The 133,480-nt window shown below is 48.5% G+C and overlaps 10 protein-coding genes and 1 long non-coding RNA gene across 15 annotated transcripts in view; 9 read left to right on the top strand and 2 right to left on the bottom strand.

Annotated features, from left to right (window-relative positions):
• EVX2 (even-skipped homeobox 2) overlaps positions 1 to 4,820 on the bottom strand; it is a 5,895-nt gene extending 1,075 nt beyond the window's left edge. The window contains exons 1-3 of the mRNA XM_028510577.2: positions 3,979 to 4,820; positions 2,797 to 3,074; positions 1 to 1,516 (exon numbers count right to left, since the gene is read on the bottom strand). The exon at positions 1 to 1,516 is cut by the window's left edge and continues 1,075 nt beyond it. Coding sequence (XP_028366378.1) covers positions 800 to 1,516; positions 2,797 to 3,074; positions 3,979 to 4,405 — 1,422 coding nt within the window. The 5' untranslated portion in view covers positions 4,406 to 4,820 and the 3' untranslated portion in view covers positions 1 to 799. The remainder of the gene's footprint in view (positions 1,517 to 2,796; positions 3,075 to 3,978) is intronic.
• An 8,705-nt stretch (positions 4,821 to 13,525) lies between these two features.
• HOXD13 (homeobox D13) lies at positions 13,526 to 16,806 on the top strand. The gene is made up of 2 exons (XM_028509252.2): positions 13,526 to 14,315; positions 15,063 to 16,806. Exons 1-2 carry the CDS (start codon positions 13,541 to 13,543, stop codon positions 15,311 to 15,313), a joined length of 1,026 nt encoding a protein of 341 aa, XP_028365053.1. The 5' UTR covers positions 13,526 to 13,540; the 3' UTR covers positions 15,314 to 16,806.
• Positions 16,807 to 19,133: 2,327 nt separating this feature from the next.
• HOXD12 (homeobox D12) lies at positions 19,134 to 23,255 on the top strand. Its single transcript, XM_028510008.2, has 3 exons — positions 19,134 to 19,540; positions 19,625 to 21,009; positions 21,156 to 23,255. The coding sequence occupies exons 2-3, from the start codon at positions 20,436 to 20,438 to the stop codon at positions 21,392 to 21,394; spliced, it is 813 nt and encodes a 270-aa protein (XP_028365809.1). The 5' UTR covers positions 19,134 to 19,540; positions 19,625 to 20,435; the 3' UTR covers positions 21,395 to 23,255.
• Positions 23,256 to 27,028: 3,773 nt separating this feature from the next.
• Positions 27,029 to 30,226, top strand: HOXD11 (homeobox D11). Its single transcript, XM_028510005.2, is given in 4 exon segments — positions 27,029 to 28,170; positions 28,172 to 28,220; positions 28,223 to 28,721; positions 29,489 to 30,226. Coding segments are annotated over 4 exon segments (1,014 nt in total). The 5' UTR covers positions 27,029 to 27,940; the 3' UTR covers positions 29,725 to 30,226.
• HOXD10 (homeobox D10) lies at positions 29,826 to 40,488 on the top strand. The gene is given in 4 exon segments (XM_028510003.2): positions 29,826 to 29,944; positions 36,527 to 37,892; positions 37,894 to 38,186; positions 39,537 to 40,488. Coding segments are annotated over 3 exon segments (1,020 nt in total). The 5' UTR covers positions 29,826 to 29,944; positions 36,527 to 37,443; the 3' UTR covers positions 39,815 to 40,488.
• Positions 40,489 to 42,816: 2,328 nt separating this feature from the next.
• HOXD9 (homeobox D9) lies at positions 42,817 to 45,657 on the top strand. The gene is given in 5 exon segments (XM_028510004.2): positions 42,817 to 43,934; positions 43,936 to 44,087; positions 44,090 to 44,234; positions 44,236 to 44,342; positions 44,689 to 45,657. Coding segments are annotated over 5 exon segments (1,008 nt in total). The 5' UTR covers positions 42,817 to 43,572; the 3' UTR covers positions 44,931 to 45,657.
• Positions 45,658 to 50,205: 4,548 nt separating this feature from the next.
• Positions 50,206 to 54,612, top strand: HOXD8 (homeobox D8). 2 transcript variants are annotated; one of them, XM_028510007.2, is made up of 2 exons: positions 50,206 to 51,546; positions 51,916 to 54,612. In XM_028510007.2, exons 1-2 carry the CDS (start codon positions 50,994 to 50,996, stop codon positions 52,206 to 52,208), a joined length of 846 nt encoding a protein of 281 aa, XP_028365808.1. In that variant the 5' UTR covers positions 50,206 to 50,993; the 3' UTR covers positions 52,209 to 54,612. The 2 variants fall into 2 exon arrangements, with proteins under 2 accessions (XP_028365808.1, XP_028365807.1); XM_028510006.2 differs by having other exon boundaries at positions 51,913 to 54,612.
• A 2,665-nt stretch (positions 54,613 to 57,277) lies between these two features.
• On the top strand, positions 57,278 to 77,066 carry HOXD4 (homeobox D4). 4 transcript variants are annotated; one of them, XM_028510009.2, is made up of 5 exons: positions 57,296 to 57,759; positions 68,032 to 68,180; positions 68,435 to 68,460; positions 70,691 to 72,900; positions 73,428 to 77,066. In XM_028510009.2, exons 4-5 carry the CDS (start codon positions 72,477 to 72,479, stop codon positions 73,754 to 73,756), a joined length of 753 nt encoding a protein of 250 aa, XP_028365810.1. In that variant the 5' UTR covers positions 57,296 to 57,759; positions 68,032 to 68,180; positions 68,435 to 68,460; positions 70,691 to 72,476; the 3' UTR covers positions 73,757 to 77,066. The 4 variants fall into 4 exon arrangements, 3 of the variants coding, with proteins under 3 accessions (XP_028365810.1, XP_035879152.1, XP_035879153.1); XM_036023259.1 differs by having other exon boundaries at positions 70,672 to 72,900; XM_036023260.1 differs by lacking the exon at positions 57,296 to 57,759 and adding an exon at positions 67,213 to 67,308 and having other exon boundaries at positions 70,672 to 72,900.
• Positions 77,067 to 84,621: 7,555 nt separating this feature from the next.
• HOXD3 (homeobox D3) lies at positions 84,622 to 93,629 on the top strand. Its single transcript, XM_028510002.2, has 4 exons — positions 84,622 to 85,076; positions 88,699 to 88,808; positions 89,373 to 89,996; positions 91,611 to 93,629. Exons 3-4 carry the CDS (start codon positions 89,456 to 89,458, stop codon positions 92,366 to 92,368), a joined length of 1,299 nt encoding a protein of 432 aa, XP_028365803.1. The 5' UTR covers positions 84,622 to 85,076; positions 88,699 to 88,808; positions 89,373 to 89,455; the 3' UTR covers positions 92,369 to 93,629.
• A 1,587-nt stretch (positions 93,630 to 95,216) lies between these two features.
• On the bottom strand, positions 95,217 to 107,968 carry LOC118500072. The gene is made up of 3 exons (XR_004902601.1): positions 107,930 to 107,968; positions 97,326 to 97,553; positions 95,217 to 96,821 (listed from the first exon to the last, which is right to left on the bottom strand). It is a non-coding gene; the product is annotated as an uncharacterized LOC118500072 (long non-coding RNA).
• HOXD1 (homeobox D1) lies at positions 107,729 to 109,963 on the top strand. Its single transcript, XM_028509830.2, has 2 exons — positions 107,729 to 108,551; positions 108,929 to 109,963. Exons 1-2 carry the CDS (start codon positions 107,918 to 107,920, stop codon positions 109,240 to 109,242), a joined length of 948 nt encoding a protein of 315 aa, XP_028365631.1. The 5' UTR covers positions 107,729 to 107,917; the 3' UTR covers positions 109,243 to 109,963.
• Positions 109,964 to 133,480: the final 23,517 nt, after the last annotated feature.

Genomic DNA, 133,480 nt, shown 5'->3' with positions numbered 1-133,480 from the left:
GAAGCGACACGCCACCCCTTCCCACCTCTGCTTTGTCCTTCCCCGGGAAAGCAGCTACAGCCCCGCCGGCCTTGATCCCGCACGCAGTAAACAATGTCACAGAACACACCCGCAGCCGTCCGCGCTCTTCATCCTCCCTCCTGGCCTTCTCCTCAGACTGCCCATTCTCCCGCTCTCCTCGGACAGGGCCCCTAACAAGCTCAAGCTGAGAGAAAAATTGCCACCTACCCCTCACCCTCGCTTAAAGAAAAAAAAAAAAGGTGAGGGAAAAAAAGAGTAGCAGGAACCTCGGGGTGACTTTCCCTCCCTCCCTCACAAAGCACTAGCGCACACCATCCTCATCTTTGTTGTGGTTCTCCGTCGCTTCTGGCCACGTGGTTTAGCCAAGTAACCCGGGCCCGAGGGTTTATAACCAGGGCCGCAGACCCCAGAGGAGTGGTTTGGGGACGAGGGGATTGTCTTCGGGAAGACCAAGAGCTCGCGATAGAGGCGGGAAGTGGGGCCTCGGCAGCGCAAAACAGACTTGGAGAAGGGGAGGCGGCTGGGTAGCAAATACAAAAATAGATATAATTTGACGGGACACCCGCCATGCTTTCGCGCCCGCTCTTCCCCGCCCCCCACCCCCCAAATCCCGACGGGTTCCCTTCGGCCTCCCGCGCCGGGGCGCCCCCTGGCGACAGCTTTTGCAGCGGGCAGCGCGCAGAGGGCACGTGAGCGCCCAGAGGGCGCGGAGAGCGCTGAGGAGACTCCCCATCGCACTCCGAGCGGCGGGCACGGCCCCCTGGCGGTGGCGACGTAGTTATCTGGTGAGCGGCGCCTCGTCCCTCTGGTCCGGCGGGCTCACGGCGGTCTTGCTAAGCACAGCGGCTGAGTAGGGCAGGAAGCCACTCTCAGAGCGCGGGGCCGCGGCGCTGCAGCCGAAGTCCGAGCCCCCGGCGGCCCCCGCGCCGCCGCCGCCGCCGCCCCCACCGCCGGCCCCCCGAGAGCCCAGGGCCGCGGCGGCCGCTGCGGCGGCGGCCGCGGCCGATTGACTGCTGTGGCAACTGAGGCACGAGCAGGGCGCGGAGCCACCGCTTGGGGGCGCCCCAGCCGCCGCGGCAGAAGAGGCCGCAGCCGCCGCAGCTGCAGCAGCGGCGGCGGCGGAGGCCGCGCTGTTGAGCCCGGCGGCGGCCGCGGGCGTCTGGTAGAGGCCCGGGTGGCGGAAGCTGCACAGCAGCTCGGGCCGCGAGTAGGGGTGCGAGAGGGCACGGAAGGTGTCCAGCGGGCGGATGGAAGTGGCGAAGGGCGACGAGGCCGCGGCTGCAGCTCCGGAGGCCGCAGCGGCCGCGGCCGCGGCCGTGACGCCCACGTGCGGGTAGTAGTGCAGTGGCACGTGCGAGTGGAAGGGGTAGGGCAGGCTTCCGGTGGCGGCCGCGTGCGTCATCATGTAGGTGTAGAAACTGGGGTCGGCTGGGTGAGGCCACGACATGGCCAGGCGCTGCCGCTTGTCCTTCATGCGCCGGTTCTGGAACCACACCTGCGGGGAGAGCCACGGCGCGGCCCGCGTTAGGGAGCGCCCTAGCCCCAGCCCGCGCCCCAGGTCTCCCCGCCCCTCTGGGACCTCTGAATGACCTGGCCTGTTCTCCTCAGGCGGGATCCAGCTCCCAGTCCCCTCTGTCCTCCCAGCTGGGACAGTGCAGAGCGGGCGGCGGCGTGGGCCGTCGTGGGCACACCCTCCTCAACGAAAAGACTCTCTACCCTGTGTCCGACTGCTGCGGTCGTTCGGGCTTCTGCTCCCCTACGTTGTGCTGCGTTTTCTCGTCCCAACCCAACCTTTCTTCTCCTTCCCTCCACCCACAGGTGCCAGTCTCTCAATCCCAGAATTTGCACGGGGATTCTAGGCCGCCTTTGAAGAAAGGCCGTGGTGGCAGTTTTTATAAAAGGTCTCCACGCAAGGTGTTGAATCCTCTGAGCTGCAAGAACTTGCCCGGAGGGTAATGGATTCAATCTTGATATTGAAGGGATGATTTTGTTGAAAGCATTTGCCTCAAATGAGTGGCGGGAATAACATCCTTTTAAACTTGGGAAGGGGACTTCTCTACCCCTCCCAACCCGGTATCTGATGAAGACATCATTCTCTAAATAAACGGAAGCCCAAGGAAACCGAAGGTAGATCTCCACACTCCTCCCCATCCCATGGAGTTTAATGTTTTCTTTTTCTAGCGTGTCGGATGCTCCCTAAAGTATTCACCAAGTCGCCCAACCTCCCATCTATCTCTCCCGGTCGTATAATAAAATTAATCACCTAAAATATAGAAATAAGGACAATTTCATTGCATTGTCTCTCTGGAGACAATGCCCTCTCCCCGCTGTCCAGCAGAAAAAAAAATGTTTAGGAAACTACTTTCTTAACCCAACAGATTTTTAAAACACAGTATCCTTTTCTCCATGTTGTAACAATTTATGTGGAAAATTAATCTCCAAGATCAAGAGCAAATGAAAAGTTCCATATCTGGTTCGTACCAGAGGAACAAAGACCAGCCAGCTCTGCCGCCAAGGGGAAAGTGGAGCCATGGACATGGGGTAGCGGCACCTGGACACCGGCGAACGTTTGCGGCATTCCGGGGCCTTCCCAGGTCAGCCGGACTGGTCAACCTTCTGATTCAGCAGCTGAGAAATAAATATGCCAATTCCTTTGGTGACTCTCCCCCGCGGGTTTTCAGGCCCCAGCTAAATCTAGCCACCCAGAAAGGAGAAACAAAAACCAACCCAGACACCCCCAGGGAGGCTAGAACCGGCGCGTGCTGGAATCGATACCTTGATGGTGGTTTCTGGCAGGTTGAGCGCGGCGGCCAGCTCGCACCGGCGGGGCCGCGACACGTAGTTCTCCCGATAGAACTCCTTCTCCAGGCGCGCGATCTGTTCGCGGGTGAACGCCGTGCGGTAGCGGCGCACCTGATCCGCACCGGAGCCCGAGCCGCCCAGCGCCGCGCCCCCGCCGCCGCCGCCGCCGCCGCCTCCATGCAGGCTGCCGAGGCCAGAGCCCGACGCAGACGTCGTCGTAGTGCCGGCGGCCGAGCCGCTCTCGGCGTACCCTGGCAAACAAACAGCGGGCAGCGCATGAGTCACTGTGGGGCCGAGATCCTGGCGCTGGGGCTGCGCGCGGATGAGGGAAGCCAGGAGAGAAAAGCGAGGCGCTGCCTGAATTGATGGGGTCTGTCATGCTTACAAATTGCTGCCCTTAATGGAATCAATAAGTTTGGAGAACACTTCATAACCAAATAATAATAACTCCATTAGGGTGGTTTTTAAAAAATTTTTTTGGAAAATTTCAACGCAGTGGGAAAATTGGTCGAAAGAAAATGCCCACATCTAGGCGTAGTTTAGGAAGCTCTGGCTTTGCCATGGTCTGGAGACCACCGAGCACCTTTCTGTACGGCCTCTAACTCTTCTTTGACTGTCTTTTGGGTTTAAAATTGTTGCAAAAGCCAGCAGCCGCTCAAACCGGAACCATTAGAGGGTGAACCTTACTTTTCAACTCTTTTTCTTGGCTGACCCAAACGGGTCTCTCAGAGGCGCCGGGCGAGGCTCCCCCACGACTTATTCAGAATGCCCCCTCCACTCGGCCTTGGGGGCTCAAAGGCAGCGGAGTTCACAGCAGCTACTCGGGGCACTCTTCCCCTAGCGCGTCTCCGCGGCTGGCTAAGAGACGATGGGCTCGCACCGGCTTTAGAGCCGCGCGCAGAAACACTTTCTCGGACTCAGGAGCCAGGGCAGGCCGGCAGGCGGGCCTGCAGCCCCAGGCCTGCGCCCCTTTGAGAGACTCAAGAATCAGAGCCCGAGGGCACGGTCCCCCGCAGGCGTCGCGCCCTGGCTTGAGCCAGCCCACTGTAGCTTGCTGAGGGTGGGAGAAGGGCAAAGTCAACAGGAAGGGCAGGCAGCGGCCGGGAGGAACAGGGAGGATGGGACCAGAGAGCGCGGCGCGGGCGGCGCAGTTACCTTTGCCATTGTTTTCCTTGAGCTGCGCGGTGCTGAGGCCGCCGGGGGAGCGCAGCGCGGGGCAGCCCACCTCCACGTCGCTGCTCATATCCGCCTCGGCGGCCGACTCTGAATAATGGCCCGGCTTTTTGCGGCTGTCCGCGGCAGAGGCGATTTCGGAGGAGACGGTGCTTTCGCTGCCTGGGTGCTGCAGGTTGAACAGAGTGTCTATTTCGAATTTGCCCTTGGCAGGGAGGTCTCCCAGAGCGCTGTGCAGAGGGGCGGACGGCAGGCGCGGGCTGAGGCGAGCCGTGTGCTGCGAATTTTCCAGGGCCTCGAGTACTGCATTGCCAGAGGAGTCGGACAAATTGGAGAAACCCTTGCCGGCCGTGGGGCTGTGCAGACCTCTCTCCATCAGAATCATCTCTTTTCTTATTCTTTCCATCATCTCAGCTTTCTAAAAATGTCACAGTGGTCCGGCTGTCCCGTCCTAATGATGGGCTGCGCCTAGGGCTAATTCTCATTCAGCCCCAGCGAGCGCCTCTAAATATTATTATCTCTTTTGGAGGGAGGCGGAAAAATTGTGGGATGCCAGAGCGAGGGAATGACTGGTCAAAATGACCCATACATCCTTCCGAGCCCAAGATGTCATTCATCAAAAAGTAGCGCTCGCTCGTCATTAAGGTACGAATGACGCCGTTCGAATAATCATTTATTGTAACAGGTTTATAAGCAAATAAATACACGCTCCTGTCAGTGGGTAATGAAGGCGGCTTCGGAGCAGACAAATAGATCCAGGTAGGAGGCTTGAAGAGACAAGAAGTGAGGAGGAAGGCTCCGGTCCTTTGCCCGCTCGAAGCCGGTTCTGCTCGCCCGGGGGTTTTGCCTCGGGGGTGAAATTGACAGTCTGATTAATAGAGCGCTCCGCGGCACATTTCCCCCTTCATTTAGGGGCATCATTACGCTCTCAGTTTGCTGGGTTGCCCCTTAGGTCCTAATCATGCAGCGCCTTCCTCATTTTTCCTCGGACACATACGTGTTAAATAATAGATAATGCTTTGATTTTTCCAGAGTAGATCGTCAGGAAGGTGGTTGTTGTTTTTTGGGGTTTTTTTTTTTAACATTTACTATTGGGAGGGGATGAGGGGGGAACAAGGGGGAGGATGTAGGAAGAGTTGCGTAAGGAGAAGACCGTGCGCTCCTGTCTGGATTACTTATCTTTTGAATTTCAGAACCAAACATGTCTTTTATTTAACAAATAGAACGCCGGCTTTTCTCTCTCCCCACTCTTCGCCTCAGACTGGCTGCTCTTCTGCCACCCAGGAAAAAGAGAGAGACGGGGAGAGAGAGAGGAAGAGGGAGAGAGAGGGAGGGAGCAAGGGGGTGGGGGGAGAGAGAGAATATCTCGTAGACTTTTGAAAGCACTTTAGTGCTACGTGGCTGGGAGGTGCGTTGGGCCCGCGCTCCCAAACGGAAATCATTAGGTCCTCTCTGATTTTTTAACACTGCTTGCAGAGTGAGTTCTGAACTTGAAGTCCCGGGTTTTTTACTTTTATAATCTTGCTGATGGATAGGCTTCTCCCGTACGCATTTTCCCTGGGGGAAATAAACTCGGCTGGACGATTTCATAGCAGAATTCGACAGCTAACTTTAAACAGAGTCGCGACTTACAGCACCATATGGGCCGCCCCTAATCCACTTTTTACGTTGCCAGCTTTCCACCTCCCTTCTCAAATCAAATTATTTGTGGCTAAATTGCGGGATTTCGAGGTCAAACGGGGGGGGGGGGCGGCTTTCCCCCTTACCATCCTGCCGCCCTACCTTTCCCTCCTCGGCTCTTCTTCTCTCCTTCCCTTCCTCCGCCCCAGCCCCTTACCTGTAGGCCCGGGTATTCCCCGCGCCGAGTCCGGGCGCGGAGAGTCGCGGACCAGCCTTGCTGCTCCTCCTTATGGCCTGAGCTTGGTGGCTGAGCCTCTTGGCGATAACTTTGATGGTCATAATGACGCCGGTGGCAACCATTTTAGCGAAGATCAATCTTTGCTCAAGGCTGTTACGCGTCTCCTCCTGCGCTTGCGCCCCACCCTGCCCGGACCCCAAAGGCACTCTGCGGGTCCGCCCGCCCGCAGCCCAAAGGGAAAGATCCTCGGCCACGGGCAGGGACAAAAGAGGATAGGGACGGGACACTGAGGTCGGCCTGCGAGCTTCCGAAGCAGCCGAGAGACCCTGGCAATCCGGACACTGGGCGCGGGTCCTGCATCCCCGCCTCAGCACCAACCCATACCCTAATCCAGACCCCCCTTTCCCCCTTGCTGCCACACCCAGCATATCGGGGTGTGTTAGGGGCAAATCCGGGATCTATTTGTCCATCTCTCTGTTGGCGCTTTCCTTTTAACCTTGGACCCGTTGGGGGCGCGTCAGGAATGTAAGGGGAGGCGAGGTGTGAAGTATATTTATATACATTTATATACGTAGTCAATGCCAAAAGTTTCTCTCCTTTTCCCCTCGGCGCCAACTTATTTCAACAACGCGAGCTTTGCTTAGAAAATCAATTCCACCTCTTTAAGGTAATAAACGTAGTTCTCCCCCAAGGTGAGAAATGGAAAGCTGGATAGGCAGGCAGTTGGGGAAGTTGGGGTGGGGGGACGCGGAGTGTGCTTCGGCTACCAGAGGGGGACTTGACTGGGGTCCACCTCCGCCCTTGCCCCAGAAGCCACCCTATTCCGAGTACTACAAGCCCATTTTGAGCCGGCTTTCCAGTCCTTCGAGCGGTCAAAGCTCAGTTTTGCTGATGCCCCCACCTCTCCCTCCCTTCTCCACAATCCAGGCGCCCAACTCTATTCACTCCAGGAAGGCCGCACCCAGCAAAGAAGAGTTTCTTGTCCAGGAAACTGGAAAGGGTACTCCCTCACCCCACCCGGTCCCACTTGCTTTGGGGACTGAAAAGGACACATCGATCCAAGCTTCGATCTGTGAGGGAAGACAAGGGGCCAAGGCCCTGGCTGGGGGTGGATTTGGGTGGAGGCTCGACCTGGGCGGAAGTCCTGGGCGCCTTTATTGCTGTCGTTTGGCGCCCCCATCTGTTTTCCTAGAGATTTCGGCGGCTGTGAGCAGCTTTCAATCGCGGAAGCCAAGGCTGAGTGCTGGGGAGGGTACAGCGACCCTTCTTCCTTGACTCAGCCAGTATGTCTCCCACTTTCTCCCATCCTCCGGCTCCAAAGTATGCGCCAAACCGGACCTTGGTCTGTTGAAAAGGGAAAACACCATTTCTTGGGGACACCTTCACTTCATTGGGGTTTTGAAAACTACATTGCACCTTTTAAATACCTAACACTAATACTTTGTATTCTAGCACGTTTATTATGAAAATTATATTGGAGAACATGTCAGGGAAACTGCTCACAGTACAAATCACCTATTATTTTTCACTAAACTGAGTTTAACAGACAATATTTCATAGGACACAGTGAAGATTATATTGTAATATTTAATGTCCCTTCCTTTATTTAGATTCCACACCTATTAGTAGTAGTAATATTGGTCAACTTATATATAGCTTTTACTCAGCAGTTACAACTGCTTTTTATGTACATTATTATCTCATCTAAAGCTCACAGAAACTATAGGAATTGATTGTATTATTATCCGTTTCTCAGAAATGAGAAACCTTCCACACAGAGAAGTTGGAGGATTTGCTCCTGATTTAAACTTTAACAATATCCATGTTGTAAGGTATGTTTTGGTTAGTGTTTTTTAAATTGGTTTTCTCATTTTTCATGTATTCTTTAAATTCAGGTCTACCTTGAAGACACTGAGTCTGTGTAGGGTAGTGAGAAGATTAATACAGTGCTGTTGATGTTTATTTTTTTAAGATTTTATTTGTTTATTTTTTAGAAAGAGGGGAAAAGGAGGGACAGACACATCAGAGTGCAGGAGAAACATCAAACCAGCAACCTTTCTGTTCATAGGCCGACACTCAATCCACTGAGCCACACCAGCCAGGGCCTGTTGGTGTTTATTAATGAAATACCCCAACCTTACACTTCTCCCAGAAAGTCAACAATGAAGCTAGGATTGGGCTTGTCAAATGTCTCCACTTTTTTTAGACACAGCTTTTGGGCCATCAAGTCCTCCTACCCACTACCAAGGTACAGGCCTCAATAAAACAAAACAAGAAGTCACCCCACGTCCTTGTGGTTTAACAGGAATTTTTAAGATGTATTGAAGGTGAGGATACAGAAAGGACTTTCTCCAAATGATCTGAAAGGACAGATTTTGCTTAAAAGGATGAATTACATAAAAGAGGCTTAATTTGGAGGGAGGAGGAGTAGGCCTTCCGACTAAATATTTGTTTTTTGAGGAACTATGGGTGCTCTACTTTTGGTCGACTGAAGATAATAAAAATTTGTCGGTGCTGCCAGAGAGACGGGGAGGAGAGGAACACCTGGTCCACTGGGGTCTGGCTCCCGTCTTCCACGTGGAAGGCTCCTGGATAACTCGGCCCAAATCTTGTGGGCCTGCTTTGGGAACACAGGCTCACTAAGGCCTGGGTCTGATGGATGGGCCCGCACAGCAGGATGGCTAGAGCCTAGGGTGTGAACCCTGGGCACATTTTCTTTACTCGAAGTGAGGTCCCCATGGCTCAGAAATTTCGGTTTATAAGGGAAGACACTGGTTTGGGGACTCCAAGCCAAACTCCTTACTGTGTCAATTTTTTGCTGCAACCCCTAGCTGGACAGCTTCACAGTACACAGTTCTCTGTCTCTCCCAGGTCTCTCTGGATGCTTTTATTTCTCCTCCCCTTCCTTCTACGATCCCGCACCTCACCAGGGAAGGCCAAGGGTGTTGGGTGGAGGGTGGAGGGGTACTTTCTCCATGAACTTTGGGGGCTCCCCAGACACGCTGCCTGCTTGGAAGCTTGTGCGCCCTGAGGCGCGACTGGAAAACTTGCAGGGACATCTAGCGCCAGGCCTGGGGAACTGCGCGCCGCCCATCCGGGAAGCTAAGCCCTGATGCTTGCACCTTTTCCTTTCACCCAGCGCTCCGCATCCCACCCCTCCTCGGCCCCTTGGTGATTAGACATTTCCCCAACCTTTATTCCTTAGCTCTGCGGGTGTCCACCGGCGGATTCCCCAGTTGAGACAGAGGCTTCTGCGTAATAGCGGGAGGAGGGAGAGTGTAGAAAGAGGGAGAGAGAGATGCCCTTTCATCCCAAAGGGCCAAACGAGTGAGCAGTTTTTGGACTTCAGTTAACAATATTGCTAGACAAGTGTATTCCGGGGACAGTCCCAGGACCTTGAGATGTGAACAAAACAACAGAAAATTATTTGCAGTCCCTACTTTTGTTTTTCAAAAAGAGCAACAAGTATCCAGGGTCCCCAGTTCTGGGCCCACCCTCTAGCGCCCCATTCGCAGTGACATTAGTGTTTCTCTGAGAGGGAAGACGCTGGCTGTGTTTAATTCCCTCCATTAATGGAGGAGTGCTTTCCATCCCCAACAAGGGCCAGCCACCTTGTGGGAGGCAAACTTAGTTTCACCAAATAACGCTTCGGGTTTGGAGAGGGTTTTCTTTGTTGCAAACAATTTACACTTAATAAAGCCTAATACTGTTGTTAAATCCAAACAGCATGTCTCAGACCTCAGGATTCCACTGTCTGGTTTTTGCTATAGACCCCTTTCTTCACCCTATGTTTGTTGGTTTGATTTTTTTTATAAATCCTTTTCATATTTCCAGCCTGAGTAAAACTGGGTATTGTCTACAGAGGGAAGATTAGCTCCAAAGTTGTCAGGGCACAGATTTGGTTAAGAACATTGTCCAGCCAGATCGACTGGATTTAAAACTTTACTCTGGAATTAAGACTCTATTTCTAGGCTGGAATGGGAGTAGGGGGGAGAAAACTGTACTTGAACAATGATTAAAAAAAAAGACTATTTCTACACCGCAGTTTTGGCTTCTTACAAGTTCATTCGGAGGGTGTCCTGCATGACATTTTCAAAGGAGTCCCCAGGACCCCGCCCTGACAGGACTTGGTAATTGTTGTTCTGGCTCTAATGGTCACCCATTATGTGGTTAATTGAGGTCACTGCTTTCCTGGCAAGCAGAGGAACTTATGTTCTTCAATACATCTAAATCAAAGCCTGCATCTACCCATTGCCCACCCCGTGAAAAGAACATAATTTGAAGGACCATCTACAAGGAGGAAAGGAGAATGTGACTTTCAGAACATAACTGGCTGCCCAAAAGGGTGCTTGTGGAGAGAAAGGAAGAAAAGGAGTGAGTTATGGGAGAAGAGGGCAGAGCTGATCTGACTCTATCCCTGGCAGACTGGAACTTTGAACAATGAAGGGCTATAGTGAGTTTCTCACCAAAATCAGGGAAGGTGACAAAACTGGTTTCACTGAATACCACATCAGTGGTTGGAGACATTAATGGCTGCAAAAGATTTTCATTTAACAAAGACTATTTTTGTTGTCAAAGCCCAAACCTAATATACCCACACACATACACAGTCTGTGCTACTGGCTAGTTTAAGAAAATTATTCTTATTAGGTTTAAACCTGAAATCAGCTCAGACACAGGGTGTACAAACTAAATGAAATGTTTCTGCAAATTCAGCCTCAAAATTCTTTCCTAACTACCACCCCCGCTTGTAAACTATGTGTCTTATTGGTTCATAAAAAGAGCAGCCCTGACTTTGCCTGGTACTCAACCACAGCCCCATAATCCAACAGCAGCAGCTGACCTGGGGTGCTGGGTTTAGCTCTCATAGCGTCCTGTCAGAGCCTCTTTCCTACAGGGAATTCCCCCTCTCAGGAATTAGGGTTACACTGGAAGCAGGTACCCTAGCGGGATAGCAAGAGGCAATATTCCTTATTGTTCAAAGTCTCCCTGGTCTCTGAACAGTCACAAACTTAGGCAGAGAAACCCCAAGTCTTCTAAGAGTCCCATAGGGCAATTGGAGGAAAAACCACCATTGAGAAGTGTCTTTCGACCAGAGCATTAATTCAGACTTTCCTCCCAGTCCTGCAGAACTTACTTTGCTGCATAGATAATAAAACCAAAAGTGAAGGGCTTTCTAAAATCAGCAAAACTTGACAAGTTCTTCCTTCCTATCTCAATTTGACTTTCTTCATTTTTAGCATATAATCGGGTTTTTAAAGGGTATTTATCAGATAGAAAATCATTCAGATGTCCTAGGGCACAAGATCACAGGGATATTTAGTTTTAAGAGACTGAAATTTCATTGGTTCCAATTATGTCCTAGAAATATTTCAACAAATTTGTTTTTTGAGGTCACAGAAAAAAATTTCAAAGTATCTCTATGTTTCCCCCTCTGAGAAAACAGAGGAGATAAGGGAAAAGCAAAAGCATTTCAGGGTAGCATCCCATGATTGGTTTGGTGCCAAAGTGTTGCGTAAATAAAATCCAGTCATACTCTTCCAAAAAGTCAGTAACTCTGTCACCTAGCCCTGGCTGGCATTTTGTTGTCGTTGTCATTGTCATTGTCGTTTAATGCCAATGCAGCTTCCATTGCTAACTTTTGCTTTCTCTCAAGTAGCCAAAATTGTTTTTATTAGCAAATTCCTATACTCTATGATTTTCTGCAAAGGTTTAGGGTCCTCCTGTCTCAAATTGATCATGAACATGTCTAGGACTTCAAAAAGGTCACATTCTCCCGCTTTTCCTTTCCAGCACCCCTCTCATAACTTTCCCCTTTATTTGAGCCTTTTATGGTTACTGGGTTTTGCGTGTCAACACTCCCAACACCAGCAGCCCACCCTGCAATGCCAGGCCAGGCCCAGAAGGGCTCTTTTACTCTGCCCCAGTAAAAGGCCCAGGCTCTTTTATTCTGCCCTATCCAGATTCTATCTTGGGCCCAGGAACAGCAAGGTTAAGGTGACAAGCTGGCCTCACCAATCACTCAGGGGAGTGATTTTCTTGGAGAGGATCTGGCCTGGGGAGTTGATACTACAGATTCAAATGGGCTCTTTCTGAGGGCTCCTACACCCATTCCAGAAACCTCAGTTAATTGAATGTCATTCTTAAAGTGTAACCCTAGATTTACCACAGGACTCACACCAGCTCCCTGTTGGTGGATGAGATGGTGGATGGTGGACTGGGGTTCAGTGGCTGAGGAATGGCACAAAGGAATGAAGAGGGGCCAGGGCTGTGATCCTTGACATCCTTGCCATGCTGTCCGCAGCCCACTCTAACCCCTCCAGTTCAGACCTCGTTGCTCTGGGCTGCTATCACTAGCGCCAACTTTGCTTGGTGGGGGGAATCCCGCCCCTCTTAATTTGCCTCTCTCAGGTCTCTGTAGTAGGCAGCTTGGAAAAGAAAGCGAAACAAAGATCCTTGGGAAAGTGAAGTTTTCAATTAATTGGTGTGAGTGACGGACAGGGGGTGGGTGGCGGCTCCAAAATGCAAGAGACTTGTTGGCTGCAGGCGAGGCGCCTAACTTTTGCTCCGGGCGGCTGAGTGGCTTTCGACTGGATCCCTCAGTTGAGCCCTTCTGCGTTTGGGGAGGCTGTGCCAGGCCTGGGAAGCCCAGCTTGGGAGACGGCTCCCGGCTGGCCCGACTGTAGGGGCGCTAAGTGTAGACCAGGCATCGGACTTTTCCCGCTGGTACAGATCGTCAGGTTCCCGCACTGAGTCTTTTCATCTGCTTGACTTATTTGTTAAGTCTCTGAGCCTAGCCCCAAGGGCGCTTTGTGAGCATTTTCCCGGCGGACAGTGTGTGTATAAGCAGGGTCTGCTGCAATTGTTCTTAATTCGGAGAATCTCCTGGGATAACATGCATGATATACCTTTGCCCCCGTAGCAAAGTTGGGAAAATTAGCTCCCTCAGGTTTGGGGTCTAGGCTAGCTAATCCGAGCGATTAAGCAACAGGATAATAAATTGGTCTGTGTTCACATTCTGACCATCTCTGTCGTTCGCCTTCATTTAGTTGTGCAGCTCAGGGAGCCGAGGAGAGGTGGCAAAATAGCCTTGGCGGAGTAAAGGCACAGGCCTCAGTTCCCGCCTCAGTCGCAAACAGGGCCTAGGATGGTTGGTCGCGCAATCAGCTCATGGGGGTGGCCGCGGCACAAACGCTAGGATCCCCGGGAGGGCGGGAAGGGAAGGTGGGCTGCGCAAGGGTCTGGGGAGGGGTGGGGGCCAGGGTGGGTGGGTCCAGTGGGGCCCCGGCCGGGAGCCAGGCTCTCCCGCGCCCCCACCCCCACGTGGCCCCGCGCAGCCAATGGTACAGCCCGGAGCAGGAGCCCTCCGGGAGGGAGGCGGCCCCCCGACTGGCCCAGGCCCCCTCCCAACCTGAACTTCGTTTTTATAAACGTCCCACGATGAGCTAACCTGTTGGAGGGCGGGCGGGCCGACGGGAGGCGGGAGGCTTACTGAGGGAAAGAGAGAGAGCAAGAGAGAGAGGGAGAGGGAGAGAGAGAGAGGGAGAGAGCGAGGGAGAGAGAGAGAGGGAGGAAGAGGGCGGGAGCGCGAGAACCAGAGAGAAAGGAGAGGAGGGAGGAGGCGCGCTGCGCCATGGTGTCCTGCGCGGGGCCAGGGCCAGGGCCAGGTCCCGGCCAGGCCGGGCCATGAGCCGCGCCGGGAGCTGGGACATGGACGGGCTGCGGACGGACGGTGGGGCCGCCGGGGCGGCTCCGGCCTCCTCTTCCTCCTCCTCATCTGTGGCGGCGGCAGCGCCCGGCCAGTGTCGCGGCTTCCTCTCGGCGCCAGTGTTCGCTGGGACACACTCTGGGCGTGCGGCGGCGGCGGCGGCGGCGGCAGCTGCGGCGGCAGCGGCCGCCTCGGGTTTCGCATACCCTGGGACATCTGAGCGCGCGGGCTCCGCCTCATCGTCGTCATCTTCGGCTGTGGTCGCAGCGCGCCCGGAGGCTCCCTCCGCCAAAGAGTGCCCTGCCCCGGGCACGGCCGCTACAGCGCCCCCGGGCGCCCCAGCTCTGGGCTACGGCTACCACTTCGGTAACGGCTACTATAGCTGCCGCATGTCGCACGGTGTGGGCTTACAGCAAAATGCTCTCAAGTCGTCGCCGCACTCCTCCCTGGGAGGCTTCCCGGTGGAGAAGTACATGGACGTGTCGGGCTTGGCAAGCAGCAGCGTACCAGCAAATGAGGTACCGGCTCGAGCCAAAGAGGTGTCCTTCTACCAGGGCTACACGAGCCCCTACCAGCACGTGCCTGGCTATATCGACATGGTGTCTACCTTCGGCTCCGGGGAGCCTCGGCACGAGGCGTACATCTCAATGGAGGGCTACCAGTCCTGGACGCTGGCCAACGGGTGGAACAGCCAGGTGTACTGCGCCAAGGACCAGCCACAGGGCTCCCACTTTTGGAAATCATCCTTTCCAGGTAAGGACTTTGGGGGGGAAAAGCGGGCAGCACAGCGGGAAAGGGAAGAAGGAAAAGAAAGGACTTGGAGTGTATGTCCCTACTTGGGAGTAGGCGCCAGTCCTCCTTTGCCCAACCAGGGTTGTGGAACAGTTCCTCCAGTTAGAATGAAATCTGCAAATTCCTCCTTTGGTTTAAACTGCCCCCCTCACCACTTTTTTCTTGTGTACGGGCACAAGCCTGTTTTTCTCCTAAAGTTGAAGGTCTTTGCATGCCCTTTGCTCAGTCAGGCCTTGGTCTCCTCCCCAAAGAGGTGTCACAGAATTGGGCCCTACTTTTCAAGGACATGAATGTCCCAAAGTAACCACTAAAGCTCACAAATTTCAAACACAGGAATACAAGAAATCAAAGCTTGAACAAACAGCCTGTACTTTTAAAAAAAGTCTGTGTATGGTTTGTATGTATACCACCAGTATTTGCAGAAACTGTCCTTATGAGCATTCTCAATAACCACGCCATAAAATTGCAGACTTGTTAAGATGCTGGTTTGAGAAACCATGATGATCCATCAAATAGGCCTTCACTTTGAAGTGTAAATAATCCTTCTTTAATAACATAAATAATATCTGTATAAATAATAATAACACAATTAGTAAATAGCCTGGTTTTCTTTAGTCCCTGTAGCCCCTCCAGACATACATACACAGTCCCTAGCTGGGTGCTCTGGATATTCTGGTCTAATTTTTTCCGTTCTGTTCTTTATACCAGGGGATGTGGCTCTAAATCAGCCAGACATGTGTGTCTACCGTCGGGGGAGGAAGAAGAGGGTGCCCTACACCAAACTGCAGCTCAAAGAACTGGAGAACGAATATGCCATTAACAAGTTCATTAACAAGGACAAGAGGCGGCGGATCTCGGCTGCCACAAACCTATCTGAAAGACAAGTGACCATTTGGTTTCAGAACCGAAGAGTGAAAGATAAGAAAATTGTCTCCAAGCTCAAAGATACTGTCTCTTGATGTGGACCAGCTTGGCCACAGAGCTGTTGAAATGCTTTCCGTTGTCTCCAAAAGACCTTTGGAAAGACTTGAATATGTATTTAATTCTCCCCACCCCCCAGCCAGTAATGGCAAACTTTGTGAATTGTTTTTCTCTCTTCCACTTATCTGGCTCTAAAACTTTTTGCTACCCTACCCGACTTTGTAGTTCTGTTTACTTGTTTATTATTGATTTTTTTCTTTTCTAGGTTTATTTTTATGATGTTTTCAGTGTTCTGTTTCTCCCTCCAGGCCAGTATAAAGGACTTGAAGTATTTTTGAATACCCCTGTCCCATGAATTTCAGAAATGTCATTCATTTTCATTTTAGGATTTTATTTTTTTAGTTACTTTATATGCCTGTTTCCAGCACTGATTATCTTCATAATCCATTAACACAGAGCGATTTGCAGTCATTCATATCCTGTGATTAGGTAATTGAATCATTAGCTCTCAGCAGTTGCCCCGAGGCAAGTGAAAACAGCTCTGGGCAGGCAGTACTCAAGAGTCACTGGAAATGCTAAAAACAGGAGGCTAGAGGTACTGTTATGGCTTTAAAAGCAGCTACCTTATTAAATAGGGTTTGTATTGGTATTGAAATGAAGACAATCTTTCTGACTTCGAGTCTTTCACTTTCTGTTGTATATGTTTAACATACCTTGCAGATTTGTGCTTTTACAATCTTTAATTTGAAAATAATGTGTCCTCATGGATGCCTTCATTACCCCAGCTCTAGATGCAAATACTTAAATGGTTGCAATTGTGAATGGTATAAATCCACCCCCTCTCCTTGGCCTCCAGTCTGTGGAACTAAAATTGAGGCCATATCTTCCATCCCCTAAAAAAGTTCCCACCCATGGCCACATGGGTGGGAACTTTCATCCAGAACCCAGTGAAGAACTTGACTGTCAGAACAAATGAATTGGGCCTTTCTTGAAGCTGTAAAACACCTAACAAATGCAAAAATTGTGGAGCTCTAAGGTCCAAGAAGAAAAAAAAATGTTTCTGAAAGTGATAACTACTTTTAAAGTGCTGCATATTTATACAACTGAGAGATTATTTTTGTAGATGAAATGTCTGTGAGCTGGGATATGTGAGCAGTGCTTCAGGCATTTAAAAATCACTTTTTACTCCTAGGGAGATGCAAATAAACAGAACTCTCTTATTTCCTCTGAGTCTCTATACATTTGTTTTCTCTCCCAAGCTTGTGTTGACTCTAGAAACTGTTCTTATTTATTGTAAAATCTTGTTATCTGAAACACTATGCTGTTCCCTATATATAAAGAAAACTCAACACTATTTCTGGTCTCTGAAACCTGTAGGCTCTCCACTTCTGCCACTCCTCCCCACTTTTCCAAGGCTTTAACATAAATAGTAATGTCTCTAAATGAGGATATAACTTGTGGTGTCTAAAATGATATTTTTACCAGACCACCTCAAAAACATCTCCAATAAAATTTTACTTCCCTTTCAATATTACCAATTTATTCAAACAATTTCATTTTTAAAATCAATATGTATGTGCCCAGGTACAGAAAAACGTGCTCATTTGGAGGTTTTCTTCCTAGAAAGGCTGTAATAAATATCTACTCTAGGAAGGTCTTAAAATTAGACATATCCATATTTGGCAATTAAAAAGGAAACATTTCAGCTTATGCCTTATCGCCTTCTCCCGGCACCCTGCACAAAGCAGTTGCAGGCTGAAACCATAATTATACAGCCTAAACCTCTAGGCGCAATTTTTAGGCACTACGAACTTTCGTTTTGCCTCTCAGGGAAATGGCTGTTTAGGAATAGGTTGCCTCTTCGTTGTTAGCACCCAAGCACAATCAATTAGTTTAGTGGTTGCTAACTTTTTGATATGTGAGCTTAATACAAATGTTTAAAACCTCACACAATATGTAAACTCTTCTGGCGGGAGGAGTCCTTGAGTATTTGCCGGAGAAAGAGAGATCACAGGTTCGAAGCTACTTTCGTTTTCTCTAGCCGGCTTGATTTCTCTCATATCTTGCAACTGATTGCGGGGCAGTCAACTCCGTGTTAATAATGAGCGAGAGACAGAGACATTCGCACAGAGGGGAGAAACGAGAGGCGAGAGAGAGAGAGAGAGAGAGAGAGAGAGAGAGAGGTGACCATAAGTCAATCTCTGGAGAAAATGGGGCCATACCGTCCCGACCTTCCACTTTGTGAAGAATTACTAAATTTGCTGTTTTTCTCACAAGATGCGCTTTCAACCGAAATAGGCCTGTTTTCCCTTGTTTTCCCATCGTCGTCGTGCCCCCCCCCCTTCCTTTTTGTAACTTCCAAACTCCGAGGCCCATTTCTCGGGTCCATTTGTCAGGTTTCCTGTAAGTGGATGGAGGGAATTGCCTCGAGGTTTTTCTTTCAACTGTAGTTTCCCTGTCAGTTTCCCTCTGCCTAAGAGAAATGGGAAGTTTGCTGAAGATTAAAACTGCGCTCAAACACTCTCCCGGTGGAATTTGAATTGAAGGCTAAATCAGTAACAGATGAACTTTGTTATTTATATGAATTCCTTTTATATTCCGGGGGCGGGGGGGAGAGGAACGGGTCGGTGGGCTAGGCGTTGCAAAGGAGGCCCGCGGGAAGCCACGATGCACTGGGAGCTTCGGGCAGAGGAGCTCCCAGTGGAGCTCCTCTTCCTTCACGTGGAGACTGAGAGCCCGGAAGGACAGCGCCTCCGAAACCCAGTAGGTTTCGAGCGCCGCTGGTGGAGAATCAAGGCTCGCGTGTTTGCTCGTGATTCAAGAGGCGAAGGAGGCTTTGGAGCCGGGACACACCGCCAGACAAAGGGGGGGGGGGGGTGCTGCGACGCTTCCGTGCCCCCCCCCCCCCGTCTGGCACCCTGCCGAGTCCCTCTGGCCTCGAAGCCCCGGCCAGTCTTGTCGCCAGATCTCCGGCTTTCCGAGACGCTAGGCCGCGCCTGGCAGCAGGCCGTGACCGCAGGGGCTGAGGACCCCAGGCCGGCTGCGTCGCCCTTCACTGTTGATCTTGACCGTGTAGCTGCTCCACGTCAGGCGTGGAGCTCGCTCGCCATCTCCTGGGCAGTTGGAGGCATTGGCAGAGCTCGCGGTTTAGCTCCGCGGCGAAATTTCCTTTCCCATTCTCCAGTTTACCAGCCGAGGCTCCAGCCTCCACGCCCCCCCGCCCCGCGCCCCACACACCACCACTTGCCTCCCTTGTTCCCTGCCCCCAGCTCCCAGCTCCCAGCTCCACGCATACAACTTTGCCTGCTGGACCTCGGAAATCATAAACTCAAGAGATGAGGTGGTGGCTGGGTACCGTTCTGAGCCAAGGAGAAATGAAGGGAGTCTAATTTGTTCTATCTTTTTCTGTTTCTCACTTAGTCCCTTCCTATCTTTAGTCCCCAGAGGCCAACCGCAGCTGTGGGACTGCCTAAGGGTCCCGAGTAGACTTGGGAATACGGGAGAATCTCTATAGACTGAAACGGGAGGAGGGGAGAGAGGCGGCAGAGACGAATGGAGCTGGAGCTTACGGACCTGGGGAGGCTGTAGCTCCTTAAAAACAAAGCGAGTTTCCCAAAGTGAGAGCCCAGGTCTCCTAAGTCCCTAGGAACTGAGATAGCAGCTTGCGTCTACCACCCCCTCCCCATCGTGAAAGAACGGGGAGTGGCGTGCGTCTCCGTCTGAGTTCCTAAGGAAACTGACAGAGTCTTGAAGAGCCCTGGACTTGCCCACCCCACCCCCTACCCCCGCCCTAGAGCGGGAGGAAGAGGCCGATTGCGTTCCCCAGAGCCGCCCAATTGGTCGCCATAACTCACACAATAAAGTCGCAGCGCGGTGGTCAGCTTTGCCCTCCGGCGGCGCCTGTGTGGTCTCAGTGCCGGAGCTGGCGGTCTAACCAATTCCAGCTTGGCTCGGGGACCGCGAGGCGGGCTGCGGGCTGGGGCGGGCTCCAGCCACCGGGTCGCTGGGGGTCTTGGGACCCGAGGCACCGGAGGAGGACCCCTGGCCCTCTGGCTAGACTAGACCCAGGGCCTGCTGTGGGGGTTGCCACAATGCTCCCGGCAGCAGAGCGCTGCCCCGCCCACCTCCGTGTTCTCCAGACCCCGGAACCCGCCAGCCTCCCGCGGCCCCGGAGGCTATGAGGGAGGAATGCTGCCAGCCCTCTTCCTCGGTGTGCCCCGCTGTTCCCGACCGGTGGCTCTGACTCTTCTCTCCTTCCACACCAGGTTGGGGGTGGTGGGAGAGGGGAGAAGCTCGGCCTGTTCCGCCTGCCACAGAGTGGATGAACACCTTGGACTTCTGGTTTGCAGGATGTAGTCGCCAAGGTGACTCCTGGCTATAAAAGGAATGTAACATTTGGCCAATCCTGCTGCCCGGTCCAGGCCTCTCCAGGAGTACAAGGCTTGGCCATGAAGAAGCACCCAGGAGTGGTGTGAAGCTTCCTTCCTAGGCACCAAACTCGGGAGAGTTTGTGATGCACTTCTCAATCAGTAAACCTCTGGGACTGTGCCTGCAGCCTGGGACCCAGGGCTCAGGCAGTTCGTGGGTCTTCGCTGTGAGATATCCTGTGAAGAGCTCTCTCCACAGAGATGGGACTGGGAGGGATGGGTTAAGAGTACCATTGCTCAGGTCTAGGGACAAAGCTGGTGGCCCCACCAGACCACAGGATCTTTGGACAAACTGAGACTCACTCCGTACTGGAAAGGCCTCAGCTGCAACTTAAAGCTAGTAGGAGCAAGCCTGGCCCAGGTAAGCAGCGAAAAACGGGAGTGCAAGGCTAATCAAGACCAAAAAGTGTCCCAAGGGACACTTGGGCAAAGGCACCCTATGGCTGATGTTCCCAGCTCCTGACACTGGGCCTGGAAACTTGCAGACGTTTCACCTTCAGCTCAACGTGCCTTGGCTCTGCCTGGCAGGCTTGTCCTTCGCCCTCGAATATTGCGGGTGTTATCATAATACCCTGAAGGGGGGGAAAACGGGTCGGGGGGATGTAGGCGGTGCTGAAATGACCGGCTTTGAAGAACCTGCAGGCAAAGTTTCGTCCAATCGTCTGAGCCTGTCCTCTTATTCCCGGTTGTAACTAAATACTGCTGCGAGCACAGCCGAAGCCCTTTGTTGGAGATGTGTGAGCGCAGTCTCTACAGAGCGGGCTATGTGGGCTCGCTTCTGAATCTGCAGTCGCCTGACTCCTTCTACTTCTCCAACCTGCGGCCGAATGGAGGCCAGTTGGCCGCACTTCCCCCCATCTCATACCCTCGCGGCGCGCTGCCCTGGGCCACCACGCCCGCCTCCTGCGCCCCAGCGCAGCCTGCCGGTGCCACCGCCTTCGGCAGCTTCTCGCAACCCTACCTGGCTGGCTCCGGGCCTCTTGGCCTGCAGCCCCTGGGCGCCAAGGACAGACCCGAAGAGCAGGCCAAGTTTTATACGCCCGACGTGGCCGCCGGGCCTGAGGAGCGTGGCCGTTCGCGGCCGCCCTTTGCCCCCGAGTCTAGCCTGGTCCCCGCGGCCGCTGGTCTCAAATCGACCAAGTACGACTACGCGGGTGTGGGCCGTGCCGCGCCAGGCTCTGCGGCCCTGCTTGAGGGGACCCCCTGCGCCGCCGGCTTCAAGGACGACGCCAAGGGCCCGCTCAACTTGAACATGACAATGCAGGCAGCAGGCGTCGCTTCTTGCCTGCGACCTTCGCTGCCCGACGGTAAACGGTGGCCATGCTCCCCGGGCCAGTCAGGGCCGGAATGGGAGGTGGGATGCAGGGTACAGTGTGTGGGGGGAGGGAGCCTCCGGGGGTGGGCAGGCAACAGGGAGCGGGCTGGGCTGACTTGGGTTGGGGCTGTGTTGCAGGCCTGCCGTGGGGGGCGGCCCCCGGGAGGGCCCGCAAGAAGCGGAAACCCTACACGAAGCAGCAGATCGCGGAGCTGGAGAATGAATTCCTCCTCAACGAATTCATCAACCGGCAGAAACGCAAGGAATTGTCCAACAGGCTGAACCTCAGCGACCAGCAGGTCAAAATCTGGTTCCAGAACCGTCGTATGAAGAAGAAGCGCGTGGTGCTGCGCGAGCAGGCGCTGGCGCTATACTGATCCCTGGCCTGGCGGAGGCCGGTTCTGCTTCTTTGAGCCCAAGTCTGGCGTAGAGGAAGATCTGGGACTGGGGCTTTTCCTTCCACTCCTCAGCTGATCCTAGGTACCCTCCTGCTCTGACTGCGGCCCCAAAAGCCAGTAGGAGATTTGGAGACCTGGCCAGTAATGCCTTCAGGTTTTCCTTTTTCCGGAAGGGGCTGTGGAAGTTGCAGCACAACCTTGGCGTGGAGGGTTCTCCACTGGGGTCGTGGGGTCACCTTGTCTTTGCTTTTGGCTAAGGCGTTTACACCTGGTCTCACTCCAGTTCCCTTTTACTAAGATTTCTGCTTTTGCCTAGTCTCCCGTTTTCCTTCTCCCCATTCTTTCTGCATTTAGCAGACACCTAACTAGAACTCAGAGTGGAACTGAATTTAGAAAGGGCTCCAGGGCGAAGTGGAAAAGGGCTGTGGGCACGATTGTGTCTCTTTGCAGCCAAAGCCCCTTATGGCAAAGCCAGAATCGTGATGCTGGAGAAAGGAAAGTGTGCCATCACCACCACCCTCTGTCCGCCCTGGCTGGTTTGAGAGGACAAAAGCCACCCTAGACCTTCTGATCTTGGGAGGAAAGGGGAGGGAGTGTGGCCACACAAACTCGGAGACAACTCAGAGTTCAAGGTGGACTGGCTCCTCCAGCTGGGTGAAATGGACTGGATGCTTCCTTCCCAGGAATGGGCAAGGGAGGCTGGGGTTCCATGGCAAACTGCACTTCCCAGCCAAGACTGGTAAAACTCCCCTACTTCTCTCACCTCTTTGCACATGCCTCAGCCAGAGCCCTGTGCTGGGTAACTGGACTCCAGAGCTGAGCTCTGATGAGGAGCTGCTAGTCTGCTTTCAGGCTGGGCTGCAGTAGAAAAGAGGAAAATGTCAAGGGGCAGGAGAAGGGAGTGAGCAAGGGGGGGCCCTATATTCTGACTGTAAATATGGCTTTCCTGTCAAGGTGGGTAAAGGTGTCAACATGTCTTTCTTTCTTGAATTCTAGTAATGAGCCACCGCAGGGAGAAGTGAAATCTCCTCCTCCACCAGGCAGTGCGTGGGCAAGAAAGGAAGCCCCTCAGATCCTCAGCCCCTCTTAGCTGCTCTTGACCAAGTAGAGAGGAGCGGAAGTTCCCCTCTTCTTCTCCATCACCTGCCAACTCCACCAGGGGCTCAACCACTGTACCCTTTTTGAGGCCATTTCTGGCCTGCCCTTGCGGAGCATGCAAGGTGGTGGGCCCTGCTAAGCTTGCTTTGTGGAGACTGGGGTTCCAGGACGCCAGATGGAGTTGTCCTAGGTGTGCTGGGGTATCCTGCCTTAACTTCAGTGAACCCAAGTCCCCCCCCCTCAAATTCCTACTATCCCTGCTTCTTTTCCATCTCCTGAGAAGTAGCGCCCCCAACTCCTAGCAATATGAACAACAGCCAAAGGGTACAAGATTCCTTCCCAAAGTCCAATGATTTATTTTCAGTGGAGGACCAGGCCCTGGATCTAAAGTGGGCACCTCACAAGGAGTTCCTGAGCCTCAGCCCAACTGACCTTAGTTGATGTTTAGACTAATTGCATTTTCTCTGCTACCTAATAGTTGTCATGCATGTTTTGTTTTATTTTGATTGTGTCAAAAACAATAGCTTGTATATATCAGACACATAGAAATGTTTTGAGTGGAAATAAATATCCAGGTCCCAGCGAAGCTGTCAAGGGACTGATGTTGATTTTTCAAAAATGTTTCGGATTCCCTGCTAATGTTTTTCAGGCCATGAAATTAATTTTTTTTCTTTTCTGATTGTAGTTTCACTGTAGGTACTGACTTGACTGTCCATTAAATGAGAAAATGTCTTCCAAGTCAGTCAGGAAATGGTGTATAAAAGCCTATGAACAAAATGTGTCCGAACAAAAATATCCGAAGAGGAGGATTCATGGACAGATTTCAGTGTGTTTCACACACTAAGCAAACCCTCAGCTTATGGCAGTCAGGGGCTTCTATATTTTGCCTAAACTCTCAAACTTGAAAGCTTGTTGTTGTGCGGGGGGCGGGGGGGCTGCCAAGATATGAGGTTCCTCAGATTTTCATACAAACATCTCTCTGTGCCATGGGCTTCTCTGGAAAGGGCTATGTCCTGTTGAAAACCTCCAAACTGGCACCTCTGCCTGCAGCCCAGCAAACTCTCTTGAGAAATGTGGCCTCTGCACCCCTGGGCCCTCAGAAACTCTAGCTCAGGCTGGGGAAGCTAGGACCTGCTAAGCTCACCGTCCTCTTGCAGACCCCAGCTCCAGCTGGCTCAGAGATGGAAAGTAGAGAATCGCTAGCTTTTAGTAAGTGGGACAATTCACAAAACTGCTGAATCTCTAATACTGAGTATTCAATGGCTCCAAATCCTCTTCCCTCAAGCGAACTTGATGTGTACTTTAAAAATATTTTTTAAACAGCTCCTTTTAAAAAACACAACAGAGGAAAAAGGAACCAAGAAGCTGTGGAGGCCTTATCTTTAGAAATGTTTCTGGTCTTGTGGGGCTCAGGGAGGTGGTGGTACCGTGGTACCCAGAGCTAGGTCTCAAAACATCCAAACAAAGGCTGAAGCCAAACTCAGACCTCAGGTTGGAAGGGCTGGGTAACGGTCTAGGAAACCCAGACTTAAATCCAGGACCGGAGACAACACGCCAAGGCCATGTCTTTCATTTGTATACAATTAAATCACCGTGTTCTTTCTCTTTAGCCTGGGGTGTAGGATGGGAAGAGATATTCGTGGAGACCATTCCCCAAAGAGATTGAAATTATTCTAAGTGTAAAATCCTGTCCATCTCTTATGGCTTTGGCAATGTTTTTCAAATCTATCCCTTTTCTGATCCGCACAAATACAAAGGCAGCGGTGTCCTCTCTCCCTTCCTAGCCGAAATCCCGGGAGGGATTTGGAGCCACGACGAAATTCACCATAAGAAACAAACGCCAGAGTGAAAGGATGCTGAAATCGGAGTGCTCAACATTCCCTCGCACAAAGACAAATGCGTTCTCCGAAATGCTGCAGTCCAGACAGGCCTCTTTACCAAGAAAAAGGTTTTTAAACGAGGAAAAAACCGGCTTCGTCTGGCATTCAATCGGCTGCGAGTTCAGAGGGCCTACCAGGCGCTTTTAAGGCCTGGGGGCTCTCCCCAAGGGAGGCGGGTTAGGGAGGCTTCCGGGAGGCCAGGGTGGGGGTTGGAGTGGAGGACAAATCCAGAACCGTTGTAAATATTCATGTGTGATAGTAGGGGGGTTGCCCCTTCACCCTGCCTCTCCCAGCTGCATACACCCACCTTAGTGGGAGGTGGGGTGGGGGCCAAGGCGCCTATCCTATCTCCTTGGACAAAGGTGATCTCCCCACATATTTTTGTTGTTGTTGTTGTTGTTGTTGTTCTCCAGTCACTTGACTCAGGAAGCCCATTCCGAAGGCTCTGCAGGAAGGGACTGGCTCTGGGTGTTTTCTCCGCTTTTCTCCTCTTCTTTCGTTTCCTAAACGAGCATAAATAATTAAAGTTTGGCAGGGAGGAAAAGCTTTCTTGCAGAACTGTAGTGGCAATAAATGAAATGACTCAGAATCCCTTCCCCAGTCAGCTTTTACGAGAGCTGCCAGACAGTGTCTGTTCACGTTCTCCAGATACCAGGGGCGCCCTGACAAAGTTAAGGTCAAGTTAGTGTCTTATCTTGGGTGGCTCGAAATTACCGCATCGCGTCCGGGCGCTGCTCGGGAAGCTATCACTCGCGGAGCTGCTGGCTGTTCCGGGAGGGTCCGGTGCGCTCCCTGCGCTTCGAGTGGGGCCGCAGGCAAAGGACAAGGCCACAGCGCCGGCGTCTTCACGGTAGGTTCTCGAGCGGGACAAGAGCGTTGGGAGGTTGCCGCTTTCCTGGGGTTTGGGGTGAAGATCGAGGACAGAGCTGGAGTCAAAAGACTAAGCGTGCCTGGCCCAGAACGAAAGCCCTGGCTTGGGTGTGGGGGCGGGGGTCCTTGTAAATGCGCAGTGGGGGGCCCGCGGGCTCCTTTCCCCGTACACCAGCCCGCTGCCGCAGATGGCGAGCCCTCCCCCGCCAAAGCGCGGCTCCAGCCGAAGCCGCCATCGCCATGTCGTTGAACTTGAATGGTTCGTCCTCCCCATTTCCCTCTTAGGCGGTCAGCAGGCTCCACTTTGGGGGTAGCGGCATGCCTGCGCCCCACCCCGTACAGAGAATTTCGCGTGCCCTGGACACAGGAAGACCCGGCGCGGGGCCCCGCGCGGCCGCCCCGGGTCCGAGCCGCCGCAGGGCAGCGTGCAGTGTCCCGGGAGCCATTTTAGGAGAGAGATCCGGGGGCGTCGACTAGGAGCCCGAAGGAAGGGGCTCGGGCCAGGGATGGAGATGGGGAGGCAGATAACCGTGTTGGAGGTCTGGGCTGAGGAGAAGGGGACAAGCTGGAATGTGGGCGACGGTGCCAGATTCCAGGAGGGTGCACACAGGGATGAACAGTTGTGGGGGCGGGGGAGATTCCTCACCCTCCAGTCGCCACCGACCAGTTTGAGCTCTATTCGGAGGGAAGCAGAGGTAGGAGCGGGGAGAGAGGGGAGAGTGGAAGGAAAAGGGGAAGGGAGGAGAAAAAGAGGAAGAGGGGGACATCAGCCAGAAAATAGATATGAGCTCCCATCGCCCACCTTATCTGTCTGTCGAGGTGGCTGGCGGAGCTCACCTCTTGGGCATTGCAGTGGCGGGGGCCAGGGAGGGAGCCAGCTTCGAGCCTGAGCTGCTGGCTCTGGGTACAGGGCTGAGCCCCAGAACCCAGTGCTCTGGTTGCTTGGGCAGAGGAATCCTGGGGAGAGGGGCAACTTCCTATCCTGCATTCTGGAATTTGGGTTTTGGGAAGGTTCTTTCCGAGAGCCTAATGTTACCTTTGGAAAGCACTGGCTCTTCCAGAGGTGGGAGGTCTGGCCTTGCCTGGACCCCCAGGCTTGGGAAGAGGGACAAAGTGACCGACCACCTAGGAAAGTGAGGCCTTGGGGTGAGTGGACAGGGGGTCCTTAGGGCCAAGTGGCATAGAGGGACTCAAGCAAGGAGGCAATAACTGCTGAGAGACACCGCACCCCCGCCCCAAGCAAAGGACTTGCGGAGAGGGTGGTGCAGTGACTGTGCAACTGTGCTGGCCCAAGGGCACTGAAGGAGACTGGGGGAGACGTGGCGGATGTGTAGGCCTTGGGGAGGCTCCGAACGCAGGGAGGGGGCTGGATGTGAGATGGGCTGGTCCCAGTCCTGGCCAGAAAGCAAAGAGGACCAAGGGCAGAGGTGCTGATGGTTTGTCTCTGGCTGGCGGAGAGCTGAAGGCTGGGTGCCTTGACAGAAGGAGTCGGGATCCCTTTGTTCATCAGGACCACCCCAACCCCCGCCCCCGCCAGCTTCTGGAGGGGCCACACGGTGTCTCTGATGGCTGTACTTCCTCCTTGCTTTAGCACTGGGAGAGAAAAAAATGCAGAGAGGCGACAGGGAGTGAGACAGAGACTGACACCCAGCTAGGGAAAAGGAAAGAGTACCAGGAGACAGAGAGAGAGAAGGAAAAAGAAAAGTAAAAGGAAGGAAGAAGCAAAGGCGGAAACAAGAGAGGGGAGTGAGACAGAGAGGACAGGAGGGAAAAAGAGTGAGAAGGCTGCAGAGAGACGAAAAAGGCAAGAACGGAGACAGGAGGAGAGAGGGCGACAGGGCCGAGTGGGCACCGAGGCCTTAGCCCGGGTGAGCTTCTGGTGGGGTTTTGGAGTGGGTTTTTCGAGGCTGGCACTCACGTTCCTTGGGTCAGGAGTGAGGAGAGCCAAGTTACTATGCGGTGAAAGAGCCTGGCAGAGATATATGTAAATCAGGGCTGCTTGCGCCCCAGAGCCGCTCAATCACGCCCCTGGAAGGAGAAGCAACAAGCTCCTAGCCAGCAAGCTACAGAGGGTGGCGGCGTCGCGGGGGAGGGAGCGGCTGCAGGAAGGGGTGTGGAGAGTGGGAACCTCACACCCTCACACCTAGTCCCCAGTGCCCTGAGCCGGGACTCCCCCCTCCGCTCCCCGCTTCTTTCCCTTCCCCCTTCCTCCCCCTTCCTCCTCCTTCCTCCCCCTCCCTCCTCCTCCCCTCCGTCCTCGGTCCGCGTACTTAAAGCGGCGCGGGCGGGCGGCCCAACCGGGCGGTGGCAGATGCACCCAGCAGTGGCAGCCACCGGCAGCACACAGGTGACCCAGTCTGCGGAGCAGCCTAGTCGGGGGGCGCCCAGGGAGATCTGGCTGGAGAGCGAGGCCAGATCCGCCCCCAACGCGCGTGTCTCGGCGCCAGGAGCCGTCCCGGGGCGTGTTGGCGAGCACTGATATAGATATAAGGACATTTCTCTCCATGGCGTCACGTGACATAATTACCACCAGAATCAATCAAGATGAATTGCACGTCAGCGCCCGGTGGGGATTTTTGCTTAGTTGATCCTGGCCCAAGCCTCTTGTGCAATCAATGGCTCAGGTTGGCGGCGCGGGGAGCGGCCCGGGGCTCGCCGGTGCGCACGCCGCGGAGCCATGAATGACTTTGACGAGTGCGGCCCGAGCGCAGCCAGCATGTACCTGCCCGGCTGCGCCTACTATGTGGCCCCGTCGGACTTCGCCAGCAAGCCAGCGTTTCTGTCGCAACCGTCGTCCTGCCAGATGACTTTCCCCTACTCTTCCAACCTAGCGCCGCACGTCCAGCCGGTGCGCGAGGTGGCCTTCCGCGACTACAGCTTGGAGCGCGCCAAGTGGCCGTATCGCGGCAGGCGGCGGCGGCGCTGGGGGCGGTGGCGGCGGGGGCGGCCCCGGCGGGGCGGCGGTGGCGGCGGCGGCGCGGGGGGCTACGCTCCCTACTACGCGGCAGCGGCGGCCGCGGCGGCGGCGGCGGCGGCAGCGGAGGAGGCGGCCATGCAGCGCGAGCTGCTCCCGCCCGCGGGCCGCCGGCCGGACGTGCTCTTCAAGGCGCCGGAGCCCGTGTGCGCCGCGCCGGGGCCGCCCCACGGCCCTGCGGGTGCCGCCTCCAACTTCTACAGCGCCGTGGGCCGCAACGGCATCCTGCCGCAGGGCTTCGACCAATTCTACGAGGCCGCGCCCGGGCCCCCGTTCGCCGGGCCGCAGCCCCCGCCGCCGCCCGCGCCGCCACAACCCGAGGGGGCTGCCGACAAGGGAGACCCCAAGACCGGGGCAGGTGGCGGTGGGGACAGTCCCTGCGCCAAGGCGACCCCCGCCTCGGAGCCGAAGGGGGCGGCAGAAGGCGGCGGGCGTGACGGCGAGGGGCCCCCGGGGGAGGCGGGGGCTGAGAAGAGCGGCACAGGTAGGCACCGGGCGCGGGGTGGGCGGCGGGGCCCGGGGCCGCGGGGCGCGGGGGGGCAGCGGGGGCCTCCCTCCGCTTGCGCCGTTTTATGTGCTACTTTATAAGCGTTCGAAGAGGTTTATACATCCTATAAGATTTCCCGGGCCGTTGTAAAGCGTGTTTACGATAGGAAACCAATTTAGGTGGGCTTAAGGTAGACTTCGAGGAGGACATTAATCGCTGCTGAGAGCTTTTCTCAGTTTGTGTGTGTGCGTGTGTATGTATGTGCTAGAGACCATGGAGGGAGGGAGGGATGATTTCAAGCCAATTTGTGAGTATGGACACTCGAGCCTTCCCTTTTTAAGGGTTGGGGTGGGGTGAGGAGAGTTTGATCCTTGAACTGGACTTTATCCAAGCCTCTGGCTGGCGCGCGCTCCTGCTTGGAGTCAAGCAGATGCCCCCGCGTGCTCAATTTTCTCTCCCTTCGAGTTCCAGCTCAGAGGCTGCCTCGTGCTCTGCTTCCCCACCTAGGTGCCAGGCTGTGTGTGTGTGTGTGTGTGTGTGTGTGTGTGTGTCCGGGTGTGAACACAGGTCCACGCCCGCAGTCTCTCCTGTGCCCGCCCATATATCATCCCCCACGACGCAGGCAGGGCCTTTCAACAGCGGCAGGGGACGTCCCCAAAGGACCGAGGCCTGGCCCTCGCGAAGGCCTGGGCGGGCAGGCGGGAGGGTGGGCGGGGGTTGGCAGGCAGTGGCCTCTCTCACCCCTTGGTCTCTTTGCCTTGCAGTGGCCCCCCAGCGGTCCCGGAAAAAGCGCTGTCCCTACACCAAGTACCAGATCCGAGAACTGGAACGCGAGTTTTTCTTTAACGTGTACATAAACAAAGAGAAAAGACTCCAACTCTCTCGGATGCTCAACCTCACTGACCGGCAAGTCAAAATCTGGTTCCAGAATCGCAGGATGAAGGAAAAGAAACTGAACAGAGACCGTCTGCAGTATTTCACTGGAAATCCCTTATTTTGAGAGCTCCAGGAAGCACTCCTCTCCCATGACCCCCGCTCACTCACTCTCCTCTCTACCAGCCTGCCCCCGGCAGGCCCAGTGTCCTTGGGTTTAATGACGCCTCTTCTCTGTGGAACTCCACCATTCCTTCTCACGATCAACTCGGGACCTCCCAGCGACCACTGCTACCTGCGGACCAGGCCCGGGACTTGGCCCAACGGATCCTAATAAGGGGAAAATGGTAAATGCAAACGTCCCTTTACAATTTTACCGCCAATGTGCTGTTGTTTTCCCTCCCTGTCCAGGTCCCGGTGGGGACGCTGTGGGATCTGCAGAGAGTTAGGCCTGGGCGGCAAGGCACTTGCTTTTGTTCTGAGTGTAAGGGACCCTGTCTTTCTCCCTTGGTGAATGCAGATTATTTAAACTCTGGGAATGTGTACATTTGGTCTGTCGTGTCAAGGCATGAGTCACTGTCTTTTGTGTGAATAAATGGTTTCTAGTAAAATGGAGGTTACAGCTTCAATATACTGTACGAATTTTCCTCTTTGAATAAGTTTAGTGTCTGCTCAGGATATTTTAGCAACCCGAATCTTCTCCCCCACGCAACTGAAAATCAGATGAAATGCTTTTTAATTCCGCTAAAATAAGAGCTTCCCTCCCCCACTTCTACGTTACATTGGTTTTAAAAATCACTTGAGGGATGAATCTCTGAATTGAGGATGTGACCCTGGTGCTGCCTTCTCCAGACGATGAGGCTGAGGCAGCAGGAACATAAGAAGCAACACCCCGCACCACCCCTCCCAACACATACAGTAGTCTAGTGAAATTAGAATTTCTGATGGGGGGGAGGGATTTTAAGAAACTGATTAGAAAATGCAAATTCACTCTTAAAATGTCAAGGATCCAAAGTCCCTGAAAAGAAGAAACCAATATTAGAGGCCTCACTGAAAAACAAAAGTTTGCTGAAAGGAAGTTATCCATGGGTAGAGCGGTCTGGGGGTGCTTGCTGGTGTCACAGCAGATTTGGAGCAGGGAAGATAAGCCCCCTTCCTGGAATAGGGCATGGGGCTGCAGACCCAGTTCTCACCACATTTATCGCTTCAAGTTAAAGAATGTGTTGGGGGTACACTGCACTTTGTGCTGTAGGATCAGGGTAGGCTGTTTACAAAACCTTGAACTGTCTAGACAACACCATAAAAGCCAAAGTTCTAAACAGCTTAATTGGGTTATATTATACACCTTCTGGTGGGCCCAAAGGAGATTTCCGCAATCTGCAATAAACTGGAGGAGTGAGGAAAACTTCTATTTCTCTGAAAAGAGTAAAGTGAGTCTTATGACTCTTAACTTCTCATAAGCCCAGAGTCAAAAAAAAAAAATCCATAAGATATACAGCACCACATGCCTCTTCCAAAGAGGCATACACTTCCAATGCAAAATTTTTTTAATTGCCAAGGCTTTGGGGGAAAGGAAAAACATAAGTGCATAAGTGTATGCCTTTGAACTTCCAAAATGTCAAGGTCATCACCTTTAACCTTTCTGAATAATTAGGCGCCCTAAGGTCCTTCTGTGATATTCATCCGCCACCCACTTACACACACACATGCTCACACACCCAGATCCCCACACACATTTATGACCACACAGAATCATATGGGGACTCACCATAAATCTAAGCAAATTCCTAATTTCAGGATCAATAACCTTAATTTCCCTTCAAGCATTTGTGTAATTCAATAACAATTGACTTCTTTTAAAAACACTAGTTAGATTAAAATGTCTACCAGCATGTTGTTAATACAGCTAGGAAATGGTGGAGAGTTTTGGGGGGAGTCATAGATAGCAGTACCCTTTGCTCTAATAAAGAGCCTTGGTTTTAAAAGCAAGCATTTGAAAAAAGGAGTTCTATTTAGACTTACACTTTCGTTATATATTTTTTTAAATTGTCACCTTGTCAAATAAATTATTGCACTTTCTATGACATGGAACAAAAGAAAATATATTGTTTTCAAAAGCGTCCCACAACCTTTGGTGAAAAATGCAATAGAAACAAAGCCTACAGTTGAGTAATTTCGTTTGGAAAGGGATTCCTTTGTTTGGAATTTTGGGTGTCTGTTAAAATGTCAGTGCCCTAGTAGTAATAGTAGTATGATCTTCCCAGAAGCTGCTTGAAACTGGTTTATTTCTTTAGCATATGTCCTTCCTTTCTCTCTTTCTTTCTTTCTTTCTTCTTCTGCTTCTTCTTCTTCTTCTTCTTTTTTTTTTTACTGTGGCTAAACGTGGCAAGCTTGTATGTCCACCACCTTAGGCAAGAGATACCATTTTCCGTTTGCATGGCCTTGGAGAGCCACACGGGGGCGTGCTCACGTTCCCGAAGCCGCGGTTGGCGCAGAGGCCACGGTACCATATCTATTCAATGGATTCTAATAGACAATCCCAGCCCCTTAGAAAAAGGCGGCCGCTAAGGTGTTTGTTTGCTGTTTGTTTGTTCTAAGCAGCCATGAGGTGTGGGAAGTTGTATAAAGACAAAGAAAATTCGGGAACTACCCAGATACCTGAAAAAGCGATCATCCTAATCGTTGTGTACTTAAACATAAAGCTGTTGCAAAGAGTACCTTGTTATAACCTGGTGGTGTTCGGGAGAGATTTTTAAAAGACTAATATGTGCATTTAGAAATAGGTCATGCCATTTCGAGTTAATCAGATTAGAGAATATCAATATTCTTGATGGTTTGAGTGAGGAGAGCAATATGAGGATAGGACCACCCCTTTCCCCAAGCCCTGTCTCCCTTGCGCACTCTCCGACCTTCTGGAATGATTAAAAGGCTTTTGTTTAAGACAGATCAGGGCTCTGGCAACATAGCTGGGTGTGGTGCTGGAAAAAATAGGACGCGTCGCAACTGAGGGAGTGTCGTTCTGGACTAAGACATCTTGCTTCCACCCAAGTCAAGTCTGGTGCCAGGGGCTACGGGTAGCAACCTAGAGGCACAGGCAGGAAGGATTAGAGTTGGGATTCGGGGGCCAGGCTGGACTGATGTGGCTCTGGGAAGCGGCAGATTGTATCAGTTAACATTTATACTTCTAGGCGTTGTGGAATGGGTAATGCATTGGAAGCAAACGGGCTTTGCATTTGACAACCCCCCTTGGTCACCCCTCCAAGCCTTCTGCTTGCCTCATGCTGTTCTTTTCAAACCCCCATCCCCGCCCTTTGCAAAGCCCCTAACATTGGAAGAGCATGTGTTGCCATCCACAGGCCAAAAGGGAGGTTCCAAAGAGCAGTCTCTAGGATGCGGGTTTCTAGGATGGGTAGCTATCCCTTCTTACCCGAAGTTCATTGTGAAGCGCATATAACCCTCAGAATTAGTCCCAGACTGGTTGGCTGTGCCGAATGTCTCCTCCCTCCAGGCCCTGGACCAAAGGCTGTGGGTTCACCCCTGGGAGCTGGCATCGGCTCCAGGGTGGATGGGGCACCGTGAGCGCCCGGAGAGGAGCGCCAGCCAGAGGTGTAGGTGTTCCCTGCGCACCCGCGGCTCCAGCCTGTCCAGACTCTGGGCCCAAACTTAGCTATTGTGAAGCGACATTTCTCGGGACCTAAACCCGGCCTCAGTCCAGGAGGGGTGAGAACACCCCTCTTCAAATGTCGTTGTGGTCCACTTTGGTGTCTCCACACGGGGCTGCATGTGGCTTTGCGGGGGCCCCTCGGCCTTGGCTGGCAGCCTCCTGACAGACCTGCATGGGTGCTCATCGCTCTGCATTCCTTTCCTCCTGGCAGCTCCCAAGATGGGCCTGAAAAAGGCCAGGGAACTGGACCAGGACTTCTAAGGACTGCAGACCTGACCCCTCCTGCTCGTTCAGGGGTATGGGACTCGTGGAGGGTGGTTATGTATCTGAGTCGCCTGAAGTCTCAGATTTTGAAGTGGAGGGAGAATGCACTGAGTCTTTTGTGTCTGCTACGGACAAGAGGCTCCCTGCCCGCCGGCCCTTGCACACATCTCCATAGATCCCTTCATTGAGCTGGTGGTGGCTTACCCAGCCTCCCTACTTGCTCCGATTTCTTTTCATTTTGGCTGTGCACAGGCAAACCCTGGGGTGTCTTGGAGGAGGAGCTTTTAAAATTCGTCTTCATCAACTCTGCCCCCAAAGAGTGGTGCAGCCTGAGGCCACTCAGGGCCCAAATTTAGGGCAAACCGAAGAAGCCCCCCCAAGTTCACTCAGGCCCAGTGCTGCTGCTCTTCTCCCCTCTGACAGGACAGCACAGATGCAAACCACTTCTTGATTACAAATGCTAATTTCTTGATAAAGCGACCCTTTTAATTTTTCTCTGGAAGAGCTATGCCAGGAGAAGGGTGTCTTGGTACAAACACGGATATTTATCTCCTTTATGGTACAATATTGATTTATTATTAATGGTAACAGCTCCCAGTGATCTAAAGATGATGGAGAACAGTGGCTATGCAGCTACTTAAATACTCGTAAGCAAATAAAGGCTGGCCTTGAAAGCCATTGCCTTTTCATTCCAATTTGCTTCATCTTAGCCTTAAGATCTTAGGCAAACTTTTATCCTTCCCTTGCCAAGGTGATTCTCTTGTATCAAAACTATTTTGCTCGATTTTATGATAAAAATCTCTTCAAAATATTGGCAGTCTCTGCCTCAGGGAGCTGTTCTGAAGGCAGAAATTTGAAAAAAGAATAAATAGAATTTTGGGATAATAAATTTAAAATTATATTTAATACCACATTTTTTCCTTTGAGTGAAGAAGACCTTTTAAAAACCAAATCCAGTGTGGAGGTGACTTGAGCTCCAACCCACTGGGAGCTGAAATAGAAAGGCCCCCCACATTCGGAAGCAGATCCTGCCCTGTCCTGGCAGATCTATCTGCTCTTCGAGGAATTGTTGTTTTTTTGTGTTTTTTTTTTTTTTTTAGCTTGGCTGTTTTCTTCATGTATAAATAAAGATTATGAAAGGGCATTTGATGGGCATAAAATTCCCAATTAGATCGAACAGTCTTGCCTTCTTCATGGGATGGAGAAGAAATGGACAACCACGCTCCTGGCAGCTGCCCTGGCCAAATGGAAAGGGACTAGGTTGAAGCGCCAGCCTGGCGTCAGGGCGCCTGCAGAGAGAGACCGTGTGCAGCGGGCACATTGTCCGGCCCTGGGCACGCTTTGCCGTGGCCGGGATGATAATCTCTGCCTTGTGAGAATGCAATTTTCGGGTGCTGGCCAGTGGTTCTTAGTTTGGAACAGGACTTGGCAGGACTAGAGTCAAAAGTTGGTCTTTTTTCTGCTTTTCTCATCCATCTACCCCTCCCCCACAAGCTTAAAACACAGACAACCCTGCGGAAAGGTAATGTAATGTTTAACCCTCAGGCTTCCCGGCACAGGCATCTGCAGCCTGAGCATTTAGAGGCACTGGGCTTTTAACCTGACAATGATGTTGTATTTGAACAGCTGCGTAAAGGTTTAAAAGGTCTGTCTCATTGCCACCGTGGGAGTTTTTAAAAGGGGTTATTGTTTGGGCAAGGGCACTTTGAGGGAAAGGCGAAGCCGTCCCAAGGCCGAAAATAATGTCCAACTCCTGTTTTTCCACCAGGCCAGCGGAGATTCCTTTTGGGGAGGGACTGACAAAAGGTTTGTTGGAAAAGGTTTTTGTGAAGGAGCAAGCAGGGCAACTGGGTTGCCCAGAATGCTGGTGCGCTTTAATTAGCATCGGGCTCCAAAGAAATGTTCTCCTGAGGCGGAAACCCAATTGACCCACAAGTTCAGTCTCTGTGCCTGAAATCCAAGGCCATCCCATAACGGGGCAATGCACGGAGAAGGAAACACGGATGCCTTCCCGGTTTAGAACTGTTTCACCATCAGGGTTAGCGGGGCCCTTTTCCTCTCCTGTAGGCAGTGAAGGAGATCCGAAAACAGATGACGGCTCCCGCCCTGGCCGGGCCAGGGCAAGCCTTTCGAAATCAAGGTTAAAGCTCCCCACTGCTGCCCCGAGCTGGAGCTTCCAAAGGGCTGCTTACCCGCCTGCAACTAGAGAAGAGGAGGAAGTTGTGAACTTTCTCATTAAAACTCAGAGTTTCCTGGTGGTGATGGTTTTCTTAATGAGCTCAACCGCAATCCCAGACCAAACCCTCTTTATAGAACACTCTCTCACCAAAAGAAACAGAGAGGGCTTAGGTTCTTCACCCACCTCCTTTTTTTTACTCCCGCCCCTTACCCAGGCAAAACCATGTCAAATAATTTTAGGTATTGTCCAAAACTATAAAATTCAACTTCTGACAAAACTATAGCTTTTAATATTTGATGATTCGTGTTAAAACAAAAATTGACCTTCTTGGTTAGTAGCGAAGGGGGAAAAATCAATAGTATAATTTTCAATAATTCATAAAGCGAACGCCATTATGCTAAATCCTAACTATTAATCTTATCCTTTACAAAGTCACGATTGATTTGTTAATAAAATATCTTCCCGTGTGTGGCAACCGTGGGTATAACTCTTTAAAATCCTTCAGAAGCAAGAAAATTACCAAATAGCCCAAGAATGTAGATGAGAATTTTATTGATCGCCCTGATTCTTCTTAATATGTATTAATAAATTCAACAACCTTTTGTACCTTGCACTTGTCAGAAACCAATGCTTTTACAAAATCCATAAAAGGAAAACATTTTTCTTTGCAGAAGAACCAAATGACACCTTTGCATCATCTCTCTCTCCTGTTTGGCCCAGTCAGTTTTCTAAAACTTCAAGAGTCTGAGGGCGAGAGTTTTCCTTTTTTTCAAAGAAATTATTTTCTTTCTCTCTTCCTCTTTCTTTGCCATCTATTACCAGGGTGTGTGGGGAGGGGAACCTCGGTTTCATTCTCCCGCTGGAAACCCGAGGGACGCTTTCGCAGATAACGAACTACTCCGGCGAGGGATTGTTTCTGATTTGAAAGCTCCCAGCGTCGCCCCGCAAAGGTCGGGGTGTGGTTCCTTTGAGAACCCAAGGCTCCAGGAAGCCAAGGGTCCTGGAGCCGCGCAAGGCAGGCGGAAGGAGAGGACAGCACGGCAGCCGAGCAAGTCCTCGGGGCTCCGGGGCGGCCAGCTGTGTAGCCTCTTGGCCCTCTCGGCCCTTCGAGTTTCTGCTTCCCAGGATACCTTGGCCGCGTCTTTGCGCGAGAGATCTTTCCTATGGATCCCCGGGGTGGGATGTCTCCGAGTCCGGGGAATCAACTCACCTTCCCCGGCTGCCCCGGACAAAATTAACCAGCCTGGGCCCCCACCCCTGTCTGGGCCCCGGCCCTGTTGGGAGCGTTCTGCCTGGGTGTGTGCGTGGAATGCTTCAATGTGCTGGCGCCACGGCGCTCGGGTTTCCCTCCCCGCATATCCTCCCAAGGTCCCTACGGCGGAGCCTTTTCTTCCGCCTGCGTGGCGCAGAGGCCAGAGTGGGGGACTCGAATGGGACCGGCGGGCCGAGCGAGCCCCGGGTAGGCTGGCGGGCGGCGCAGAGTGCTGGGCCGGCTATCTCCAGCGCGCACTATCACCGGCGCTTAGTAGATGTCGCTGTTGTCCGTGCTTACGCGGCCCGCTGGCCCTGCTCTGGAGCACGTGACCTGCGAGGAGGCTGCGGCTCAAGGCCATTTTCAAATCTCATTGGCTTAGTTGTCATGTGGTCGGCAGAGGCATCCACAATTACACGGGGAATGTTTTCCTAGAGATGTCAGCCTACAAAGGACACAATCTCTCTTCTTCAAATTCCTCCCCAAAATGTCCTTTCCCAACAGCTCTCCTGCTGCTAATACTTTTTTAGTAGATTCCTTGATCAGTGCCTGCAGGAGTGACAGTTTTTATTCGAGCAGCGCCAGCATGTACATGCCACCACCTAGCGCAGACATGGGGACCTATGGAATGCAAACCTGTGGACTGCTCCCGTCTCTGGCCAAAAGAGAAGTGAACCACCAAAATATGGGTATGAATGTGCATCCTTATATACCTCAAGTAGACAGTTGGACAGACCCGAACAGATCTTGTCGAATAGAGCAACCTGTTACACAGCAAGTCCCCACCTGCTCCTTCACCACCAACATTAAGGAAGAATCCAATTGCTGCATGTATTCTGATAAGCGCAACAAACTCATTTCTGCTGAGGTCCCTTCGTACCAGAGGCTGGTCCCTGAGTCCTGTCCCGTTGAGAACCCTGAGGTTCCTGTCCCTGGATTTTAGACTGAGTCAGACCTACGCCACCGGGAAAACCCAAGAGTACAATAACAGCCCCGAAGGCAGCTCCACAGTCATGCTCCAGCTCAACCCTCGCGGCGCGGCCAAGCCGCAGCTTTCCGCCGCCCAGCTGCAGATGGAAAAGAAGATGAACGAGCCCGCGAATGGCCAGGAGCCCACCAAAGTCTCTCAGGTGGAGAGCCCCGAGGCCAAAGGCGGCCTTCCGGAAGAGAGGAGCTGCTTGGCTGAAGTCTCCGTGTCCAGTCCTGAAGTACAGGAGAAGGAAAGCAAAGGTCGGTATGAACAGAGTTGCCACCCCAGCGGGGCGCGCAGCCTGGGAACCTGGCAAAGAGGGAGCGCCTGGGTGCCCTGCACAGAGCCCAGGCAGCTCAGGCGGGCCGACTGGCAGGTGGCTCCTCCCAGCTCTTAGATGGAGCAGTCTCAGTCCCAAGACCATCCCTGCTTCTTCCCTGCTGCCCTGGCCCCCCTGGCTAGTCCTGGCCCCGCACTGATGGAGCCTGGACAGAGGAAGGGCTTGCTGGGTTTATTTTTCCTGAGCTAGATCTGAAATACAACAAAAGAGCGCAAATGACCTGCGGCTCATAAACAGAGCCCCAGAACCTCCTTTCTCCTGCTCAGATTTGCGATCCCAGCTTTGCCTTTCACCCAGTGAAGATTTTAAGGTGGTCTAAGGCACCGTGTTTGTATTTGAGTATATGCACCCCGCATCCTGCGAGCTTGGAGGCGGCAAGGGGAACAAGATGGCTTGGCTGTTTGGTGCTTGGGCGAGAGGACAGGGCTCCTAGCCTCTGCGAGCTAGAAGGTAACCTTGGCTTTGTCTGGGGAAAGTGCCGTGAGCTTTGCAATTCATTTGCAAGGGGAGCAAAGGCGGAAGGGGAGAGAACAGAATCTGTGTGGCCCACCTGGCAGAGCCAGCCTTAGGGCTGGGCTAGGGCAAAAAGCCAGGGGCTCTGGACTTTTTCAGAAGGAACCCTGCCCCTGAGCCTCTCCTTCAGTGCCCAGAGGTGGGCCACAACAAGGAGGTACATTTCTGGGGCAATGCTTTTGTGTGGGGGCAAGAAGGCAAGAGAATTCAGGAAATTCTGGGGGATTCAACAATGTCCGGGCAGGGCGGAGAAGGAGTTCTCAGTTCCTCGGTTATGGTTTGACAGAAAATGAGCACCTATCAGCCTGGCTGTGGGGCTCCCTGCCTGCCTAGGAGAGTGAGGAAGTGGCAGGCTTGGGGACCTGAGGCAGCAGTGGGCTTGGTAGGCTTGTCCAGGCTGTGGCTTGCTTCTTCCACCCCAGCCCTGTTATGAGCTGATCACTTAGAATGTTGCTGGGAAGACCCTGAAAGTTTACTATTGTGTGATTGTTTGGTGCAAGTCAGAAAGTTGAGAGAGAGAGACAACCCTGACACAGAGGGCAAGGTACCCGCCCATCGTGTCATTTGGGGCATTTAAACTAATCTGACATCAATTACAAATCCCTTCTAGGGCCCACTTCATGTGAGTAATGTTTAATGCCAGTATTTCCCAAATCGGCCTGGCTGCCAGCGGGGTCATGGCCAAGGGTACATTTGAACAGACTAAGAGAAAAAAAAAATTCTTGATTTGTTTTTCTTCTCCCTTTAATTTTGTTAGAGGAAATCAAGTCTGATACTCCAACCAGCAATTGGCTCACTGCAAAGAGTGGCAGAAAGAAGAGGTGCCCTTACACTAAGCACCAAACGCTGGAATTAGAAAAAGAGTTCTTGTTCAATATGTACCTCACCCGCGAGCGCCGCCTAGAGATCAGTAAGAGCGTTAACCTCACCGACAGGCAGGTCAAGATTTGGTTTCAAAACCGCCGAATGAAACTCAAGAAGATGAGCCGAGAGAACCGGATCCGAGAACTGACCGCCAACCTCACCTTCTCTTAGGTCCGAAGCCCGTGGGAGGCCAGGATCAGAAAGGGGGCTTGGAGTTCCAGGGCCGAGTGCTGGAGGACTGGGAAGGCGGAAACAAAACCTTCATTGCTCTTTGTTTTTGTTTTGTTTTGTTTTCCTGCTAGAATGTGACTTTGGGGTCATTCTGTTCGTGCTGCAAGTGATCTGTAATCCCTATGAGTATATATATTAAAAAACTAGCACGTGTAATTTATTATTTTTCATCGTAATGCAGGGTAACAGTTACTGCGCATTTTTATTTGGGTCTTAACTTATTGAAACTGTAGCGTATCCATCAATCCATTCATTCATCCAGCAATGTGACTTTTTCATCTTTTTCCTAACACAAAAGGTCTGTGTGGTGGTTAGTCCATGAGCCCATGGCGTTTTGAATACATCAGTACTTAAAAGTACTTAAATTACATATATATTTAAAAAAAGATTAAGAAAACCCACAAGCTTTGGGGGGAGGGGGACTAAAAAGCACATTACAATGTATCTTTTCGCAGATGAATTTAGCAATTGTCCTTGATGAGATGGAATATTGACGACTTATGCCTTGTAGCCTTTCCCTTGTGGTGCATCTGTGGTTTGGTAGAATATAACAGCAACCTGTCCTTTCTGTGCATGTTCTGGTCGCATGTTAATGCAATAAACTCTGGAAATGAGTTCGCTCCCTCTGCTTTTTAAAATGGAATTTTGTTATGGTGGAAATGAAAGCCTTTGGTGCGATAATCTCCCTGTTAAACTGCTTGTTTGGGCAGTTGCGGGTGGCATGTAGAGAGCAGGGAAAGGATGTGGGGGAGAGAAGCTGGAGAGGCCTAGGGTTCTACATTTTAGCAGTGGAGGAGAGGGCAGTGAAAATCCAGCCTGGGTGTGCTGTTTCCATAGTTGGGAAGAAGGAGAGTCCTCTCTCCCTCTCCCTGCAGTGACTGAATTGCATTCACAATGGGTGTGGGTTTCCTCTAGCTCGAGCCTGGTAAGTATGCCTGTGCCCAAGATGCTTTTTCTCTAAGCTCCCCAATTCTGTGTCTTTCTCTCTTTAGTTGGTTTTGGTGTTATTTTCAATGCTTTCAGTGGGGGCTTGGCAATTCTGACTGGCACGCCATCATCAGGGGCTGGGCTAAAACTAGTCTTGCCCACCTGGAAGCTGCCGGGCCTCCATTGCAGGAGCAAGAACAAGCAGCATCTTAGCATTGCGTCGGATCCAATTCTGCACTCCATTCCTTCATTCTCACCCCTATCCCAAGTGCAAGACACCCAGGCCACAGTGAAGTGGAGGATGGGTGAGTTTTCCCATCCCACTTTGTCCTAGTTTCCTTGTGGAAGGATTTTATGCTCAGTCACTACCTTTTAGTGGCCCACGTGAAAATTTTTTTAAAGAAAGAAAAGTTCCCCTCCCCCCAGTAAATCCTCCCTCTATTTAATTACAAAATACTGGTTGGAGACACTCTATCTGAGAGGCAAGAAAATGTACAAAAGGTGACTGAAAGAAAAATTGCAAATGAACATGACTTCCCATGAAGCCCAATGTTCCAGCTGCTGCCATGGCTTGGAAAACTCCAGCTTTCGCCAGTGTATATATTCTGGAGAATGCTCAGCCCAAGAAAGTCCAGCCTTCTGCCAGGAAGAAGAAAGGAGAGGCCTTGCAGGGAGTTGCTGACAGAGAATTCGTTACCCCAGGTTGTGCTGTGATTTCCAAAGGTCTCCAGCAGCTTCAAGCAGCTTCGAAAACAAGTTCTTTCATTCCCCCCTTCCTTTTTCCCTAAAAACAGTTTAGGGGCTCAAAACGTTAGAGCACTCACCCAGGGGGTCTTTGGCAGACTCTGTATTTATTCAGAGTTTTAAACTTACTCTTCAAAACCAAGAACCTTCACCAGTTCCAAGACAGAACCCTTTTAGGGGAGCTATTTCCTAGGGGTGGGAGAGAGCTGAGTCCGGATGAATGCGAGGTTGGAAACACTGGAATCAATTTGCCCCCATCTCAATTGGTTGGGCAGAAGGAGGGCAGTTTTAACTTTCCCATTTCCCTTAGGATGTGGGAGCACCGTTAGTTGTTGACAGGGGGCCATGTCTCAGAGGAAAACTGTGCACAGGCAAAGTCAACTTCTCTGGAACAAAATCAGAAAACCATTGGCAAAGACAATCAATTAGGCCATAAGTAGCCATTTCTTCCACCCACCATCCCCCCCACCTCAAGGTGGGCTGGGAACCCTCGAAGGGTGCGATGGGCAACTTGTAGAGCAGGGAATATATCCTCCACCGCCTGTACCCGGCTGCTTTTCTGTTTAGGCTCCCAGCCGGGCTTCCAAGGCTTTGTACTATGGAGTTGGGAGTGACAGTGGGCATTCCCTTCAGATTCAAGGATACCCAGCCTTACCTCTGGAGGCAAGAAAGGAGAAGAGGGGAGGAGAGGAGGAGAGGGAGAGAAGAGAGAAGAAGAGAGAAGAAGAAGAGAAAGAAGAAGAAGAGAAGAAAGAAAGAAGAAGAAGAAAAGAAGGAGAAGAAGAAGAAGAAAGAAGAAAAGGAGAAGAAGAAGAAGAAAGAAGAAAAGGAGAGAATAATAATAAGAATGGCCCAAGGACCGGACCATTTTAAAGCTATCTCCGGCAGGCATCCACTTGGAGGCCTCTGAGTGGGAACCACGAGAAAGAGGCCCTGCCTCGTGAGATGCCGGCTGCGCTGGCCTCCTGGAAGCATGGTCTAGCAGCAGCAGAGGGCGGTGGCGGGAGGGAGAGGGTCTTGCGGTAGCATTTGGGTTCTGCCCTATGGCATGTTCTCTTCCAGGGTCTTTGCAGCAGCCCTGGAGAAGACAAGGCACCTTGGCCACCACTGTGCACACGGTGCCGATTCGTCTCCTTGCCGGCCCTTCGGAAGGCAGAGAGAAGGCTCGGCCATGGCCCAGCTCGAGGGCCAGGCCACCCCAGCTTACCCATCGGGCCACGGCGTGTGCTGAGCCTCACGTCGGGGGTGTGTGTGGCTGCTCGAAGGTGTGTGTGTGGCAGGGGGAGGGGGCCCTCCGAGCTGCTCCATCCGTCCGTTTTATTAGGGACACATTAATCTATAATCAAATACACCTCATAAAATTTTTATTGAAAGGCATAATATCATTACAGAGGTCTTCCACCTGTTTTAAAAACACGACAAGCTGTGAGAGCGTGTGTGTGGGTATGTGTAGGGAGGGGCTGGGTTTGGGTAGGGAGAGAGGCACAGGGAGAACTCCCCTCCGGCGCCGGGGGCGCGGCTGAAGGCCGTTCTGCCCGGGGCCGAACCAGCCCTGAGTGCCCACGGCTGCTCCAGACTCTGACCGAGGGCTCTGTATGCCCAGGACGCGCTGCTGGTAGCTCCGATGGAGCCCGGGAGCTGAGGAGGCGTCGCCGGGACCGGACTGAAAGACCGAGGGCGGCAAGAGGAGGCGAACAAATAGTCCCCAGCGCCTCCTCCGGCTGCAGTCGGGCGCGTGCTACCAGCGGCCGCCCGGCTGGCCGAGCTTGGCTGGGCCAAGTCCGGCGCCAGGACCGGACCCGCGGGCTCTAATTGCTGCGCTTCTGTTGATGATGATTTTTTTTTAATCACAGCAGCCCCCAGTTTAGCGGACTGATTTACTCCCGGTATTGGTAAATATGATCACGTGGGCCGCGCGACCAATGGTGGAGGCTGCAGCCTGCGAACTAGTCGGCGGCTAGGGCGCCGGCGGGGAGCGGCGCGGCGGCGGGCAGTGTAACCTTGGGTGGAGCGCGCGGCGCCGCAAAATGTCCTCCAGTGGCACCCTCAGCAACTACTACGTGGACTCGCTCATAGGCCATGAAGCCGACGAGGTGTTCGCCGCGCGCTTCGGGCCGCCCGGGCCCGGCGCTCAGGGCAGGCCCGCAGGTGTGGCCGACAGCCCGGCCGCCGCTGCCGCCGAGTTTGCCTCGTGTAGTTTTGCCCCCAAATCGGCCGTGTTCTCCGCCTCGTGGTCCGCGGTGCCTGCCCAGCCCCCGGCGGCGGCGGCTACGATGAGCGGCCTCTACCACCCGTACGTGCCCCCGCCAACCCTGGCCGCCGCCGCCTCCGAGCCCGGACGCTACGTGCGCTCCTGGATGGAACCGCTGCCCGGCTTCCCGGGTGGCGCGGGGCGGCGGCGGCGGTGGCCCCGGCCCCGGTCCCAGCCCCGGCCCCGGCCCCAGCGGCCCACCCAACAGGCGCCACTACGGGATTAAGCCTGAAACCGGAGCGGCCCCGACCCCTGCCGCCGCCGCCACCTCCTCCTCCACTTCTTCGTCTTCACCTCCAAACAGACTGAGTGCTCTTCGGCCCGGGAGTCCCAGGGGAGCGGCGACCCCGAGTTCTCGTGCAACTCGTTCCTACAGGACAAGGCGGCGGCAGCAGCAGCTGGGGGAACCCGGCCCGGGGCAGGGATTGGGGCCGGGGCAGGGTTCTTCGGAGCCCTCGGTTTGCAGCGACCACCCGAGCCCGGGCTGCCCGCTAAAGGAGGAGGAGAAGCAGCATCCACAGCCGCCGCAACAGCAACTTGACCCAAGTAAGTGCAAAAGAAATTGCCCCCTGATTTATTGCTGAAACCTGTAAGGCTCCAATGTGCAAAACTGATAGTTTTACTAACCTATAAAAACGTCTAGCCGCCTATCCTAGCCTAGGCGAGCAACACGCATCCATAAAAAAGCTTCCCATAACCACCTACCCTGGGTGCGCGGTTTGTACGGTAAACAGAGCGCGGGCATTAAGGCTTTTTATGATAATTCCCTTAAGTTGTGAAAAGCGACCATCCTTGGTGAAATTAATTTAACGACCTCTCTCCTCCACCCTGCCGTTTCTCCCTACCTTCCCTCCTCCCTTCGTTCCCCTTCTCCAAACCCCCCTCTTCATAGACAACCCCGCTGCAAACTGGATCCACGCTCGCTCTACCCGGAAAAAGCGCTGTCCCTACACCAAATACCAGACTCTGGAGCTGGAGAAAGAATTCCTCTTCAACATGTACCTCACCCGCGACCGGCGCTACGAGGTGGCAAGGATTCTAAACCTCACAGAGAGACAAGTCAAAATCTGGTTTCAGAATCGTAGGATGAAAATGAAAAAGATGAGCAAAGAGAAATGCCCCAAAGGAGACTGACCCGTCACAGCACCAGTGGGGCCGCTCTGCTTTGTAAAGGCAGTGTGGGGGGGGTTTCTTTGTGGGTGCTTGATTTCCAGAAACTCTCCAGCGGTTCAGACATTCACCCCTTTTTTAGGTAGAAGTGACTTTGTGGTTGGTCTCTGTGAGGTATTTGGGGTACTCTGTATTTGCTCATTATGTGTTGGAGAAACCAAGTGGCTTTGGGGTTTTGCCCTGCCCTGCACCCTTCCTTTCCTGCCCGGTTGGTTCCTTAGGAAATGCTGTATTTTGTGAGTGCACGCTGGCTTGAGCAGCCTCCTCCTTTGTAAATGTCCTCCACGTTTCTGAAAAGTGCTGTAGTTTAGCCCCTAGTGCTGCTCAAGCAGGGGCCACACGAGCCCCACTTCTGAGAATAAAGGCAGAGCGACAACAGTGTGGAGGCCAGAAGAAGCCCGGCCGGGTGGCCCAACGGTTATGAAAGCTCCCTTTCCTCAGGGAGCCTCAAGGCCCTCGACTGAGACCTGGAAGGAAGCTGAAAGAGGAGCCCAGGTCCTCTAGGGGTGCGGCGGAGGGGGGGGGTATTCTCAGTGCTCTGGAGGAACCACTGTCTCTGGGAGGGCTCTGCTCTCTTAGGCAGCCGCAGGCGTAGGCGCTCCGGTTCCTGCCTGAGGACCAGTTGTAAATGTTACCGCTTCCTACCAATAAATGCTGACCTGATCAAATGAGCCCAGACACTGGCCCTGAACGCTGTGTCTTGCTTTCTCTGTCTCTGCAAAATACCACCCTCACAGGATGTCTCTCCTGTCCCTAGGAGGGAGACACTGCTAAAAATCGGGTCCTTGCACCTGAGAAGTCTCTCTGATGTGCCTCGGAGTCTCCCTTTGTGTGGGCAGACCCAGCTTAGAGCACAGAACTTGGGTGGCCCTTGGTGGCTCATCTCTTCCTCAGTTTGCTTCCAGCACCTGGGCGAACTCTGTGCCCAGGGCTCAGTGTCAGCCTCCAATCAGTGCCCAGAGGAGTTGAAGGACCCCAGAAGCCTTGCAACCCTCTTGCTGGGGCTTTGGCACACGGTACCCCACCTCTCCCTTTGTTCTTGGAGTCCCAGCCATTGACACCCCCTGTACCCCCAAACAAGGGAAAGGCCACCTCTGCACTCTGCAACACCTACTCCAGCTCGGCAGGGCTGGCTGGCTCCGGGAGGGCTGAGCGGGTCAGGCTGTGAGCCTCTGCTCCTCCCCACTGGAGCCCCAGAGTGACCTTAGCGGATCAAAATGGTCAAGGCTCTCTTCGGCAGCTACCTCTACCCCATTGCCCCCTCCCCCAACCCAGTTTCTGTGTGCATGTAGCTCCCAGCTTGGCCCTCTCAGGGCCTCATTCAGAGGCTAAAATGAAGGTCATTGTAAGTGAGGGTTCGGGCTCAGCACAGCTTTTGCAGGCCCGAGAGGCTTCGGCGCCGGGCGGCCTGGGGTGGGCGGAAGGTGGGGGCAAGGCAGAGTTTGGGGGGTTCCTGATGAAAGAAGGGACTTGAAGGAAAAGGATGGAGGGGGGTTGGGAGGGAAAGCCAAGGCCCAGATCCGGCAGAAGGTGCTGCATACCCCCGCCCCTACGGCCAACTCGATACCTAGGGCTCTTTGAAACAGGAAGAGCCAAGGTGTCATAAAGTCATCCAGCCGGCGAGACGTCTGGAGGTAATGAGTTTACGACAAGCCCGGCGCTTCGCTTTGAAACCGTCTCATTTTGATGTTTGTTTGTAGGAGGAAAGGAAAAATGCAGACAAAAACTGGGTCTTAAAATCTGGACAATAAAAATAAACAAGACTGCATTGGACGAAAAAGCAGGGACTGGGAAGCCCCCATGAGGTGTGAGCACCTAGGAAATAAAAATGGGTGTGTGGGGGTAGGAAGGAGAAGATGTGTGTATTTCTGATTTTTAAAATGGTCTGTGTATTAGAATTAGACTACAGTGGGTGGCTCTTTATAATATTTGACTATGGCGCGGTCTACCTTTTCTTTTTTGTTTTTTTTAAAGTGGCCTTTTTTTCAAGGGTGGGAGAGTTAGTGATCTTGGGTCATTCATTTACTCAGGCCCAGGGTTTCACAGCCCTATGGTCGTTGGGGAAATAAAATGAAGTTGCTTGTTTGTCATTTTACAGAAATATCTGGCCCTCCACTCTAAACTTCGCAGCAAAAATATTGTTGGAAATCATCTCTATTTGCTCACAGAAAATATAGCAGTTATTGCTGAGTTGGAGGAAAGTGTGTTTGGAAAATGAGAAAAAAAAGATTAACCTCGCAGGAAACACCTAAACTGAATTAAGTCTTTCCTTTAAAAAAATTTTTTTAGTGGAATGTTTAATTCATTTTATTCTGTGACTTTTGATATAAATTAAAAAGTCTAATTTATTGTGCACACACATTCCAGTGAACACAGGCCCGCCAAGGCCTTTACAGACAACAATTCAGATCTAGAAAAAAGTTTTAAATCTGGTTCTCCCTCTCCCATTGCCCAGCAAAATGGGCCTGAAGCATTAAACGACAAAATTAAAATAGCAAATGCTCATAACTTAATGCTAAGGGTAACAGCTTTAAAATAAAAACTTAACTTCTATTTTTCTTAGTTTCTGAAGTACCTGGCTTCTCTGAAAAAAAAATCCTGTTTTGCAGCAGATATTTAGAAAGTGGGGATTTTTGTTGAGTGTAACCCATCCTATAATTGTGAGTGATTACAGAATGAGGACCTACAATGTCTGGCAAAAGAAGGGCTGGGAACTTCTTAAAAGGCACTACGGAAGCTCTTGGGAATATAAAAATGTTTGAGATTTAGGAGCCCCCTTTGCTGCACTTGATTTGTTGACAATCAAAAGGATGAAGCATAATTAGCCTCAGCGAGCCAAGCCGAAAACAGCGAAGTTAAATTCGGTCGGCTCGAGGTGGCATTTGGCCACTAGAGAGCGCCGTTGCTCCACTTTGCGATCTCGTAAACAAATTGCGGTTAAGGAAGGTTTGATTAAAATATTTACAATCTTATTTTTAACTCCAAATTAGGATAAATTTAACGAAAAAAAAGAAGCAATGTGCACTACTAAAGTCTGAAGCCGTGTTGTTAGGGGTAAAATTTTGGCTTAGGTCAGGATTTCAGGAAATTTGGACTATGGCACAGCTGGAAACTGTAAACGTTATGGTGAGTTCATGCATTCTATCAAAACAGAAGCGTGTAAAAACATCGATCTTTATTTACGAAGTTAATCGTGTTCCTTTTCCATTCAGATTATAAACAAAAATGCTTGAAAGAAAAAAAACTGTTTTTCCCCCCAAGAGGAAATGTTGTGCTGTAATGTTTTCTTAATTAGGCCAGAATGTGTAGAAATGAATTTTGTAGTATTTGCGTTCTTTTTCACCCCCAGGAAATCACATAGTTCTAGAAGATGCCTTGCGCCTTATTGAGATCTGGCTCGCTCTTCTTTTTCCCCCACTCCATTCCAAAACCCAGTCTTTTATAGAGTATTTAAACACACAAAGGCACGCACACGCCAAACAGTGAAATTTAAAAGGCACAATCACAAAGTTAGTTCCAAGGCTTTGTTGAAAATAATACTTTTAATTGGCTACTTGAAAGGGTGAAATGCAAATTGTTAACTCTCAAAATCCGTTTGTTTGCCTTAGGATTTAAAGGAAGTTTTACCTGGCGATAACCGACAGAAAACAAACACAAGCCCCTTACTCTACAACACTCCCTCCCCAATAAAAGTCGCCTGCACTCTACTAATTTAAAAACTAAAGCATTACTTTATCATCTGGAGATTTAATTAGCAATACGTTTACCTTAACCATTTCCAGCCATTCCCTGCAAAAACAATCGAGTCTTAGACATTATCTTGTTAAGCCTTTCCATCTAGACTTTATTTTCTCTATTTGCAAAATGTGATATTCGGTCCATGAGGACTGACCTCAGGATGCCACACACAGGCTGAGGTAACCCATAAGGAGTGGGGGGTAGTTGAAATCACTAGCCTGCTGAGCCTTTGGGGGACATCTGGGGTTTTTAGAGATTTGCATTTGGCGTGAAAAGCTGGCATGGCGTGTTTCAGCATTAGCGGGAAGATCCTCTATGCGCTCAAGGCGCGTTTTCCAGGTTGGTCCCAAAGCTGATGGGCCTGGTGCCCTTACAACAATGGATTATCCCATATGGAAGGGGGTTTAGTCACCCAAAGAACCCACGAAAAAGGACAAACAGGCGAGGGTAAACTCACTCAACAGAGACCTATCACATTAATTAGGCATTAAAACGGGAGTAAAAAAAGGGGGGGGGGGGGGTGTGGAGGAGAAGGAAGTTGGTGGTGCAACGCCAAGCAACTTTAGAGCGAACTCCACATTTTTCGATTCACGTTTGACTTGCCCACATGACTCGGGACGTTCCCTTCCTCATCACTCACAAGCTAGGATGAGCCTTCTTTCTTTTCTTTGGAGAAATTAGTAACTTTTAAAGCTGAGCACGGCGCCCGCTCTCGGCGGTAATTACACAGGCTTGGCGAAGGAACTGGAATCTTTAGTAGATGGGCGCCGCCTGTAGCTGCCTGGAACCAGCATGACCCGAACGCTGGCCCGGAGTCTCGATGGGATGGTGGGTGGGAACTCAGAGGCGTCGGCCCCCAGTACTCCACCCAGGCCCCCGCCTGCCCTGGTCCGCTCCACACCGGAGCTGAAACCAGGGAGCCGTGCGTCCTGCCCAAGGAAATACCAGGCACCGCAGTGTAAGCCCTCTTTCCCGCCTTGAAACATTTCTGGCTGCTTTAATGCCTCTTTGCCTACATTCTTCAGCTTCCCCCCTGCGCTTGGTGCTGACGTCTATCAAGGGTGAAATGATGGAAACTGTATTCATGGGCATGATTTCCATTAAATATCAATTAACCTGGGAGCCTCAGTCAAGCGTGCAGTGCGTCAAGGGTAAATGTATATTTCATTTCCACAAGGCCCGCTCGGCTGGAAAGAAGGGCTTAGATTTGCTTTGATAATGCCAAGTTTTGGGGTCACCCGTGTGGCCTTTAACCAAACTACTTGGATAGGACCTAAGAAAATACGGTTCGGTCCGACTATACCGTGTTTCGCCCATGTTTCCTGGGCTGCGCCCGCGTATCCAGAAGTGGAAAAGCCACAGCCAACTTCCGCGGGGCTGCTCCGAGGGCCGGGAGAGTCATTTGCTCTTCAGCCTCCTGGGAGTGGCTTGTCTTGCACCCCCGCCCCCCGCCCCAAGTGTAAGGTTCTGCAGCGCCCCAGACCCGCTGGCCTCGGCCCACATTCCCTCAGCCCTAAGGGCCACCGCAAGCCCTTGGCAGTGCGGCTTTATGGGCCCCCTTTAAGGCTGGCGGAGGCATCTCTCGGCCAGCGTGAGGCGTCCTGTCTAGAACAGTAGTGTCGCCTCCGCGCGGATCCCTCCGCGCGCTTATCTCGCCTCCATCTCGCTCTCTCTCTGCGCAGTGGCGTGGTGCGAAAATGCCTCGCCGGGGCGCACCGGGGTGGCAGCCTCGGCGGCGGCGGCGGCGGCGAGAGCGGTGGGAGGGGGACACCCGGGGGGGCAAGGTGAGAGGTGGTGGCAGGCAGAGGGTGTTTTTTTCTTTTCCCTCCAGAGCGGAGGGTTTGTAAACCGAAGCCAAATAGTGTCCCCGTGGGCCGGGCGCACTTTTTTTCTTGTCCCAGTGAGCAGAGGGCCGCCTGGTGCCTGAAAGGAAACAGTGGAGGCAGAAGGGCAGGTCACCCAGGGCGTCGGCGATTATATTGCGGCCGAGCCGGCGCGCGCTGGGAGAGGCCGGGTGGGCGGTGAGAGCGGGGGGCTGGGTGAGGCCCTGCGACCCGCAAGGGAGGCGGTGCGAGGCCGAGGTGGCGGGGGCCAGAGCTGGCATGAATGCCCAGTAGCTGAGCGCCCGCGGCATCCGAGCCTCAGAAGCGACGCGCGGGCGGGCGGCAACAGCAACGTAACTCGGCGGCTCCAGCGGCGCGAGCAGCCGCCCCAGAGGCCCCTGCGGCAGTGCAGCAGCGTTGAGGCGCCCTCCTTGCCTGCTCCGCGCCGCCCGGGGCCGCCGCCCCGATGAGCTCGTACTTCGTGAACCCGCTGTACTCCAAGTACAGGGCGGCGGGTGAGGCCATCAATCCCACTTACTACGACTGTCACTTCGCGACTGAGGTCGGCGGCCGCCACGCCGCTGCCTTGCAGCTCTATGGCAACAGCACCGCCGGCTTCCCGCACGCGCCCCCGCTGGCGCACGCGCACCCGCACCCTTCGCCGCCACCCGCGGGGCCGGGTTGCGGTGGTGGGGGCGGCCCGAGCCCTGGCCAGGACTACTTCCACCCCGGCGGGGGCAGCCCGGCCGCAGCCTACCAGCTCGTACCCCCTCCTCCTCCGCATCCTCCGCCTCCTCCGCAGCCTCCCCCCTGCGGCGGGATTGCCTGTCACGGGGAGCCCACGAAGTTTTACGGATACGATAACTTACAGAGACAGCCGATTTTTACGACCCAGCAAGAGGCCGAGCTGGTACAATATCCTGACTGTAAATCGTCCAGTGGTAATATTGGCGAGGACCCAGACCACTTAAATCAGAGCTCGTCTCCTTCTCAAATGTTTCCCTGGATGAGACCACAAGGTTGGGATGCATTTTTTTTTTTAAGCGGGGAGAGTGGGAGAAATCTGCTTTCATCTCACGTTCGAGCTTTAAGACTCCCTTTTCCTGTCCCTCTCTTTTTCCTTTTTCTGTAGCTACAGTGGCTCTTATTCATAAAGTAATAAAGACTTTTCCCCTTAAAGTAGAAACCACGAAAAAATGATGGGGACAGAATAATTGTGAAGACCTCTCTCTCTCTCTCTCTCTCTTGCCTGCCCATCATATATATGAGAGTTGTGTATATTTCATTCCTTAGACCCACTGTAGAAACCTCCAGCAATCTGCAGAGGCACCGGCACCATCACACTTTTTTAAAACGTTTATTTTGTTGTTTGTTTTATTAATCAGCAGCTCCTGGTCGAAGAAGAGGAAGGCAAACCTACAGTCGTTTCCAAACCCTAGAGCTGGAAAAGGAATTCCTTTTTAACCCTTATCTGACCAGAAAGAGAAGAATCGAGGTTTCCCACGCCCTAGCTCTCACCGAGAGACAGGTAAAAATCTGGTTCCAGAACAGGAGAATGAAATGGAAAAAGGAGAACAACAAGGACAAATTCCCGGTTTCCCGACAGGAGGTGAAGGACGGAGAAACGAAAAAGGAAGCCCAAGAGCTGGAGGAAGACAGAACTGAAGGCCCGACGAATTAATTCTACCTTTAAAATTTTACCACAGACTGTTAAATCTAATCATCAACATATGCTGGTGGACACCACCTATTTTCTTTATTGGAAGGACTTTACCTGTATTTCAAGCTACCTTCATGTCACTGCACTTGAGGCTTCTGCGCTTTGAGAGGGATTTGGGTGTTAAAAAAGTCTTTTATCACATAGAAACAGTCCTTGAGCTGTCCTATGTAAGGGTAATTTGATACTGACTTTATATCAAAATTTTTATAATGATAGTTTTTAATGTCTGAGTCTGAGCTGGTGATTTGCCTCAACAACGTAAACTTCCTAATGATTAGCACTAAAGAATTGAATATAAAATGCTTTATTAATCAAACAAGTGCACTTGAACATTTTAAATCATTTCTTTATGGTGAGTAAATTAAAAGAAGTTTATTAATTTTAAAAATTATGCCTGCAGAATATTTACTTTATTTTATTTGATTAAAATGCATTATTTATGTATTTTTCTTTCTGCTTTTATAATAATGGTTCAGGTGCCTTTTGTTTACTCCTAAGAGGTTTCTTTATTTTGTAGTATCTCTGGGAAAAGTCTGGGCCAAATATTTGAAAAGCACATTTAACTGAAGAGTATAATGTGTAGTCCTGGCTCTGCAGCTTCCTTAAACTTGGGGGAAATGTTGGGCCAGTGACAAAAGTTTCAGGGCAATGTCAAAGTTGACATTTAAGAATTTTTCTACAGTCTATACAAATGGCAATTTAGTGATCAAGAGTGAATGAATACTTGAAAAACCAATTATAACATTTTCATTTGTTATCTTTTTACTCTGGCAAGTCGCTTTGTGGAATGCCTCTGCTTTCAAAACTTGCTTTCATTTTGAACAGCGTTTGGTATCGACTGAAATTGTTAGGTCTCAAAGCTGTGGCTGCCGCTGTGATTCCATTTTTTGAGTAGGTGCCATATTTATTTGTATTCTCTTCGCTCTGTTTGCACACCCATTTTGAGCCAACTTACTGTGTGCATCTCAGATGTCGGTTGGTACGTCCTCTGTTCTCCAGGATGGCCTCACCTATTTAAAACAAGCCCTGAGAGCAAATGCAGAAAAATCTTGATTGTAAACAACCGCTCCAGAACATAGCTAGCTCCTTAATAAAGAAATGAATCTTTTTCTAGAGCTAGTGTCTTTGAGCGCCGCAAATAGCCTTTTTCCTAAATCAGGAACAATTGTTTTTGTCCTCATGAAGGTAATGTCCCCCTAAAGCTCCTATTTGATTAAAAAAAAGAGGTGGGGGTTACATGCACCCATGCTATAAAAATTAATACGTTGCAGGGGCTCTTTTTCTTTCCAGAGAGGGCTGTCTATGGCTACCAAAGCTTCATCTTGCTCTAAATAACTTTGCTGAGATACAGTGAAAGCTTTGAACTTCACAAAGGATTCGAGTTGTAGGCCCTGTGGGGGACGACCCAGAGTCCAGGTTACACCACAGCTTATCCCGCTGAGCCTGCACTGATGCTGGGGTTTGGGATCTGTTATTAACAAGATATCCGTTTTCCATTTGAAGCTGCTTCTGCAGCTGCCCATTTTATGAGAGAAGGGAGGGGGAAGAGGGGCAGGAAAGGAGATTTTCGAGGTAAACTAACATTTTTTCTCCTCAAAAGGGAAGCACCTTGGTCAGGTAGACATTGAAGAGCTCTCTGCTTTTTCTAGATGCCTTTATTTTTTAAAAAGGTGCATTTTAATTTCCAGAGTGGAATTTATTGCACAGGTAAGGAAATGGACTCCTATAGTTTTAGGCCTGGATCATTCAGGCGTTGGTGGGCTGTTTGTCCTTTCAAGGACCAGGGAATGTTCCTCATCAGGGCCAGGGACACAAGCACCACCTGACTTTCTATCCAGGGAAGAGACCATGGCTGTGGCATTTTTTCTGACCTGAGCCAGGAAAGACAATTTTAAGTCACGGGTGGCTCAGGGCTTAAGAAACACTTGCAGGAGAGGAGGACAGCTGCAAATGTGCATGCTGGATTTGGAAACATTTTGCTCTGTGAGCCTCCTACTACTGTTGGCCGATACAGAGCAAGGATGCCAAGCGCCTGAAAGTGTGACTAGGGAACAGTCTAGGGTAGGGATAAGTTGGCCAGAGAGTGGTATTGGCTAAACTCCAGCTGCCCTCCATTTAAGGGACTTCTTTGTCTATTAGCAAAATTTGCTTTCTGTGACTCAAGGATACTCTCCAAATAATACGTTTAGAGCCCCTGATTTGGGTAAGAATCTATCAGGTGGGGAAGCTGGTATGCGGATGGGTGTAGAAATCAAGAAAGAAGGGGTAGTAAAAATGTCCTTATTTCGTCTTCATTCTGTGCTGCTCTGGAAGTGCCATACCTTCTGGCCCCATTGTCCCCCTAACCACATTGGTAAAATCATAGCTCATGTACAGAAAAAGATTATTTGCAATTACTGGTATATTTGAGAATATTTGTACATGTACAAATTTGATAATTTTGGTATCTCCTGGATTTGTACAGATACATAGACTACACATGTGCAGAAAGTGTTGGTTAATAAATCAGTGTCGGCATATATGTTTCTTTCTGTAGCTGGGAAAAAGCATAGATTTGTCTCCCAATGAAGAGCTTGGGGAATTACACATCACACACACTCACCACCTTCTTCCTACAGTGGCTACAAACTGCCCAGCATGGTGTTTCATGCAGACAGAGTCGAAGTGACTAGCGCAGAAGATGCCCTTCTAATTGGCTCATATATGTTAACATCCAAGAGTTGCTGGGTTGCGGCAAACATTTTTGCTGCAGAAATTTGCATAACCTTCAGAGAACCCTCTTCACACCAGACAACTGCTCCTCTCCCCTGGACTGCTTAGGGAATCTGCTTAGAGAAGTCTATAAATGGTTTAGAGAAAAGACCGCTAATGTTAACATTCAATGATAGAACCGAGCCTTTTAAGTGATTTAGTTTCTCTGTTTGCAAGGACCAGAAACAAAGGAAGATGTGGGTTTCAGTGGTTCCTAGAGAAAAGTTAGTTCAGGGATTGCCTTTTTGTGAAGTTCCACAAAGCCTAGCACATCTCTTATCTCTGCACTGGGGGAAAGCATGCAAATATGGCTGCCTTTTCAGTGCAGAGAGGCCTTTTCCCAGCCCTTCTTCCCCAAGTTGAAAAAGGAGAGTCATAAAGCTCTGCTCTTATGTGAGTAGGGGCTGGGGAGGAATATTAACAATTGAGATGATTTCTCAGAAAATTTTAGAATTGAACAGTCTGTTCAGTTCCACGTGAATAAACCAGTGTAAAATGTTCTAGTTTGGGAGGGCCCAACAACTTGCTCCATTTTCTTGTATAATTAAAAACATTGTTTTATTATTCTTCAGTGGAGAATGTATTGCTATTTCACATCCAAGTTTGTGTCCTCTGCTTCCCTGGTGTTTGTTAAATCCTTGGTCATCTGGGAGTAGACGGGAGGGGAGAGAACATTTTAAAGGACCCTGGCAGCTGCCAGTCATATTCTGGAAAGAATATGAATATGACTTCTGCTGGCAGATGGCAACAGAAGTTCTTAAATCAGAAATATCTAAGGTCATCAGAACTTTTTCAAGAAATACAAATGGCCTGCTCCAGAGGGTGCTGTGTACTTCCTGCTTAGGTGCACATCCACTTAGGTACTTACTGGGTGTGAGGATGTTAATTGCAGAGAGCTTACACATAGACATCCAGTGCAAATATTTACAAACATTACCAGAAGTCCAAAGACAGTGTATTTGAAAGGATGAGGGGAAGGAGCTACCTCTTTCAGGCAGGTTCTAAAGCTTGGATGGCCATGCCCGTGCATTAATGATGAGAATGCTAGAACTAGCCAAGGACATTTACTCTTAGCTGAGGTTCAGTGGAGCAGCTCCTATCAAAACTGCAACGGGAATGTGAATCCTGCCTTTGAAGAAAAATGACTCTTTCAAGGCTGGAACTGGGGACTTGCTCTTTCCCTGAAAAAAACAAACAAAAACAAACAAACAAAACAAAGCCTCTCTTGAGCAGGCTTTTCAGTGGGCAAGCATTTGTGGGGCAAGGGAAGAGAGAAACCGAAATTAAATTACATAGAAATGAGAATTGCACTTAGGGCAGACTTCACACAGGGGGTTTCAGAGGGGACCCAGAAAGATTGCTTCTGCCCTAATCCAGGATTGAGCAGGAGGATATTTCTGTCTAAAGGCCAGGCACTGGGAGGTCAAACTGTTATTTTGGAGTTGACAAGTATCAAACCATTTCCAGCCTTTGAGCTGGTTGGTGACTCTCCTACCACAGAAACCCCAAGAAATTGGGGAGGTACCCCAATTTGTGTTGGAGAGGGGTTAGGGAGGAGAGCAGGATTTTTTGGCCTGCAGATCCCAGGTTTTCTGCGCAAGATCACTGGCGCCCGCTTGCCAGGAGATGAGAGAGGCAAAACTCGGAAGTGCTTGAATGCCTTTCGGACTGGGCTTTTTCGGGAGGGGAGGGGAGGAGAAGCTGAGTGTCCCCCCTGCCTCCCCAAATCCCTGAAAAAGGAGTTGGAGGGAGGTAACTGAAATTTGGGATCATCAATCTAAGCCCCTGGGCAGTACGCCTCACTCATTTCCCCTCCAATACAGAACTAAATTGAGCAAATATTTAGAGGCAAGCCAAAACGAAAAAAAAAAAAAAATCCTAGAAAAGGTGAGTCAGAAATGATGGAAGCAAGAGAGGCAGAGCGAGCAGAGGAAAGGGACCTAGAGGAAGAAAGACAGGAGGGAGGGAGGAAGATGAAAGAGAGGGAGAGAGGGAGGGATGGAATGAGGGAGAAGGGGAGAGAGAAAGTGGGGTGGGGAGGGAGAGAAAGTGGGGGGAGAGAAAGTGGAGTGAGGGAGGGAGAGAAAAAGTGGGGTGGAGGAGGGAGAAAGTGGGTGAGAGGAGAGAGAAAAGAAAGGAAAAAAACATGGCGCTTGCAAGCTGTACGTGCAAAATCCGCAAGGAATTGCAGTAAATTCCTTTTTGTTTGAAGAAAATTTACAACTTGGTAATAGACCTTTTTATGACCTATTTGCGGTCGTCATTGGCTGAGGCTGGTCATGTGCAGGCGCCGCTCGCCTTCACGGCCTTTTTCCTGATTTCCCAGGCGAATTTCCCCCCGCATTCTGCTTTCCTGGAGCCTCACCCCCTCTTTTTCTAACCTTTGTCTCTGCAGAGGTGGGCTACAGTCGCCGGCTGCGGGAGTGCGGGATCCGCAGCGGCCTCGGCTCCCACCCGTTGCCCAACTTGGTCCCACCACCGCTTCGCTCCGACCTCGCCGCAGCGGCCTCCGGAACCCGCGGGGAGCCCGCGGGCGGGAGAGTCCGGAAGGAGCCCCAGGCGCCGAAGCCCCCTCCGGCGCCGACAACGCCTGCCAGGAGCAGCCGGCCTGCTCCAGGGGGTGCCGCCCCGCGGTTCCGACGCGGCTCCGTCTCCGACTTGAGCGTGTCCACGCTGCCCAGGGTGCACATAGCCCGGCAGCGCCAAATGGATTACTGCAGCCTCCCAGGCCGACCCCCGCCTCCAGCTCTGCAGCCTCCGGGTAAGAGTCGCCCCCTTTTCGCGCCCAGAGCACCGACACGGAGAGGTTCGAGGCGCCCACCCCCTCGGGCAGCTGGGTGGGCCCAGGCCAGACCTTTTTCGCTTCCCCGAGATCTTGGGTTGGCTGTCTGTGCCCCCTTCTGCCTAATCACTCCATGTCTGAGCGGTCGTCCCCAGGGGTCCTGGCTGAGGTCCCGCGGAGCTGAGAAGTCCAGAGGAAGGCCCATTTCCTCTGGAGATTTCCAGAGGTGAATAGCGGCAGATAGGATCCCACTGCTTGGATCGAGAGTCCCTCAATCCCCACCCCATGTATGTGGTTCCTGGATGTCTCAGCTTTGCTGGGTGTCCCTAAAGTCACTTTATGGCATAGAGTAGTGTTCTGCGGATTGTCTGTGGTCAGAGGTACCTGGGAGACAAACAGGTGTTTTTTGAGGGTTGGGGTTTGGGGTGGGGGTGGGGTGGATTCTATGTGCGTAAGATGTACTTGGTTGTTTAATCTAGCTTGTTGGTGGGTGATGTTGACTAATTTCTGAGATTTATGGTTTATTGGGCCTTGTTTATGAGATGGAATGTTAAATATTTTAAACTGTTTTGTAATTTTTAGTGAATTCTTGTAACACCTCAAGAAAGGTTCCTCCCACACCCAACAATTTGAAAGGTGAATTTGCATTATTTTATGTCACAATATGGATGCTTTGGGGGGTAGGTTGTATTATCAGGTAATCTGGTGAGGGCTTGGATTAAAAAAAACCCATTAGACATTTCAGAAATGTGAAGCATGTGTATGTTCAAACAGCTCTTGCATTTCTTACTTGACAGAATAGGAAAAGGGTAAATATTTTGCTCTCTCGTGTTGTGGATATATATATTTTGCCTACAAATCAATATTCTATAGCAACATTTCCCCCTCTACTTCAAAAGTACTAAACTGAAACATGAATCAAAAGAAAATTTTTGCAGAAAAAAAGAATGCTATTTTCTCTCAGAGACTTTGAACAGTACTTGAGGATGTAGCACTCAAATCCTATTGCCTATTTACTCACGAACACATTGTGAAATATTAAAACCTTTGGCCAAGCTGCCGCATTGCGCATGGCGTGAACCTGCTCATGGCAGAGTGTGATCTCCAAAGCATCCATTGGCAAAACAATGTTTCCCCAGATATTCCAATGTAGCCATGTTGGCCGTAAAAGCGTTTCTGAACAATAAATGATATCTTTGTAGGAACGTAATTTTAGTAATTGATGATAGAATCACGTTAGTTTCAAAATGGAGGTCCACGATTTGTGACCAGTTGGCCTCACGGAGTTATCGTGGATCACTATGATCACTCACAAATAAGGAACGCAGAGTGATTTTTAAATATGGAATGTCCATATTTTGTAACTACTTCTCTGCTGTGGTGCAATGGCTGAGATTAGTCTTTCATATTGATAAAAGGCATTATCTATTGAAAAGCAGGGCCCTGGTTGGGGGCTCTTAGATCCTCCCCTGGCAGCTCCATAGCCTAAGGAGCCCCTAGGTGGGCTGCGACCACAGTGGGGTTGGAGAGGAGCTGAGTTCATGGTGGCTAAGCCCTGGTGTTCAAAGCCTCAGTCGCTTCTCTTTGGGTTCCATGGCTGAGCTCAGCCCAGTGACTGGAAACCTGGGCAGCTGCAGGTCCAATTACACAGCAGAGGGTGATGTCATGGGCAGATAGATATGGAGGACTGAAGGGCTCTTTTTACAAAAAGCCCTCCGCCCCCCAGCATTAAGAGCTTATTGGAACTAAATGGCCTATTGCATCTAAGGGAATAAATATTCTGCAAATCATATTTGAATTCAGGCCACTTAGTCCACGAGTAGATTAGTTAACGCTTTTGCTACTGCTGGAAATGCACCTATTGTCCCTGTTAACCCAATAAAAAATTTTAACGAAATAAAAAGCTCTTGGACCCTTAGAGCTCACAAGCTGGGAAGTGTAACTCCCAGAGTGCTTGGCCGGCACTTCTATCAGTTTGTGCATCAGGGAGACCATGGCACGCGAGGGCCCTGGTGTCACCGGGTCAGGCTGTGAGCTGGGTTTGCGCTCCCCCGGAGGACCAGGAAAAACAGCAAAGCTCATTATTATAAATGTGGCCAAGCATCAGGGCTGAAAATCAAACATGTTTTCCTGTCAGATGTTCCTCCAAATAAATATATTTCACCAGAATTTTGTTTTCTGAGCTTGAGAAGCAGAGGAAATTGGAACAAAGACAGTATTTCACTCTGGGCTGGCAGGCAGCTGTTAGAGGTATTTACGGCCTTGCCGCAGTGCGGCCGCCGGGCAGGGCATGAGGGGGCACCGGAAACGCGGGAGAAGCTACCAAGAACTCGGAATTCCGATTTAAGTCCAATTTAGGGCCACTTTTCCGGAATTGGTGGGAATAAATGCCCTCCTTCTAGGAACTGGCCCCTTAGACTTGATAGTTGTGCAGAATGAGGGAGAAGTTATGCTCTTTGAACGTAGAGTGGTTTTTCTCTGCCTTGACTAGCGACTCAGGAGACACAGTGCACTAGATATGAAATATCTGATCCTAATGACAACCTGGAGAGTGTTGGCAACGTGGCGATTGTGCTGGGTCTGCGGAACAGCACTTGCAAATCGGAATAGATGGTCGATGCTTTTAATACAGGTTTTTCTGAAAAAGAAAAGTATGTTTCCTGCCTGTCTCAGATAGGGTATCTAAGCGCCCCTACAGGTAGGCGCTGAAGCAGTACACGGTGTGGAACACCGCCCGCACAGCCCCCAGACTCCGTGGCCTGACCAGCGTCTGGCGCATGTGCAGTGAAATAGCCCAGCTGGGAGATCCAACCAGCAAAAGCATGGATGGGGGGAGGGCGACGAGTGTACTCAGGGCAGGAAAATATAACCCGATCTCTCCACTCCTCCCTCAGGAATCGCTACTCATCTTTGTTTTATTCCAGCCTTCAATCTAAATATAGCTGAACATCTTGCCCTTGACTACATTATTTTCAATCATCCTGACTCACCACCTCACCCCAATTTAAATCTGTACTGCAAATACAATCTGCAAATACAAGCTGATCGCTAAAGGGAAACCAAATCTTCTTTCAAGGTGTTAAAATAAATGTACACATATATGTATGTTTAACACCTTAAAATAATGCGTTATGTGTGTGATCCTCAAGGAAGTGTATAGATTTTTTCAGCGTGATGCTTCTGCTTTCAGAAAAGGCCTTTCCTTTTGGTGCCTGTTCAAATCACCAAACTTCAAGTCAATCGCATCAGCCGGACCTTCCCGGGATCTTGTTATTCCCCTGCAACACATTGGAGGTCCTTGGGGAGGGGGTGGGCGGGCAGTGGCTCAGTGGAGAGCGGTCAAATAAATAAATAACCAAATAAATAAATAAACGGAAAAACTGGAGGATTTTCTTCCTGGGCTCGCCTAATTAATGGGAGGGGGGGGTGCATGCTCCTGGGCCACGAGCCTGTTGTCGGTGCTGGAGGGAGTGCGGCAGGAGGTGACCTCAAAGACCTTCCGACTTCTCTGGCCACCAGCAGCGGACACAGCAGGAGGAGCTCACAGGCTCTGGTGCGGGAGACCTCCGCGCACACATTGAAGCTTGGGCCAAGGAGTATCCAGACGGTTGCAGTCTCCCCGCTCAGCTGTCTGGCGCCTTGTCCAGGAGGAGGCGCTGTAGGACAAGCGTCTCGAGGCTGCAGCTGTGTTGGAGTAGCAACGCGTGCTACCGGGCAGAGGAGGTGAGGGAGGGGAGGAAACTTGACCCCTGTGCCTCTCTCTGCCCCCCTTCCACCAAGGCTTTCAAATTGCTTTATGCCTGGGACGAGGGTCAAGACTCTGCGCCCAGTCCCAGGGAGCAGCTTCTCAGACCGGGCGGATAAGACTGCCTCCTGTCCTGGGAGCCTGTAGGTAGGTTCCAGGATGGGAGGCAGACTATCTCACTTTCTTCATCTTCCCGGAGGGGGCGTGATTTTCACGCGCTTGGCTGCTAAGAGCAGGAAACGTGGGTTCTGTGGTAGGGCAAGCCCTGCTGAACCCACAGGGTCCCAAAGAGTCCTCTTATGCTGGGCTGCTGTTTTTGACGCTTTACATTCCCACGATCCCTGGTACCCAAAATGGGCGGCCTTGAAAAGCACAGCATTGGGTGCCTCCTCCGGTGGGCCTTGCCCTGGTTCACCTAGAGCAAGGCCTGGGTCCCGGGACTCCCCTGGGGCTCCCTTTGAGAGGCACGGCAAAATTTACTGACTTTTCGACTTGGGAACTCTGCAGATGCCCATCTCTACCCTTTTCCACACCACCCACATGCCCTTCTTTCACCATTGCCCCTATTTCAGGCCTTTGGTGGGCTCCACAGGGCATTTCTTGTACCAGCAGTGGCACCCAACTTCAACAACTAGCTGTACTCCCACCCTGTTGATCCTCTGTTGGCTCCTGGCAATGCAGTTTTTCAACCTTTTCCCCTATTTTAGGGCATTGATTCTTAATCAAGGCTTGCATTCAAATCTTGTTTATAATGCAGGTTCCTAGGTCTCACACCAGATTTCTTACTAAATCATAATGTCAGAGCCCTGCAATTTGTAGACACTGTTGCTCTAGGGCAATTAGAATGCACATGCATGTCTGAGAACTACTTGATCAAGTGTCTCTCAAGGACATTTTTTCGTTGTTTTTAGAGAGAGAGGAAGGGAGAGAGGATTTAGAGAGAGGGAAAGAAAGGGAGAGAAACATGGATGTAAGAGAGAAATATCAGTTGGTTGCATGCTTGCCCCAACCAAGGACTGAACCCACAACCTAGGGATGTGTCCTGCCCTGGAATTGAACCCAGGACCTTTTGGTCTGCAGGACAATGCCCAACAAACTGGGCCACACTGGCCAGGTCTCTCCTGCTTTTTTTATTGTTATTCTGTCTCTAGGGGTTAAGTTCCCCCTACCACTCAGGAACCCCTGTAGTACTGGGGGCTCACTCACTAACTGGGTTTTCTAATGTCACTTTCCCATAGGTTGAATAATGGTTCATATTTAGGGGAAGGGACAGGGATCCCTTGCTAACTTGGAGATTTCAAACTGAGTAGGTTCAGACTGCCTTGGTTCAAACTTTTACCACTTACCTCCTGTGTGGCTTTAGGCAAGTAGGGAAGGCTCTCTGGGCCTATAACCTCATTTGAAAAGTAGGGATAATGAGAGTACCTTGAAGTGTTATGAGGATTTTTACTTATGTCACACTACTATATATCCAGCACTATTCTAACTGCTTTACACACATTAACTCACTGGTTAACTACTTAAAAGAGTGTTTTAGCACATAATAGGCTTTCAGTGTGGATTCCTTATTAGCACTATTCCTTTTCTGCTGAGCGATCAGACCTAGGCTTTTAGAGCTGAAAGAGACCTGATTCACTCACCCAGTCCTTCAATACCACAGAGGAAAAGGCAGGCCTAGGTAGGCTTGGTCACACAGCAAGTGACAGACCCAGGAACACATGACTCTGGGACACTTCCCATTGCTGTAATTGACCTCATAGGCCCTGCCCCCTGGGGTTTCAGTGTCTGGCACCTGTCTACACTTCATGGCTGCCCCCAGGAAGAAAGTACCCCTAGGTCCTCAGTGGGCAGATATCAGGGAGGGGAGGCCTTACAAACACATGGACACATCTGCAACTCCTACAAAGGGCTTTAGGCCTTTCCAAAGAGCAGCCCCCACTGTCAACCTCCTGAAGTCACCTTCTCTGCCACTATCTGTCAGTCTCGCCTACCAGGGCAGGAATCCTCCTTTATAGTCCCAGGGCAGATACTCTCTTTTCAGTCTCTTGAAATCTAGGGCAGGATGGAAAAACAAAAGGCCAGTGGGCAACATCAAGACAAGTCTGGGTGCCCTACTCTTCTTTAACCTACTTGAGCTCCAAGGTCTGGGCTCCAGGGCCATGTCTGAGCCGTAGTGCCCAACCTGGGTGGTAGTGATGCCAAGGTGTGTCTTTGAGAGATCTTAGCCCCCAAATCTCCATCAGCCCTTCCAAATTTTGGGGATTCCTGATATCTTTTAAAAACAGTTATGTAAATACTGTCTCAGACTACAACACCCAAACATATATCCACCCCCTGCAATCAGGTTCCAGCTGCTTAGCCCTGGCTTCTGTGACTTCTGCCTGTAGACTTTTCGTACAAGGGCCTCCACAGCCCTTGGCTGAGATGCTCCTCTTGGTTTAACCAGGAGTCCACCTGGGTCATATTTTCTCTCAAAACACACATAGTCTCATTTGCTATCAAACACATCAGGTGGAGTTTGGCCCATGGTATAGGGCAGTGCTGTAGCCCCCCAGACACCCCCAACTTCTGTTTCATATAACCTCCATTATTGGTTCTCCAAGGATGGTTGCCCAAGCCTATCCCTTCTTGGGACCATGGGAGCCTTTTCTAGCCACTAACCCTACTGTCAGAGATCCTGCCCCAGGGCCCATGCTTTTGGATATCATCTCTAACTATTGAAATTTTCTTCTGCAGTCACCTTTTCTTCCTAGAGGACACCAAGCCTAAGCTCCAGTGAGTGGATTCCATTGTAGTGGGTAGGGGTATGGGTGGCAGAAGTGTTCCTCTTTCACTTCTGATAGAGCACAGTCCCAGGAATATGAAGTCATATGTCTTTCCTGCTTTGAACTCCCTGATCAGCCCTTCTCTGGCTCTCCCCCTAGCATGTGTCCCTAAGTGCCAGGCCTGGGCAGACTCCTTTCTCCTTCTGTCTCTGGTATAGAGAGTTCACCCAAATTCCCATCCATACCTATCCTGGTTTTACAGACATTTAGTTTAAGGAGAGAGCTTAATACCACCTCTGGGCAAGAAATCTCTTAAGAGTCAAGATCAGAATACTCTTTCTTACCTGGCGCCACATAGCATGGGCCCTTTGGGTGGGCAAAAGCAGACCTCATTACATTTGCAGTGTAGCTGTTATCTCTTGGGACCCCTTTATACTCTGTTCCTTCCTGGGTGCTGTCTGGCTTCTACAGAGACTCTACCTTATGGGAGCTCTCTGGGAGGAATTCCCAGAACTGGCCCTTTCCAGTGAAGTGGGGAGGGACAACGCCTACAGTCTCAGACTTTACCCAGAAACCAATTCCTTACTGGTTTTTAAGAAGGGTTCAACTACTCCTCCCCTACCTTCCCTTTTATTACCATTACCACTACCACTGCCATTGAAAGTCCTTGAGAAAATCCCAATAAATTAGCCCAAGCTAGTCTGTTGTCACCCCTGGTGCTCAAAGTTCTTACTAGATGGAGTTTGCTCTTCTCCATCTCTACTCTCTCATTCATCTACAGAAGCCCAGGACATTGGGGGTTGGGGAGTACAAAGGGAGATTGTGGGAAGGTGGACAGTCTTTCCTTAATCACATTTCCTGGCCATCCTAAGATTAGAAAGTAATTGAAGGTGTCTGCTTCAATGTCTTCCTTTTCTTTCCTCCCTCCCCCTATGCATAGCTAGCTACTTTCCTGTTATTATTGAAATATACAGAGTAGGCTGTTCAGTTTTATTCATCTTCTGTAAGCCACAGTGAAGACTGAAAGCAAGTCCCAATCACCATCCTTCATCATTCATTAAAAAACAACAACAACAACAACTTACTAAACCCTGACTGGCTAGGTGCTGGGCATTGTTTCAAACACCATCTTCTCAGACTGTTCTTCTCCTTACCCCACCCCACCCTTTTAAAAAGCTCGTCACAATTGCCTAGAAAGTCGTGCATCCTTTGATTAGTTCTCTTTTGTTAATTTAAGGGAAAATAAAGAAACCTTTTCCCACTCCGTCAAAGTTTGGTTATTTCTTACAGTAGTTTAACAGGGACTAATTTTGATGTTGCTCACCTAGTGCTAACAGATTCAGAAACCATTTTTAAAGGGTTGATCTTTACTCATTTTAAAAACAGACGCTACCAACCGTAGAAGAAACTATCCTCCTAAGTGATTAATGTGGGGGAAAAGGAAAAGTGGGTGTCATACAGCCTGAGCTATCAACCCCCCCCCCCCCTTTCTAGCTAATGAAAGTCAGATCAGGAAATGGGTTTAGAAATGCCTGGAGAATGGGTGGAAATTAGGATGCAAAGTGATATTTGTAGAGAAGGATCTCTTTCATGGACTTGACAGGACTTGCTGATGAGAATTTTTGCAGCTGAATTTGACATAGAAATCATATGCGTATGTGCTCCACAAATCTACACAGAACATCCAGTTTTGTTTTTTAAATCAGAATTGTAAAAACCACAAGTTTTCACACTGTTTGGTGGCAACTCTGGCAAGCTACAGAAGGATGCTGGGGATCAGTTCTTGGTATTTACTTCTGATGGTGGGGGCTGGGGGCATCTCTTCCACCCCACCTCCTTCAAGCATGGGAAGTTACACTCTCCCTTAGGGCAGCCCTCAGGCCAAACTCCTTTGGTAGGCTTTCTCAGCTGGAGAGCACACTCCCCCGCCCAGCTCTCTTAGGTTCTCCCTCTGGTGGGTGAGGCAGTTCAGGAGTTGGGGAGAGGACCCACCCGGGTTTGGGCCCTGGACCAGGAGCCGGAGCCCTGTGGTTGGGGCTGTGTGGGAGTGGGGACATCTGACTTCCTGGGCTTGGGTTCCTTGAGAGCCTCATTTGCTTCCTCACACCCTCTCCCTTTCACACCAGGGCTGTTTTATTGTTTTATAACCTTCTTTAGAGTTTCAGTTGCCAAAGATTCCAATGGGGCTATTCTCCACTTTCTCACTTTCCCAAACCCCAAGTCTTGCTGTTTTAAGCAGTTTGGTCACTTGCAAAGTCTTTCCTTTCAGATCTAAGCAAATTATAGAAACCTCTAGGTATGTGGCTACCTTCAGCTTTGCTGAGCCCATCCACAACAAACACCAAGTGTGAACTCCAACTGCCACCCCACCCCCAAGCCCACCCAGCCTCTCCCAACCACCCTTTTTTCTATTGAAGCTTGAACAAAATCTCAAATAATTTCTGGTATAAGCAAGTAAAAAATGGCCTTTTATTTTCCTCTTTATTTATTTACCACATCTATAGCTAGAAAATGATTGAAATAAAGGAGTTGAAGGTACTCACAGTGAATGCAGCCAAAGAATCATAAGACATGCCCACCAACCAGCCTTTTCCAAATAGTACTATCTCCCAACTTAAACAGACGTCTCTGAAAAGATGCTATTTGAAAAGCCTGGGGTATTGATATGAATATGACCCTCTTGCATCCTGGATATTTGGAACTATTTAAATGTGAGGGAACAGTTGCAGTGAACCTTTATTTAGTGAATAAAAGTTTAAAGCCAAAGGTTATTTATGGTTCTGCAGAGATGGGACCTGAATGGCTCTTTACAAGCACGTGATTCCAATAAACTTTGTTTTATGGCTTGAGAGTTGACAAGCCAAAATATAATTCCCACCATAAATTAGGTTAAGAGCATACAAGTGCAGATGCTTGGTTCCTGGAGCAGCGATAGGAAAGTGAGAGGTTCCAGCTAGCGCCTGGCTCAGTGGAGGCAGTTCTACTCCCAGCTCCCATGCCCACTAGGAGAGAAAACCAGTAAGTCATTTACTTTTTCCAGGACAGCTCCAGGGGTGGGGGATTTTTCTGCCTCTCTTTTCCTCTTGGGGTGAGAAGTCATCCCATTAAAGTTAATTCTAATTTTAGCCTTAACCTAAATTAACAGAGGAAAAGAGAATCCTGGTTTTCTCCCCTCCCTCTGGACCCAGAAAGTTAGGAATTGAGGTTCCCACCTCACCAAGAGGGACTTGCTGTCTATCTCTTCCCCAAATGGAGCATCTGTTTCAGAAGTGGAATAAGATAGTGGTAGTCTAGATAGAGAGAGAAAGGATGAGGATGGTGATGACTTTGCTTCTGAGATTTCTCAGAGAAGACTGCCATCCTAGAATAAAACTAGAGGAGACTGAAAACTTAAAGCTGGACGCCAGTCCCTGGGAGGACCACTGCTTTGTGCGATTGCTTTGTGGTTTCTCCAGCAGCAATGCTGACCAACTCATGCCATATCACAGAGCTGGATAACAATCTAAAGCATTGCCATTTACCTTGAAACCCATTGATTCTCTTCCTCCTTGGTTATCATTTGGGTCCTCATTTCCCTTGGAAATAGCTCTTTGTTTTGAATTGGACCATAAGTGGGAAGGCAAGTCCCAGCCTTGCTGGTCCTTCTTTGGAAAGAAGACAGGTTTTGGGAGCGCTAGTTTGGGGTTGGGAAATTTGAAACCAATATGAAACTGGAAAAGGGGACTGAATTGCTTCCAACAGGAGGTAGACGGAAAGCTGGGGCTGGGGACAGATGAAGCGACGGCCACCTCCCAAGTGGACCTGCGCCCACCCAGCCGATTCTGCACAAGGAAACACACAAAGGCCCGTTTTCTCCTCGCTTCCCGTGTCTGAATCGGGCCAAGCAACCAGTAAGGTTTTGCCCAGGGCTGCGTGGAGTGGGGGAGGCGATGTGGGTCTTTCGCTCCTACTCTGTGGGTCTGCCCTTGAGGACTGCGGTCTCTCCTCTGCGGAGAACTTGGCGCAGTTCCTGGGGGGCGGGCACCCAAAGCAGGGAGGTCTTTGTATTGGTGGGGTGCCTGGGCCTTGTCATTTTTCTGTGTATCATCTATCTCTGCTTTATCTTCCTGTGGAATTTAAGTGATGCCTGTTTTCATTGCAACAGGTTTGGGACCAGGAGGGGCCGCCGCTGTAAGTACCTTCCCGTTTCTTCCGAATTGCAAAGAGGCGATGTTAATAGCTGGGGAGGTGGCGGGCAAGGGCCGCGCGAGGGGAGTGGGCGGGTGGAAGAAGGGCCCTGCCTCCCCTGGCCTGGTGATGGGAGAGGAGCTCGCTTTGGAGGTGGAGGTTTTAAGTTGAGCTCCTGGGTAGATTTTTGGGGCCTAGTTCACAGTCACCTAATTAAGGGAACGTGCCTGCGCAGGCTTTCACCCACGTCTTCTTGGGCCTCACTGGACCTCCCCGGCCTTCCCAGGGCTTCCCAGCTCGCACAGGTGCAGCTCCGCTGCGGAGTACGCTTCTCTTAAGAGCTTGCTGTTAATTAGCAGCCCGCCCTAATAAGTTGCGGCTAGCGTCATCTCCTGCTGAACCAACCTGCCAAACGCCAAGGCAAGGCGATCTCCTGCCGCAGCCCAGCCCAGCTTAACCCGGCCCTGCCGGGCCCCAACCTTGTCTCTCTCTCTCTCTCTTTTTTAATAAAGAGAAGAAAGAAAATGAGGGGGGGGGGCGGGAAACACCGTGTAGTGGGTGCGTTGAGTGGGCCCTCTTCCGGGAAGGACTGCGAATTCCGAGCTTTAGGTGGAAGTCCCTCCTCGCCCCTCCCCCGGCCCCAACCTCTGCGGTTTGGGCTCTCGGTGGCCGACACCGGCTGAGCGAGGAGGGAGGAATACAGCCCTGGCCCTTCTCATTCACCTCCGTTCCTCAATAGCTGTAATTCGACAATTTTTGTGCCTGAGCCTCTGGTGTTGCAGGCAAATATGGGGGTGAGGATTGATTGGGAGGGGTATTGGAAGGGGTGAGGTGAGGGCATAGATTCTTGGGGTCCTGGGAAGTTGGATCCTTTTGCGTTGCACGTGGCACGGAAGACAGGTACATATCTGAGGAGGTCTTGGTGAAGTTTCAGGAAGACTGTCTCCTTACGATGAAAGTGGTGGGAAAATCAAGGGAGGGAAAACAGTGGCCCCTCCCTCACTACAAAACGGAGATGATTTTATTTTAATGAGAGATGGAACACGCGAGGGCTGTAGGAATAATGCACACTTCCTATCTACTGAGACCTTCTCTCCAGAGTCAGAGGAGCTGGGACTTGGCTCTGGGCCAGGTTTCTTTGCCCTCCAGGCTGGGCAGCATAGTCGGCTCCCTGGGGGTTGCACTAACCCCCAGAAGTGGAAATTTCGCCCAGTACATAGTCCCTTCTACCAATCAGGCTGGGCTCCAGGCTGGAAAATCTGGTATCCTCCGGATCCTCTTGTCTTGCCCTCTTTCTGCCACTGTCCTGGCTCTTGGGTGCTCATCCCTGCTGACGCTTCTGGTATGAAAACCCACATTCGGCACCCTGTAGCAGAACACAGCACAAAACCCGGAGAGATCAAAAGCATTTGTATGAACAGTTGTGAGGGAGGTGAATATTTAACGCTTTTGTTCATCAATAACTCGTTGGCTTTGACCTGTCTGAACAAGTGGAGCAATAAGGTGAAATGCAGGTCACAGCGTCTAACAAATATGAAAATCTGTAGTCTCACCGGGTCCCTACCTAGCGCAGCAGGATTCCCCAATCTGTGTGGATAAAGCCTGAGTCTTGTGTCCCCAAGACAGTGGGTGTGTGGGAACACTTGGCAGTAGTAGACAAAGTTGGGGTGAACCCCCCTGGGCCAGGGAAAGTGGGTCTGGGGCAGCCTCAGAGCTCTTGTTAGAATTGGCACCAGGAAATCCCTACAAAATATCCAAAGTACTGGAACCAACAGATTAGGATGGGGTTAGGGGAGTGTGCAAATTGCAAAGTAGAAGCCGGTAGCCAATTTTGCCAGTCTGGGGGGGCAGAAAGGAGTCTCCCTGCTTCCCTGCTCCACTTTACCAGGCAGGAACTAATTTTTGAATCATGAAGGGAAAAATCAAAACAAAAAACATTTTAACACCTCTAACCTGCGGGCAGGGGTCCCCAAACCCTATTCGAGCCCAGGCATCCCTGGGTCTCTGAGACCCACCAGGGCCTGGAGTGCGCCTGTGTTCTTGGTGCCCTGGATCGAGGGTTGAGCCCCAAACAGCACTGAGGCGCTGGGGTGGGCGCACATTTCGTGAACTTTTGTACTCGTGTGCTGCTGTCGGCAAAGCAAAAATAATGAAACTTAGTGATATGTTTGTAAATGATTTCGAATGACCCCTCGCCCTGCCCTTCACCATTAGTGCGCTGGCCCCAACCCAGCGCAGCTCAGTGCCTGCAAGCAGAGCCTGCCTCAGGGGTCTGCAGCAGCAGGAGCAGCAGGATGGAGAGGCCAGCCACCAGCCGGCCTCAGGGCCCAGGAAGGTGAACGTGCGACTTCTTGAAGACCTGGCTTTGTCAGTCAACCTGGCTTGCCCAGCAGTGCGAAAAATAATGGATGGAGGATATTCCCCTCTTGCCTTTCTTCTGCCACTGAGAGAATTTGCTCCTTTCTGGAAAATACCACTTGATAAGGGGGAGCTTCTATTTGGATCTGGAGAAGGGGAATAATAAAGCAGCCATTTCTGGAATGGATTTTTTTTTTTCTTCCCTAAGAAGACTGTCGTGGCTCCTTGACTGTTTGGTAACCCCAGCTCTAGTATAAGGATGGGAAGCTTGTTGCTACAAATTGCCACTAAGCTCTTCGGGCTACCTGAACTGTCTCTGAAAATGCGGGTGGCTGTGTCGGGCTGGTGGTGGTTCGGAGGAAGAGGACAAGGCTGGCAGTGGTCTGGGTGCCCCATTTGGGTGGAACCTGGAGGTAGTAACGTTGTCTATATATACCCTGTAGAACCGAATTTGTGTGGTATCGACATAGTCACAGATTCGATTCTAGGGGAATATATGGTCGATGCAAAAACTTCATTTTTCTCCGAAATAGCCTGAGTCGGAAGGAGAGGCCAGAAGCAGCCGGGGTGGGTTAGCTGCCTCTTCCTCTTTTGTTAGATTGGATTCCAGGAGGATCAACTGAGCCTGGTGGCACAGAGCACCTTTTCTTCAAGAAGCCCTTCACCTCTCTACAGAGGTTCCTGTGTAAACCATAGCTGGTTGCACGAATTCAGGGCCAAAAGGCTAGGTTTTGGAGGACCGGGCAGTGAGGTCTGAGGCCAGGTAGCCCCAGCTTTGCCCTCAAGGAGCACAAGGTTGGAGGCTGCCCAGTGAGAGGCTCACTGGACATTGACTGCCAGTGTGGGAAGAAGGCAAGCTGGAGAGAAGGAGTGCAGGGTCCTTTGGGATCCATTTGAGTGGGGTGGCGGTGCCCTCACTGTCTTCCTGGAGCGCCCCTTAGCTTCACAGGCTGAGGCAGTGGGAGACTCTTGTCATACTCGCAAGGCCCGGCTTTGGCTAAAAACATCCCAGCTTGGGCACTCACAGAAAGCTTTGTGGTTACTCATTGCCTGAATTGATTCAGGCCAGTCAGATTGTGGTAACTTTTGGGTGACCCTGATGCAGACAAAGCCAGGACTCGGCCTTTGTATGTCAGAGTCCCCGTTCCCGCGGCTGGGTTGGCGGGAGCTGAGTTGGCGGGAGCCCTGCCTGCTGGGGTACTCTGCTCAACTCAGATGCTACCTCACCCACCTGCCTTTTGGTGCCCACACCCCGACACATATGGGGATTCACTCCCCCTTGAACTGCGCCAACTTTGGGGGGCTTTTTTCAGGCGGGCGGTGAGTGGAAAGGGCACTGGAGGTTAGCACAGTCAGAGGCAGACAAAAGCTGGGATTACCTGTGAGGGATGAGGGTACTGGGGATCAGAAGTACATTAACATCTGGTGAGGGCCCTCGTATGTGCCACAGCGAGTCTCTTGATTACACGTATGTTATTTAGTTAAATTTGTGAAAATTATGAGATGCTCACCAACCCGGTGATAAACTCGCCTCCTCGCTATTGGCTGGCTTGGTCACATGGCCGCCAACTTTATTCAGTTGACAGCAAGTAGGAGGGCCCTATGGAAGGAGAAAAAAAGACAACACGAGAAAAATTAGTATTTTCTACCTTCTGAAATTAATGGCCATGAGTTCGTATATGGTGAACTCCAAGTATGTGGACCCCAAGTTCCCTCCGTGCGAGGAATATTTGCAGGGCGGCTACCTAGGCGAGCAGGGAGCCGACTACTACGGCGGAGGCGCACAGGGTGCCGACTTCCAGCCCCCGGGGCTTTACCCACGGCCTGACTTCGGTGAGCAGACCTTCGGAGGCGGCCCGGGTCCGGGCTCGTCGCTGCCCACCCGGGGTCACCCGCAAGAACCGGGAAGCCACTACGGCGCCCCGGGAGAGCCGTGCCCAGCGCCTCCTGCACCCCCACCCGCACCCCTGCCAGGCGCCCGGGCCTGCAGCCAGCCGGGCGGCCCCAAGCAGCCGCCCCCCGGGACGGCACTCAAGCAGCCGGCCGTGGTCTACCCCTGGATGAAGAAGGTGCACGTGAATTCTGGTAAGGCGTGGGCCGGCAACCTCTCAGTCCCCACGCCAGCCCAGCGGCCTGGGCCCTGGGAGGGGGCTGCGAGTGGGTGGGGGCTTCAGTGGGCGCCTCAATTACTCTCTCCATAAATTTTTATAGCTGAGGGAGCAGGCTGGGACTCTGTGGCTGGCTGTTTGTCTGTGGGCAGAAAAGGGGGTGGAGATGAGGGTGGGGTGGGGGAGGACTCCATTTTCAGAACAGAGGGTACACGGTGGAGCAAAGGGGGCTTTCCAAAATGCTTGGAAATTCCGGAGCTTTCGGTGGGCCAGGGAGATGGGAGCCCAGTTAGGGACCCCGGCCTGCTAGCTTGGGGAGTGTGTGGGTGTGAAGGGGTGGGTAGTAGTGAGCGTGCGCTGGGAGAGAGGGGGGGAGGGAGAGCAGGCTTGGAGTACTGGGAGGGCCTGGGGCTTCGTGGAGCGCCAGGAAGTGAGCAGCGTTGGCCGGGGGCCTAACTAGTTGCCAGGCGCTGACCTGACCCTGCTGTCTGTTTTGCCTCTCAGTGAACCCCAACTACACCGGCGGCGGGGAGCCCAAGCGGTCCCGGACGGCCTACACTCGGCAGCAAGTCCTAGAACTGGAAAAGGAATTTCATTTTAACAGGTATCTGACGCGGCGCCGTCGGATTGAAATCGCTCACACCCTGTGTCTGTCCGAGCGCCAGATCAAGATCTGGTTCCAGAACCGGAGGATGAAGTGGAAAAAAGACCACAAGCTGCCCAACACCAAAGGCAGGTCCTCGTCGTCCTCATCCTGCTCCTCCTCAGCTACTACCCCCGGCCAGCATTTGCAGCCGCTGGCCAAGGACCACACGGACTTGACGACCTTATAGAAGTGGGGACCCTGGGCCCATCCCTCCCTGTGCTCCCGGCTGAGCCGAAGCTGCGGGGGCAGGCCGGGCCTGCTGTCACCTCGTTGGGCTCTAAGGTACTGTAGGGTGGGCCTGGGACATGCAGGCCGCCCTCGGACTAGGTTAGCATCCTGCCCGAGGGCAGCCCCCTCCCTGGAGCGGGTGCTGGGGGGGGGGGTGGAAGGGGGGCGGGATTCTCTCTCTAAGTATATTATCATATGGCAGGAGCTACTGAGAACACAAAACCTTGGTGAGTCATTAAACTCATGAAAAATCTTATGCTGTTGGATCTTGAATTTGCAAGTGAAGGTTGAATGCTTTATCCCAGTGTGAATTTGAGCATCCTCCCCCACCCCACCCCTCCAGGGATCTTTGTGGTTTAATAATGTGGGGGAGTTGAGGCAGCAGGTTGACCACCTCTGTGCTAAGTGGAAGCAGGAGAGCTGGGCTAGGATTTCTGAACTTTCTGGGTTGTCTATTTAATTTCCAGTGTGAAGAAAAAAAAACATATATATATATATATATTTTGTTCCCATTGGCCCCATGCCCAAAGAAATGAGTCTAAGAAGGAAGTGGAAACGTGTTATTTTATGTTTAGATTATATTTGCTTAAATATTTATTTGCTGGGGAATGGGGTACAGGAATAACTGACATCTTAGTGCCAAAACCCTTAAGATGGTGAAAGGGGCTGAGTTTCAGGGAGCAGAATCAGAGATGTGTGGACTTCTGGCTGTAACTGGTATTTTGAACCCCACCCCCTCCCTATTCCCCAGAAATGTGGCAGGGGTGGGGGCGGGGGCCCTTAGCCCTACTAGAGGGAAGCAAAGGGTCCACTCTGAGCTGAGTTCTTGAAAATATGTTTCCACATGTGCTTTTTTCAGCACTGTGCTACAATGAGTTCTGAGTGATTAAAGGAAAGAGGAAAAAAAAAAAAGAAACAAATGGTCCAACATTTTTCTTCTGGGGAAAGAAAACAAAACCTCTATGTTCTGGGTCATTAGATAATGGCTGAATTTTCTGTTCCAACTGAATTCCAAATGCCCAAATAGCCCATATAGTAATATTTTCATAGGAATTGGTATATGGCCTATATGGGAGAGGGGCTATTGAGGGGGCAGAGAAGGTGGGAAGTAGAGAAAGTCTTACTTTAAAAAAAGAAAAAAAAAACTAATTGAATCTAGAAGTCCACAAGAGTTGGTCTCAGGGGTTTTCCCCTGAGGTTTTTATTTTTAAAACAAATCTTGAAGAAGTTTTTCTCAACCCATTAGTTAGAAGCAGAAATTGTAAAAGTACAAAAGTTGTCAGGCTCTCTTCCTTGCTTTGGGAATAGTGGTTTAAAACAATCCTTCTCAGACAACAGGAGAGGTGTTCTTCAGTCATTTCTCTAATGCCTTGCCTGGTAAGGGTTCAAAGCTCGTTTTTCTAAAATGCTGACCCTTAGGGATAAGGGAGAAAGAGTCAAAGGTAATGACCAGAGTTCACATACCCAAATGGAACAAGTCTTCGAAAGTTTAAACCCCAAAGCCTGAGGCTCCAAAAAGAAACCCCAGGTTGTAGCTATCGAAAAGTGATAAAAGTGGAGAGGGAGAAAGAGTGAGCTTGAGAGACTCAGAATTGGGGTTAGTTTTTCAATGATTCAGGATACTTTAGATGGTCTCAGTGGTAATTTAAAAATAAATTTAAGTGTAGGCGAAAGAAAAGACTTTTCTCTGCAGTCGTGTTCTTTGGTTCAGTGTCTCCTGAGAGCTGAGGGCAGGTATTCACTGGAGTCCCTAGGCTGAAATTCCACTTCTCTAAAGTATCCTCCAAGCCTTGGTCTTTTGTATTAGACCCCGGGGACAGCTCTTTGTTCCTCTTTGGGGTGAGCCTGGCTCTCAGACTTGCACATGGCAATACTTGAATATCAGCATGTCGGGATATTAAAGATGGATATTCCTGCATTATTCACATCATTGTTTCTATGACAAAAAGCACAGAGTTCATACATAGTCAAGATGTCTTTTTTCTGACGCCCTCACGTTGAGAGGCTGAAAAGGTATTTTACTGAAGTTCGGGGCTAAATTACAGAATCAGGTTCATCCAGAGGACAAATTTTCTATTCGATTAGCTGTATTTCAGCCGGGAGGACTGACCTCTAAACCCTTAACCTTTTGGACTCTAACTACCCTTCTCTTCTTTTTTCCCTCGAACATGGAGAGTGGTCTTTGGATGTAGCATTTGAAAAGAGCCGCTATCCTCAGGCAAGTTGAAAAGTTGCTAAGATTCCTTCCTTAAACCCAAATCTGTGAATACATGTAACTTCTCCTTGGGAGGGGAGAGAAGTGTATATTTTCACAGCATCCAACTATATATACAGGGATGGGCAAAAGTGGGTTTACAGTTGTAATACAAATGAACAATACAATAATTAATAAACAGTAATACAAGAATAAACTCTGTACTTCATGTACTCACAACTATAAACCTACTTTTGCCAACCCTGTATATTATAGAGATTATTATATAGATCTTCTCCCTTCCTAAAAATTCAGGTCACTTACCCTAGCTTTAGACCAAATGCCAAAATTACTTAACTGGCTTTACCCCTGTCCCAGCAGAAAGCCAAGTGGCATGTTTTGATGAAGAAAATCCAAGCTCATTCTCAAACATAGCCCCATTACTTAGGAAAGTAACTTAATCAGAGAAACAACTTCTTTGTTTATAAGTCCTCAGCTATCCTTCTCAGCTTCCAGGGATTGCCTTTTGAAATGTTAATGGAGCATGGATGGCCTGGAGGGCAGCTCAAGACCCTGGGGTCCCAACTGGACCCCACCGTCCATTTGGGCCTACAGGAATGGGGCAGAGGAGAATCAGGGCCCCCCAACCACCTAGGGCAGGGAAGGAAATGAATTTCCATCTGGGAACGTGCTCTGTAGAAAGCTGGATGTAGAAAGGTTCAGTGCCCATTTGCTTGTATTTGTTTCTATTTTATTCCCCCAAATATGAGCCAGAAGTGTTTGTTTTGGTGTTTTTTTTAAAGCTGTCTTGGGGTCGTGACTAGGGGGAATGAAGTGTTTGCTGAGGACTTTGCCCCTCAGACCCCCATCTCACTCTGTCCACTGCAGGCTTTTGTTGGGAGAAGACATTGTCAGTCAGCCCATGGTGTCTGTTTCACACAAGGTACTTTTTAAATAGAATCGACCAATGTTCTGCTGCCACTGATTAAAGTATTATTTATACTAATTGTTGCCTGTAGTTTTGATGTAATTCATTGATCTATATTTGAAATAATAAAAGGTATAGCAAAATCTCCCTCCTGTTTGGTGCTTCCACAAAAGCATTTTTCATTAAGTCTTCACAAAGCTAATGTTCAATATAAACTATTTTTTTATTTTCTGCAATGTGCCTGGCATATGAAGTTTAAACTGTGGCTTAGCAATTCTATCAGTACATCCTCCCCATACATACATACTCACAAGTGCAACCACCACATACTTTGTGAGCATTGGGAAGCCTAGGATTGAATTCAGGCTGTTGGGTGGTGGGCATTATTTTTGAAAGGAAAAGGCCTCACAGGAGACTCCAGGTTGGCTTTCTGCATGGCTCCAGTCGGCCCCAGACCCCTTCAGCCTCTGTGACCGGTGGGTGAGAGACGGCCCCACCCCCAACTCTAGGACAGGGTGTATAAGCAGGGTTCTGGGTGAAGCTGGGACTGGCTGGTGGCTGCTCTGACCTGACCCCATGGCCTCCAATCTTGGGTTCCCTCTACTTTTCCTGTGCTGCTCAGCCACACTGGGGCCTCCAGCACCTGCCCCTCCTCCTCCCATCGCCCACTCCGCCCTCCAGACGACAATAAACACTCCCCACTATAAAAAGTGGCGTGCGCTATTTTTATCGCGAGGGCTTTTTCACGTTTTGGCCTCGCCTTGAAGAGGGGCCAAGACAGGAGTTCCAAAGTAGATGGGGTGGGAGGGCCTGGCTCGAGACAGGAAATGAGCAGAATGCGTAAAATCAGACATGTGTCCTTAATATATGGAAGCGCTCGCCTCAGACGCGTGGACATGTGTATTTATAAGTGCATAGACAGAAGTTTAAATATTCAGACAAATTTTATGATTGTCCTTTGCCTGTCTTCTGGCTAATGGCTCCTCCTGTGCCCACCAATACATCAATAGACTGTGTGCATTGAATCACCGGCTGGATGAGGACAGAGCGAGCGCGCAGCCCAGCCCGCGGGAGTACAGTACAGTAAACCGGCCCCTGGGCAGGCGAGCCGCGCTGCCCGCCCGCCCGCGCGCCCGCCCGCGCGCCCGCCATGTTGGGGAGCCCTCCCCGCCCCCCTCGCCGGGCTGGCGGCCGGGGCTCGCCGGCAGCTGGGGGAGGGCCTTTCATAACCCGGAGAATTTTCAAAGTGCGAGGAAGATGATAAGAATAGATTTCTACAAGTCCCGACCACGTGATTGGTGAAATAATTAATTCAGCACGTCCCTTAAGAAACACGGAGTCGTCATTAATCTGCCACGCAAAGGGCTCTCTTCGACTTGGAAAGTGCAGGGATCCCAAGAATATCACCCGCCCAGGGGGGCCCCCCACACGGCGCGCGCGGGGGAGTGCAGCCGGCAGGTAAATATTTTGGCGACTTTTATTTCTTCAGATTTAAATCCTTAATGAATTTAGCTGTCAGGGCTGCTGACAAATAGTTCCTTTTGCTTCCTGATTTGGAACCACGCGCTGGCGAGAAGTTGTTAGTGGCTTGGATGGTGACCTTTGGTTCAGCAAAGCTTTGCGCTTATGAAAAATTACTGAGTGCGGCCGAGTGTGTGCGCGCGCGAGTGTGTGTGTGAGAGAGAGAGAGAGAGAGAGAGAGAGAGAGAGAGGGACAGAGAGAGAGAGAGAAGAAGAAGAAGAGAAGAGAAAGGAAAAGGGGCGAGGGTGCGCACGGGCTGTTTGGAGACAACAGGAGTTGTAAAAACTGGCCGGCGGGGGGACGCGCCTGGCGCACGCGGGGCCGAGGTTGCCCGGTCGCCTGTGTCTACCGGGAACAATGGTCGCTGTCACGGCATCTGCCGCCTATTCTTAAACCGGTGAGAAAAGGCCCCAGCCCTCTTTTCAAGCGAGGGTCGTAAATTTTTCTTTGCGTCATAATAGGAGGCTATAAAATCGAGTTGAAATTTTACCCCAGGCAGGTTTTAACCAACAGATAATGATTTCCGAGTTGCTTCTCCCATTCCCCTCCCTCTCCACACAAGCTCTGATGCTTCTGTCATCCCAGCAAGGAGATTTCCTTTTTTCCTCTTTATTTTTTTATTTTTTATTTTTTGCGGGGGGGGGGGGGCGGTGATCTAAAATAAAGGTAGGTTAATGAAGTCCTTGCCTCCGGAGTGGGAGACCCTGGGGCTAGCAGAAACCTGGCCGAGGGGACAGGCAGGAGAGGCCAGAGGTAGATGCAAAGGCTGTATCTCTCGCTTGCTCCCTTTTCAGCCTTTTTTCTTCTGCATTGTAAGGAGACTCTAGGTCCCAGACCCACTCTGCTCCCATCCCGCCCCAGCGCACCCCCAGCGTGCGGAGACAGGGGCTAGGGGCTTCGGGCTGCGGGCATTCTCCTCTAGCTCACAACTCCAGCCAGGATGCCGGGAAGGAAAGCCTCTTTATTCACCCCCTTCCCTCTCTTGGCTTTGAGGATGATTTCTGCCACCGGAGGCTAGCTGCTCTCGGTGGTTGTTTGGGGACTGTGTGTCTTTTGATTTCTTTTTTATTTTTTTTTTGGTGTGTGTATATTTCTTCGTCAGACAGAGACAAAGTTTCCTCCGTTATGAATTATACATTCAAACAATAACACATTAATTCAATTATTCAAAGATGACAAATGTTTATGTGCTTTGCAAGTGACTCTAGTGCTGATTCCGGGCGCTTTCTCCGAGTTACTCGCCTTTTTCTCAATGAGAATTGGCTCCCCTCCCACCCCCAACCCCACCCACTCCAGCCGAACTTCACATTTCCTGGTAGGCCGGGAGAGGAACCCACAACAACAACAACAACAACAACAACAACAAAAATAACCCGCCTCTCTAGCCCTGCTGGCAGCCTGGCAGCCAACAGCCTCCCAAGGCCCGGGCTTGGCGGGCACCGGCCCGGGCTATTTTATCAGTGTGACAATTGCCCGGGTTGGTGTGATAAATCATCGTAAGTAATTCCTGAAAGGGTGCGAGGCTGTTGGGGGCCGGGCGAGGACTGTAAATCTTTCCGGTTTATTGCTCTATGAACATATGCTCCGATTGAAGAAGGCTTAGATCCTTTCCTGGAGACAAATTCCCGCAAAGGGGCCCCCCTCTTTGGCTGGAGATTAACACTTGCTGCGGGCCGGCTGCTGCCCCTGGTGGGAGGCTAGGGGGCGGGGTCCTCCTGGCGGGGGTGGAATGGGGCACCCACGGTCCAGCTCCGTGAGGCTTCCCGAGTGGGCCTCCAGCCAGGCCCAGCCAGGTGAACAAAAGAAGGGGCCGGCTGACAGGTCTGGGGGCTGGAGCTTCGACCTGCCCTCTGGGACTTTCCCAGCCTCTGGAGTGGGGATGCGGAGAACCTTACCCCGTTTCCCCAGGCTCTTTTCGGCTGCAGAGCGCATTCGCCCGCCCTTCGGAGACCTTGCGAGCAGCAAAGGAGCATCTGCTCCATTCCCACTGCCGCTGAGAATCAGAGCTGGCCATGAAAGGGAGACTTCGGGGAAAAGGGTGGAGACCCCTCCGTGGTGTGGGATCCCGGGGTGCAGGCGGGGCGGGGTGAGGCGAGGAGTCTCGCTGGAAGGCCAGAAGCAGGCTCCCGCCTGCCCGCCGCCGCTTAACACTCTCGACCACATGCAGAATTGTAACCGTGAATTTCACCGACCTCTCAAAGAGTGCTGCTAAACTGTCTTGATTTAATATTTCTAAAACAAAAGTTCCCTCCTACCCCAGATAAATCTGGCTCGCGCCTTCTTAAAGGTGCCGCAGGAAGCGGGAAGGCACCGCCGGCTGTGCAGTCCTGCAGTCGCAGCCCGTGAGATCAGCGGGCACTGCCCAGATCCGGAGGCTCACAGGTCATGGCAAACGGCAGCTCAGCACCTCTGTCACTCCAGGCCTCGCAGGACCCAGGGTGAAGTGAGAAAGGTGCAGAGGGGAACAGCTCCGGAACCGCTCCGGGTCCTGGCAGGCTGCATATGCGCGCCTGTTCTGGCTCTCAGAGCGGTGTCTTGTCTGCGGCGTGTGCCGGGGAACCAAGGCCTCAAGCAGTGGTAATGTGGTAGTTGTGGTGAGATAACGGGCCACGTCTGTGCCCCGGAGGCTCCAACCCTAGGGCTGGAGCCTAAACTGTGCTGCTACGTAATTGCCTCGCCCAAAGAAGGGGAAAAGTGCTCGGTAGCCTAGGCGGCACCTTGCCCCGGTGCCTGAGGAAGCGGGAACTTGGGTGCAGACGGGGAGCCAAGGGAACCCTGAGCATCTGATGCTCTACAGCCGCCTGCGGAGAAGCCTTTACGACAGGCAGCCTCTAAAATTTCCATCCCGGGACTAGTCTCTGGGAAGGCCAGACCAGGGTCAGGGGTCATAGGAGGAGAGACTCCCAGCGCCCCCACTCACTGCCAGCAGCCGGACTGGAACTACATCTGTCCAGAGCAGCGAGATGAGGGCTTTCCTTCACCCTCATACCCGCCAATGTCTGCCCCTGGGAAGGGGCCCAGATCCCACGCCTCCTGCCCATCCTCCCAGCCCCCAGGCCGGGCTGTGCTCCGGGGGCTGGATGGTGTAAAAGTTTCAGTCTCAATCAGTACAATCTTCCCCCGGGGTCACGTGAACAAATATGCTGGCATTTGAAGGCAGCGTCTGTGTTTCCCGACTATGAGGGGGTTTCCGGGGCTCTCTCCAAATCCAGAAAGGACCACATTCCGAAAGCAAAACAAACCCCCGAGCTCTGGGGGGCCTGGGAGGGCTGGGCAGGAACCCAGGAGTGGGTGGGGGCACGAGTAGCCACCGCTCTGGGCCTGTGAGCGGACAGGCGGGCGGGTGGACCGTCGGGCGCGCGGAGCAGGCGAAGCCAGCCTGGGGACTACGAACTCGTTCCTCCTGCGTTTATTGGTAGTTGAACCTCAGCCTGGTTCCGTTCTACCGGGAATTCTGTGTGCTCGGGTATATGGCCGCGTCAGCGAGCACGCAAGACCAGGGTTGGGACAGTGTTGTCTGCAGACAAAGGGGGAAGGCTAGCTCTGCCCCCCACTGGCGCCCACTCTGAGGCCGAGGACACCGGGTTTATGATAAATTGGGATCCAGGTAAGCAATTGCATGACAAAATGGAAATCTTTGGGCAGGGGGCTGCTTGCTGCCCTGAGTGGGATACTAAATATGATTTATTTTGTGTAATCTGTGATCTTGATTATTGCCAATTGTTGAGGCAGCCTGCGCAGACCTAGATACACTTCTACATATACATCGAGGACGGTGATTAATCGTAATACGGCTCGCTTTGTGGGAATGCTCCCCGCCTACCCAAAGGTTAGGAGGACACACTACCTTGCCAGACTTGAAGGGTGGCCGGTGGCATGGTGTGGGGGAGAGGAAGGTGGCAGTTTGAAGAGTCGGTCAGTGAGGGGGTTGGGGGTTGAAGGAAGTATTTGGGGGGTAAATGTGCAGTTATGAGATTGGGCTGAAAATGAATAAAAAGAAACTTTTTTTTTACACTGTCACGCCAAAGTAAGATGGAGCATCATATTAATTCAGTGTCTTGGGCTGCCCGGCTGGGCGCAGGCAGGTTGATTTATATGTATTTAAAATAAACTCTGTGGCCAGCCAGCTCCCTGCATTGTTCTGGGAGCTAGCTCCACATACATAGGCCTTTATCTCTTGTTCTTGGCTTAATTTTTTTCTTGGAAGGTTAAAGTACCACTCAAGATTCTCTCCCCAAATTCAAGAGAACCCCCAAACTACCCAGAAGAGTTTAGGAATCTCCTCCATACTCCCCCTCACTAATCTAGGGTTTTGACTGCAAGAGTGGCAGAGAAAAGGTTTCGGGCTTCTGAGTCCTTCTCCCCAAAGAGCCAGGAAGAAAGCTAAATTATATTTTGACTCCAGCATCCCATCCATCCTTTTGTTTACTATGTCCTGTGGCTGCTGGCTTGGGGAGGACAGGATAATCCATCCTGGGTCTTTCCGGAGACCACAGCCTGAGAGAGGAGCAACCTGGGTCCCAATAAAGGGCTCCATGCTCAAGGGAATGCCACAGGGTTGAGTCAGACTGGGCCTTTATGGGGAAGGAACCCACAAAGCAAGGAGTACTCCCTTAGCCTAGGCTGGGACTGGGCACTAGCGAGAGAGGGACTGACTTCCAGGGGAGTTGCCATCAAAGCAGAGCAGTAAAGTTGTTTTGTCAATCGCCTGTGGTTGGCTTCATCAGAACTTAAAGTCACTGGACATTTTTCTTCGCTTGCTGCCTTGGAGCTGCGCGCCTGCCAACTTAGTCAGCTGAATCCAATTACTACGAGCAGCATTTCATTTGGCCCCATGGAGCACTCACTTATAACTTCCCGAAAATTTCAATAATCCGCACCTTATCCTAAAGGCTCCCTATCCTAAAGACTTTTCCTGGGTAATGGAATGGTAGGGGGTGAGGTATCAGCGGGCCTGCCTAGGACCAGCTCCTCTTTGACAGCCCTTCGAGGGGTTTTGCTCTCCCAGTTTCTGGCTGTGGAAAGGTATTTGAGCTGGTGGACCAGAGCCAGCTGTGTTAAGTCTTCGATTCTGAACAAGCAAGAGGCTGAAGTCCACCGGGGCTGGATGGTGGGTGCACTGGAGAGGGAGCCCCGGAGAAGGTGGTGGGAGCTTTGGGTGGCCCATCTTTGTCCGCCTTGGGGTCCTCTTTTCTTTCCCCAAGCCTCTTGTGCCCAGAGCGTGTAGAACACCCCAATACCCAGTCACAAACTTACCCTGTTCCTCCGCATCTGGGAAAATGAAATCTATCTACCTGCATCCAGGGATCATGGCTCTGGGTGGGTTCCCAATTTAGCCCTTCTTCTGAGGGGGAGTTCCTACTTTTAAGGAACACTTTTTCCTAAAAATAAATAAATAAAAAAATCAAGTGGCAAAAGTTGACATCCGTCCATGTGAATATATCATATAAATCGGCTTTGGAATTTGCTGGTCCGGTCATTGGGTCCGGGTACATCGCGCCTCATCGAGAAGCCCTTGGGGCCTGCCTAGCAGAGTGGACCCCCTGGATCCCGGCCCGCTGGGAAGCTGAAGTCCAGGCGTGATGTTAGGATTTCTACCCGGCCGGGATCTCTCCGAGGCGCTTCCTTTGGGTGTTCATTAAGGGTGAGTTATTGCCGAGTGAGCCAAAGGTCACTTCAAAGGCTTATGGCTGCTCGCTCTGGTCTTTAAAAGGGCCTGGAACGCTTTGTGTGGGGCTTTCCCAGCTCAGTTTAGTGTTTGCAAACTACTGAGTCGACAAATTGCACAGGGCAGATGCAAGTGGGGGGATTGTGTCTCTACTTTAACCTGACAGGGCAGGTACCCACTGAGCTCCGGCAATAGTGGGCAGCTCCATCTGTTTTGGGGTAAAGGTAAGAGGAAAGTTTGTTTCTTAGGCAGTTTGCAGCCTGACCCCTAAGCAGTTGTGTGGGCAACCCAGGTCAGGAATGTGGCCGGTTCTTACTGGAATACAGTAAACTCAGGGAAATCATCAATGTATAATGTACAAACCGAGAAATAGTACCCAGTTCCCACTTTACTTGGGCTGCCTGGGCAACCATTGATTGGGGCTCACCCAGGCCCATCTACATAATTCCCGACCTTTTCTGGTGCTATGCTGTAGCCTCCCTCCCACTCCAGTTCTGTGCAGTCCCTTTTTCTGCTATTAGAAGGGTGGGCTTGACCTGGAGGATTTAAAGCTTGGTTGGAGCAGGAGGAGAGGGACTAGTTTTTCTGTGCCTCTGACACACTCGGCCTACCCCCTGGCTAAGGGTGTGATCCTTCCCTCAGGTACAAGTCCCCTTCTTCCCACCGGTCAAGGATTTTGGTGTTAAAGGATTCTTGTTCCCCAGGAGCCACGGGTCTCTTTTTGCCTGAGAGAAGGCACCCTGAATGGCCGCAGTCACATTTTACAATATTCACATTGATTATGACACCCTTAAAGAGGGTAAAGCCTCTCCACATGTGTTTGTAAGTACCGGCTGCCACTTAGAGTTTTCCGTTTTGTTCCAGATCCGCCTGAACAGAGTATCAAAAGGAACCCGAAGAGCCTACAAAAAGAGTTAGAGGCAAAAATTTGAAAAAACACATATACATGCTCATACACACATTTGTGGTGAGTGACATGATTTTAAAAAAGTAATTTCCACTACATGTTCATCTGTGCTGCACCTCAAGGTAGCCATCTCAGGATTCATACATCAAGACATAAAACAAAGGGCGGCTTTGAAGTGGATCACCTCAGTGTGAACAGCCGCGGTTACATGATAACCGATCATCGGCCTTCAAATTTATGGCGCTTTAATGGGGTGAGCCCAGTGCCTTAAATGCGGGGTGTATTCCGTGCTGAGTTATCTGGGCTAAATAAGAGTGATTTAGAAGGCCCATCCAGGGCTCCCCATAGGGCAAAAGAGGCTCGGGCTGAGAGAGCAGGAGAACTTGGGCAGAAAGCTGTGAGAGAAATATATCCCCTTTCCGAGCACACCCGAAAGGAGTTACAAAATCCCAAAGCAGCGAAGCCGACAGGAGGGAAGAACCCTTGCATGGTTCCAGTGAGTTAATGGGGTTACCCAGCGAGAGTCACGCCTGCCAGAAGAGATCTGGGGGCTTCCAAGGTCCTGGTTTAGGCAAAACAGGGAGAGGAGCCGAGGGCAACTAGAACGAACCTTAGAAAAATGTGAGACTGACAGAAGCGACCAGCACACCACCGCCTCCCTCTTCTCTTTCAACTTGCACGCCCGACTCTGCCTATCCGTGATTTACGACCAGTGAGTGCCGGTCACAGCCCGGAGACGGCCGCGAGTTCCATCCCCAAGCCCCTCGCCCTTCCTGCGGGGCCGCGGCGGGTAGCCCAGCGCCCGGCCAGCCTCCGTGCGACCCATGGGCGAGCCTTCCGGCGTCCTCGTCCCCGACCCAGGCAGCGGGCGGCAGCAGCAGGTCTTCGGGCCCCGCGAGGCTGCGCGCATCCCTTCCCGCGTCTGGCCGCGCGGCAGAGCTGCTCCGAGAAGCGGCACCGGCCACTTTATATAGTCGCCCTGCTCCGGGGGCGCGGGCCGGGAAAAGTGCGGAGTAGGGCATTCTTTTGCGGCGCTTCCTCCTACGTCCAGTCCGTTTTCCACTTCTGAAAAGTGCCGGGCCTGGGGAAGTGTTTTTCTTTTCATTCCTTACTGAAGCGTTTACTGCCGCCGCGCTCGCAGTCATAAATTTTGTTACAAACCACAATGACAGGTGCATTGATATGCACCGTGAGAGCTCCAGCTGCTTAATAACCCCGTCCCCTGGCCGCTGTGAGCGCCTTTTGTTTATTCGGTATCATATTAGGTATTGATCCCGGGCAGAATTAAGTGCAGTGAGCAAGTATCTGGATTCGGCTGTTTTGGAGGCACGGTGGGTGCGGCAGGCCCACGCGGCCCGGGGAGCCGGAGGGCGGTGGTCGCTTAGAGGCTGCTTTCCTTCCGTCGGCTTCTCGGGAGCTTGAGAAGGGATGATCTCGACCCCCTTTTGGCGCCCCTTCCCTAAGAGGGGGCTGGGGTGGCTGCCACGCCGGTTCCCTGGTCTGGGGGGGGGGGGGAGAGTGGAGGGGAGCAGGAGCGAGAGAACAGGGCTGCGGAGGACTTGGAAGACTGCCCCTCCCCCTACAGGGGCTTGTCTTCACCCCAAGGCATTTGGGTCCCAGAGCCCAAATGAGCAGAGGTACCAAAGGGTGAGAAAAGAAAGCCTTAAAGAAAGGGTGGGGGGTGGTCGAAAAGATGAGCCACTGAACAGTTGACCATTGTCCAAGTGATTTATGACCCATTCCTGCTTTTTAGGTTCAGGCAGAGTTCACAAGGAGTAGGGATTTCTGGAAAGAAATAACCCTGTTTTGTTTTGTTTTGTTTTTTAAACCAGTTTTGTGACAATATTCTCAGGTTCTGTTTTAGGAGGGGTGGCTTCTTTAGGGCACTATATATTTTGGGGTTTGGGGGAGACAGCAAAGTCCTTCCCATTTAGGAGGGGGCTGCTGCCATGGCTGCAAGGGAAGTGGACATTGGGGTGGTGAACCACCATTGTGTGTGCCTTGAAATCCCTGAATTCAGTGAAAACAGAGAACAGACTCCGTGGTTACCCATGAGGCTGCCCACTATTTGCACTTTTGACATCTGTACACAGTGTGTTTTCTAGGAATATGCCATAGGAACAAATACACATGTGAAGTCATCTGTTTCAAAGACCTGGTCGGTTCCTAAAGAACCTTTTTAAATATGACTGGTACACCTACCAAGATAACTTGGTCAACCTGGGAGGCAAGAGGGGGATGTTTTCCTTCCACTGTTGTAAGTGGAATGACAGAAACAGCAGCAAATTCTCTTGGTCACAGAGTCAAATGTGGCCATTTTGACATCCAGGGAGCCCAAAGTTTAAGACTGGAAGCAGGATCCCAGAATAGTACAGAAACTTAAGCAAACTCAGAGTACCTGGTGCCTTTGCCAGGGGACATATGAATATTAGTTGTATGATGAGGAGGTAGCTGTCCATTTGATAATTAGTAACTCTAAGAATCAGGGAATATAGAGAATGAATTGAAAGAAAGATTAAGATCAGCTTTGTTGAGTAGATGCCCCAATTGCATACCTTTAATAACAACTGTAGAAACAATTCCTAAAATATAACATCCAGGTATTGTACTATCCTAGTGAGAAGGGCATCCTATCAAGATAAATGGAATATTCACTTATATTTTAGAACAAAAATGGGCAGTAATAGTACCAAAGGCTAGTATGAGTAATTTTTAATTTATTTTAAAATTATTTTTAAAATCCTCACCCAAGGATATGTTTTTATTGATTTTAGTGAGAGAGCAAGAAAGATGGAGAGAAACATTTATTAGTTGCCTCTCACACATGACCCGACTGGGGATCAAACCCACAACCTAGGTATGTGTTCTGACCAGGAATTGAACCCACGACATTTCCTTGTGTGGGCAACAATGCTCCAATTGACTGGGCCACCTGGCCAGGGCTGATTAATTTTTTAAAATCCAGTTAGGCTTTTTGGTGAAGTCAAGGGGAAATGAGTGACTGGGAAGCGGTTTTGGTGCTAGTGGTCAAATCCATTAGGCCACATAAGTTGTCTAGATAATGTGGCCCACCTTGATGACCGTGATGTAAGACAGGGAGTTGTGGGGAAGAAAAGTTGCCTGAAAGGAGAGATCAAGAATTAAGGCCAGGGAGCTGACCAGTGAGTTTTCTTTATCAAGTAGACAAAAGTAGTTGAATGGTATTAGTTATACTTTAACTCCTTAGGACCCTTTCAGGAAAATGGGGAGGGTGGGTGAGAAGGGAAATCTCTGTCAACAGTCAGAGGACACAAAAGGGGTAGTAGAATTTTTCTTAGGTGTTTTTTCCCTCTTTCTAATTCTAATTCTGGGTCCATTCATTATGCCAAAAGAGGCTCTCTCACTGGTTGTGAGTTAGATGGTGGTGGTAGAATGAATGATGCAGAGCAGAGGTAAATAATATCTGCACAATAGATAGAGAATAAAAAGTGATAGTTATAAAGCATTCTCCACTTATCCATGCTCCCTGAATTTCAAATTCTAAATCTCTTCACCCATTTTCAGTGGTATCCATTTAAAAGTAGTGGGGGATCAAGTTAGGAGTCTAGAAAGTGTAGTGTAGATGAAAGAGAAGAAACATTTTCTAGCCTCAAAATAAGTCTGGCGAAGTCTTTAAGTCCTCTTCTTGGTTTTTATCTCCTAGTGGATTTCTCACAGTGCTGACCTACAGAGTTAACTGGGCTGATTCTCACCCTGTCACCAGAAAGTGGACTATCTGGGTCTTCATGAAGGATGCCGAGATTCTGAAACCAGGTGGGGGAGATACTTTTTTCTGAGAGCTCTGGCTATTCTGAGTGGGTTATGTGGCTTTCTTTTGCCCATCAAAACCCTGAGATGGCCCCGTGGTTGATTGATTGACTGATTGATTCATTCATTCATTCACTCATTCAATAAGCATTTATTGCACTTACTACATCTGGGGCTCTGGGCTAGATGTTAGGAATATATTAATAAATAGGACACAATCCCTGCCTGCAAGGAGCTCAAAGTCAAGTGGGAGAATCAGCCATTAAAGTGTATAAGACCGTAAGTGCTTTTCCATGCAGTTTCAAATGCTAAATTGACATTCTTGGAGAAAGAAAATTATATCTGGAAAAAATGAAAAGTCCCTTTCTTTGGATGTAGCTAGAGAAGAAGATGTCTTTTCTTATGCTTATGAGGAATACCTTCTGACTTTTCCAAGGGTCAGATTTCATAAAATTCCAGATTCCCCACTATGAAGTGGGTGAGAAGCAGAGAGCCTAAGCTAGTCCCTCTATATTGATTGGTCTTGCCAATGACAGTCCTGCTGGGTCCTCTCACTTTTCTTCTCTGCAGGTCTACTGGAGCCTGGGGCTGCCCCAGCTCTCTCAGGATTTGGCAGACATTGGAGGTGGCAGTGAAGGAGACAGTGGTGGTCAATGTTATTTGAGCAGGGTCAGCAGGCCCTGGAGCTTCCTGAGTGCACGATGCAGAAGGCTGCTTACTATGAAAACCCAGGACTTTTTGGAGGCTATGGCTACAGCAAAGCCACTGACACTTATGGCTACAGTGCTCCTCACCAGCCTTATCCACCCCCTGCTGCTGCCAACTCCCTGGACACTGATTACCCAGGTTCTGCCTGCTCTATCCAGAGCTCTGCACCTCTGCGAGCACCATCCCACAAAGGGGCTGAACTCAATGGCAGCTGCATGAGGCCTGGCACTGGCAACAGCCAAGGTGGGGGTGGTGGCAGTCAGCCTCCTGGTCTGAACTCAGAGCAGCAGCCACCACAGCCCCCTCCTCCACCACCAACCCTGCCCCCATCCTCACCCACCAATCCCGGAGGTGGAGTGCCTGCCAAGAAGGCCAAGGGTGGTCCCAATGCTTCTGGCTCTTCAGCCACCATCAGCAAGCAGATCTTCCCCTGGATGAAAGAGTCCCGGCAGAACTCCAAGCAGAAGAACAGCTGTGCCACTGCAGGTAGCTCTCAGAGGGAGCTTAGCCCTGGACTAAATCCCCACCACACTGACCCCAAGAAGCCAGCTTACTTAGGAACCAAGAAACTCAGGCTGCAAGTGCAACCTTGGAGGCCATATGTCTAAACTCCTACTGATACAGAAATGTCCCTTCTTTTTAGTGTTCCTTACTGGGGGTCATACCCTTACAGTGACAGGGAACTCACTTCCATTCCAGGCTGTTGGTGCCATAGCTGGGCAAGTCTCATAGTTATTAATAGACAGCTCTTCCTTATACTGACCTAATAACTGCTTTCCTGGGCTGCTGGCCATAACTCAGCTCCTTTTTTCATCCAATAGCTCTTCAAAACTTGAAGACAGGTATGATTCCCTGAGCCCAGGTGGCTATGCACTCCACATCACATGAATTCCCAGCTCTTAAGTTAATAAGAACTAAAGTCTATGAAGTGCTATGTTAAGAACCCTCCTAAGTGCTTTACCCCCAGCCCAACTCTCCCCATCCCGGCAAATCCATAATAGGGAGGGGCATATCCTAGGAGAAGAGGATAGGCTCTGAAACAGGGGCAGCCTTGTGTTTCTCTCCCTGGAAAGGGAGACCCTAGAGTTGAGAAGATCTTCTGTAGCTCCGGTCAGTGTATGTGGCAGAGGAACAGGGACAGGAGCTCTGAGGCCTGCTGCCTCTCTCTCTTCTCAGCCTGCTCAATTCCTGAAATTTTCTGGCCTTGTGTTCTCTGATGTGGTTTATCTTCAGGTAGATGAACTTGCTTGCAGGTTCAGGGCCACTCTGCAGCCTGGGATGTAGCTAGCTTGTTATCAGGTCTCTAGTTTGCCTGCTGCTCTCTGGGGCTGCTGCTCCTAGAGGGAAAGTATATCTTCCAGCCTGTAAGCTCCTTCTCCTGCCCCTCCTTCCCAGCTGCAGGCACAGGCCCTCCCTCCCAGGAGAAATCCATTTGTCTTCCCAGTGAGGGAGTGGACAAGCTGCTGAGAGGTGGCAGGGGTGGTGGAAACCAGTGTTGAGACTGCTGGTACTAGCACTGCAATACTCAAATGCTCCCAGCCTAGCCTTGTATCCTCCAAAACTCTGGGGCAGTAATTTTATGGATTATCATCTCCCTGCATTTGGATACAAAGCTTTTGGGTGCAGCTGGGCTGGAGTGAGGTGCTAAGATCTCCATCCTCAGTCCAGGCTTCCTGGGTACATTGCCCAGGAGCCAGCCCCTGAGCAAGGCAGGCTGGGACTGTTCCCTCACTCCCCTCCCCCAGCAGAGGCTAGGAGGAGTGTTCAAAGAAGTCTGGCCCCTCTTTGATAGAGCAGAGGCCTTACCAGCTGCTACTAGTCTCCCATTAAACTCCTCCACGGCCTTTGGGAGGGGAGGGGTTGGACCGAGGGGATCAACCTCAGGCGGCAGATGGGGGTTTCAGGTGCGACTGATTAGTAGGCTTGGGGCTGGTGAGTTTCTTCTTAGAATCTCACCTTCCAAACAGCTCCTCCCCGACTCCAGCCAGGATTAAAGTGGGGGGAGGAGAAGGAAGAGGAGGGAACAAGGGAAGCACCCCTTCCACCCCTGGGTGTCTCCACCTCTCCTTTTCAGCGCCCCTCTCTCTCCCTCCTCTCCAGGAGAGAGCTGCGAGGACAAGAGCCCGCCGGGCCCAGCGTCCAAGCGGGTGCGCACGGCGTACACGAGTGCACAGCTGGTGGAGTTGGAAAAGGAATTCCACTTCAACCGCTACTTGTGCCGGCCACGCCGCGTGGAGATGGCCAACCTGCTGAACCTCACCGAGCGCCAGATCAAGATCTGGTTCCAGAACCGGCGCATGAAGTACAAGAAGGACCAGAAGGCCAAGGGCATCCTGCACTCTCCAGCCGGTCAGTCGCCGGAGCGCAGCCCGCCGCTCGGCGGCTCTGCCGGCCACGTGGCCTACTCCGGTCAGCTGCCGCCGGTGCCGGGCCTAGCCTACGATGCGCCCTCGCCTCCCGCGTTCGCGAAATCTCAGCCCAACATGTACGGCCTGACCGCCTACACGGCGCCGCTCAGCAGCTGCCTGCCACAGCAGAAGCGTTACGCGGCACCCGAGTTCGAGCCCCACCCCATGGCGAGCAACGGCGGCGGCTTCGCCAGCGCCAACCTGCAGGGCAGCCCGGTGTACGTGGGTGGTAACTTCGTCGACTCCATGGCGCCCGCGTCCGGGCCGGTCTTCAACCTGGGCCACCTCTCGCACCCGTCTTCGGCCAGCGTGGACTACAGTTGCGCCGCGCAGATTCCCGGCAACCACCACCATGGACCGTGCGACCCTCATCCCACTTACACAGATCTCTCGGCCCACCACTCGTCTCAGGGACGCCTGCCCGAGGCCCCCAAACTGACGCATCTGTAGCGGCCGCCAACGGCCCGAAGTAGTGGCCCAATTACCTCTTTTGCTTTGGTGGCGGGGGTGGCGGGCGGGGCCCGCAGGGCAGCGGGTGACTCCTCCCTCACCCTAGCAAGGGTCGCAGCCTCCCTGGTTTCGGGCCAACAGCGGCCGAGGCACGGGAGACTGGGCCTCCCCTCCTGGCGCGTCCTCCTTTGGGTGACTTGCCATAAATCAGCCGCAAGGATTGTCCTCTGTAAGCCCGACAGTGCCATGTACAGCGGACCGAGGGACTCTAATCTGGTAATGGTGTCCCGAAGGTAAGTCTGAGAGCCATCGGCAGCGGGCTCTGCAGGGGGACCGGAGCCTGGAGAGCTCCGGGCCTGGCCTGGGTCTAGCCTAGTTGCGGACACCTTAATTTATATGCTCCTTCCCGTCCCGTAAGGATTGCATCGGACTCAACAATCTGTATTTATTATTTGAAGCGAGTCATTTCGTTTCTCTGATTATTTATCCTCGTCTTAATGTATTTATGTGTATATTTGTAGAATTCTCCAGCCAGCTTCGGAACGCGCTCCCAGGCCCTGGGGTCCACATTTCACCTCTTTAGTCCCCCTTGGTCTGAATTAGTTAAGAGAGTAGTTTTTGAACAGTTGTAACCGTGGCTGGTGTTTGTAGTTGATGTAAAGGATCAAGACCGCAAAATGTCCTTCATGGGTAGACACACCCGTTACTCATTTCTCAACAGCCGCAGCCCTCCAACTCGACACAGTTTATTGATTTCAAATTGTCTGGTACTATTTGAACAAATATTTAGAATAAAAAAATTCTCAGTCGGAAGAGTATCTGTGTTAATCACACACACCTGCAAATAGATCACTGCCTTTATCTTTCCCACAATCCCTGTGGAAGGCCCCCAAATAGGCTGACACACTGAAATCATTTTTTTCATGCATTTCGAATCTAGTACATACATTGGTTCTAGGGATACTTGATTACATCCAAGCTATTGACATTAAGGGGAAAAAATCTGAGGATGCAAACCTAGAAATGTTGGAGGGAATGATTTGGGTAGGGCTTTGTACTGAGCCTGCCTTGCTGTTTCTACCCCCGCCCCCTTTCTAGATACAAATCCACAGTTTTACATTGCGTTCGCACTGGGGAGGCCCGAGCTCACTTTTCTGTGTTAAGTAATAAAAATCTTTAAAAAACTGACAATCAAAAAAAAAATCGAGACAGAAGCAAAGTTGTAAGAATTGAACTATGAAAAAGCTAAGGTGCAAAAAAATAAAGAAAGGAAAAAAAGAAAACTATCCTTTGGAGACATGCACCTAAGCCTTTTCTGTAGGAAACGCTATCATGACTTTTTCCTTTATAGTGGTTGGTGGTTCATTTCGAAAGAAAACAAACATTCCCCATGATAAAAAGTAATAAAAGTTTCATTAATGGAACATAAGTATAAACACCTTGTTTACTCCTGTTCTTTGTACTAAATGGGTAAGAAATGTCTCCAAGGATTTATAACCATTTTGTAAATAATAGTGTGGCTTTAGCTAGGGGTGGACAATTTCCACCCGCTTCTCTGGGAGGAGGCACTTGGGAAACGCCTTCAGATAAGGTTCAATTCTTTGTATTTCAGCAAAGTCGGCCCACACATCTCTATTTGGTTTGACAAATAATGCAACTCCTACTACATCCCTGGTGACACGAGGTGAAATTCCTATTGTGTGGAAATAATTTAACTTCTAATCTTCTGGTGGAACAACAATCGTTTCTCTTTGGATGTTTGTGTTTCGCTAAATAATGATGGCTCAAATAATTTAGTTTCCTTGTTCCTTTGTGCTGTTTTTAAAATGGCATGTTAGGTTGGGGGTGGGAGGGGGTTATCCTTTTGCTAAATTTCACATTTTCTGAGCAGGTTTAAAGTATGTTGTAGAAGTGTATCAGCAGAATAAATGACTTCAACTGAAGGGATAGTGCACCCACTTTCAAGGCTTAAAATTGTTTTCTATGAAATTTGCGTCCAAAGGCAGTATTTCTAATTACCTTGTAAGAAATTATTTTTTAAACTATTAGGGAAATCAAAGAAGAGCCTTCTGCCTTGCAGGGATAACAACCACCTTTCTTAACTGGCTAAATATTAAATAGATGAATTGTTAGGCTGTTTAGATTCAGCCCGTTTTTCCCTCATCTCCTCTTTCTGCCATAAGTAATAATAAAAATACATAATGCATCATGGCTCCAGGCGTTTTCCAGAGCGGTCTGTTACCGCAGGAGTATCTGCTGAGTCTGCGGGTGTCTGCAAGGCCCCAAGTGTCATCTGTGGCTTAAGGTTTCATGGATTAGACTTTAAACGGTGTCTAGCCCGGCTGACATTAGCTTCCTCTCACACTCAGGCTCCAAGGAAGCGCGGGGTTAGGGGTTCCCTCTCTAGGCAGCCACTGCTGCCCCAAGGCACCTTCTCGAGGGGGTTGGGGGGAGTTCTCTTGGGACAAATCAGTGCCTGGCTCTCATTTCTTGGGGAATGGTTTCCTCAGGTTTCTGAGAAAGGCTCAGATGGGCTACACTGAGTCGCTCCTGGTGCGGGTGGGGAGTCTGGGGAGGACGCTTCTCGCGCAGCCACAGGCCAGCGCGAGAGCGGGGCCGCGGCACAGCCATTTAAAACTTCATAAATTATAAACAAGCCGCCTTGGCTTTCGCCATAAATTCTGTTCCTTTTGAGCCTGCAATTAGTGTTAGGAAGCACCAGAGTCTAAACACAACCAAACGCCCTCTGAAGGGCCCAACTGCCCGAGGTTGCCAAGTTTTATTTATTTCCCATGCGCACCCCGAGGTTTGCACAGTCGCCCCCCCCCCCCCCCCCCCCCCCCCCCCCCCCCCGCCATCGCCGGCGGTACACACTCGGCTGGGTTCCCACTCTTCGATGGAAGGTCACAATAGCTGCTCTATCGGAGGCACCCGCCACCGCGCCTCCCCCAGCAGAGAAAGGAGTTGGGGGAGGGGAGCCCGGCCCTGCTGCGGCGCTCTGAGCCCAGGCCTCTTCTCTTGGGGAAGATCTGCAGCGGGAAGGGGCGAGTTGGCAGGGAAGCAAACTTCCACTCTAGCCTGTGCGCGCCCGACACAGGGACAATAGGGGACACACCAAGGCCTCAAGGCTGCGGGCCCTCGCTATCGGGCGCTGGGTTGAGGGCGCCCAGAGCTGCCGTTCTTTGGGAAGCGGCCGTACCATTATGTGCGTAGCTGCTTCCCCACCTGCTCCTGGGAGGCAGGGGCCATGCAAAGGCAAGGTTGGGCAACTGGAGGTGGGGAAGGGCCTGGCCTAGCTTTGGGCCTTGGTCTCTGGGAGGTTCACCTCCTTTGCCCACAGGGAGGAAATGGCTCTTTGTCTTAGACCTTGACTACTGGCTCTGTTTTTTTCCCTTGTAGAGACCCTTTTGGGGAGGTGGGGGATCAGGGAGGTTGTGGGGGATCTTCTTGAGGCCTAAAGAAAGGGTTTAGGGTCTCAAGCCTGGGTGGGTGGATGGGGAGTGGAAGTCATTCTGTCAAATCAAGTGTGAATTAAATCGACGTGGAGGTGAGGCAGCAGGAACAGTCTGCAAAATGCGAGGTGGCAGTAGGGAGAGGGATTTAGGCAGACCAAGGGCGTCACCCGGTTACCAGGAAAAAGTTAGGACCTAGCTTGGAGTGATGGGGGGAGACTCAATTGAGCTAGCCATAGGGGTGGGGAAGTTGCAGAGGAAAGGCCTGAGGAGTACTGGTAGTTCTGACTGGCCCCTGGCAAGGCAATAAGAAAGGGCGATTAAGTACGTATTCTGCCTCCTGGCTTTCAGACCTCAGCTTCATCCAGGGACCTGACAGAGAAAAATCCACCTCTGATGGAATCGTTAAGTTAACCATCCATTTGTACCATTTCTTTGTACAGGCTTTCAAATGAGAGATAGGGGGAGAACATAGAGTGAGTACTTTCCCCTTGGTATACAGCCTCAAGCCTAGTCCCTATCAGAGACACATCAGCCAAATTGGTTTTCCGGGCCCCAGAGGCTGCTAACCTTGCTGAACAGTTTTAAAAGATGGAGACTACCTATACTAGCTAGCTTCTCCCTTCTCCCTTCCCATTCTTTACCAGCTGATTGACCCTTGAGTGAAGTGCATCTTCTCAGCCAGCAGGCTTGGGAGCCTAGGCTCTCCATCTGTTGAGGTTTTTCATTTGGGTAGTGTGAAGAGGATGTGTGTGGGTGTATGTTTGAATAACAAAGACGGAACCCAACTTCTACTAAAAAGTGTTTCTCTGCTTGACCAGGCGAAGTCAGACACTTGTTTACACCTTCAGTATTTAAAGGACAGTCAGAGGACTATTTTGATTTATCTTGAGAATTAGTTGAAATTTCCTCCTGAAGAATTGATTAATCCCAGTTACAGATCTAGAAAGGTCCTCTTCATCTGAGAGTTCTTGGCATTATGTTGGCCCTTCTTTCAGAAACTGTAAGAAAAGAACAGGTTGAACATAAATTTGTTGAGTATTAAATAAAGAGCAGAAAGCTCTAGTTCCTCACAAGTATCTAGCCCGATCACTTGAGAGCATTGCCACTTCCCAGAGAGAATGAGCTGACCTATTTATCTAGACTTTTTGGGCACAGGGAGCTGAGACTGAGTCACCAACCCCACCCTCACGGCCTCTGAGGTCTGGTTCACTTAGATCTCTTTTGCAGAAGGCCTGGAGGAGAGAGGAAAGATTAGGTAGATGAAACTTCTGCACTTACTGAGCTGGTAGTGCTAGTTGTTGGAGAGGATCATCACAGAGAATGAAACGGTAGTTCTCATTGTGGCCCTGTCCTGTACTCCAGGTACAAATACCCTTATCTTTGGGAGCCAAAGTTGGTGTGAAATAAATTTACATACTTGACCTGAAGCCTATACCTGAACACTTCCATCAGGTTTCATACCCACATTGGCAAGTTGAAAAGAAGACAATCTAAAAACCTACTTTCAGGCCAGGTCCAGCGTGATGCACAGTGAACAAAAGGTTTGCACACGTGAAGGAATAGCCAAGGTAAATGAATGTCCAATCATTTGTAGTTGCAGAAGCAGGTGAAGGGTCCCCAGGAGATCTGCAAGGTGGGAAAGATTGCTGAGTCCTCTTGTCCTAGATCTTGTGGCAAAGTATCTTGACTGTTTTCTATAGTTAGTATGAATCATTTCTATGGAAGAATATCTGGAAAATCATGAAAACAGAGTTTTAACACTAGTAAGAGCCCAAATACAAGCTCTTAATTTAAATCAGTATTTATGGGGAACCCTGGTACAAACAAAGTATTTTTGCTGGGGAAGCAGGCCTCAAACTAGCCCTAGGGGGAGGACCTGTTGGGCCAGGGCCTTTTTGAAGTGGAAAAGAACATCCCCAACTTATAAGGAAACAGGGAGAAGGCCTTTTTATGAATCTATTGTTCAAAGCAAGGATGGAGTGGGGAAACTGGGTCAGATGAACTGAGCTTGAGGGAGTCAGAGGCAGAGCTGGCAACCCACCCCCAAATCTGTTGCCCCCTGGTGCAGGAAGGACTCCATCCTTGTGGCAGGCAGAGCACACACAAAGGAAACTGCCTATGGGTCCTCAGACCTGGGGATACTCTGGGGGGGAGGAGGAGGCTGCCAGGGACCCTGAGTCTGAGCATCTCCCTCTCTTGCGGGTAACAATAGTCCCCCGCTTCCAGTCGTCAGGCTGCACAAAGACCTGTTTGGGCTGTACCACTAAGTGACATGCGTGCTTGCTCCAGCCTCCCTTGCCCACCTTCCTGCACGACAGGGTGCTGTGGTTGAGGGGTGGGTGGCTGTTCCTGAACCCACCTGGAGCACTTTGGAAAGACAAACAGTGCAGTGAGTTAATCACCCAAAGGGCTGGCTGCCGAGCCACCTCACACCAGCGAGGAGGTCTGGGGAGGGGGCTGGGGTGAATGATTTCTCAGTGTGTGTCTAGGGTGGGGGGTGAGGGGCGGGAGAGGTTAGTTCTATTAAGAGTTCATCAATCACCCGGTGTACACTTTTTTCGCTAGACAGCGGTTCCTCCTCCTTCAGAGCAAGTCTGGGCCAGCTGGGAACCGACCAGAAACCACAAACGGAGGAGACACAGGCACGCTGAGTGAGCGCCAGCGGAGGGCGAGACCCACCACCAGGGCTGCCCACCTGAGTGGCTTAGCCCCGCCAGCCCTCTGCTGTGTGAGGCCCAAGGGAAGCATTGGCCAGGGACCTCCTCATGCAGTGGCCAGCACTGCCTCCCAACAGCTCTGCCCTCGGATGACTCAGGGTGCCCAACGCCCTCCCAACATGCCTGCCCCTACGCCTGCTCCTCAGTGATTCGGCATCCCCCTTGCCCCCTCACACACCTCCTGCTTGCCCAAGTGACCCCCTTAAGCACTGCTCTACCCCCGGAAAAGGCCAAATCCATTTCAGATGGCAGGACAGGAAAAATTCCAATGGGTAAGAAGGTTCCTGCAGACACTTTTATTTAAGAGTTTTAAAAAAAAGATGTCCCCAGGGACTAGATTTCAAGGGAGGGTCTGAACTAGTTTAGCTCTATTTACTTGCAGGAGTATTTATGTAGGAGGAAGCAGGATAAAGACTCTTGTTGAACTTGGAACTAAACTTGAATGCCATTTAAAATAACAATAAAACCCTGGCTGGTGTGGCTCAGTGGATTGAGCACAGGCCTGTGAACCAGAGGGTTGCTGGTTCAATTCCCAGTCTAAGGCACATGCCTGGGTTGCAGGCCATTCCTTCTCTTTCTCCTTCCCTTCCCTTCTCTTTAAAAATAAATAAATAAAATCTTTAAAAAAATAAAATAACAAAAGTATACTTAAACACCAACTATAATGATATGCCTCTCCTTCTTGATGTGAAGGCAGAAGTTGAGTATTTTGCCAATTTTTAATTCAGGTACAATTTACATATGTGTATATATACATCTATACACACATATATACATATATAATGATCATATATTTGTATACATCACAAAATGATTACCATAATAAATTTAGTTAACATTATCATATATAGTTATATATTATTCTTGTGATGAGAACTTTCAAGATTTATTCTCTTAGCAACTTTCAAATATGCAGTACAGTATTATTAGCTATAGTTACCATGCTGTGGGAATATTTTTACTGCAGCTCTTTCAGGTTCATCATAGTAATACAATAAAAGGACAGCCTCCGAGTTTGGGGCGGGGGCAGTCTGCAACATTAGAGCCACTTACAGCAGGAGGCTTTGTGTGAGTGGGTGGTGAAGCATTCTTCTACCCCTCCTTGAGTGGTTCATACTCTTCTCTTTGTAAATCAAAGGAAGTTCCAGACTATCCACTCTTTTAACTTTTTTCTGACTCATATCATGTGAGAATTTTCTGAAGACAGTTAAACGTGTTGCCACAGCCCACAGAAAGGAGTCTCTGAAGGATAGAAAGTCCCAGCTTTCTCCCCCTTCCCTGGGTCCTCTTCTCTTGCATCATCCTCTTGGGGTGGCAATTAGCTTCCTTTGGAGAAATGTTCTACTGTCCTTTTGCTTCAGGTAGATATAAGCTGAAATATTAGGCCTTGCACAGAGCCCTGACTCATTGAGCAATTAAAATACTTGGTCCCAATATCCTTGCTTCAGAAGCTGTTCCTCTCTTCTTGCCTTTTCACCAGTACCAGTTGTACAGCTTCTATATACACTGTACTGGGCTCTGGGATACAAAAATGAGTCACTAATGGTGGTGCCCTGCTATCTACTGGGAGAGAAAAAGAACTGATCCTAAAACAGTGTGACAAATGTGTAATAGAGGTGTGGCCAAAATGGTCCTGGAACAAAGAGAAGGCACCACTAACAGTATTCTAGTGTCAAAGAAGGTTTCTCAGAAGAGACGAATTTGGGTCCCTGAAGTATAGGGATTTTTGGGTCTAGGCAGGAGGGACAATACCAGGTGGAGAGAGCAGCACATACAGAAGCAGGGAGGGAGGAAAGAGAAAACTCTGGACCTGGAACAAGTAGAGTGGTTTGAAGTGGGGCACCTGGCTGGAAAGAGAGGTTGTAAAAGGTCCATGGAAATGAGTCTGGGCTTGATCTGTAGGCAGTGGGAGCTGCCGAAAGTTATAAACTGGAATGTGAGTTTATCTGGAAAGCCAACTCTTGGAGGTACTGTGTCTGATTGGAGAAAGGAGAGTCAGGAGGCAAGGAGACAGAGAAAGGAGGCTGCTGTAATAATCCAGCCTAGAGAGGAACTAATAAAATAAGGATGAAGAGAAGAGACATTTAGGAAGACAAATTATAGGAATAGGTGATCCACTGGATGAAAGAGTTGTGGATGTTAATCCCTAGGTTTCTATTTTGAGGGCCAGAGTGGGTAGTCAGGCCATTCACCAAAATGAATAGAGGAGGGGGAAGAGGAGAGTTTGCAGGGGAAACTAATTAGTTCAAGTTTAGGTCTACATTGTATTTTCTGCTTTGTTAACTGATAGATTGCATGACCATAAGCAGTTCACTTAATCTTTCTGGCCTTCAGTTTGATCATCAATGAAGTAGTCAATATAGATGTCTACCTCATCATTAGAGCTGTGTGTGTATGTGTGTGTGTTTTATTGTCTTCATTAGGTCCAAGTGAGTGACCTGTTATATAAATATAAAACCTAGGGAAAACATCCTCTTACCCATCCATGCTGATCAATACTTAGGTCTTGGGTGGCCAGTGAGAAATAAGTCTCAGGAAAATTAAATACAACACCCAACTGCTTCCTAGATATTGAATGCAAGCTAATGTTTAAGACTAGGTCATATCAGATTGCTGTTTCCAGAGGGTACTACTCTCCAGGGGACACGTGCAGAAATATGGTCTTGGTATCAGACCACTAAAGAGGAAGCCTCTTAGCAGATGTTGGAAAGCTTCTGTGTTTTTTTACATCATGTATCTTTCAGGGAATGCCTGAAGCCATGCACTGTTTTTGGATCCTCTTAAGCTTCCCTATGGCACACTGTTGTATAGGAAAGAGTGTTGAACATCTGATCTTGGCCATTTACATTGGGTGTGACTACAGCAAGTTGCTTATCTTTTCTGTGTCAGTATTACCATTTGTAAAATATAATTATGAAAGGATCAGTGAGACAAATAGAATGACACTTATGGAAATGTTATACAGGTGAGTAAAAGGTATTATTTTTCACTTATCACGTTGGCAGAAATAAAAAAAAACTAATGCCTACTGACTAGGCAACAGTGTGAGGAAACAGGAGTTCTCATTTGTTGCTGGTAGAAGTATAAACTGATTCACTTCTATGCAATATGTATCAAAATTGCCAGCACACATACTTTTGACTAGTTTTGCATCAAGGAATCTTTCTAATAGGTAAAAATCTGAACTTGTGTTTTTAACAGCAAAAGAGTAAAAATAAACTAAATGTCCATTAATAAGGGACTAGCTAAATAAATTGTGAGAGGCGTATGTAGTAGAACAGCATGAAGCTGTAAAAATAAGCCAGGAAGTTCTGTATGCATTTACATGAAATGATTTTCAAGATAAAATAGGGAGAAAAGCATGGATCAGAGGAGTCTAATAGGCTACTGGCTGTGTACAAAATGTTGGACGTGCGTGTACACATACACATAAGGTATCTCTGGAAAGGTACGTAAGAAACTCATAAAACTGGTTGCCTATATGAAGGGCAATGAGGTGACTAGGCACAGGAGTGGGAGACTTTCACTGCATACCCTTTTGTACCTTTGCAACTTGAACCACATGGATTTAAACTTATTACCTACTTAAAAAATAAATGAGAAAAAATTATCAGTACAAGTGTAGTTGGTCTGAGTGTACCTTGTATGTTCACACATATCCTTATTTGTATTTGCTCTGCCCAGGTATATTAATCTTGGGACATTTCTTGTTTTGTCCCCCCAGACCCCTTATGCTGATCAAGCTCAGCAGGAAATGAGGGGATCCTTTACCCTTGCTTGGTGATGGAGTGGGTAGAGACCCAGGTCCATCACGACCTCTTTGCAGCAGTGGCTCAAGGTGGGGCCTCAGAAGTGTGGGGCACAAGTTTATCGAAGGGAGGGCAGCAGGCCTCCCAGTCAGCCACACTGGCTGGGTGTTCTTCCAGAAATGAGGGTGCCTCCTTCATCACTGTGCTGTTTGCTCATCATTGAGGCTGCCACGGTGCAGAGCAGGGGCTGCCTTATTCCCTGCTTTTTGCAGACTGTGGAAAGGCAGCAGACTGGAGAGTCAGAGACCCAAGCTGTTTCCCTCATTTTTGCAGGATGGTTTTTCTTTTTAACCTCTAAGTGACTTTCTTCCTAGAATGAGGGGTTTGGTGTCACTATCTTTAAGGGGCCTTCTAGCATCTTATGCTGTGACAGGACAGCAGTTAGGCAGAGGAAGGGAAACAGCTTAGTCCAAGGGGCATTTCCTTCTCTCTGGATCCCTGAGGCTCAATTGCTCATTCTGGACAACTTGGCAGAGGTGGAAAGAAATGAGGGTTGGCTCCTCCCTCTTGAAACCCCCATTCCCACTCCTTCCCTCTGCCCATTGCCTCAGAATCACTCCAAATGTTCTCTGAAGAGATTCGGAGAGACAAATCTCTTTTACTTCTTATCCCTCTGGCATCATCAAAGCCAAGTTAGGGAGTTGGCAAAGAGAGGAAGTGAGCCCAGTTTGCAAAGTACTATCTTGTCAGCAAAACTTGGGAAATTTAAAGTTTTAATCAGTTTTTCCTACTGATTACTTCTTAAGGGTATTTTCTGGAACTTCCACTCAACTAGATTTAAATTTGACCTGGACATTGACCTCTCTGCCTCAACTATGCAAAAGGCTACAAGACACTTCTCAGGTATATTCATACTCCATCTAGCCATGAGTTGTCATCTTGCTGGTTCCAGGGTTCCCCCCACAGAATAACCATTCTTTCCCAATATTGCTTCCTCAACCCAGCTCCTAAAGCAGAAATTCTTAAAGTGTGGTTCTAAAGAACTTTGCTTTAGAATTACCCAAGAGATTGATTAAAAAAATATACTCCTGTCCTGGCTGGTGTGGCTCGGTGAATTGAGCACTGGCCCATGAACCAAAAGATGGTTGGTTTGATTCCCAGCTAGGGCACATGACAGGGTTGTAGGCCAGGTCCCCAGTTGGGGGTGTTTGAGAGGTAACATATCAATGTTTCTCTCACACATCAATGTTTCTCTCTTTCTCCCTCCCTTCCCCTCTTTCTAAAAATAAGTAAGTAAAAACTTAGAAAAACATATAGACTCCTGAGTCAGACGAATTGGATGAAAAGCTCTAGGTGTAGGCTGAGGAACCCCACTTTTAAACAAGCTCCTCTGGTGATTCCTACCCACATGAAGTGGTTTGGGGAGCAAATAATCTAAAGCTATCCTTTAGCTAGTATTAGTCACGGTAAAGACACACCATTCTGTCTACTCTTTATTTCTGCCCAACAAACATTTCCTGAAAGCCTACTATGTGCTAGGCACAAACTTGACCCATGAGTCTTCCATTTACAAAGCTCTCGGGGAATGGCACAGAACTCTAAACTGTTTTCCAGAGGCAGGGTCATGTTATCAGACTCCTGATAGGTTTAGAATTCCTGTCCTTAGGGTCCCTTTCATCCCCACGGCCATCCGGGGAAAAGCCTCCTTCCACCCTTTTACCCTAACAAGCAAGAGTCCCTCTAGGCTTTGGGGCTGTGGAACCAACAGTTTGCATGTGCTCAAGTGTCTCCAAGGTATAACATGGTGGGGCTTCTGGAGAGGGTTGCCAAGAGACTTCTTAGGAACAACTGTAAATGCATGGAAGACCAGGCTGCCATGCTCTGTCACTTCTGTCTGCAGAAAAGAAGCCTGTCCTTTCCAATGGGAGAGAAAAGTAGTCTGGGGAGTAGGCAGGGGGTGGCTGCTGTGGTAAGTAGGATGAGAAAGATTTCAAAGCATTCCTACATCAAACACAACCTGGCAATCAGGCCCCTCTGCTATCACCTCCTGCTGAGGACTCTGAGGCCAGGACACAACAGGGCAAGTGACCCTTGGGAATTCATGACTTGAACAAGCAATAGAATTAGTAAGACATTTCTCCCATACCCTGAGAACATCTAGAAGACAAACTTTAAAGTTACTCAAAATACTCTACATTCACATCTTTCAACACACACACTTCCCCCAGTATCTTCCAAGTTCTCCTTAGAAAACTATAGACACAGATTCTTCTGGAGTAGATTTACATATATACTTTTAAAGATTTTATTTATTTATTTTTAGAGAGAGGGGAAGGGAGAAGGAAAGAAATATCAATGTGTGGTTGCCTCTCATGTGCCCCCTACTGGGGACCTGGCCTAGCAACCCAGGCATGTGCCCTGACTGGGATCTGAACCCACAGCCCATTTGTTCGCAGACTGGCACTCAATCCACTGAACCACATCAGCCAGGGCTGGGGTACATTTATATTATAGCTAAGACTTGTGCCAGAAATGAACCCGTTGTTCCTCTGGATTATGAATATTTCTCCCTAGCCTAACCCTACCCCAACAAAATAATATAGTAAGTCCTTGGCAAATGTTTGCTGAGATGACCAGAGTCTTGACTACTAACCTGGCAAGTCAAGAACCAGTCTGGGAGTGGAGATGACAACTCTGCACCCCAAGGTGTAGGATCTCTCAAAGACTGGAATATTAAAGGGAGAAAAAGGAAGGATGGACAGACTGTATCCCCCTGGATGTGCTTATCAGAGAGTTTGAACAAATAGTGAACACCTCACCCACAGTTGTGAAAACAATTCGATTTTTTAAAAGATTTTATTTATTTATTCTTAGAGAGGGAAGGGAGGGAGATAGAGAGAGAGAGAGAGAGAAACATTAATGTGCGGTTGCTGGGGGTTATGGCCTGCAACCCAAGCATGTACCCTGGCTGGGAATCGAACCTGTGACACTTTGGTTCACAGCCTGTGCTCAATCCACTGAGCTATGCCAGCCAGGGCTAACAATTCGATTTTTAAAATCTCATTCTTTTCCCTCAGCAGAAGCTCAATGACCAAAATTTTGCCTCAGTGAAATAATGTGGAAAGCTCATAAGTGCATCAAAGTCAGTATTTAATTTTGACAGGAAGGGTCCAACTTTTGCCTCAAATTCTCAGTAGCAAAAACCAGGTCTTTGTTGTAATGCAGGCTACCAAGGAACCTAGGCTGCCTGTTTTTCCTGAAATCTTAGAGCAAGGGCTCTAAATTTGTTAGACTTTGACCAAACTTCCTAGACAATCAGACTGGGTTTTCTGTCCTACATCCTGGGTTGCAGCCAGCTGGACACCAACAGAGAGGTTTCTAAGGTCACACTTCCTTCCTGACCCCCTGGGGCTTCTGGGCCTAGGAATAGCCATTTGATGAGGACCTATTGAGAGAGGGCCCTTATGGTTTCTAGATAGCAGTGTACAAGCTGGGCAAGACATTATGCTGGTAAAAAAATGGCTATTAAAGTGTGGCCGGGGGTGGCTATCAGGGCACAGTGAACACAGCAGCACCTGATTTGCTGATGCTTTTGCATTAAGGGTGCAGAGCAAGGGCAGTGAAGAAATGCATCTACATTTGAAGCCAGAGCTAGCTCTGAAGAGCTCTACCATTTCCTGACCAGGGTGCTAGAGAAATACCTTTATTTTTCTCCTCTAAAAACCTATTTAGGACCTTCATCATTTGATTGGTTATAGAAGAAAACTGAAGTGGCAACATCAAGTTTGAAAGGCTATTTTCAGCATAGGATTCTATTTTCCAATGAAATTCAAGCACTCCAGCAGTGCAGGAATCCCAGGTCCCTTCAGCTTTGTGCTGGTTCCCTTCTATCTGCCCCGGAAACCACCATGGCTCAACCCTCCCCCTTCGTGGCTCAACTTTAGCTTTACCAGCAGTTAACAGTTTGGTGTGGCTTTGTTTATTCACAAGTTCAAATCACTGTAAGGAACTGGCTCCTTGGACTGTGATACCTCCTATTTTGCAGACTTCCTCAGACTGGAATTTTAGGCAAGGGCTCAATTGCTCTTTCATGACAAATGGATCAGTAAAACAATAATAAAACCTCCGTCACCATAACTCAGAGGCTGTAATAGATCAAGTTCTCAAGGGCACTTGAAAAGCCGAGAGTAGACTTTTTATTCACACAGATTTTTAGGAAACCACCCTCTTTCATGACTGCTGTGTGTAAATAACACTTATTTAATTTGTTATTTTCCTACAGCTCCAAAGAGAGAAACATTAAAAGAAATATTCAAGGAAGTTGGAAAGTTTGTCAATGTAAATAGTGTCTTCATGACCCTTCTACTCTTCATTTCCTGTGCCAACTGCACTTTTATTTCCCGTCTCTCTACACTCAGTAAACAAAACCATATTATCAAGGGAAAGACGTGAGCCCATTAACATTGTAAGCCCTCAGATTACACTCGCAAGAGACGACGCAGCACTTATCTGATGGAACAGAAGCTTTAATTGCTTCGAGGTACAAGCCTGTCCAAACCGTTGAGATCTGACCCGTCACTGGGAAGCCTTTGCGCCTGTGAGCCAAGTGCCTAGGAGAAAGCGTGCCCAGCACCAGTGCGTGTGCCAACCTCCCAGACAGGAGCACTAGGAGCGCTCCATCACAAGAGCAGACTCTTTATTTTGACAACCCTGGTCAGAGGGGAAAATCAGCTGAACTTTCGAACAAGGCAGAAACTTTATCTTCTGTCCAAATCAAAACCTGGCTCTTCAACACTCGCACGTCTGCCGCCACCAACAACAGAAAGGGTGAAGAAGATGAAGGGAATGCCGTGAAGTACCGTGGGAAATCTAAAGGTGAAAATGCTGTGCCTTCCCAGGTACCCAGCACCTACAGTACAAAATTTAGTCCCATAAGTCAGAGTGGGAGAAAAATTAAACCTCTGCTTCAGGCTTAGGAATAGAAATAACACTAGCGCCCAGAAAACCAGAAGCGCACAGGGCTCAGGGCAAAAAAAGAAAGAGGAATAACTACCTGCCCCGGAGAAAGGCTAGGAGACGTCCCCACCGGCCGAGCTCCGAGCTCCCTTTTGAACCCTTCCACACCGCCACGCCCACAGTCCGCACCTGAGCGACAAGCCACCCAGGACCCAGAACAAGTTTTCACCCCCTCCATCCTCTCGTCTTCACCAGAGAGGCCAGTCCAGCTTTCCACCCCACACAGCGTCCAGTACCTGTCCGGGGATCAGGCGTCCCAGGCTCTCGCCCCACGCCCTCAACCTGCCCTTCCCCTGGCGGCCCCTGGGCCGTGCCAGCTCTCCCCCGGGCCAGGGCCCGCTGGGTGGCGGCCTCCCGCAGAATCGGTAAAGTTCGCGGCGGGGCAGGCGCGTGGAGTCCGAGGCCGTGCGGGGAAGACGCCCATTGGCCGGCTGGCGCCACGTGGCCACCCCGGCCTCTATATTAAGCCACAATTTACCCCCGGCTCCCTCGTAATGGCTCGGCGACGGCATCTCGGGTAGAGAAGAAAGGCGGAGCAGCGCAGAGGGCGGCGGTCCCGAGGACCCCACAGCCCAGCCCCGAACTGCGCGCTCCGGTCGGTGGGCCCGAACCATGAGCTCCTACCTGGAGTACGTGTCCTGCGGCGGCGCGGGGGGCGGCGGCGATCTGCTTAGCTTCGCGCCCAAGTTCCGCCGCGCCGACGCCCGGCCGGTGGCCCTGCAGCCCGCCTTCCCCCTGGGGAGCGGCGACGGCGCTTTCGTCGGCTGCCTGCCCCTGGCCGCGGCCCGACCCGCGCCTTCGCCCCCGCTCACTCCCGCGCCACCCCCTGCCGCGCCGCCGTACGCGCCGTGCACCCTGGAGGGTGCCTACGAGCCGGGCACTCCACCTGCCGCGGCGGGCAGCGCAGACTACGCCTTCCGGGGGCCCGGGCCAGCCTACGACTTCCCGTGCGCGCTCGGGCGGCCGGCGGACGACGGCGGGGCGCACGTCCACTACGCTACCTCGGCCGTCTTCTCGGGCGGCAGCTCCCTGCTCCTCAGCGGCCAGGTGGATTACGCGGCTTTCAGCGAGCCCGGGCCCTTACCGGCATGTCTCAAAGAGCCCGCCGACGGCCAGTTCGGGGCCTTCCAAACCGCGTCCCCGGACCCTGGCGCCTACCCCAAGTCCTCCTCCCCAGCCTCCGGCCTCCCCGCTGCTTTCAGCACGTTCGAGTGGATGAAAGTGAAGAGAAACGCCTCTAAGAAAAGTAAGTACTTGAGCCTTGAACGGATGCCCCTGGGGTTAGGGACAGAGCCTCGTCCGCGGAATTGCGATAGGAGCACCTTGCAGCTGTCCCTCTAGACGGCGGCTTGGGTTCTGTGGAAGAAACGCGTTCCGAGGTGTTATCCAAGCAGGCAAATCCCATGAGCATTTCCCGAACACACTCTCGGAAAGTGTGCCAGGCGTGGAGAAAGTGTGCCTGGAGGGGGCTGTCTCCATGGAGCACTTCTCCAGGCACAACTGTGCTCACAGAGACCCAGGGGGGCTTCGTTGTGACTTTGATTCTAACTATAGCCCCACTGCTCGCCGGTGTTCTGTCTCGGCGTCCTCTCGCCCCGCTGATGTTCTGTGTTTACGTTTCAGGCAAACTTGCGGAATATGGAGCCGCTAGCCCCTCCAACGCGATCCGCACGAATTTCAGCACTAAGCAACTGACAGAACTGGAGAAGGAGTTTCATTTCAATAAGTACTTAACTCGAGCCCGACGCATCGAGATAGCTAACTCCTTGCAGCTAAATGACACCCAAGTCAAAATCTGGTTCCAGAACCGCAGGATGAAACAGAAGAAGAGGGAACGAGAAGGGCTTTTGCCCTCTGCCAACTCTATGGCTTCTCTCCAACTTCCCCTCTCAGGCAAGAACCCGGGGAGCCCTTCTCAGGCCCAAGAGCCCTCGTGAAGCTGAGGAGACTTGGCCTGCAGAAGTCATGGGCCAACCCAACCCTGTAGACTTACTAGCTCAGTTTGGGATGGAGGTGGACCTGGGTGGAAATAGAGGTTTCACTTGGGGAAAAAAGTGTCTTAGTTGACTTATGTGGGTGTATAGATATTAATTTGAGGTCTCTTAAGCCACTCATATGTGTATTATTTGTGTCTTATCAGGGAAAAGTGCCCAGCTGCCAGCCCAACTCTGCTGCTATGTTGCCTTAGTCATATGCGATTCCTGGGTGCAGAGTGGCAGTGCATTAGTTGCAGAACTCTGCCAGCCCCCTGATGTGCTCAAAAGAGCACCTACCCAAAGTTTTCTGGTTTTAATTAAAAGGACAAGACTACATGTATTCAGCTTCTCGAGATGACCAAAGCTAGTTTGGGCCTCTTTGATGTAGCTGAGCTGCTTCAATGATGATTTTCACATTTGCACTCCAGTTTTGTTTTTCTTTAAGAAGCAATTTCTACCTCTCCATGTGCCTGAGTGAAGATACAATCGCTGTTTAGTTAGTAGCTGAACAAATCCACAGGGTGGGTAAAGATTAGAACCTGAACTACACGTCACACCAATTACTCAAACTTGAATGTAAATATATACAGTATGTATATTTTTAAAAAGGCTTGCTTGAAATGAACATATATGACATTTCATGTCGTGGCATGGAAAAAGTTTGAACTTTTTAAAATAAAAATTACAGAATATGCTACTCTCTGCTTTCCCTTACTCTCATTTTCTTTCAAGCTGATTCAATTTCTTCTATTTGGAATGTCTTGATTCTGCTGTGGGAGTTTGTTTAGGTTGATAACTTTGAAAAAAGAACACTCCTTATAGGTTATATACATAAACAAATTAAGGACTATTTTCTGAGTAGTTTAAGGGAGGAAAAAATTACTCTGCCAAATATCTAAGTAACCTAGGAATTACTTCATTACCTTAAGTGCCCTCGTTTTATGGCAGATATGTTGACTGCACATTATCTTGTAGATTCGGTGCTCACTGTGGGAATGTTGGAAAGTCAAGGAGACACTGTAGGGAGATCTTGTTCTTTTGTCCCCTGGTCTTAGAAAAGGTAGAGGAAGGGTGACCTGAAGACTTTGCCAGTTGATTAGTGTTCTCTAAGAAATGCAGCTGCACGTCAAAAATTCTCAGTGGTTAGATTCCTACTTCCAAAGTCAAATATTATAAAGAGGCTGAGAGAAGCCAGTAGCCAGAGCTTTCTCCTTCCTGTAACCCAGACTGAACATCTACCTTAAGAGAACAATGAGGTGCCTTTCTGTTTCTGAAATTAAATAATTTCAAATGAATTCATAGGAAGAAGTATAAGCACACAATTTGAAACTTGGTATGAGGATATGTGTTAAAAAAAAAGTCTTCTCTAAGCTTATTTGCACCCAATTCCCAATTCTGAAGTCACCTGTGGTTGACCAAACTTTTATGTAACCTTACAGAAATATTTGAAAAATGTAACGTTAACACACAGAATCAAGTAGATACCTAGGATAATTGTGAGGGCAGGTCATTTTCCTCACTATATAGATAGCTATATCTTTAAGCTCTTTGTATAATTCAACTGAAAGGCTTAAAGGCTCAAATAATCCAGAAAAGAACCTCAGCTCTCCTTTCAGATAGGATTTCTAGGTTCTAGAGTTGTGCCTCAAACCCAATAATTCAGGGGTCTAATGATTGTGGAGGATTACTTTCCTTACAGAACAGTAGTAATGTTTTAGAAGATTGAAATTGTAATGAAATTCCTGTCCTTTGCACTCACAGTTTGATGGAATTGAAGAAATAAAATTATCAGCTATAAACAAACTCAGCTGATAAAGGGAAAAAGCACTTAAAAAGTAAGTCTGTCAATATTATTCTTATGTTTGCCATAGGCCCTTCACTAACTTCATGCTAATCAGATCTTGTTTGAAACAACAGCCTCCCCTCTGAGCTCTGTAGCTATTTGAAAGGACTTGTTAAAGGAGTTTTGATCAGCTGGCTTGCAGCCACCTCCAAGTTTCTCCTGCAGTGGTCTTTGACAAGACAATGTTTCCTTTCTGATAAGCGTTCAAATGTGCACCTAAACAAAAACAAAAACAAAAAAATACCAACACACTTGGTCATTTCCTTAACCTACCACCCTTTGAGAAAATAAAGTGGTTTTTTTTTCAAGCTATTACTAGCTCTTAGCCCTGATGGATGTCTTCCTTGATGAAGGTGGCTATTTTGACCTGTATAATGCTGTTCTATGAATCAGGCCAATATTAGCTATTTTCTGATCAACCCTAGGGATCCTTAAAAGCTTTCTTAATGCAGATCACTATACAGCTATATTCAGTATTGGGGAGAGTCCTGACTGGCGATCTGGATGAACTAGATGACCCCTGGAGATCCCTTTCACCATGAAAATGCTACAGAAACAATTCAATGATATTTGCATGTTTTATTTTGTGCCTATCATTGCAAGAAAGAGAATTCAGTTCTAAGAAAGCAAGTAAGGAAATGCTGTCTCCAGAATCACAGTGATACCGTGTTTATACAAGAAAAGTGGTTTTGGAAATGATCAGATACAGCTCATCAGTGGAGGTACCCAGGACATGTGGATTGTTTATAGAACAGTCTTCTTCTCATTATCCAGAGTCTTGTGTTACTTTGAGTCAGATCTTCCATGAAGTGTGATAGTTATCACTAAAATTGTGCAACTGCTAAAACAATCCCATGTCCCAATTGAAATCCCAATTATAGGATTTCAAACTAAACATGCTAATTCACCCACCAGTGACACATTACAAGAATGAATACACAATGGACAGTTCTGGCTGTTGTATAATTAACTATTCAATGTTCCTTTGTCTTCACAGAATGACGGTGTACCTACTTTTCTAGATTCAGGATAGTTGGGAGTGAGGAAAAGGAAATAATTTAATAGCATATTAAACTTGCATTACCTGAGTATTAGCAAATGAAGGACTAGCTGTTGTGAAAACCTAAAGCAGCCCAGGGTGGTGTTGCTCAGTGGATTGAGTGCTGGCCTGCAAACTGCAAGGTCATGGGTTCGATTCCCAGTCAGGACATGTGCCTGGGTTGTGGGCCAGGTCCCCAGTTGAGGGTATGTGATAGGAAACTGATTGATGTTTCTCTCCCTCTCTTTCTCCCCTGCTTCCCCTCTCTAAAAATAAATACATAACATCTTAAAAAAAAAACCCTAAAGCAATGTCATCTAGATTCTCAAAAAGATTAATTGTGTATGATTTATTCTGCCTCAATCTTGTATATGGCAAGGCCCAAGAACAGAAGAGGTTATGTCCTATTATCATCTCATTAGAAAGGAGGGGCAGGCTCAGGAGAGTTGCATTAGCTTTGATGTTCTTAATTATTTCTTATGGCCAAACAAATGTTCTATATTTGCTGAATATTGAATTTGAAAACCTCAGGACCTAATCAGGTTCAGAGAGATGTTTAGTCTGACCACAGACCTCTCAACAAGAAAAATGCCCATTGTTAAAACTTTATTTGTGGTTTTAAAGTGAAACCATACTGGACATATCTCACAAATAATGATAAATCTCCATCTAAATAGAAATCAAGATTTTCATGGTTTTAACTTATATAGCATATTTCCAGGACAGGAACATGCAAAAAAAAATATACAAAATAGCTCAATTTAACATCTAACTTGTATCTGCTTAAGTAATACTTGTTATTCAGAAATATAATCTCAGTAGAAACTGTTTAAATTCCATAATGAACTAAGAGGAAAGACATGCTATTGATGTGAAAGGATGTTCTGTTACTTGTATTTGTAAAGATTTAAACATGATCTCTTCCATTTTTAATAAGTGTTATTGATATAATTTGGAAAGAATGGCCAAAGAGTGGACATTTGGACTTACAACAGCAAAGAAATCAGGCCACTGACACTTGGAGGCATTTCTAGTGGATGGTGGACTATTTAGCACATCCTATCCTTAAGGGTTATGTAGAAGCTAAACTACGGTTTGCGGGGGCCTCTAAGAAAAAAATTCAAAATTGCTAGGGGCTCCCAGGACCTAGAAGGGCCCGAGTTAGTGAAGTTTAAGTTTCTTTGGGTTCGTGGTAAAGCCATCTCTGCCCTTTTCCTGGAACCATGCCTGCTGCATGCCTGCTACCCAGTCATTTCCTGTAAGATGGCAGTAATGACTGCTTACCTCCAACATCTCGGAGCCAGAATTACTGTTTGGTCTTCTTCAAGCGTATTTGATAATAGATAATGTGGACAAGGGCAGGTTGGGGCTCTGTTCTACAGTCTGAGTATCTCAGTCCCATTCTGCTTTGGGCTACTGACTGCCTTGGAACGCGAGCTCACTCTCATCCTGGAAGCGCCTTTTCTGTGTGTTTTCTTCTCAGTGACACAAACAGAAGAGAACTATACAGTTGGAGGGCCCACAGCTACACTTTTAGCTTCTAAGAAAGGTAGGATCACTGAGGCTGAAGTAAAGGGCTGTGTAAAAACAAAACAAAACTTTATTCTTAAGGGAGGAAGCCTGGATTTTTGCACCAGTCGTGTTTTCCGATTAAAAGGGAAAATAACTTCCCTGATTTCAGTTTCTCCTATAAAAAAAGGGAGAATTGGTCTGGATGGTCATTAAGTTTTCTTATCACATTAGTATTCTTCCGTAATCCTTTACTCTGCTATTTATTACTGAAAAGTGTATTTAGCAATATTGAAACTGTAGGATTATCATCAACAATAGGCTATTATTGGAGTACTATCCGAGGCCTTTAAAATTTCACTTCTCTACCCCTGGCTGATGTGGCTCAGTGGATTAAGTGCTGGCCTATGAACCAGAGGGTTGGTTCGTTTCCCTGCTGGGTGGATGGGGCGGGTCCTGTGAAAGGCAACCAATTGATATTTTTCTCCTCTTTCTCCCTCCCTTCTCCTCTATAAATAAAATCTTAAAAAAAATGTTCATCTCTCTAGCTTTAGAACACATGTGTGAATTGCAAAATAAATGCTCTCTTCTGTTGAAGAAAAGAGATATGATCAAATCACTCCTCTTTTCCAAAGTGCCGCCCTTCTTCCTTCTCCTTTGGCTTCAGTGCTACCTATCATCTCACTCAGACACACAATGGGTGCCTCACTGGCTTCCCTGCCTCTAATATTCTTCCCAGCCAATCCATTGTAAGGCCCTGTCTTCATCATGCTCCACTTTAAATTCTCAGTAGTTCCTGGTTGCCGGTGGGAGAAACTGAAATGTCTTTAGCCTGAGATTCAAGTACCAGGACATCCATATTTTCCATGTCCATCTCAAATCATTTCTTGACCCAAAAACTACTCACTTAGAGTAGTCTCTTCATTCTCTCCAAGGAAATTTATGGTGGGTTTTTTTTTAAACCTCAGAACCTCTAACTCCCCTGAGTTTCTGCAGCATTTATTGTTTGTAATAGTCACTTGGCACTTGCTACCTTCTGATCTATTATGAGACCTTGTTTTTTTTCTTTCTCTCCTCTTTCTCCCCTCCATCTTCTTCCTCTCTGCTACTGCCTCCATCTCCCCCCTGCCTCATTAGTTCTCTCTCCACGGGTATATATCTTATCTCTCCTTGAATACCTTGTATACAGCGGTGGTCCTACTCTGTTTGCCAAATGTCAAAAGTAGTTTTACTAGATTAAAGGGTTCAGTGCTACTCATCAAGCACCTCTCCTACTAGGTGAAAGGCAGTGTAAGAACTTATTGCCAAGTACTCTTTGGATTTCATTATTTACAGTAGAACATAGCTACTCTTGACCACACTATAAAATACAAATAGGAGTCTAGGAAGTGAATGAGGGAGAACTATAGACTTCCCTCCTATGCTTTAAGCACATTCTTTTGATTGAATACAGCATAAACCAATGAAGAGTGTGAATATTATCTAGAAGATCCCTTTAATCCTTACAGAATGCAATTTATACTGCATTTCATTTGTTGTTGAAGGCTTTTTAATATATTGCATTTGTTACTTGCTAATGTGACTTGTGTACCTTATGGGAACAAAATCCCTGGAGAATTGTTGAAACCAAATGAGGTCCAGTGTGGGATTTCTCAAGAAAGAGTTGGCGACAATTAAATGTAGTGGTTACAGCAGTGCACCTTGGAGGCAGACAAGCTTCAGAGCAGATCCTGGGACAAGTACACTATGCTACTCAGGTCTATGTTCCGCTCTTAAAAATGGGAAGAATAACATCCTCACTTATTTACTTCTGAGGATGAACAGAGATAATACATGTAGATTGCTGGCACAATGTCTGATGTTTAATAAAAATTTGCTAACTATTAAGACAATAGATTATGAGAGTCATAATAGGCAGCAAGGATGGAAAGACATGGGCTGAGGGAGAAAAATATTTATATATACAACAAATATTTATTGAACTCCCAAGTATCAGGCACAGACCATTAGAATTAAAGAGGTATTGAGAAGGGAACAAAAATCACAGGGAATCAGGTTGGAGAGAATAAGACCTAGAGTTATTGATAAAATTTGCAAAATATTGGTGATACATGATAACAGAGGAAAGTAAAGTGGCAGTTGATGGGCACTTGATGAGGGCAATAGCTGAGTACTCACTGAATGAAGCGAAAGCCCAAGACCTTAGAAGAAGCCTGGGAGAAATGAAGGACAAAAGGGGCAGATAATTAAACACTGTTTCCAGTTTACTGTATTGTTCTGGGCAATGCAGAAAGCTGAAACCCATCACACTTCTCGATTTTTCCGTATGCAAAAGGACATGTGAATTCACATGCATGGCATTTTGAGGGTCAGGTGTCATAAATTAGAATGCAGTGATGATTTACATGAGTTTCCTACATTGTGGTGCCTCTCAGGTTGAATTTATCATTCTTAAAAATAGAGACTCTGGTTGCTGTGTTCTGTTGACATCAAAGTTAAAATAGAATCGACCACATTCTTGATTCTGTTGCTGCAGAAAAAAGAAAATTTTCCCTCTACCTACTCTGGCAGTGGGGAATCAGGAATTTTCCCAACTGCACATAAACCTACAACTATTTGCACTGGGGGTTTATGAAAGCCTTCTATTAAACTGGTGGGGGTCGGGGGAGCTTGCTGCAAAGAGGGCACTTTGAGGTCTAATTAATGGCTATAGGATTGTCTTAAATAAAATAGAAAGTATTTCATTTTTCCTATGTGCCTATTACCAACTGTCCAAATAGTGTTAGTATTCAGTTGCTTGATTAAGTGATTATTATATAAAAATGTTCACATATCCTCTTACATTTTAAATCTGATCTAAATTTCAAATTCATGAAGTATATTGGCTTCATTATAGGGGTCAAGAAAAGAAATTACTAGTTTATAAAAGAACTGTAGAAAAGATAGATTCCATGTATAAATAAAATAAGCTCCAAGGGAAAAATCAAAACTATAGTATTTCTCATTCAGACAAAAATAGCATACTACTTGCCCCTAAAATCTTCAATCGACTTTAAAAGCAATTTAAACTTTCTTGGGTTAACCTGCCAAAAAGCCCAATTTATTCTTCTGTTTTGACTGTAGATAAAAGCCCACACGCAACCAGAATCATCTTTTTCTCTATCAGCGTATGGTTTCTTCGTAAATTTCAAAAACAGCTGTGTTTGAATCCCTGAATATGCTTCGGAACTTGTCACGTGGTGATGCTCCCAAGAACTGTCCCAGTCCAGTTTTATCGAAGGTTTGTGGTTTTTGGTTTGGCCCTTGATTTTGAAAATGCATATATTTGATGAAAAATGTCATATGTTTTTTAACTGGTCCCATATAAACTCAAACTATTTTAAGTTGACATATTTTATTACACCAATAAACTAAATAAATTTCATTCTGAACGATCAAAGGTAAATACAGGTATTACTTAGTAACTGTCCCTGACTCAATGTTCATCACAAAGACGCAGACAAGCTACTTCAGGTTATTTGTAACTCAGAGTTTCATATTTTCCAATTCTGCCCCTTCCTATTTTAGTTATAAAGCAATGATCGTTTTGAACTCAGGACAAGTAGAGTTAGCTTAAAGCTTTCTCAGTTATGAGTATGTAGTATAGGGACACTTTAATAAAATTCAAAAACACATTTGTGTTGCTAAGAAAATTCAAATTTTTAAAATATTTTTCCCTTTTAGTATCAGAAGACTCTTTTGAGTGAATACTCCCTTAGTGAAGAAGAAACAGTTATCTGTTAGTGTCATCTGTTTCTCTCTTTTGTTAAATGTAATATTTTTATTTAAAAAATAATATGCATGGTAGGTACCCAGTTTTATAAAATTATTGATGTGTACCAAACTCTCTCTCCTTGTGTCCATCTATCACTTCATATCTGTGTCTACCCAGAGAGATATCAAGAAATATGTTCACCTAATGATAATGATAATTATTTCTACATAGTACGATTTTGTTGATTTTTTTCTTTGTAGTAATTTTCTTCTACATTGCTTCAAATTTTAAAGTAATCATTAAATGTAGAGGTAATATAAGTCATTAGTTTAAAATATGTGAAAAAGAGAAAAGTGCACTTGGTAGCCACAGTTGTTGCATTAATTTTTGCCAGTGGGAGACCCCAGAGGAATTAGATAATGCATCTCACGTGCCAATTCTTGAATAATTAAATAAAAATGTCTGTAATATACATGGGTGTACACATGAGTCAAATAAATGATAGATAAGGTCTATCATTCATTTCTTCAACAGGGAATTCAGCACTGGGTGTCACATGTGTTCAATTTCATCGTACTGGCTGGAAACAAGCTCCAAACTGTGCTGATAGAAGCAGAATTCATGATTAGCAAGAGAATAAGAAAAAAATACCTTTAGCTTAAATAAAATGGAGATCCAAGAAATATGGAAAACTGTACTTCTGATTACCACTTTTTTCAATCCTTATAAAGGAAAACTAAAGAAATTCTGTGTTTATGCTAAAAGCAAGTTTATAAAAATACAAGCAAACTTCTGATAAGAATTCAAAGAACTTATATGTACAACCCATGGACATGAATTAAGGGGGAAAATGCTGGAGGATTGGGAGTGTGGGGCAGAGCGGGCATAAAGGGGGAGAAATTGGGAAAAGTGTAATAGCATAATCAATAAAATATACTTAAAATAAAAATCATTCTAAAATCTCAAAAAAGAATATGTATTCTCTTTTTTAATCCTTACCTGAGGATATGTTTTTATTGATTTTAAAGAGAGGAAGGGATAGGGAGAGAGAGAGAAACATTGATTGGCTGCTTCCCATACACTCCCTGACTGGGAATCGAACCCACAACCTTTTGTGGTACTAGACAATGCTCCAACCAACTGAGCCACTTGGCAAGGGCAAAAATGTGTATTCTTAATAAGCTTTGTGTTTTTTCCTGGAGAGCAACACCAAAATGTCCTTTGATTTCTATCTTTCAGTTGTAGAAAGACATAAAGTTTCAGTGATCTGTGAGATAAACCCACCAAAAATGAAAAAAAAAATCCCCAAACCAAAAACCCACAAAACAGGTTTAGTTAAGTCTCAAAGAGGCTAATTAAGGGTTAGATAACCACAGTGAGAAAATGCTGCTGCTTTCACTGGTTTTATTTCAAAGTTGGTTTATTTTATTTGCAACTTGATACCTCTAGGTATCTGTGAAAAACTATATATATATATTAAAAACTATATATATTACATATTACATATTACATATATAAACATTTTCTAACTCTATTAGGTACCTTCATTTGGCTGAAATTATTAAAATTCAGTGGAGCATCTATAACAAGGCTGTTTGCTTGTTTTGGCTTGCCTGGTAGCCACTCCCTCTTCCTCTAACAATCTTTTTCCACTTTTTTTCTGTAGTGAGAGGAACAGCTGGGTCTCGTGCCATGGTGGTGTCAGCTCTGGAGGCTGTGCCTGGCTTACGTTCAGGGCTGCAGAGCCACCTCTAAGCCTAGGTCTGTGATCCTCCTGAAGATCACTAAAGTTAACGTGTGTGTGTGTTGTGTTTAAACTAGCTTGAGTGGGTGCAGTGCTTGTCTCTCAGAATCCTGTGTGATGCACTGCCCTCAAGGAACTTATAAACTCAGTAGTAAGGAAGATCAGACAAGCCCCAAAATAACGTTAAGTGCTTTATGGGGGCTTCAGATGCTTAGGACTGTGCCCACACAGCACAAAGTGAAGTGGCAGTCTGGCGCACATCCAGGTGCTTTAACAAATTTGGCAGCCCATAGACTGCATAAGCCTTCAGAGTCAATCATAAGATCTCTGGGATTCCAAAACTCCCACTCGTAAGTCCCGGTGAGTTGCTCTGCAGACTCTGGCGATGGAGAAGTGGAGTAGGTTTTTTTCCCCTTCATCTCTTCTGCTTCTCAAGAACTTTCTCAGTTCAAAGTGGAAATTTTGGACTCAATGATGAACAAACATCTCACTACCAATTGCTTCTTGCTTCGTTTTGTAATTTGGTCAATTTTAATTCCTTCTGTTTCCAAACCGTCTGTGCTCCACACTGCACTTAGCACCCATCTTCACTGCAGAACTGTTGTTACATGGCTGTTTATTGCGACGATCTGCACCCATGTCTATCTCCTCCGGGAAAGCAGCTGTAACATATACATCTTCCTAACTCTGGATTCTCTACCGTATCCATTTTTGCTATGTTTAGTGTCATGCTGACTTGATATACCATAATTACTGAAGAGATTTTATTTTAAAGATCTTTATTCATTTATTTTTAGAGAGAGGGGAAGGGAGGGAAAAAGAGAGAAAAACATCAATGTGTGTTTCCCTCTCAGGAGCCCCCCACTGGGGACATGGCCCGCAACCCAGGCATGTGCCCTGAGTGGCAATCAAACGGGCGACACTTTGTGGGTTTTTCTGTTCTTTCATTTTATTTACTTAAAAAATGTTTAAGTATATTTTATTAATTATGCTATTATAGTTGTTCCATTTTTTCTCCCTTTTATCCCCCTCTGCCCCGTACCTCCCCTCCCACCATCATTCTCCCCACCCCCTTAGGTCATACATGTAAGTTCTTTAACTTCTCCATTTCCTATACTATTCTTACTCCCCCTTGTATTTTGTACCTACCAATTAGCTTCTTATTCCCTGTACCTTTGCCCCCCTTCTCCCACTCTCCGCTGATAACCCTCCATGTGTTCTCTATTTCTGTGATTCTGTTCCTATTCTCATTGTTTGCTTAGTTTGTTTTTTGTTCTTGTTTTTTAGGTTCAGTTGTTGATAGTTGTGAGTTTGTTGTCATTTTACTGCTCATAGTTTTGATCTTCCTTTTCTTAGATGAGTCCCTTTAACATTCCATGTTTTAAGGATTTGGTGATGATGAACTCCTTTAACTTGACCTTATCTGGAAAGCACTTTATCTGCCCTTCCATTCTAAATGATAACTTTGCTGAATAGAGTAATCTTGGATGTAGGTCCTTGCGTTTCATGACTTTGAATACTTCTTTCTAGCCCCTTCTTACCTGTAAACTTTCTTTTGACAAAACAGCTGATAGTGTTATGGGAACTCTTTTGTAGATAACTTTTGTCTCCTTTTCTCTTGCTGCTTTTAAGATTCTCTCCGTATCCTTAATCTTGGATGATTTCATTATGATATGTCTTGGTGTGTGCTTCCTTGGGTCCAATTTATTTGGGTCTCTCTGAACTTCCTGGACTTCCTGGAAGTCTATTTCCAGGGTTCTCCTTCAACTTCCTGGGTTCTCCTTCATTATTTTTTCAAATACATCTTCTATTTCTTGGTCTTCCTCTTCTCCTTCTGGCACCCTTATGATTCAGATGTTGAAATGTTTAAAGTTGTCCTGGAGGTTCCTAAGCCTCTCCTCATTTTTTTTGAATTCTTATTTCTTCATTCTGTTCTGGTTGAATGTTTATTTCTTTCTTCTGTTCCAAATCATTGATTTGAATTCCAGTTTCCCTCCCTTCACTGTTGGTTCCCCTTGTATTTTTCTCTATTTCACTTTGCATAGCCTTCACTTTTTCCTTTATTTTGTGTCTGAACTCAATCATTTCTTTAAGCATCCTGATTACCAGTGTTTTTGAACTGTGCATCTAATAGGTTGGCTATCCCTTCATTGCTTAGTTCTATTTTTGGAGTTTTGATCTGTTCTTTCATTTGGGCCATATTTGTTTTTCTTGGTGCTCCTTTTATGTACTGAGGGGTGGAGTCTTAGGTATTCACCAAGGTGGGGCAACCCACTTCAATGAATTGTGGCACTGTGTGTGGAGGAGGGGTCTGAGAGAGAACAATGCCACTTTCTCCACTCTCTGACAGCTTTCAGTCACTTCCCCCATCATCCACAAGCAAATTAGGCCCTTCTGGTGCTGATTCCCATGTGGGTGGGTTTGTGTATGTTCTCAGACCCTGTGGGTCTCTCCAGCAAACTCTCCTGTGAGGCTGGGAGTTTCTCCTGCTGCCTCAACCCCCACGAGTGTTTTCAGTCAGAAGTTTGAGACTTTATTTCCCTGCACTGGAACCCTGGGTTGTGTTGCCTGTCTCACTTCCCAGTCATTCCTCCCAGCTTATATGCACTTGAATGTGGGACCAACTGGTCTACCAACCATGGCCTTGCCTGGCCATGTCTGTTGCCTTGTCACATGTCCTCTTCATCCCCACTGCCTGTCTCTGCCCCTCCAACCAGTCTGGATGAGTGTTTCTTCTTTAACTCCTTGGTTGCTGGACTTCCATATAGTTCAATTTTCTGGCTTTCTGATTGTTTCTGGTTTTTAAATTGGTTGTTGCCCTTTGGTTGTGTGAGGAAGCTACCCTATCTACCTATGCCTCCATATTGGCTGGAAGTCTGCAAACCAGTGACCCTTTGGTTTGCAGGCCAGCATGTAGTCAACTGAGCCACACTAGCCAGGGCTGAAGAGATTTTTAAAAAAAGAGTTGGACATGTGCCCTATTCTGGTCCTATTCTAGAAGGTGTTGCCTCCCATACTTGGGTTACATGATAAGTAAGAGAGTTTTGCCTCTGTACTTTCTTTTTCTGAGGCTTTTTTCTGCCACTGCCCACCCTGACCCCTGTAGATTAATCTACACCTTCCTGTCAGTAGTGGGTTAAGTCAACTCTAAAGCACTAACTGACAATGTTCCAACTTAACCTGGTTATACAAGTGGTCTGTTTTGATTTTTTTAAAACTGTACTCAAAAGTTCAATGCATTCTTCTGGATGTATGATGCATTTCACAATCAAGATAACTGAAGTAATGCACTTAAAAACATATGTCCACCACTATGTATAGTACTGGATTTCCCTCTGAATCAGAGATAAGACTGTTTTAATACGATTTAAGCTTATACTAGAGGAAAGAATGAGATGCTGAGAGTGTTAAATGCTGAGATGACCTAGAGAGCAGTGCTATAAGATGGATTAGATGGGAAAAGGCAGGAGTCACAGAGGCCACTTAAGGATTCATTTCAATAGCCTTGATGAGAGATGATGAGGGCTCAAGGCAAATGAAGAAGACAGAAAAACACAAAGCAGACACTTTGGAGAAAAATGTGAAGGAGTTAGTAACTGATGCCAAAGAAATGTGATAAGATCAGATACAGACTTTAGAGCTCTAGGAACAGGAATTATTTTTAAAAAATTTATCATGGGCCCTGGCTGGCGTAGCTCAGTGGATTGAGCATGGGCTGGGAACCAAAGTGCCACAGGTTCGATTCCCAGTCAGGCCTCATACCTGGGTTGCCAGCCATGGCCCTCAGCAACCACACATTGATGTTTCTCTCTCTCTCTCTCTCTCTCTCTCTCTCTCTCTCTTTCTCCCTCCCTTCCCTCTCTAAAAAAAAAAAAATAAAAATAAATAAAATATTTTTAAAATTTATCATGGTAAAATATACATATATTTAAACTTTAAATTTTACCTATTTTTAAATGTACAATTCAGTGGCATGGAACACATTCATATTGTTGTGCAAATATTACCACTATCCAATATCAGTAGCTTTTCACCTTCCCAAGCTGAAATTATGTACAAATTAAACGCTAACTCCATGCCCCCTCCCCCACTGTAACCCCTGATAATCACCTTTCTACTTTCTACCTCTATAAATTTGTCTATTCTAAGTACTTTACTTAAGTGGGACCATACAATATTTGGCATTTTTTATCTGGCCTATTTCAATTAGCATAATGTTTTCAAAATAAATGATTTTGCTGTGCCTCACCTCCATTATGATCACTTATGATAAAATTATATTTTTCAAAATGACACTACATAATGTAAGTGCTTAAATTAAAACAGCACATTTCTGGGTTTTCTGATTGCAAACTTCCAGATAATTGAAGTTAAAATTTTTGCTCTGTGTTTGGGGTGTGGGTGGGGTATGTGTGCAAGGGGCAGTATTCTTCTGACACCCAAAAATGCTATGTTTTTAGGCCTTTTCCAAATTCTCCCCAGATTTGAATGTATCTGCCCTATTTCCTGTTCCTTTTGGGTTATGTTCTCAGCTACCAGGTCAAGGATGATGATAACAGGTTGTCATGTACTTCCCAGGTAACATATTTACTTTTTAACCAGGAATTATTGTTCAGTAGATCCTTATGAGTTTGAGTCAAAGTGGCAATGGGAACTTTAGGAGAGCAGCAATGATGAGGAGGAGGTGAGATTCATGTGGCCAGGACAGGTGAGTGCCTAAGATGGCTAGATGGCCCCAGTATACCTGGCTGAGGGTGGACGGTACTTTAGGCGGCATGAGGCAGGGAGTGGAGAAGCAGCTTTTCACAGCATAGGATCCTAACTGTTTGGACTTGGAACTTGGGCTTGGAAATCAGAGGGCCTGGGTTCAAGTTCTGACTCTAGTTGTTACGATTTGACCTTGGGCAAGTCATTTAACCTTAGTCATAAGTTTCCTTATAGGGAAATGAACAAAATAGTATTACCTCATAGGATTGTTGTAAGGGTTAAATAAAACAATACATAAAAAGTAATTAAGGAGCCCTGGCTGGTGTAGCTCAGTGGATTGAGCACAGACCTGCAAACCAAATGGTTACTGGTTGGATTCCCAGTTAGGGCACATGCCTTGGTTGCAGGCCGGGTCCCCAGTTGGGGGCATGCGAGAGGCAACCACACATTGATGTTTCTCTCCCTCTCTTTCTCCTTCTCTTCCCATCTCTCTAAAAATAAATAAATAAAAGTCTTTAAAAAAGTATTTAAGGATGGCTTTTAGTATACAGAAAGCACTAAACCTATGTTAGCCAACCCTCATTTTACTCTTGGAAAAAAACTGAGGCTCAGAGATACTGCTCTGCGGTCTCAATGTAGTGGCAGCTACAACAGGATTGTAGCTACTAGGGTTGGAGCTACAACAATCAGATATGCCCTTAGCTCTCTGAGTTCTTAAAATCAGGAGCAGGGGAGAGCAGTACTTATAGTTAAGAATCTCTGGGCTGAGGGGAAGATGTAACCTGATGCCCCAAGCACTACATTTTATTTTCCTACCATAGAAAGGAGGACAGGCTTACTGAGAAGGCAGAGCAGGGGAGGGGCTGCCTAGTGATAGAGGGGCTGTTCATTTCATCATTTTTTTCTTCAGTAAAATACTCTGGTTAAACTATAAATGCCCATCAAGAGGGGTTATATATTAACATCCTGTATTAGTTATCCATTGCCATTTAACAGATCACCCCAAAACTTAGTGGCTTGAAACAGTAATAATCATTTATTAAACTTGTACAGTTTCTGTGGGTCTGAGATGGCTTGGCTGGGTAGCTCTGGCTCAGGACCTCTCATGAGGTTACAGCCCCATGTCAGCTGGGCTGCAGCAGTGGATGGCTTGGCTGGACCTGGGGATTCCCTTCCAAGGTGGCACACTCACATGGCTCAGTCCTCGCCACTTGGGCTTCTCTATGCAGCTGCTTGAGTGTCCTCATGACATAGCTACTGAGTCCCTCTGAAACAAGAAATCCAAGAAACCAAGGGGGAAGCTTCGATGCCTTTATGATCTACCCTCTGAAGAGACACACTGTCACAGCAGAATGTTCTGTGGGTCACACAGGCCCGCTCTGATTCAGGGTGGGAGGCTGAAGACCAGGAAGTGAGGACCCAGGAGGCCGGCTGTCATGCTCATCTTCAGCTTCAATCCTAGTTGTGAGTTCACCCCGTAATAGGAGAAACATGGAGGTGGGCTGGGCCCTGGAAGGAGGCCTTAAATTGGCCCTGGGTGGGTGGGGAGGAGAGGCAGAAGTTTCATTTGCCTTTCCCGGCCCTAGCAGAGGGCCTGGAAAGCAGCCTGAGTTGGTGAGGCACAGCCCCTGAAGGAAGGCACTGACTGGAAAATATAAATAAATTGGGCACCACTTAGAAACTTTTGACAAACGTCCTGGTAGTCCCTGTCACCTGGCTGAGCCAGTAGTTTTAGAGAGCTGCTGCTGTTCCTACCAACTTACTATGTGTGACACTAAGTTCGTCTCTTCATGTCTCACTGTGTTCATCTTTGGATGGATTTGACTCTTTGTTCATTGGTGGTTGGTTTGAAAAACAGGTTTACCACTACAAAGACACAGTATATTTATTTTCATGTTATTATTTTGCTTTAAAATGTTCATTAGTCTGTTTAAAAGATAATGTAAAAATCCTCATAGATGCATTAATCAACACATTTACTTGCTCATTTTTCTTTTAATTTTAGTTTTCAAAAATACCCAAAGGCTACATCCATTACAGGGTAATGGACTGCAAAATCTTATTTAATTACAATGAGTATTTTTCCTGGAGTTATGGAAAAGAAAAAATATGTAATTCTGTGAATTTTCAGTTTAAAAGAATCAAAATGACCTCTAGTAATGGGCAAGAGAGTGCTTCCTTGTGTTCTCACTCATCCCTCTCCCTTCTCTCTCCACTCCAGCTCCACAGACCTTGAGAAAGAAGGAGACCCTGGGCCAGAGTGTTTTCTGCACTCAGAAGGCCTTGGAGACCTGAGGTTCAGATCTTGTGGCTCAGAACTCTTGGGAGATGGATGTACCTAACATGCTTCTGATTTGATTCTGATACAGAGCTTTAGGGTGACCCACCAACAGCAATTTCCAAAGCTTTCCTCCTCTGCAGGCGGAGAGGATGCTCAGCAGATAGATTGTGCTGGAGGACCTTTGAGCCACAGGCAGTCCCACAGTGGATGAGTTATTCTGGTGCATTCTCTTCTCACCTTGAAGATAGAGTATTTTTTAGGGGACCAACTATAGCCTTACACCAATGGTCTTATTTATGATTCCTGAATTAGAAAATATATTCATGGGAGATATTCTCTATAAATTTAAAGTTAATAATTAAAAATAGATAAAACACACAAGTTCAGAAACACATAATATACCCAAGTTTATCTAGTGGATCCTGGTATCATTACATATATAATTATATTGAACTCAATCTATGATGATTACTTCAAACTGGATTCCCCTGCTGTCTATTTCTGGGTCCTCAGGGATCCTACGAAAAATCTGAGGAAATTCCTTGCTGATTGGGGAGATATTAGACTGCAACATATGGCCCACATATGTGATTAGTGTTCCTCTAAGGAAAAATACAAAGAGTTATATTTAGAATATAGGGTATGTGTTCAGTGGTTCTGGATGACCCAGGGGATTACTAGATTCTTCTTGTGGAATTTTCTATAGTTAAAAGATGAATCTGGAATTCTGACTGTTTGGTGTAGACATTGGAGCTCATCTGTAAGTTTTTGCAGGTGTGAGTCCTGCTAAATTTTCACTCTTGTGAGTCTTTTGAAAGCTATTCATACTGCTCTTCAGAGAAGATTTTCTGAGTTTCAGGGTCTCCACCATGTATTTTAGAGGAGTCTTTGACACAGGTACCTTCTGAAGTAAAACAGTTAATAATTTATGAACAATATGTTATTGGCCCCCAAATAAAATGGCTTGAGATAATAGTATTGCCAGGTTTGCACCTACTTTAAATGAAATAATTTTAAATTTCATCCTTTTTTGTCCTGATGTTTCACCATAATTGTGTTTGATCATAGATATGATATTAAGACTAGAGAATGGGACATGATTTCTGATTAAATTCTGACACTCATGTCTTGGTCCTGGGAGGCCATGTGCTGATAAATCAGGGTTACTTGCTGTCTTGGTTCAAGGCCTTGGCTATTCCAACCATTTCAGAAGCTCCACAGTCTCTTTTCCACTTTCTAACGAGGTATCCTGTGTGGTAGTATGAACTCCTTGTTTTATACATATCCGATGCAATCCACTGAAGTCCTGAAGAATGCTAGGGCTTCTGATGGTCTACACTTGGCATTGCCACCTGAATATCCATCTTACTTTCAGCTCAAAATCAATATCCCCTGGCCAGTCTACTCCTCAGTAAACTGGTCCCCTTCCCCAGTGACCAGACTCCTGCCACTTTAGTGACACCTGATTCTCCTCACTTCCAGGTACTCAGGTGAAAACTCTTGGGAAATGCAATTTCCTTCCTTTTCTTACACTAACCTATTTCTACATCCCTTTATTCATTTTTCTCTTCAGGTGTGTAGATTCACTTTCCATTGATGACAGCTATTTTCCATGACTCCAGTGTCTTTCCCATCTAAGTCAGCTTCAGTCCTGTCACCAGTGATTCTTCATGAGCCATCGCCTCACTCCAATGCCTCCCACCCCCAAGACTGTGCTATTCTGGCCTGGCTCTAGGAGACTGCAGCAGGCCGAAACTATTTTACCTGTCACTCTTAAGCGTCACCTTTAAAAAATATCTACTTAACTCATGCTGCCTGATTTCCTGCTATTGCCAAAAACACCTCTCCTTCCACTTCGGTCAGGCTCATTTCCTTTCGTCTTCTTTTCATATAAAGCTCTTACTTGCTTCTGTTTATTTTTTCAGGCTTTTTTTTCATAAAAGATTCCTTTCCCCATTGTCTAAATCTCCATATTCTGACTTCTGATAATCCTACCGCATAGTAACTTTCCTCCTACACTTTCAGTCAACAGATCAAAACCATTTACATGGTGTTCATACTCTGACTCACCAATACTATTTTTAGAACTGTAGCTTAAGACATTAAACAAATTAGTAAAAGTTCTTGCGCACAAAGTTTCCTCTCTCATGCAACACTATTGATGATAATATTGAAGAACTGGAAACAAAGTATATATCCAATAACAGAACTAAATAATTATATATCACTCTATGGAATTTCATGTACACAAAATGGATACCATAAAGACTATGTAGTTATATGAAATAGTTTCTTTAAAATATAAAGCTAACTAAACAAGAGAAACAATGTGATACTGTATGTATGTAAATGTTTTAAACCAGTCCTTAATATGAAAATTTTAAATAAGCTTGATTAATTCCTTTTTTGAAATAGTAAAAAGAGATAATTTAACATTAAAGACATTATTGGCAAAAGAAAAACACATCTTCTTAAAAGTTTGTATGCAAATAAATTTAAATGTTTGTTAAACAGAATCTAACATCTTTTATGTGCCTATGAAATTCTGGTTACTTTAGCCCTGGCTGGTGTAGCTAAGTGGATTGAGCGCAGGCCTGCAAACCAAAGGGTCACCAGTTCAATTCCCAGCAGGGGCATATGCCTTGGTTGTGGCCCAGGTTGGGGGCTTAAGAGAGGCAACTGCACATTGATGTTTCTCTCCCTCTCTTTCTCCTTCCCTTCCCCTCTCTCTGAAAATAAATACAATTTAAAAAAAGAAATTCTAGTTACTTTATATGTTGTTTACTCCTTACAGTATGCCCAGTGAGGCATGTATTATCTCCATTTACAGAAGAAGAAGAAAACAGGTCAGGAGATATTAAATAATTTGCCCAGGATCACACAGCTCAGAATCGACAGGTTGAGGATTTTCACATAATTCTGCTGGCATGAAAATCTGAGACAAATTTAAACATGTCTTCATTCTTAATAAGATATCCATTATTGATGACCTGATTATTAAATAATGTGTCTATAATAAACCTTAAAAAGTAGGAAACAAGAGAAAGAGAATTTTGGAACTACATAGATGGACTTCTTTCTAAAGAATAGAAACATCACAGAAGTTTACAGCAAAGGTCATGCTGGTTGTCAGGGTGCCTTCTGGGAACTCTGGTTTGCCATTTTTAGTTTAAGGGTTATGATTCAGAGGAGCCAATGACAAAACTGTTCAAGTACTTGAATGATTTGATTAGGATGCAACTCACCTGCAAAGTCAGATAGAGGATTGAATGCTACCATCTTTCTATAGATCAGCAGTTTAGCTTGGTACTTCATGACACTTTAGTTTCAAGTAATACTTCAGTGTTCCAAAGATTCTGGCTGCTGGAACTATTTTTGGAATGGCAGAGGATCCTGTAGCTATCTCCCATAGCTACACATGCATCATACGAAACTGTGAGGTTTTGACAATCTCTGGTGCAAATAATACCTTGATCTGCAGGGAATCTCATAAAAATAATGTTGATTAAAAAATCTAATTTTACTGAATTCATGAAACTGGCAGCTACCTAAGAAAGGGTATTTCAGAGGTCCATACATTTTTTTACCCTCTGGGACTTAAAAGCATGGATTCCTGATTGAAGAAGACAAGTGAGATGTTTTTGAGCTGTTTCTGTTCTTTGTAAATGATACGGGGAATACCTAGGCACATTTAATGAAGTGCTAGTAAGAATTTGAATGTCACAGTGATTTGGTTATTAGGTCAATCTTATATGCTACTCATACTGAACTGCTTATTAAAGCCTACTAATAAATAATGCCACTAGTTTAAAAGATAAGGCTGTTCATGCCTAAGAGAACTCAAAATTTATCCACATTGCTGTGGGCAGGAATTTTTGGTTGTCAGTTTAGGTACTCATAAGCACCAGCAGATAATTTTCAGGACAGTCCACAGACACAGCATGAATTGGAGGTTAGAGTGGCCAAGAGAGTCAAGGAGAGAGTCACAGAGGGAGTGGTATTTGCTGTGTGGGAGGAGGGTCAGGGGAGGAAGGCTGAAGCTGGTGCACAGCCAGCTCTCATCCAGGTAAAGGGGACTGGAACTGCTTTCCCCCTCCCCCTGCAGGCAGATCAGGCTTCCCATTGCCTTGTTTTGACTTTTTTTTATTTTTAAGTCTGCCCATAGGGCATATTTTTACTTGAAAACCACTATGCAAAGATTCTGGGTGTGAGGTAGTTGGGAACTAGATATGATCCTAGGCTTTGTATTTCCTAGATATGATCCTAGGCTTTGTATTTCCTTTGGGGTGGCATTGGTTAAAATCTGTAGTTTCGTGAAATCTTTTGCTTGGTGAAGAGCGAGAAGTCCGGGGTTTGGAAGAACCTCACATCTGCCAGTAGTCTTAGCATTGTTACCAATACCTTGTTAAATAATTCAGTCATATGGTATTTGCTAATTGATATTAAAATTCCAAGCCATTTTTTTGAAATTAAAGTTTTTAATGTGAGCAGCTTCAGGGGATAGAAAATGCTGAAGTCGGCAAAGGTGCATAGAATAGCAAAGCACATCCACCAACCCTTTATCTGAAAACCATAACTCCATGGTAGAGAAGAGAGGCCCATTGGATCTCTTTCTTTGTTTCTTTTGTAAAATACTTTTAAACCTACCTAAAGTTTTGATATGATGGAAATTTAAAAACATATATAGAGTGTAAACTTATACTGAGAATTCTATTCATTTGAATGATTTTCAAGCTTGATAACTAGTGTTTCAAGTTGGATAATTTCTTAGAATATCTTACTCTTGATATACATCAAATGAGCAAAGTATAGGTTATATGCCTAAGTATGCTATTTAGGGATTCTATCATGGAAAAATTTTGGGGTTTGTCCTGTCATATTGGTTGTTACATGGATGATGATACTTTTAATAAAAGTGTGACTTTTGGCCATCATGTTATTTCCCCTTCACTGAGATATACAAGGTCTGTCCAGAAAAAGTCCGGCCATTGTTGGATAGCCAGCCATTGGTTATCCAGCCAATATAATGAGAATGGTTTGTGTCACATCGATGTAACTTGGCATCCAAGGAGTGTGGACTGGGATACACATGTGTGAACAATGATGACTTCACCGTACTAGTCAGTGGGGTGGAAGAACCCATTTGGTGAGTATGTGTACTGTGTGGCCATCACATTCAAAATGACTGAGTGAGTAGAGCAACAAATCTGTATCAAATTTTGTGTTAAGCTTGAACATTCCTCTGTGGAAAGTACTCAGATGATTCAGAAGGCTGTGGCTATGGACAACAGGTGACTGGCAGCTTCATTAGGATAATGCACCCATCACATCTCATGCAGAGTTTTTTGGCAAAACATCAAATCACCCAGGGGACTCAGCTCCACTAGAGCCCAGATTTGGCACCCTGCTACTTCTGGCTTTTCCAAAAACTAAAATCACCTTTGAAAGGGAAGAGAGTTCAGACCATTGATGAGATTCAGGAAACTATGACAGGGCAGCTGATGGCGATTCTAACCAAAGGTTTTACAGAGTGATTTGAATAGAGGAAGAGATGCTGAGAGAACTGCGTGAGGTCCCAAGGTGCCTACTTTGAAGGGGACGTAGGTGGCATTGTCCTATGTACAATGTTTCTTGTATCTTGTGGCTTCTTCAATAAATATCTCTATTTTTCATAGTATATAGCTGGATACTTTCTGGACAGACTGCATAAGCAGCATCAGATAGATGACTTTCTTGAGATTGTGAAGAAAAATTCTTATTATTCTATTAGTGACCTTTGGCTAGCAACTACTCTCTCAAACTTCTTGTGTCTCTAGAGTGACTAAGTTTTCTTCTGGTCAAGCTATCGACAAGGCAAATGTCAAGTAACAATGTAGCCATTTTTCATCTTGAGATAAGTGTTTCTCTAATAAGATGATCAATTAGTCTTATTCAGATTACAACACAGCTCCTCATGTATTTTTATACCATACAAAGATCTCTATAGTCTTATTACCATCTTATGAAAAAACCTCTTCATTTAGATTTCAGGCTATTAGAACACATAATCAATCCAAACACACCTCATGTACGACATGTATGTATTGACATTTTCATTATACCAATATATCCTCTAAAGGTTGTATTATGAAAAAAATCTCTATTCTTTAGGATTTGAACTGAGGTCTTTCATAAAAAATATCCCACTTTTGCCCTAGCTGGTGTGGCTAGTGAGTTGAGTGCTGGCCTGTGAATCAAAGTGTTGCCAGTTCAACACCCAGTCAGGCACATGCCTGGGTTGTGGGCTAGGTCCTGGTTTGGGGCTTGCAAGAGGCAAAATGTCAGTGTTTCTCTCGCACATTAATGTTTATCTTCCTTTCTTTCTCCCTTCTTTTCCCTCTCTCTAAAAAAATAAATAAAATCTTAAAAAAGAGAAAATATCCCATTTTTATAGAAATAAAGTTTTAGAAATGGTCTTTTCATTGACATAAAACTTATGTTTAATTATAGGCCCTTAGGATATTTTTCACTTGGAAACAAGGTGCATCATGGAATGCCATATGAGAAAAATTCTAACTTTTTTTTTGCTACAAAGATACTTAAGATGTCACACTTTTTTCTAAAGAAAAGTCTAGCGTGGAAAATATTAGTCATACATCTTGAGATGAATTCTCAGAGCATCATTACATATTACTTTTGGGAAGTTTTGACTATTGCTGGGGTTGTGTAGATAATAGTTATAACCACTGCTTCAAATGCAGCCAGATTTTACATAAGAAACTATGTTTTTTTTCTTAATTTATTGTTAATGATAACATCATCCACCTCTACCCAAGCTCCTGAAAGTATTTTATGTTACAGTTGGACAATTTATAAATCCTGCCCAAGAGATACCTACCTTTTACAGTGGACCACGAACATCCTCAGTTTTAGAGAACTTATTTTAATTAGAAATTTTAACAGGCTGTTTCTGAGAATGTTACTTGGGAATCTAGAGTGCTTATGCCTTTGAATATAAACTGTTTCAAATAATTTTTGGAAGCATGATAAAAATATAATACTAAATATATGTGTATTTGTGTGTCTGTGTATAGTGAGAGAGAAAAATAGTTCCATGTCCAGAATTAGTCTTTAGTGACACATTTCAGAAATTTGAAATATTTAACATATTCAAAACAGCTGGTTTAAAATAATAACAAAATACTTTTCCTACCTTTGAAAGTGAAACAGCAGTTTCAATAAGCATTATAAATAGAACAATCTTCACTGGTTCATGGATTCATTCTTTATTACTTATGACAAGTCAGTGACAAGCACCTAATCTGGGCCAGGTAATGCACAAG

This window comes from Phyllostomus discolor, chromosome 4 (genome assembly GCF_004126475.2).
Source record: "Phyllostomus discolor isolate MPI-MPIP mPhyDis1 chromosome 4, mPhyDis1.pri.v3, whole genome shotgun sequence".
Taxonomy (NCBI): domain Eukaryota; kingdom Metazoa; phylum Chordata; class Mammalia; order Chiroptera; family Phyllostomidae; genus Phyllostomus; species Phyllostomus discolor.
The sequence above is the reverse complement of the archived record's forward strand: the minus strand, read 5'-3'. Positions and strand labels throughout refer to the sequence as shown.

Coding starts and splice junctions, on each gene's coding strand:
- HOXD13 (XM_028509252.2), top strand. CDS start 13,541: ATGAGCCGCGCCGGGAGCTGGGACATGGACGGGCTGCGGACGGACGGT. Junction 14,316..15,062: donor TTGGAAATCATCCTTTCCAG/GTAAGGACTTTG, acceptor TCTTTATACCAG/GGGATGTGGCTCTAAATCAG.
- HOXD12 (XM_028510008.2), top strand. CDS start 20,436: ATGTGTGAGCGCAGTCTCTACAGAGCGGGCTATGTGGGCTCGCTTCTG. Junction 21,010..21,155: donor GCGACCTTCGCTGCCCGACG/GTAAACGGTGGC, acceptor GCTGTGTTGCAG/GCCTGCCGTGGGGGGCGGCC.
- HOXD8 (XM_028510006.2), top strand. CDS start 50,994: ATGAGCTCGTACTTCGTGAACCCGCTGTACTCCAAGTACAGGGCGGCG. Junction 51,547..51,912: donor TCCCTGGATGAGACCACAAG/GTTGGGATGCAT, acceptor TTTATTAATCAG/CAGCTCCTGGTCGAAGAAGA.
- HOXD4 (XM_028510009.2), top strand. CDS start 72,477: ATGGCCATGAGTTCGTATATGGTGAACTCCAAGTATGTGGACCCCAAG. Junction 72,901..73,427: donor GAAGGTGCACGTGAATTCTG/GTAAGGCGTGGG, acceptor TTTGCCTCTCAG/TGAACCCCAACTACACCGGC.
- HOXD3 (XM_028510002.2), top strand. CDS start 89,456: ATGTTATTTGAGCAGGGTCAGCAGGCCCTGGAGCTTCCTGAGTGCACG. Junction 89,997..91,610: donor GAACAGCTGTGCCACTGCAG/GTAGCTCTCAGA, acceptor CCTCCTCTCCAG/GAGAGAGCTGCGAGGACAAG.
- HOXD1 (XM_028509830.2), top strand. CDS start 107,918: ATGAGCTCCTACCTGGAGTACGTGTCCTGCGGCGGCGCGGGGGGCGGC. Junction 108,552..108,928: donor GAGAAACGCCTCTAAGAAAA/GTAAGTACTTGA, acceptor TTTACGTTTCAG/GCAAACTTGCGGAATATGGA.